Source organism: Callospermophilus lateralis, chromosome 9 (assembly GCF_048772815.1).
Source record: "Callospermophilus lateralis isolate mCalLat2 chromosome 9, mCalLat2.hap1, whole genome shotgun sequence".
NCBI lineage: Eukaryota > Metazoa > Chordata > Mammalia > Rodentia > Sciuridae > Callospermophilus > Callospermophilus lateralis.
In genome coordinates, this window is record NC_135313.1 from 64,296,309 (window position 1) to 64,440,487 (window position 144,179).

Sequence of the window (144,179 nt, forward strand, 5' to 3'; positions counted from 1 at the left end):
TGGCAGAAAATACAGTTAATGTTCATAGACTCCCGCGTTAGTGTTCTGTCACTGTGACAAACACCTGACATAAACGACTTAGAAGGAAGTTAGGTAGGCTCAGTTTCAGAAGTTGCAGTCCATGTCAGTTGGCCTTGCTATTTAGGGGGTGTGGCAGCACATGATACCATGGTGGGAACATGGTAGAAGAGGCCTGCTCACTTATTGGTGGCCAGGAAGCAAAGAAAGAAAGAAGAAGGAGACAGGGTCCCAACATTCTCTTCAAGGGCATTTCCCAATGACCTAACTTCTTTCCACTATGCCCCAGCTTCTAAGGGTTCTACCACATGCTGGTGACCCAAGTCTCCAACACATGATCCTTTGGGGGCATTCTAGAACCAAACTACAGCAACTCCTTAAAGAACTTAAAAATCTCAAAAAGGCAATTACTACCATTACAACTAAAGTAAGATAATTATCACAATGCTAGAAATTTGGAACTCACGTAAATGATTCTACCAAGATTACCTAAATTTCACATCTTATGCACAATTTTTAAAGTCTCTTCAAGCAGACACAGAAAATCTCTTATCTCATTATATTTCAATTTAACTCTTGAAGGAATTTACGAGTAGCTGACAATTTGCATAGGGATTAATTTTATCCTCAGTTTAAAATCAGCAGGATCATCACACACACACACACACACACACACACGTTTACCTCATTTATCCCTATAATTATCAGAGCTAGTAAAAACGTGCCAATTTAATATGCATTCTAATTTTAAGAAACACAGGAGTGCAACAATGCCTGCAAAGATGTAAAGCGGACCAAAGCTCATCACATTTCTGTCAGGAATTTGCGATTGCCCTGCGCCACCTTGTGGCCATCGTGCAACCACTACACGTGAAAGTTGACCGTGTTGTCCTGCGCTGGTCAAGCCTGCACTAACCGCATTGCGGAAATCGGCTTCCGCGTAAATGTTCAGAAAATGGAGTCCTTTGTTGTCAATGATGGGAAACAGACTAGTCCCTCTTTCTGCTTCCTCCACCATTTTCTTATTCCTTAATTCCATATCCTCAGCCCGTTTACCCGCGCTCCTCCCCCCCGGCCATTCCCAGTTCGACTTCCTTTTCCAGCCCCACCACAAAGTCGCGCTCCTTTTCCTAATCCGGGCCCTCCCGGGTCGCCCTCACAGCCCTCCCTCTGGGTCCCCTCCCACGTCGCTCCGCGCCCCCCGCAATCCCTGCCATAAGGACCGCCCCCCTCCCGCTCGTAGCCAATGGAGGAGCGGCCCCGCCCCGACTCGCCCCGCCCCTCCGCCGCGTCCGGAATGCGAGCCCTCTGGGGCCTGGGCGGCCCGGACTGAGACCCTAGCCCTTTGGCGGGGCTGAGGGGAGCGCACCCTTTGCGTTCGAACTCTCGGCATAGGGGGAGCCATGGACTCGCAGGGGCTGAAGGTGAGCGGAAGGACTGGGGTTGCATTGCGGGATGGCGATGGAGTGGGGGCGTGGACAGCGCTTGGTGGGCTCGGCAAGGCGGTTATTACCCGCAGCTGTGCCGCTGCTTCCTGGTTGGTAGGTGCCACCAACCCGACCTCGTAGGCCTGTAGCCTATGCTGCCTGGTGGTTCTGGGGGACCCCGCTTGGGATGCTGAGGACGGGCCAGCACCCCCCTTCCTCCCCCCCCCCACCCCGTCCGCGCGCGCGCTGCTTCTGGCAAGCCTTTGGTGTTCTAGTCCCCACCCTGTTCTTAGTGCTTACTTTTTTACTTGTATATTACGTTTGCTAGGAAAGTGTGGGTAGCATTTGACCTGAGCCTCCAGGTGCGGTTAAGAACTTAGTGCAAACTAGTGTCCGATCACCCATTGAACAGTAAAAGCAGCACGGAAAGATGAAACCAATGAAAGACATGAAGCTTAAAAAATGGAAGGAGTCTTTATTTTAGGTTGGTGGTTTTTCTCTTAATCACCTATTCGTCCACTTGGCATATATTTAATGACGGCCAGCTTCAGAAATGATATAAACCAGAGATGAGATTTGAAAATTTGAAATTTCCTTTTTGGATGATGAGCTTCTCTATGAATTTGCTCACTCAGTCACTTGTTCAGATAGTATTTATGAACTTGTCTTTGTATGTTCCTTAGAAGTTGGAGCTGGCCACGAGCAACACAGATTCATAACTTGTACATTCACAGATTTTATAGTCTAATACACAAGGAAAGCCTTAGGTCATTTAACATTATTTATTGAATGCATCCTACTGGTCTGGCAGTATTCTCAGCATGAAGATATTGCAGTAAAACTAAGAAAACTTTGAATCTTGGACCTTTCATTTGAGTAGGAGGAATAAAACTATAAGCAGGGTCTCTGTCATGTGTACATTGTAGCTAGAAAGCAGCCATAGATAATACTTAAATAATAAGCATGGCTTTATTCCAATAAAATTTTATGGACCCTGAAATTTTACTTTATGAAATATATTTCCTTCAATCATTTTAAAACTGAAAACCATTCTTAGCTCACTGGTCATATAAAAACAGGCAGCAAGCCATACATGGTCCAATTGTAGTATGCAACTTGTGCTATAATATGGAGTGGCTTTTAGCCCTCTCCATCACCATTCCCATCCCACGTACTGTTGATGACTTCTCATCTGTGTTATTGCTGTTCCTCTGCCTTGCTAACTCCAGTACTTTCCCAGGAATCATGAAAGGTAAATAGGAAGGATGTTCTGTACGTGGAGGGGGAGAGATGGATTTGTGCTTAAAGAGTCAGCTCTAAATCCTCCCCAGGAATCTTTCTCTAAATTTTACTCTTACATCCTCCCCTCACTACACCCGCAGTTATAAAAGCTGTTTAAAAGTTATCCTGCCTTCCCGAAGCTCCTTTCTTGTACTAATACACTGTATTTTAGTTAGTCTTTACATTACAGTCTCATCTGAGAGCTAAGCTTTTGGAGGGAGCCAGGGAATATATCTTATTCTTTTTATATTCTCCATACCTAGCCCAGTGCCTGGCAATAGTAGGCAGTTAATAAGTATTTAATGAACTAAACCACCTGATCTGAACCACAGCAGTGGCAATAAGAATGGAAAATGGTGGATGGACTAGAGAAAGAATTTAATGATTGATAGAATTAGGGAGACTGGGTAAATGGGAAGGTATGATCATGACTCACAGTTGCTGATTTAAGTGGCAGGTAACATGAAAATTATATGAGAGGTCTTGGGTGAACACATCATTTTTTATTTCATCAATATATAGAGTTTGGAGGAACTTATTCTTTATTTCAAAATAGGACTTTTACATTATGAAAAAATTAATGAATTCTCGTAGTCACCTGTAAATGTGCTATACTAACAGCATTTTGCAAATGAGCAAACAGAGATGCTATAAAATAGACCAAAGATTTGAAACCAGGTCTTTCCACCTTTAAATCCATGTCCTTTTCATGACACTATGTTGCTGCCTTTCAGGAATGTTATAGGTGCTGAACAATACTAAATCCTGGACAAAAGTGAAGTACTATGATTTTGAAAGTGTCCTCAACTATGGTGAGCTAAGAAGACATGTAGGGCAATGAGACACTGGTAAATGTGTTGTGAGAGTCTGGGGGTTGGAGCATGGGTTATACGTTACAGATCCATGGCTAAGAAGGAGAGTAGAGATCAGAAGCCATAGAAGGAGAAAGCAGAGTAAAAGTCAACATAGAACACTTGCTGAACCATGCTCTGGAGAAGGATGTGGATGTGGCTGTCCAGAAACAAGGCAATGGAACAGAGCTATTTAGATATCCTTCAGTTTTAATCTATAAAACATAAAACTAGTGCTTCATCCATATTTCTCACTCCTGCTGAACCTGCTGTAGAGTCAGGGGGGTTAGTTATGGGATGGCCCCAGTTGGTTTATGAAGGCAAAGCATACATCAGAGTGATGGTCAAAGTGTGGCTTCCTTCCTCAATTACATCAACAGCCAAGCCTTGACATATGATCCTAAGAAAAACAGTGTAAAATAGAGCCACACTTAATCAGAACTTAGTTCCTGAAAGTAGTTTTTTATTTTGTAGATCAAAATACATGATTTTGAGAAAAGCTTAGTCATTTCCACTGAAGAACAGTTTGGTTCATTTATTCCTACTTATGATTATTTATTGTAGAACTCAGATAAAAACAAGGTAATATCCAACAATAAACTATTCTTTGGAATTCTATACTAACAACAGATTTTTTTAAAAGTATTTATTTTTTAGTTGTAGTTGGATGCAATACCTTTATTTTATTTATTTATTTATTTATTTATTTATTTATTTATTTATAGTGCCGAGGATTGAACCCAGGACCCCATAAGTGCTAGGCAAGCACTCTCAGCTGAGCCACAACCCCAGCCCCACAATAGATTATTTTTATTTTTATTTTTTTAAGGAACTTTGAAGGAAAAAATGAAAGATCCTCTAGATAGGGAAAAGAGGTGGGAGGGAAAGTGAGGGAAAAGGGGAATAGCATGGATGGTGGAAGGAGACCCTCATCATTATACAAAATACATATATGAAGATGTGGGGAAAAAAAGAAAGATCCCATTAACAATGTTTTAGATTATTCAAGATGGTTGGTTGATATCTACTTCTGCTGCTTTTTTTTTTCCTTCTTCTTTTACTGTAGCAGGGGTTGAACACAGGCCTCATGTATACTAGGCAAGCACTGTACCACTAAGCTACATCCTAGTCTTTTATTTTATTTTGAGATTGGTCTCATTAAGTTGCCCAGGCTGACCTTGAATTTTGCAATCCTCTTGCCTCACCCTCCCAAGTAGCTGGGATTACAGAAATATGCTACTGCACCTGGCTTAGATTGATATCTAATTCTTAAAGTATTTCAGAACACCAAAATTTCTTTTAACACTTAGTCATTGTTTCATTTTAGACACTGATTAATTACTATTGTCAAGAGAGATACTTCCATCATGTGTTACTTGTTGCCAGTGAAGGAATGAAGAAGTATGGCAGTGATCCAGTCTTCAGGTTTTATCATGCCTATGGTACATTAATGGAAGGTATGAACTAATTATTAAACCTAATCCCTATGTTCTAAATTTTTGATTTTCAGTAAGAATAATTTTTCATATCATAATCTTGATTTTCAGGTAATACACAGGAAGCTCTTCGGGAATTTGAGGCTATCAAGAGTAAACAAGATGTATCACTTTGTTCTCTAATTGCACTGATATATGCCCATAAAATGAGTCCTAATCCAGGTATAGTATTTAAGAGACTGTTCCTTATTCCATTTTGATTTTTCTCATTACCATATTTAATTTTATCAACAGTTCTACAGAACTGTTGTCTTACGTTTATCTTCCTTATGAGATTATAAGTTCATCAAGCTCAAGAAAAAGGTCTGATACTGCTTTTGTATTCTTTATATCCTCTGGCAGAGATTTCACTACTACATAAGTATTATTTCAGTTAATTTAAAAAAAATTATAAATTATAATTTAAAGATAAATTATATTAGTAATTGTTAGTATATTAGCAATTTTTATACCAAAATAAAACAGCTAAGAACATTGTACACATAGGTTGTTCTGCAAGAACCAACTTTACAACATGTTATGTGCAAGTGTATAGTAATGTGCAGTTAATCTCTTCTATGTATTAAATGTCTTGGAAGTCTTTATCCCCCACTCTATGGGGGTAAGCTTTTGGAAAACATTTGGTAAATTTTTATCCAGTAGTAGGTTTGGACATATGAGTAGGTTATAAAAGAAAACTTACTCAGAAACCAGAAATTAAATATGTATTTCATTATCTAAGAATATAGTGTAACATAAGGCTGAGGCAGAACAATGTCCAAATTATATGTAATAAGGAAGAAATAGGGTTGTATTCTTCCATATATATCTACTAACAGCTAGCAGGATTGTAATTATAGATCCTGTTTCAAATAACTAGACAGTAATTACATGTTCTAGAGTGCTTTCTTAAATCTTAGAATTCTTAAATTTTAGAATTTTTTTCATAAGCAAAGGTTTATACTTCGTTACCTTCATGTATACACATACAAATTAATAAAAAGTTATTTAAAACTATGTTAAAAAGTAAACTACTATTATGTGCTTACTTAATATACAGGATTGAGCCAAACATACATAGAAGAAAGAAAAGAATTGGGGCTGGGATTGTGGCTAACCGGTAGAGCACTCACCTAGTACGTGGTAGGCCCTGGGTTCGATCCTCAGCACCACATAAAAATAAATAAATAAAATAAAGATATTTTAAAAAAGAAAAGGATTGTAGTAATTGATTATAACATCAGGTTTATAATCTACTGAGAGAATAAAATGTAAAAACCACAAACATTAAATTCCAATGTTATTTTTAAATAAAATGATAAAAATGGAACACGAGTCCATAATTAAAATTGATGTGTATTAATCTATTGCAGTAGACAGGGAAAGCTTTGTGAAAGATCAGCAGTTAATCTGATCTTTGGAGGACATGTAGAATTTGAATACAAAGAATAATCCAGACAGGAGAAACAGATGGGCAAAAATATAAAATTACTTCAGTTCTTGGCTCTATTGTGGACCCCATTTCTCTAAGCCCTGGTGGGAGTGTTTAGCTAGAGTAAAGATATGTATATGAAGGCTATAATAATAATAAAAAAAAACTAGTACAAAATATTTTATTCTTAGAATCGAGTTTTAATTTAATTTTTTTATTTAAAATGTGGTTTCCAGGAATCTGAAAAGAGAGACATAGATATTAGACTCTAACTCTCCTTTCCACCATAGATAATTGCTAATGTTCTGCTATGTAAATAACAGTACTTATACTACCCTTTCACTGATCCATGACCATAAGCTGGCCATGTTTATAAGTTTCAGAATTAAATTTGAAAGTCAGATAATTTATGTATTAATCCCTAAACCTGCCCCTAATAATTGTATTATTTTGGAATCATTACAAAGTTTTATGTATCTTATTATTAATAAATGTTAGCATATATTGTTTGGTTATTTTGGGAAGGACATAAACTATACAGTGGTAATCACATGTGAATTTTGAGCACCTGAAATGTGGATAGTTTAAGGAATTGAATTTTTTATTTTATATAATTCGACCTAATGTGCTTTTGAAATTTAATTCAATTATGAGAAAACTTAGGTTATTTCATTTCGTTATAAAAGAAAAATCTTATGTATGGGCTGGGAAAGTAGCTCAGTGGTAGAATACTTAGCATAGCAAGCTCAAGGCTATGAGTTCAATCCTCAATCCCCACACCCCACCCCCTACCCCCTGCAAAAAAAAAAAAAAAAAATAAGGTGTGGAACAACTTGAGTGTATGGATCAGCTTTTCAACTATGAGTCTTATGAAATCTTATCTACAAATATTTCTGAAGAAAGCGTAACATCTTAATTGAAATGTATTATAAATGTAAAATACACACTAGATTTCGAAGATTTAATTAAAAAGCTCATTAACTAAGATTAACTTTATCAATTATATAATGATATTTTGGATATATTGGTTAACCTTTACATTATTAAAACTAGTTTTGCTTATTTCTTTTTGCTTCTTTGATAGGACTAGTAGAAAATTTAAATTACATATATGTCTTGTATCTTAGTGCTACTTTAGAGAGAACTAAATTCTCTACCCTGTTAATCATTTGACCTATTATAAACACTTGATCTAGAATTTAAGTTTCACTGAATATTATCTTCCCTTCACAGATAGAGAGGCTATCCTGGAATCAGATGCTAGAATGAAGGAGCAACGTAAAGGAGCTGGACAGAAAGCTTTGTACCATGCAGGCTTGTTTTTATGGCACCTTGGTCGCCACGATAAGGCGAGAGAATACATTGACAGAATGATCAAAATTTCAGATGGTAGTAGTGAGGTAGCCATTTTCTTATTTTGAAATAGTAACGTTAAAGGAAGAGTGTGTTATTTATATATTTAGTACTATTTGTTGATTGTTATTGTCCACTCTATCCTCACTTTACAAATAACCATTTAATTTTAATATTTTCTATAGTATAAAATAGGGATCCTATAATATTGCTTGTTTTTATGTTATTAAGTCTTAAAAAGATCCCTCCCTGGGTCTCTCCTCTTTTTCTTTTCCATTTCCTTCCCACTCTATTGCTTCTTTCCTTATCTCTTTCCCTTCCCTCCCTCTTTTTTTCTTAGTAAATAGCCCTGGACACAAGATACCATTATTTGTACTGTTAATAATACCAAGACAAAGAAAACTAACTTTCATGAATGAATCATTCAGTAGTGGCATAGAGTGCATATCCAGCTTATGAGAAAAGTTACAAATGATCTGAAAGAATTGTGACTAAAGTGCACAAGAAAATAATAGCTAATGTTTATTGTTTGCTTACAATATGCCAGATAATATTTTAAGTTAAGGAGAGATCACATATGTGTTAGGAGAATAAGAAAGAGTATTGACAGAAATAGCATTTGAGCTAAAAACTAAAAAAATGTATATATTTTCAGCAGGAAAAGATTATAGAAAAGGGAAGTAGTTACTTCCCAGGCAGGAAATAATAGATAAGATGTATTGATTCTGCGTACATTGAGACTCTCACATTTCATGGAAACATAGGATACATAGATGAAGATGGTACAAAAAAACTTGGAGAGGTGGATTGGGACAGATTGAAGGATCTTGACTCATAGGTACAAGTATATATAATTTGTTAGACATTGAGAGATTGTTGAAGATTTTTAATCATGGGAGTGGTATTAGAGTATAAATTCACAAGTTTAATAATGGTTTGTAGGATGAACTAACTGGCTTGGGAAAAAACTAGGATGTGGGAGTGGGAAAAAGAAAGCACATTCTAGCAGAAGGTTTCATGGGACTATACAAAAAATATTATACAGTGAGTGCATATTTCGGAAGTTTTAAATACCCATGGGACTTGTCAGCTGATAATAGATAGTGAAGAAAAGATAATAGATAGTGAATAAGGTATCACATATATCACACATATCACATAGGTAGGTCTCTGAGGCTTTAAATCTGGATAATTCAGAGACCAGTTAATATGAGTAGAAAATTTATTGAGATGAGACATTAGTTTTCAGACATACTATATTTCAGGTGCTGAAAAAACAAAGATGATGAGCCTTCCAAGAAAGAAAAGTTGAGAAGAGGTTTGGTGCTAGAAATATGGTTGGGAATCACCCACACAAAGATGATAGTTGAAACCATTCAAATAGTAATACTTAACTAGTGAGTAGAGTAGAAGCAGTATTGGTGGATTCTTATCTATATTTTCAGGTAAAATACAGGGAATTAAATATAAGCTTAGTGAAAACCTGTAAATGTATGAATTAAGTTTTTAATAGAAGAACACATTTCACCAGTTTTTTTAATTTCACTTTAAGAAGAAATAGTTTCAGTATCTTTTTTCCTACTAATGCATCAACTCACCAACACTAACATGTCTAAAGATAAACACCTTAACTCCTTAACTTTTTAAGTCCTCAGATGATTTATTATTTCATTTGAAGCTCACTGGACTATCACAGAGGTTAAGAAAATAACTGCAGAATGATCTGAATCTGTAACTACGTGAAACAAGACCTATGCTCATTCTACTCCTTTTCTCATTCAAGTTCATTTGGGCTGTTTGTCCAAAAAGAGACAACACATTCTTATTTATTACATGTTAACCAATATGAGCAATAATTTACTAGCAAAGCCTCAGAAAAGAATTTTGGTTTTAGCACTAGGGGAATATTTGACAGACTTATGTTGAGCCCATATCAAAAATTAAAATTTATAGTCTAGTTTCTAAGGCTTTAAACTGACAAGGGTTCAAAAGCAGTTTTGCTATGGAGAATGTAATTATTCATAACATTATTTGACAGACTTCTTTATGCTATTAATTACCAAAAATAATAATATTAGATTTACCTCTTGAACAATTATTCCTCTCATTTTCAAAAGAAAATAAAAGTGTGATTAGAATTCTTCCTTTCACAGGGGCATGTTTTAAAAGCATGGCTTGATATTACAAGAGGAAAAGAACCTTATGCTAAAAAAGCACTAAGGTATTTTGAAGAGGGATTACAAGATGGAAATGATATTTTTGCTCTCCTGGGTAAGGTGAGTTGGAGTTAAGGTGAATAAATCATATTTTAAAATTCATTTATAACATATTTGACATCTGACAAAACTAAGTTATTTTAAAAAATGATACTTTTCATGATATTGTTGTCATTTCTGGCTTGTAGAGGGATCTGCATTTGTGTAGGACACAACTAGAGAAATGGATTCTCTACCAAAGTTCCTGAATCCTGGGTCAGTTTTGTGTTCATTGTGGTTGGATCATGCATTTTTTTCCTTAACATACACTTCTAGAGTATCTAATATGAGGCAAGCATCATTCTAGTTACTAGGGAAGCCCTGAGCAAAATTAAACCAATTTTTGTAGAGCTTATATTCTACTGGAAGAGATGGCAGTAAACATACTAATAAATTATATAGTATTCGATGGCAACAGGTGTGATGGAAAAATAAATAAAATGGGAAGGGGGAGAAGAAGAGTTGGCACATGAACTTGTAATTTCAAGTGAGGTAATCAAACAAAGATATTTTTAAGAAAGACTTAGAGGAGATGAGGGTTAAAGCCCCATGTGCATTTGAGAGAACCTATTGCAAGTAGAGGAGATATCAATTTCTGACGCCTTTAGGGACAGTCAGGGCTTAGCATAGAGACCAGGAGGTCAAAGTGGAATGAGTGAAGGGAGAAGTGAAGGCTGGAGGAAGGTTATGTGAGTGTGGAATCAGAAGATATAGGGGTAATGAGATTCTGCAAGGCTTTGGGCTTTTGCTCTGAATTAGGTGGCCAGTGGAAGGTTTTGATCAGAGTACTAACATGATCTGCCTTACATTTTGAGGAATGAACAGTTGAAAGTCAAAAATCACTGGGTGGAAATATTTATGTTGGATCTTTTTTTGAGTCCCCACTGATGACTTCTAAATACCTTACTTTTTAAAAAATTTTTGATTCAGCAAAAATGAAATTAAATTTAGGTGTTAGGGAAACTGTTAGGTAAGCAAGAATTTGGAGTAAGAAAGATAAAGAGAAGATTATTTTCTTGTAATGTCCTTAATAACTGCCAATTTCTGTGGCTAATGAATTTGTTCAGATTTTTTCTACAAGTATAAATAGTACTCAGTATGATTGAATTCAAGTTTTATCTAATTGAACTGCTGTAGAGATTGGACATTTCATTCTTCTTCCTCTCTAAACAGAAAAACTAGTTGATAAACTCCTTTCAGTGGGATATGTCAGTTGTTAATACAGAAAACTAAGGAGGGATTTACCTTTTTCTTACAGTACTCAAGTTATGTTTAAATTCTTTTTTGGAATGACCCTGGTTTAGTTTATTTTGTGCTCTGATGACAGAACATTCTGAAACTGGGTAATTTCTAAAGAATAGACATTTATATATGATAATCCTGATGGCTGAAAAGTCCAAGATCCAAGCTCCAGACAGTTTGTTGTCTGTTAAGGGCCTTATTTCTGCTCCCAAGATGGTGCCGTGAATGTTATATCTTCTAGAGGTGAGAAATGCTGTACCTCATATGGCAGAAGAGCAGAAGAGATTGAACCCATTGCCACAGGCCCTTCTTATATGCCTGAAGTTTTCATGATCTAAACACATCCAGTTAAGCCCCACCTCCCAACACTGTTACATTGGGGATTGAGTTTCAATGTGAATTTTGGAGGGGACAAAAACATTCCAACCATAAGTAGATCCATTTCAATTATATGTTTCAGTTAATTCAGTAGAGTACTGAACCATCAATCCCAGCTAGGAATAATGTCATTCATATGCACAGCAAATTTAGTTTAAGATGCTACTTTTGCATTTGTATGAGAAGTGATGGTGTAAAGAAGAAGATTATATGTGAGCACACAAAGTCTTTATGGCATAATTTTGTTACTTTGCTGTTCCAGTTTTTTAAGAGAGATTTCAAGAGCAAATGTAAATTTTAAAAATTATCAACACTAATCTCTTTTCCTGTCAATTATATAGAAACTAATTTATTTTGATATACTGATTTCTTTGGATGGTTTTTAGACTTTGTTTTAATTATATGAGAATATAATCTCAATCTTATTTCAGGTATATATTGCAGTTCCTCTTTGAGACTGACAGCTCATTTTTAACTGATACACAAGAACTAAATGTGCACCATTATATTTTTTAATATATTAACTATATTTATAGCTTTTTCTGAAGATACTAATTCATGCATGTTGTAAAAAATTTTCATAAATATAGTAATATCTGAATAATCACATTAAATGACTACCTAAAATCTTACTAAATAGATATGCTAAAATTTAACTAACTCCTCTATGGATATTTTGTGTTGTTTTTATTTTTCTAATTATAAGTGCATAGTTCTGCCATAAATAGCATCTAAGGGCTTCTTGTGATCTTCTCCAATTATTTCCTATGATAATTCCTTGAAGTAAAAATAAGGTAAAGGCAGTTATTTGGATCTAATTTTGTTTATTCTTTAAAATCATATCTTCTTTAACCTGAGAGTAATATTTTAAGAAGATACAGCAGAGTATGGTGGTATATGCCTGTAATCCCAGCAGCTTGGGAGGCTGAGTCAGGAGGATCAAGAGTTCCAAGGCAGCCTCAGCGGAAGCAGGGGCTAAACAACTCAGTGAGACTCTGTCTCTAAATAAAATATAAAATAGGGTTGGGGATGTGGCTCAGTAGCCAAGTGCCCCACCTCTCCAAAAATACAAAAGCCCAAGTTTAGATACTTTTAAAAAATATCATGGATATATTTTATTCTAAAAAGGAAATTTTCCTATTGTAAATAGAAATATTCCTTATTTTATGGTGTTCCTAAGAATATTTTTAGAAGTTTTTTATCTTCTAATTGTATTGTACTGGTATTTGCTAATATAAAATACTTTATTTTTCGGTGATGTTTTAAAGTGTGATTTTGGTAAAAGATTATTTTTCCTCAATATAAAAGTGATGTGTGCTCCCTACAAGAAAGTCAGGAAATATGGAACACTAGTGTTCTACCCATTCTGGGTTGAGAACCATAATACATGAGATCATCATTTTGATGCCACTTTTTCTCCCATTAGGCACAGTGCCTTGAGATGCGTCAGAATTATTCAGGTGCTTTGGAGACTGTGAACCAGATAATTGTGAACTTTCCAAGCTTTATTCCTGCTTTTGTGAAGAAAATGAAATTACAACTAGCCCTGCAGGATTGGGACCAGACAGTTGAGACAGCACAAAGGTTAAGTAAAAAATAGATGTCACAAGTCTCTTTGGATCTGGTTATAATTATGGATAAAAAGGAAATCAGCATGTATTTTTGTGTGTGTGATAAAATTTTTCAAACAACAGTATAGAACCAAATTTTTCCAAACCAAATGGAATTGACTTTGAGTTCTATTGGCATAGAACTCAATGACCACTTAAAATTGTGTTGCTTTTAAAATTGAATTATTAACTTACATAAATGTATGAACAGCTATTGTAAGACAGTCTTTTAGGCCAACATGAAAATACCCCTGTCCTCATGAAGCTTACATTGTAGTCAGAAGACTCATGCCAAGCAGAACAAACAAGTAAATCGTTAGTATGTTAGGCAGTTATAATTGACATGGAGAAAAGAAACAGTCAAATAAAATGGGCAGGGCTGGGGGATTTGATGTCATATGGGGTCAGGGAAAGCGTCATTGAGAAGAAGCATTTCAGTGGAGGCCCGAAGAAAGTCAAAGAGCCATGCAGACATCTGGGGGAAGACTTTGCAGAAAGAAGGAAAAGCAAGTACAAAGATCTTAAGGCAGAAAGATTGTCCTGTGTTTGAAGATTGGAAAGAAGGAAGAGCTTAATAGATGGCAAAGTCAGAGATGGGAGAGTGGGAGGGAGGTGGTGTCAGGTCATGGAAGAGTCTTGTTGGCTCTCATAAGAATTTTGGTTTTTTTTTTCTTCTGAAATATGAAATCATTAGAGGGTTTTGAGTATTTTTTAAGGAATCACTTTGCTGTGTTGAGAACAGCCTGGGAAAGGGAGCAATGGCAAAAGCTGGGAGACCATTTTTCAACCTATTGCCATAATCTAAGAGAAAAGTGCTGGTGCAGGGACCAGGATGGTTGTGGTGCAAGTGCTGTGGGCAGTGACTGGGCTCTGCATGTGTTTTAATAGGAAGGTGAGAGGATGAGGACAGATGAGAGTCACTCCACACTTTTTAGCCTGAATAGCTAAAATAACCAGCAACAACACTGATGATCTGATATAAAGTTCTCAGTGTGTCTGACACAGCCAGTAAATAGCCTGGCTGTTTATTCTAAGATATGGATGCTATTGGTATGGCAGTTTACAACTAAACTAAGATGCAGAACTATTCAGTATGTTATCCAGCATTAAGTCTATAGATTCTTCATGTCCACCCAGGGATGCAAAAATAAATAAATAAATAAATCTATAGATTATTTGGAGGAAAGTCTTTTAACTAAAAGTGAGTATTATCATATTAGGCAACCATTGGCATAAAACAAACAACCATAAATCTCAGGGAATATAATAATAAGCATTCATTTCTTGCATTTGTGTGGCTTATCTGCAGTCTGCTTATCCTAATCAGGCTTTGAAGGATCTTTGCTTCAAGTTTCAGATCCAGCTGTGTGGGAGTGGCACCTTATTGCAGTTGGGCTCTGCTGATCTCTCAGGACTCAAGCCAAAAACTAGCAGCTATGTAGAGGAAGTGCTTCTCCTAGTGTAGCAGGGATACAAGCAACAAGCAGAAACATGCAGTGTGTCTGGAGTCTGGGCTTCACATACTGTCACTCCTTGCCAACATTTCTTAGGCCAATGTTAGAAAAATGTTCATGTCCCTAGTCAAGGAACCATGAAGTACACTCCTTGGGAGAGGCTCATATCCAGGGAGGGATGAAAAACTGGAATCAATAGTTCAGTGTCCTATATTATGATGGGAAGTCTAGTGTGTTACCCTTTCTGTTCAGCTTCCTTTAAAAATAACCTTCAGTGAAGTTTCATGAGAATTTTTATAGGGCTGAGATTGTGGCTCAGCAATAGAGCATTCATCTAACACATGTGGTGCACTAGGTTCAATCCTCAGCACCACATTAAAAAAATAAAAATGTAAATCAGTAAAAGGTATTGTGTCTAACTACAACTAAAAATTATAAAAAAAAAAAGTTTTTCCACATTTGTTGTTTATACCTTTTTCTTATTGTTTTGTTTAAATTTTTAATAGGATATTTTTCATAATATTTTTGGGGTTTGTTTTTATTACACAGGAAACTATTGTAATGTTACGAACAACGTTAGTAGGTATTGAAATATTTGACTCATGTTGGCATTCCTTGAATTCCTGTTATATATCAGCCTAGCCAAGGTGAATTAAAATTTTATATAGTTATGTATGGCTAGCTAATACTTCATCTTAGGCTTGCCACAGAATTTGACGAGATTGGTACAATCTGTTCATGTTTTAGAAATGTTAAAAATTAGATTCCTAGACTTTTAAAGTTTAAATAATACAGATGTAACTTTACTAATTAAAACTACTTATTTGGTAAGTGGAATGTTAGGCCAGTAAACCAACTTTTCAAGCCCTTGGATAAAAGAAAATATGTAAAATCTCTATAAGTAATAACAAAGGTTTTCCTACAGGTTGCTGCTTCAAGATAATCAAAATGTGGAAGCACTAAGAATGCTGGCTCTTTACCACTTGTGTAGAGAGGGGGATATAGAGAAAGTAAGTTATAATATTTAAATTTCCTGTATTTTTTTTATTATGCACATGCATGCAGGCATCTACATTATAGCCCTGATGTTCTGTTTTAGAACCTAGTTTTTTTAGTTGGTTATTAGATATATACCTTAACAAAAGATTATCTTTTTATATCAACTAATAAAAAAAATATTAAATGGTGAATTACTCTTGAAAATTTCTTAGAGACCAATGGAGTATAGGAAGGAAACCAGGGGAAAGGAGGAGACAAGGGGAAGGGAGGAGACAAAGGAAAGGGGATGTGCTATGGAAGAAAATTGACCAAATTAGGGTATTGTGTGTACAAATATATAATAATAAGTCCATTATTTTGTATAGTTATAATGCATGAATTTAAAAAAACCCAAAAAATGTAAAAATAAACAAAGGTATCAAAAGCATTGGAGAAAAAAACTAGGATAATATATATACATTATTATATGTATATATGTATATATATGTGTATACATGTATTATATTTAAATATATATTTACCTATAATAATATACATATATATATATAAAATATGCATATATATTTCTTAAATGACCACACACAAAAAAAATACTGAATAAAATAAGATTAACTTGAATTCTAACCACCCAGAGGACTTTTGTTAACATAAAATTGCATGTGTCCTTCCATATACATGAACATATACACAGGCATGTGAGGGTCAGTGTATGTCCATGAGAACACACACTTAAAGGATTTTTTTTTAATGACATTATACAAACTATTTTATAGACTGCTTCTTTCCCTTATTAACAGGTCATGGAAGCTCTTCTGTACCAACAAATCTCATCAAATGAGTTAAATTTAATTTCTGAATACAGGATATACACAAATTAATTTCTAATATACAGATATGCATACATTAACCAATATATAAATAGACTGATCACCTTTTCATTGGTGGATATCTAGTTCTATTCTTCCATTGCAATAACACCCTTAAAAATATCTTATCATTTTTTTATCATTTGATTTTTTATTTGTTGTAATTAGTTCTACATGACAGTAGAATACATTCTGTCTTTAAACAGAATTACTAGATCAAATGCTTTACAAATTCTCAAGAATTTTGATACAGATTGAGAAACTAATCTCCATATACATTTTTTTTATGTGAAAATTATTTTTTTAATTAATTAATTTTAATTAGGTACATTTGACAACAGAATGCATTTTGATTCATTTTACACAATTGAGCAAAACTTTACATTTCCATGGTTGTACATGATATAGCATCACACCATATGTGCAGTCATACATGTACTTAGGGTAATGATGTCAATCTCATTCCACCATCTTTCCTGCCCCCATGTACTTTCCCTACCCTCCCTCCCATTTACCCAGTCTAAGTTTCTTCATCCTTCCCATGCCTCCCCCTTCCCTACTATGCATCATCATCGACTTATAAGAAAACATTCGGCCTTTGGTTTTGGAGATTGGCTTACTTTGCTTAGCATGATATTCTCCAGCTCCATCCATTTACCTTAAATGCCATGATTTTATTCTATTTTAGTGCTGAGTAATATTCCATTGTGTATATATACCACATAAAATTTATACTCACACTAAACCTGTATGAGAGGTCCTGTTTTCTTATTCTTTTGACAATACCCAACATTTCTCTCTTTACTTAATAACAAGTGAAAATGCTGTGTTCTATTAGGTACATTTTTTTTAACCAATGAAAATATTAAGTATGTTCATTGGTCATATAAAAAAGAAAATTCCTTAAATTATTAATTACAGTATATTGGTTTTATATGTAATCATTGATCCTGGATATGAATGATTGCATATGCAAACTGTAATTTATAATATTTTTACAATATAATTGAGTTTCTATGAGTTAAATGAGCTTCAAAAATACCTTATAATAAGGTACATCTGTTTCTGTAGTAGTGAACACATTGGCTACACACAGGATCATGGAGTGCCAAAATTCAGTTTGTAGCAAATAGTATTATAGTAAGTAGTAGATTTGCATTTTTTTATGTGCTTAACTTGGTTGATGTGACAGTTTCTAGAAAGTATTTCAGTAAGTACTAAAAGAATGTTCAGTAAGGCAAATGTTTTTCAGATATTAAAACTACTAGGGACTAGGATGTAGCTCAATGGTAGAATGTTTACCTAGCACATGCAAGGTCCTGGGTTCAATTCCAAGTGTTGCAAAAAAAAAAAAAAAAAAGAAGAAAAAGAAAACACACACAAAAAAACTTATACTAAGTACCTCAATAATTTTTTTAATTCTAGAAAATATTTTAAATATAAACTAATCTATAGGCAATTCTACAGCTGATCTCATATAATATTTTTTAAGAGAGAGAGAATTTTTTAATATTTATTTTTTAGTTTTCGGTGGACACAACATCTTTATTTTATTTTTATATGGTGCTGAGGATTGAACCCAGCGCCCCACGCATGCCAGGCGAGCGTGCTACCACTTGAGCCACATCTCCAGCCCATAATATTGTTTATAAATGTTTTCACTCATATTTCCTTTGGGTCATGAATTGGAGAGTAGTAATTGGAAAGACAGTTTGGCATGCACAGTTAATTGAATACTCTGGGTATCTTTACCCATCCAGAGGTTTTTCTATTCAATAAGAAATTTTAATATTCTAGAATTCAAGAATTCTTTATGTTTAATTATTAGGGTTTTAAAATAATTTTTAATATGTTTTAAGATCAATAAGGTTCCATTGAGACAGGAGGAAATTATATAAGCAAAGGTCTCTTAAAATATAAGTAATAGTATATTTTATTAGTGTACATGTGCAGGTATTATGTTTTTTTAAAGTATATTTTAAAATTAATTTGAATGAATTTTGTTTTAGGCTTCCTCGAAGCTGGATAACTTAGGAAAAGCACTGGATGCCATGGAACCCCAGAATGCTCAACTTTTTTATAAGATGACAATAGCCTTCAGCAGAACTGTAAGTGGACCCATCTGTACTAGAGCTGCGTTCTCTGTAATGCAGTATATAAAATAAATCACCTGGGTGGAGGCACTAAAGAACAAAAGCATGGGGTAGAAATGTCTCTGTCTGAATATGTGATATAGCTTAAGAAAGCGGGTTCAGAGGAGATGTATTTACTAACTAGAAGCCATCAGGGAGACTCATGGAGGAAAGAGTGGAACATTTGCTGACCCTTTAAAGATAGAGAACCTTCCAGACAAATGAAATAGAAAATGGTCCATTAATCAGAGTGTAGGTTTTATAGACTAGCATTATTTTTTGGTTTTGTTTTGTAAAACTATTTGGAAAAAGTTTTAAAGTGAAAAATAGATTTTTTTTAGTAGGGGAAATGGTTGGTATCTTATTTTTTTTGTAATAAGTGTTTTTATTGTAAGCTCTAAATAGAAGATTATCAGGAATAAAACAGAAAAATATAGCAGAATCTCAAAACCAATACAAGGAATAAAAGAATTTAAAAGTTAATTAAGTTAGCAAAGAATAAGGGAAAAAATACATATAAGGAAATAAAATAATTAGTGAACATAATACTGAAAAAAATTAAGGTATTAATTGCTAAATTATACAAGGAAATTGAGTTCTTTTTATTAAAAAATGAACAATGTCAGATTATGTGAAATTCAGAGGAAGAAAAAATTCCTGCTGTTACAAAAGATTGAATTAAGAGCGATATTTACCTTTTGTATTTGTCTTAGTGCCAGACACATTATTTTGATTAGTTTTTTTATAAGTTTAAAATTATTGAAATGTACTCAAGCATTTAAATAAGTGTTTTACTTTTTAATGTTGCTATCTTCCAAAATTATATATTTACTATAACAACATTGCAATTTCTTAAAATATTTTTGAAGTTGTTTCTAGAACATTCTAAGGCAATACGTTTTAAAAATAATTCTCACTAAGGGGCATAGAGCCTAATTCTAAATTTCCCATACTTTTATATAAACATGGTATATATGTATATAACTTTTGGGTGTGTATGTGGTTTGAGTGGAGTAGGCCTGATGGCAGCTTTCCTTTTTTATTAGTGTTATAGTTTGTACACAATAGTGGAGTTCATTTAGACACATTCATATATATATATGGAGTAAATAATTATATATATATGTATAGATAGATAGATTTATTCTCTATATATGTATATATGTGTGTGTGTGTATTATTTACTCTATTTCAATCCCCTTCCTGTACTCTCTGGTCTTCCATTTTTTTTTAATTGATGCATAATATCTTTATATACATTAAATTGCATTAAATGAATTCCACAATGGAATTCATTGTGGCATATTCATACGTGCACATAGCTGAATTTGACCAATTTCATTGAAGTATGGAATGAGATAAGCACTTTTAAAGTTGAAATTTCTGGGCTTATATTGCTGTTTCCTCACCTATAAACTACATAATTTGATATAATGATTTTTTAAATCTAATTTGTAAAGCAATCATAGTTTCAAAAATAGTTGTAAAAAATGTGTATACATCATTGGAAGTATACTTTTCAAGACAACTATTTTGTGAAAGCACTGTTCATTAGAATATTTAAGTTATTTTGTTAAAATTTTAGTGTGGTTCTGGGAATTTAACTCAGGGCCTTGTGTATGCTAAGCAAGCACTTTACCACTGAGCTCTATCATGTTCCCTAGGATATATAAGTTTTTATAGGTTATAAACTCCTTCTTGATGCATTGTCTGGATGGTTAACATAAGTTTTCTCTTCATTTGATTATTAAATAATAGTCTTTCTTCTTCTTCACAGAAGTACAAAATATTCATGTTTTCCTTCAATCTAAGTAATAGTGTTTGACTTCTGGTCTAACAATTATTTTTTCTTTTCAGTGTGGACGCAGTCAACTCATACTTCAAAAAATTCAAACACTATTAGAAAAATCTTTCAGTTTATCCCCTCAGCAATCAGAATTTGCTACAGAACTTGGATACCAAATGATTTTACAAGGAAAAATTAAAGAGGCATCGAAGTGGTATAAGACTGCCATGACACTTAATGAGACTAGTGTCTCTGCACTAGTAGGTATGATGACTGTTTGTATAAATGATTATTTGTATAAACTTGTATGATACAGATGCAAGAAAAAATTGCATTAAATAATAGTTAATAAAGAAGACATGTATTTCATTCTTTTCTAAAATTATATTGTTCTGCAGTATATACAATAGGTAATGTTGTATATCTTTAAAAATGAATTTTTACTTTATAAATAACTTGAGAGAAAGATTTATGAGGTAGTCCCTATAAGTTATGATTGTTTACAGGTAAATGATTGTTTACAGGTCCAAGACTACCTGTTTTACTTTCTTAAAGTTTACTCTTTTGTTTACTTTTCTCATTTTGCACTTTTTTTCCCCCCTCTATAAAACTTGGAAAAATTATAATGGGTGAAAAACCTGTTTTGTTATTGTTGTTGATGTTAGCTTGTTAGCTTGAACTGTACATGTCTGAATTGGTGTCTGCTTTGACTATTTATATTCTGTTTGGTTTTAGGATTTATTCGGTGTCAGTTAATAGAAGGGCAATTACAGGACGCAGATCAGCAACTAGAATTCTTTAGTGAAATTCAGCAATCCATCGGGAAATCTGCGGTATAGTATTTTACCAGATTTTAGATCCCAGTTACTATTTATAAAATATGAAAAATTTAAATCAGTTTTTTTCCTATAGTAATGGCTCTAAAGGATGATTATACTAATTTTAACAAGTAATTGCATTCATTAATTTACCCCCTTTCAAAGTAAATTTCAAATATTCTTCTGAATGATTCTAAAAGTCCATCCAAGCTCAAGTTTGAACAAACAATTGAACATAAATACTACTTCATATACATTTAAGATCTAAATAGAAATAAATGGCTATATAAATGGAATAATTTGTGAAAATCACATTTTCTAGGAATTAACTTATTTACATGCAATTCTTGCTATGAAGAAAAATAAACGACAAGAAGAAGTTATAAATTTGTTAAATGAGGTCCTGGACACTCATTTTTCAAACTTAGAAGATTTACCTCTTGGCATACAGTATTTTGAGAAGCTAAATCCTGATTTCTTGCTAGAAATTATTACAGATTATCTGAATTTCTGTCCAATGCAGGTAAGTAATTATAAGACTTATTTTCAAGGATATATTTATATGCAAATACATTATCTTTTATATGTTAGACTATATTGGTATTGTAAAGGGTAGTATTAGTAACTATTTGAGATGAAATACAGTTTTTAGTTTGTTTTGTTTGTAGTGCTGGGGATAAACCCAGGCCTCAAGCATGCTAGGAAAGTCCTACCACTGAGCTGCATAATAAAAGTATTTGATATACAAATATACATTTGTAATGTATAAATTCTTAAAAACTTATCTTAAAAGAATTACTAAGCTGGTGCCATGGCACATGACTGTAATCCCAGTGGCTCCAGAGGCTGAGGCAGGAGGATTGCAAGTTGAAAGTCAGCTTCAGCAATTTAGGGAGGCTCTAAGCACCTTAGTGAGACCCTGTCTTAAAATAAAAAAAGCATTGGGGATGTGGCTTAGTGGTTAAGCACCTCTGGGTTCAATCCTTGGTACTAAAAAAAAAACAAAACAAAAGAATTACTAAAAATCATTTAATTGAGATATCCACTGTATATTTGAATCTGCTTTGTAGCATCACCATCAAGTGCCCATCTAACCTCCGGACATACTTAAAAATGGATTTCTTCTGGTATAGTGTGACTGCTTTCCTTTGTTAAGTCAAACTCTGCTTTTGTGTAGAAAAAGGGCCATTTACTGGTTCTGCTGCTCAGAGAGAGATCGAACAATTCCAGTTACTAAGTTTAAGCAATGATCATTCATAAATAGATCTTGAGATTTTAAAAACTCATTTATACATCAATGTTTTAAACAATTTATTTTTATATGACATAGTTTTGAGAACCCTGATTGTAAACCTGATGATATCCTTTATTTTGTGCATGACTTTTTTTTTTTTAGTTATAGATTGACACATGCCTTTATTTGTTTATTTATTTATTTATTTACATGGTGCTAAAAAAACTTCTTTTTCCTCTTATTCTGAATTTCCATCCAGGGTTATATTTGTGTGTTTCTGGGCGAGTCTTGTTACATTATTGACCCCTATTTAACTAACATTTGACTAAAGTCCTTAAATCTATTATTCCTTGAACCTTTGAAGTTAAGTGCAGGGCTCTATGCTTATTCTTATTAAATTTTATCTTCTTGTGTCCATCTCATAATCCTAGATTAATATTCCTTTTGGATCTTGTCAGCTTCTTCAAACAATGTTTTAAAAGATTTTTTCTGGTAGCTGTACTGAGAATAAACTAAATAGAACAAAAAATAATGTGGCTGGATGCAGTAATAAGTCCTAACTTCTCTATAGAGAATGAGGCATGAGGATCATTTGAGCCCATGAGTTTGAGACTAGACTGGACAATATTGCAAGACCCCATTTCAAAAAAAATAAATAAAAAAGAAAGAAGTATTAAGTATAACTGTGTCTATTCCAAATATGTATCTGATTTTTCCTATAATATTTGTCAGTATGAAAAAACCTAATCAGCATTTACTTTTAATGGGGGAAATATAGGTAAGAAGAATTCTCTCCAGCTTTGTTCCTACTTGCTTGGCCCTTTTATATAGGTATAATTTTGTTCTAAATTTTTGTTGAACAAATGCCATCTTAACATTCTTGAAACCTTCTATTTTTTCCTGTGATTTGCACATGCAAACCACTGTCAGTAAGAATGATAGTTATTGTCAATAACTAATTCTTAACAGGTGGCAAAGAACACTGCCAGAACCTTACCATCACTTATAGTTTCACTATTTTAAGTTCTGTTTACAAATTTACAATTCACATTGTATCTATTACTATGCAAGGAAGTATAAATTTTTATCTTCAAGGTACATAAATACCCTTGGTTACATAAAAGAAGCAAACCTAAATGGAAACTACTATAAAATAGGTAAAAATGTTTTATAACTTTAAAGAAGTTGAAGTATTTTAGGCAGCAGTAGGCATATTTTGAGTATCTTTTTTGAGCACACATTTTTTTATATCTCAGCATAGGTGAGGAAAAGTGGCACTTTCTTGTTTTATTTCTATTTTTTTAAATTTATTTGTCCTTTCTAGATAAACATGATGGGTAGGGTGTATTTGGATATATTATACTTACAAAGAATAAGTATAACTTGTTCCAATTAGGATCCCCTTATTGTGGTTATATATGATGTGGGGTTACATTGGTCATGTATTTATATATAAGGATAGGAAAGATATGTTCAATTCATTCTACTGTCTTTTCTATTCCCATCCTCCCTCTCTGCCCTTCATTCCCCTTTGTCTAGTCCACTGAATTTATAATCTTCTTCTCCTTTATTGGTTAGCATCCACATATCAGAGAGAAGTTTCTGCTTTTGGTGTATTGGAACTGGATTGTTTCACTTAGCATGATTTTCTCTAGTTCCATCCGTTTACCAGCAAATGCCATAATTTCATTCTGCTTTATGGCTGGGTAATATTCCATTATGTATATGTACCACATTTCCTTTATCTATTTATCCGTTGTAGGGCACTTAGATTGCTTCCTTAGCTTGGCTGTTGTGAATTGAGCTACTATGTACATTGAAATGGCTGCATCACTGTAGTATGCTGATTTTAAGTCCTTTAGGTATAAAGTGAGGAATGGGATAACTGGGTCAAATGGTGGTTTCATTTCAGGTTTTCTAAGGAATCTCCACAGTGTTTTCCAGAGTGGTGGCACCAATTTACAGTCCCACCAGCAATGTATAAGTGAAACCCTTTTCCCCACATCCTAGAAGTGGCACTTTTTTGTCAGTAACAATGGTTCATTATAGGAGAACTTTTCTGTAAAAGGTTACAGTCCTTTTCAATAATATTTGTGTTAGCTGAAGGGTGGGAGCATGGGGAACATCAACCTTCATATAAAGAAATCAGCATTCGTAAGGCAAAGCAGGGAATATGTACATTTGGTGTTTACATTCTAGTGTCATATTTCTCAGACATGGTTGGATGAAGTTGGATAAATTTTGGTTGGTAAATGCTATTACAAGAAAAAGAAAAATTGAGTAAAGCAATGTTCTTACTGCTTTATTTATCATATGAACTATTTCTTCTTCTCCTCCTCCTCCTTCTTTTTTCAGTGTTAGGGATGGAACCCAGGGCCTTACACATGCTAAATATGCTCTCCATCACTGAGCCACACCCCATCCTACTTACATTCAGTATTTGTAAAGAGAACCTTAAGGAACTTTGAGGGCCTATAGCACGTGAGGCACAAAAGTGGGGAATGTGAAGGTTTGAGACGTTTGGCATAGAATACATGAGTATTCTACCTTCTGATTTCAACTAGGGAAAAACATCTACATTATTTCAAAACTGTTCTTACAGTACTCTGGGATAGTGAAAGTTATTGAATTGCATAAATCATAGAACAGATCTATAATTTGAACAGTTATTGCCTTGACTATTGATTCTAGCAAGAAACTCTACCTCTTAGTTATCTTACCTTTGAACATATGTATCTTTGATGAAATTTTTGAATAGAAATGTTCCTTTCAAATTAGTAATTATATAATAATTTCATAATTATTTTTCTAAAGAAAAGGTATTATTTGCATGGTCTATTCATAGATCTCAAAGAGATAATTTATCATTAGTCCAGTCATAGCAAAGGGAATATGGAGTAAATAGAATAAGAGAAATTTGTAGAAATATATAGTTTTGCTAGTCACACTAAAATTAACCAATGTTTCTTTTTTGACCCTCTCTCTCTAATAGTTTTTTACTATTATAAACTTATAAAATGATCTTCCAAATCATTTTAGCCTGCAAGTCCTGGGCAACCTCTTTCTCCACTTCTTAGACGTTGTACCTCAGTCCTGGAGATTATAGTAAGAACTGTACCAGGTCTTCTGCAAGCTGTTTTCCTAGTTGCAAAAGTGAAGTATTTATCAGGTAAAGTATACCTTAAAACTTTTATATTCAGTATTGATAAAAACAGATATAAATGAATCAAACACTCTGTATAGGTAAAGAATTTCACATAAAAACGCACATTTTGCATGTGAATAGGGTCTTTAATCCAAAACAAAATTGTAAAACTTACTATTTAATTCTTCAAAATTGCTATAAACTTTTGTGGCCCAATGAATTGCTTGGAAAATGCAGTAGTACCACTTTAAGAAAAGACAAGTCTTATCAGAAGGTACTGGGGACTGATATAAGAATTCTCATCCTTAGTTGTTAACTTGTTAACATAACCAAATGCACCCTTTGTCAGATTTTTAGGCCCTTATGGAATGTACTGATTAATTCTTATTTTTGTGGATGATTATATATAGCTAACCCTATTGTAGACAGCTTTTTAGCACACAGACAAATGTCTGAGTTTACATATAAAAATAGGCCATCATATGCTTGTGTATATGTACCTTTTCCAGCAAAATGCTATCCAAAGGAGTTTTGTGAAATTATATTTACTAGTTTTCTATTTAGTTTTACTTCTTTTGTAGGATGAAGGGTCTTATCTTGAAAAATCAGAATTTTATTCTTCTTTGCATAGTAATAGATACAAAGAAATTTCTTTAAAAATACATTTTTTCAGCAAAACTAAAAAATACCAGTTTAAATATATTTTATAAATACTTATTTCTTGTATATAATGAAGATAGTTAAGAGGTTTCCTTTACTGTGGTTTTTAACTTTAGTTTTACTTGTTTCGAAAAAACCTTTGATCTCAAAAGCTTGTTTCCTTTAAAATCCTCTAGTTGCAAGAACTGACTCTTTGAAATGAGACAATTCTATCATGAGGGAAATTGCAAGATTTAGATACTCTCTTCCAGAAACCCAAGAAAATCACCAGCCAAATACTATATTACATAGGACTCAGACACAGATGTGCAGGACAGAAATATCTCTCATTTTTCCCCCAGTGAAGATTGGACAGTTAAGGATGCAATATTGATATTGATCTTTGTTTACATAATCTATTTTCTCCAACATTGATGACCCAGTTCTCATTTTTAAACATTGAATGGCCTTGTAATGCTAACTCTCACTTCCTTTCCCTCACCCCTAAAAGAATTAAGAGTCTGACCCCTATTTTTCACACACTCCTAATTTTCTTCATGTCATGGTTGCAGACCATATTCTTTTTCTGTGTACTTTCCCCCCTTAATGGTAGCCTCTTACATCAAGTTATCTTTTTAATCCTTCTCCTTCCTAAAAAACAAACAAACAAACAAAAAAAAACTTGTCAATCTAAATACAATAAAGATTCTTCAAATGTAAACATTGATTTGAGAATAAGCAAAAGACTTACAATGTAGGATGTACGGGCAGTGGTAGACTGCAAGCACATAGGAAGATTGAGCCAAGGGGAAACTTTTAAAGGCCAAAGAGAAAAAAGCAAACAATTTGTTTTGAGACAAATAGAACATTGGTTATAGGGGCTTAGTACAGGAGTTGGCATCAGTTCATTAGTGAAGGCAGTGTGTCAGGCAAATGTTCTTGTACATCTGTCTGACTGTCCTTGTAACTCATGTAGCAAGCTGCAGTTTGTTGGGATTTTTGGTAATATTTCCTGTTAGGGAACAAAGCATGTCTTCATGATTTGTAATGGTCTTTATCATAGGCACAAGTACACAAGGGTCCTTCTAGTTTGTTTTCCTTGCTACATATTATTTGTTTGATTAGGGTCTGATAGACGTGATTCCCCTTTGATTCAGACAACTTTCATGCATTCAGATTTACTATTCTTAACCTTCTCATTTCCTTTCCCCTGTACAATTTTAAAATTAGATGTATCACAACTAAAAAAGACTCCAGCATTAGTAATCATGCTTGATGGTCAATTGTTATACTTTGAAATACTATATTTAGTTAAGTTATTGTACTGTCTCAGCCAGTTACTTTCATTAATCCTCTGTCTCTGAGTAAAAATATTTCTGTTTCAGTGGATTTCTGTTATCAGGAGGTTGGCCATTTGGGAGCAAGAAGCTGACTTTAAGCCTCTTATAACCTCATTTTAGTTTGAGGAATGTAATAGAACAGATGATTTAGACCTCTTCTTTTCCCTTCTTCTAGGCTGAATGGAAATTAATATATCTATTAAGGCCATTTACTAGAGGGTTAAATGCATATCCCTATGGGTTACATGATGAGAAATTTCTAGAACCTAGAGTCTGTGCCAGTTGTTCTTTGAAGAGCCTCTGCTTATCCATCTACCCATCCAAGAACAAATCCACCATTCTTGTTACACCAGTTTTAATCATTGCTTTCTATTTTTAGACTCCTAGATACATAGCTTATGTTTTTCAAAACATGAATATTTCAGTTGACATTTAACGGCATTTTAAATCTGAATCTCTGTAATGTATTGTTTTGCCTTTTTACTTATTTTATTTGTAGTAATAAAATTTCTGGATAAGAATGATAATAAGACCCTATACTTTTTAGTTATGGAAGTGATATTACAAAACTCTTATCTATGTAAATGTCTAAGTCTTATAAAACTTATTTTAATGAAATTGTAAGTAACACTTTATTTTTTTACAACAAAAATGAATGAAGGTACATTTATAGACCTGATGATCTATTGTCACTTTGATGTTTTCCTGGTTTGCTAATTATACTCAAGGGCTGTCCTAACTACAGCTCTATTCTTCATGTGCACCCAACAGATGCTCAACAGTGCAGGTAGAACAGAGGACTTTCTACACAGAACTGTATCTATTCTTCCTCCCTTTCTCTCTCAGGTGTTCATCACTTAGGTTTGGTAACCCTATGTTGTTTTCCTCACTAGGTGACATTGAAGCAGCCTATAACAACCTGCAGCATTGCCTGGAACATAGTCCCTCTTATGCAGATGCCCATCTCCTGATGGCTCAGGTTTACCTGTCTCAAGAAAAATTCAAATTGTGTTCTCAGGCTCTTGAACTTTGTCTTAGCTATAATTTTAACGTAAGTATTCTAGATTCAAGTGAATAGAACACACCCCTCTCCTTGAATCTTAGTGAATATTTACATATTTAACTATTTTTTATTTTATTCTGTAATAGTTTGCTTAAAAGTAAATTTTATTGGAAATAATTTGGGGCTCATAAGCAGAAGGAAGAAAAAATGGAGGTATCTTTAGTGTAATTCAAAAACTGTATAAACTTGGCAACAAAATGGCTGGTCTTTCTACTTATCACCCAGAGCCCTCAGTTTTCTTTTCTATAAAACTCATATAATAACACTCTACTGTTGTGATAAAAGTTAAATGCAATAATGAATATCTATAAAATAATTTTTATCCATAGAACATTACGCCAAATAATTTTAGGTATAAGGATAATAAATATTATTGCCCGTTTCTTTCTTGGATCTTGGCTTTTAATAACTTCTTTCAGATTCATCATCAAAGAACACCTAGTCATTTTGAAATTTATTATGTGGTTTAAGGATATAAACATGCTATATTTTTATCCAAGGTATTTTTTTATGTCTTTCCTCACCCTTAGAAAGAATCCTAGTTTCAGGTGTTTCCCAAACTATTACTCATGGAAGAGGGCTTCAGACTTTGTTTTGCATCACAGGATTCAGGGCTCTATTATGGGACAACCCTTGAGTGAATTAGAGATCAAGTTCTAAGCAAGATTTTCAGAAGGTACCACCTGCTTCTTAAGACTATAGATCTCAAAATGGGTAGTGTAGCATAATCCAGGGCAGGTACCATAACCCCAGTGAGTCAGATGCTGGGACCAGAGCACAGCATGAGTGTTTACTCAGCACCATAGGGAACTCTGGTGCCATGTTCAGGCTGAGAAAGCAGCCTGCTTAGATGGCTGCCACATCATTTCATTCTGGGCCATCTCCTTCCCTTTGGCTTTTTTTTCCTCACTCATTTTTATCATTCTTTTTATGTTGTGTATCTACATTGTTGGGAATCAGAATAAAGACAGAAGCTTCTTTACTGTATGTTTCGGACTAGTATCAAAATGTGAAACCAGTGTTTGATAAAATTATCCTGAAATGTTTAACCTTAAAATTAAAAAAATAAAAGAGAGGAAACTGTTTCTGTAAATTCAAAAATTGTGTCAGTATTAGAAGTCTTACATAGTAAAAGTACTTTTTTTCCTGAAAATTCACAGTTTCTGAGAATGCATTTGCTAGCTTTCTGGACATTGCATTTTCTCTTGGGTCATAGTAGAAGCACCTGATCAACCTCTTGTTCATCCAGGAGAATGCTAGGTAGTGGCACTTTCTCTCAATCAGATTTAATATAAGGAATGATTAGTAATTTAATAGAATAGAAACAGACCCCATGTGTACAATCATGATGGGCTATCCTCAGTGATCCTGTTATTTTAATGCTTGATGGATTATAAATTATGCATTGTTATTTTGGGTATTCTGAAGAAGAATTACTGAATATTATTTTTTCAGGTGAGAGACTATCCTTTATATCATTTAATTAAAGCTCAGTCACAAAAGAAAATGGGAGAAATAGCAGAAGCAATTAAAACTCTGCATATGGCAATGAGTTTACCAGGAATGAAGAGAACAGGAGCTTCCTCAAAACCAAAATGTAAAAACACTGAAGTTGATACAAGCCATCGTTTGTCAATCTTTCTTGAATTGGTGGAAATTCACCACTTAAATGGAGAACATGTAAGTCAAGTTCTAATTCGGTGGCTCAGATCTGAAATTGTTCTTCAAGTGTATATTAGTAGAAAATGAAAAAGCTAAGATTATACCCTTGACCAAGTGGTAAAGTTCAAAAGTCTTTTTTGTTTTTTTTTTTAATTTGCAGTAAGTCATATACTTTCTGCAAGTTTTCATTAATCATAATCTGCTCTTAAATGACTTTAAGTCTCAGTGTGCTTATGTTGGCTACCATAAGATGTAATACTGTAATGTAGTTATAATCCTGTGTTCCTAAAAGGAACACACATGCGCATGCACACACACACACACACACACACACACACACACAAATTCTATTGGAATAAAATGAAAGTACAAACCTGAAATTCTACTAATTGAGAAAATGAAAGAAATATTTGATGAAGGAATATCATGTCAGATAGTTTGAAAAATAATAATACAGATTTAGATATGTGGATAGATATCTATGATGAATTTTTATTAAAAAAGATTTTTGTTTTATTTTTATTTAAAAATCTTTTTATTAAAAAAGATTTTTCTGTAACTTCTGAAGTTGAGCAGAATCTTAAAATGAATGTCATTTTAGTTTCATAAAGATACACATTTGGAAATGAAGTAAAAATAGTATCCTGAGATAACAAAAAAGGTTGTTCTACTGGAAGGAATGAAGTAATCTACTACCCATCAAGAGCTTGTGTTTGGTGTAGGTCCTGAGTTGGATCTCATCAAAGGGATAGCAGTGAACATGGACAGGAGGGAAGGATACCTGCATTTGATGTCTGAGTCCATCATGCATAACTTGTTCACTTTAGATTTCAATTTCCTAACAACATGATAGGGATAACAATAACAACAACTACCTTAGAGGGTATGTGTGAGAATTAAGTGGGCTAATACAGTGCTGGTTACAAGGTAAATGCTTATTGAATTACAGTAGCCATGCCTGTAGTAACTGCTGTCATCTTAGTTATGGAAACATTTCTTCAGCTTACAAATATTTTTAGCCCCATATGCTTTGGGTTCTTGGGATTAGTTTTAAATTTTGTACTTTTCAGAAAATTTATCAATTTTGTAAACACTGTAACTGTAGAACCATTTATTATTCATTATTATTAGAAAATCCCACTTTCTAGTATCAGTGGTTGAATATTTTGAAAGAATGATATTTTAATTTCATCTTTATAGCATGAGGCAGCAAAGGTTTTACAAGATGCCATCCATGAATTTTCTGGAACATCTGAAGAATTGCGTGTTACTATTGCTAATGCAGACCTGGCTCTGACCCAGGGAGATGTTGAACGGGCTTTAAACATGCTTCGAAATGTCACAGCTGAGCAGCCTTATTTTATAGAAGCCAAAGAAAAAATGGCTGATATTTATCTGAAGCATCGAAAGGACAAAATGTTATATATCACTTGTTACAGGTATATATTTTTTTCAACCAGTTACAGTTGACTCATTTACCTTCCAAAATTAATTCTCAAGTTTAGTTTTTGTCTTCCTTTCACCTGCTTTACAAAACACACTTTATAGATCCTCTCCTTAATGTGGTCTTGTTTCCTTCCACTACAGTCATGCTCACTGTTTCCCAGTGTTTCCTCTCCCTTAAACAAAATTATGATGATTTCAAAGTGTGGCTTTCTCTTGTTTCTCAGTTTTCCTTATCTACAGTTCTTTCTAGAACCTGAGACTGTTTAAGAAGGGAAAGAGCAATGGTTACATATATTCTGATAATTTAAGAGCAATCTAGGAGATAGGCATATTTAATACTCACTATAGTAGTCATAGTAAAAGAAAGTTATAGGTTAATATACACCAAACAAAGGTATAGATAAACTAGAGTTCTTAGATCACGTTTTCTAATATATTTGCAAACTATCAGCATTATTAACTCTAATGATCCACAAGTATTTAACAAAGAGATTGATTTGTTTTGGATGTACTATAATATAATAGTTAAAAGCATAAATTTTTATTTCAGGCATATCTGATATAGATATAGACTTAAATTCAAAAGCATCAGAAAATTGGGATAATAATTATCTTTCTTATAGTTTTTGGACTAATTAGATGAAATTTATATGTTAAGAACTTAGCACCACATTATTATTTATAATAACTGTTATTCTAAAGTTAGCATTTAAATTTTGCAGGTAAAAATATGGAACAGATACTGAAGTAGAAAATTATATATTTTATAAGGTAGCTGACTTCAGTCTACAAGTTATGCCATGAGTAGGAAACCTCAAGACACGTAGGAGGACCCCAAAGTTTTGTTTCCCTGACCAATTTTCATATCTTCACTCCTATATCATTTTGAAATTAAAGTAGCAAAACATGTATTTCTGGATAATGAGAATGTTACTATTTATCTTTACTCTGTTATATACATTTCAGAAAGTGGAAAGATTCAATGAAAAAAATAATTGATCTAGCATATAAACAATCTGTGTGGGATTATGGGGTATTTTGTTTTGTTTTGTTTTTTAATAATGTTGAATATATTGAAGGTACTTGTAAGGCTATTAAAAGTACTAGCCTTGGGGAAAAAAACCTGAGGTTACCTTTTATTTCATTGGCTTAAAAGAAGATATTTATAATCAATATACTAAATCATGTTGGTCTGATTTTTAGAGAAATTGCTGAAAGAATACCCAGCCCCCGGTCTTTTCTTCTCCTTGGTGATGCATATATGAATATTCAAGAGGTAAAATTTCATATGCTACTGAATTTACATTTAAAAAACATTTTGTGATTAGTGTAACTTCTATGAGGAGGAATGTGGTTTATTAATGATTATTTAATATTTGATGATTCAGTCTTCACAATAAGAGCCATAACAATAAAATTTTGTCTTTAAATTGAGGTATAATAATTCAGCAGTATCATAATTTGGAATAGAAATGATCCTGGAAGCATCTTAGGAATCTTCTTTAAACAGAAGGAAGAACAGGGCTACTGGCCAAGATGGTGTTTTCTTCAAAGGGAAGCAGTCCTTTGACTCTTACTAGTAGTTATAATGACAAAAATGAAGTCATGAGGCTGTCCCTTAGTTCTCATATTTCATTTGTATGAATGGAAGCACAATCAGCAGGGGTAGGGTTATGCTAATAAATTGTATCTACCTTACTCATTATCATCTTTCTGAATTCATTAAGCTTCCTGGAGTTCCATATGTACTTAGAATTATGAAGTGTTCCAAATATAGTATGCAATTATAGAAGTATTGCCATTTAAGGGGACTCACTTAAAGCTATTTTTTTTTTTTTTGCTTATTTTTTTGTTTCCAACAATCTTAGCCTGAAGAAGCTATAGTAGCCTATGAACAAGCGCTAAATCAGAACCCCAAAGATGGAACATTGGCAAGCAAAATTGGGAAAGCACTTATTAAAACTCATAACTATTCAAAGGTAAATAAGTACTTTATAGTTCTAAATACATTTATTGGATCAAATTGATCAAACCTGCTCTAGAGAAGTGTTAAGCAAGCAACATTTGTATCTTTTATGGTAGTAAACTGTAAATTTGTATTCATGAACTAGAATTTGTGCAAAAGTCTTTCTCAGTGCCTTACATTATGGTTGCTTCATTTTGTGAAGATTGTTTGGACCCCAGAGTTTATGTCAACCTTCCATCTTAGATATCTAATTCCTTACAACCAAATCAATTACCATAAAGTTGCAATTCTTATGTCTTATGCAATTCTTTCTTATATAACAAAGCACAATCAATGTCTTTTTTGCTGAACCAATTTTGGCAAGCTACATGCTTTAAGTTTTTTTTTTGTTTTTTTTTTTCTTTCTAGCAGAGATAACAAATTTTTTTTTAACTGCTATACATTTGCCCTATTTTGGGTAGTTGTTAAATATATGTACACCAGCTAGTGAAGTATATGCATTCAATATGGTTCACTAGCCTCTAGAATGAAACCTATTTTTTTTTTTAATTTGGGCAAGCACTGTTCATTAGTCAATTACCTTAAGAAATATTCTTCCCTTCTGTGATATTTGATTTGCTAAGAACAATGGCATACTTAGTGATTAGTGCAGGTACATGCCTAAAATTCTTCCTAGGTACTTCCAGTTACAGGATATAACTTTTTTTATAATTTTTAAAAAATTTTTTAAAATTTTTCTAATTAGAGACTTCTCTTGTTATACATGATGTATACTCAATATACCTTCAATCTGTGATATATTAAATGTTTGTGCTTGAATACCAGTCTCAGTACCTTTTTTTCCCTAACTAAAGTGGTTTCTGTTTAGGCTATCACTTATTATGAAGCTGCTCTGAAAAGTGGACAACAGAATTACCTTTGCTATGACCTGGCTGAGCTCTTATTAAAATTGAAATGGTATGATAAAGCAGAAAAAGTTCTTCAACATGCTCTAGCACATGAACCTGGTATGAAAGTATTTCTAGTTTCAGAACAGTATACCTGATTAATTTAACCTATTTCATATTGATATTACATAAATGTGTATTTCTGTTCTTAATATTTATGTGCTTATAAGTTATATAAATGCATGTATTTTTTTTCTTTTATCAGAATGCTGCTTTACTAAAAGGAGGTATTCAAAGTCTAATAAAATATTTATGAAAGTTAATTGTTATAGGAAGATAGTTTACTTTCCAAAATGATGTAAAGAATGTAATTGATAAATTGCAAACTATTTCTATATTTAAACACATTAACACTTTTATAATCTCTACCTTTTAAAGATACTAAAATAAGAAGGTTTGTATAAATATGTCCAATTATATTATCATACATAACTAAAAAGTACAAATTAAAAAATACAACAGCAAAATAGGACACTGTAAAAAAAATAAAATAAAAATTTAAGATACTAATATTCAGATTTTTTAAAAAATTCAAGTACCCTATAAGAATGTAATGCATAAAACATCTATTTCTCCCATGAATTCTATTTGCCCTATTCTCAAATTACTTTCCTATAGGTAGTTTTTGATTAAGTATGTATTTCCTCTCTATAATATTTGCATCTGTGTATATGTGCATATAAAAATAGTACGTATAATTTTCTTTTTCAAAAATACATGGTACTTCCTATTTGAAGTTTTTTTCTGCATACAACATATCCCCAAATACAGTTTGATGTCAGTATATTCAAGTCATTTAAAATGTTACATAACTACATAAGTTTTTAATTTCCTGAATTATTGGGTATTTATTTTGTTCTCTGTCATTTTGATATTGTAAATCATGTTACAATGAGTATCTTATATCTCATTCGTTGGTACACTTGCTTGTATTTCTTAGTAGTAGGATGCTGGATATAAAGAGTTTTCACTTAAAAATTGTTTATTGATACTTTCAAATTGCCTTCTTAGAAATTCATACAAACTTACTGTTTAATATCTTAATTTTTGAACAAAATTGAGTCCTCATGACTTTTCAGAATTTAAATATTACAAAAGTAAAGCTGTGCTTTAATATTTAATCACATTTAACAAGTTGTATATTATGCCAAGTCCCCTCAGTACCCATCTCTTTATCATCCATGCACAATGACAGTTGGCCCTGTATTCCACATTGAAGGATTCAACTATGGATCAAAAATATTTGAGAATAAATTTGCATCTGTACTAAGCATGTACATACACATTTTTTTCATCCAAAATATTTGAGAAAATTTGTATCTGTGCTGAGCATATATGTACACATGTTTTCCTGTCATTGTTTCTTAAACAATACAGTATAACAACTGTCTTTATGCCGTTTATATTGTATTAGATAGACAAAGTAATCGAGATTATTTAAAATACAACAGAAGCATGTGTGTAGGTTATGCAGATACACCACTACTTTACTTAAATGACTTGAACACCTGTGGATTTTGGTACCTGTGGGAGGTCCTGGAACCAATCTCCATGGAAACTGGAGGTTGACTGTACACACTTTTTTCTACCTAAAAGAATTATAGTGTATCTATAATTATGCAGTATGAATTTGTCATTTAATAACTTCTTATCCTGTCGGCAAACATAGCTGTTCTTTACTTTTAAACTATGTATTGTATTGTATGTTAACATCATATATTTGATTTGATGAGTCAAATTAGAGAATAGTTAGAACAACACTGAGATAAAAATCTTTGTTTATATATCTGTGTGTACTTCCTTGAATTGAATCTTGCTTCCTTGTTCTTTCTTGAAGATAAAAGTTTCCCAATACTATGTTGCATTAATTATGAGAAAAAATAAAACGCTTATTTTATTTTGAGTTTCTTTTGTAGCTGATCAGCTTAGGCATTATTTTATATAGGTCATAAGTTTTTTGTGTTTTACATATCCTTTTTCTTTAATGCTTCACCTGTCATTTATGTTGTAAATGTATTTTCTTAGTTTGTCCTTTATCGGATATATTTGCTGTATCTTTGGTAAAATGAATACTCATTGTATAGTATGTCTGTTCACCTTTCCTTTTTTGACTTTGGAATTTTTTGTCATTGTCTTAATTTTCTTTTTCAAAAGTACATGGTACTTTCCATGTGGCAGTTTTTTTCTACATACAACATATCCCAAATACAGTTTGATGTCACTATATTCAAGTCATTTACAATGTTACATAACTACATAAGTTTTTAAAATTTCAATTATTCTAATATTATAAAAACTTTTCATATTTTTCCTGGCATTTTTGTTATTTTAATTTTTATGTTGGGAACATTAATCCATGTACTGTAATTACCTCTTTCCAAAATGGATAGCCAAATTTATTTTAGTGCCATCTTTTGAAATGCCACCTTTATCATATGACGCTGTGGGAAATGTTTATTCCATGGACTCATTTTTCTTTTCTTTTGCCAATACCACATTTACTGTAGCTTTAAAGTATGTTTGGATACATAACAAGAAAAGCCTACCCTAAGTTTTCTAATATTTTCAAACTCATGTATTAATTTAGCTTTGATGAAGTTGATGCTTAAATCCTCCTAAATTATGAATGTGTTTTTTGTTTAAAGTGCTATTAGTTCCATAAAAAGCATACATGGGTCTGTCAGACCTTTCTTTGAAACACTTCAAAAGTCTTCATGTGTATATGCATTCTGAGAAGGTTGTATGGAGAGATTCAAATATGTTTTACTTACATTAAGTCTGTTGTCCTTATGTAGCATAAATGCTTTTGATTAACAAATATTTGTTGACAACACTCTATGGTATACTTAGATGCTTCCATATACATTTCATGTATTATCTTATTAATATTTACATTAATCTTTGAGACAAGTATAATCAGTTATTATCCCAGTTTTTTAATTAGTTGTCTGAGAATAAATTTTCTTCATGTATCCAACACCTGGGTTCTAACAAACATCTTAAAACTTAACATGTCTGAACAAATTTCTGATCTGCCTCCCCAAGGGGTTCCATGAACAGCTTTCTTCATCTCGTTAATAAAAAATTCATCTTTCTTGTAGTTGCTAAAGAGACAAAATCCTTGTCTTCAGGCTTGCTCTTGCCTTTAGGAAATGTGTTTGACTTCACCTTCAGATGTATTCAGAATCCTCTTTTGTCTCTATGTCGTCAAACCCTTTACCCAATTGCTGTGGTATCCAGCTGATCTCCCTGCTCACATCCTCAACCCCTGCTCTGACATCAACCCGGCAGCAACTTTAAGTCTTTTAAGCAGTGGAAGTCCCACCATGTCTGCTCATGATCACTGTTGTTCCCTTTTCCCTCAGGTCAGGCCAGAGTCTCCACTGTGGCTTAGGCAGCCTATTATATCCCCACTGACCTCTCCTGCTACTCTCTCTTCATCCACACAGACTTCTTGTTTTCACCTGTGCCAACTTCAGAGCTTTTCTTACCTATAAAATAATGATAACAAAACCTGCCTCTCAGGTTGACATTTAAAGAAATAATGTGTATAAACCTTTGGAACACAGTATGACAAGGACTATGTACTTGATATATGGTGGAAGAAACTTATTTTGTAATTCTATAGGGTTCTTACATTACCCTTCAATCTCAAAAGAATTGGTATAGCACCATGTCCCAGACTTTAATTTAATTGTTTTACATAGTTTAATTTATTTAATAGTACGTTAACTTTATCTTTTATAATATCTCTGTAAGGTAGGTACTATTATATTCCCTGTTTGGCAGATGAAAAGGAAGTACAAAAGATTAAACTGCTGTTAAATAAGGAAGCCAAAGGCTAAAATTCCATTACCTAGCAGTGGAGTCTAGATTTGAAACCAGACTTGGTGGCATGAAATTTAGTGCTCTTAATAGTGATACTTACTGCTAATCAACTATCTGTTCCTTTTTAAAAAGTAGTTACCTTCTTAATGGCATGCAGCAACTACTCATCTTCTTTTAATGACTTAATGAACTAATTTTTACTCACCTACAAATGAAAACTGAAATTCATATTTGTGTTGTTAGATTATCTCTTAACATAACAAAAACTTCTAGTTATTCTTCAGTACTTTAAATTGTCTTCCACACAATTTTAATCCTAAATCTTTGTAAATGTTGTTGTTAATTAATGTATTTTGGTCCTCAAATTTTCTAGAATTATAGTTGATACCTGCTAACAATTGTCTAAATATATGTCTAAGGCATACATTTCTTTAATGTAGACACTGTTTTGTTTTCTTGGTTTATATATTATTTTTATTCAGATTTGTTGAATAAAAAAAGAAGAAGAAGAAGAGCAACCTTCCAATTGCTTCTGCAGGTTCAGTCCTTCTCTATAGTAGGGGCTGTTACAACTGGTCCTAAAGTTGTTCTTTTTCTTTTTCTTTCTTTTTTTTTTTTTTTTTAATTTGGCTGTACTTTACTTAAATTATGAATGAAAAAATTTTAACTTAATTTATTATTTCTCAAAATGTTTTTTAAAGACCAGTTTTAAAATCATAGAAAAATATCAAGATTTATTTAAGATATTTTTTCTTTATATTCCATTCTTTTATAGTAAATGAACTGTCAGCTCTCATGGAGGATGGACATTGTCAAGTTCTTCTAGCAAAAATTTATAGTCAAATGGAAAGACCTGATGATGCCATTACTGCATTACAACAGGTAACCATGCTTGTAGGTATGGTTGAGGAGCAGAAGGTGGTACGGAAGGGAACCTGCCACACATGTGCAGAAAACAACCTCTTTTGGCCACTGTCACAGAAAATATATCCAAATAGAACTGATGACTGCACAGTTTAAATATTGCTAATTATTAAAACAGCTAAGGAAGGTTGGTATTTTTAATTATTTTTTACAGCTTAGGAAACAATTTAGTATTTGTGTGAAGTTACATGACTTTGTCAAGTCAGATTTGAGCTCAATGCTTTTTCCATTTAATGTATTTTATTTTTTGTTTTGTTTTGTTTTGTATGGATTGATACTATAAAACTCAACATACACATTTTATTTACATTTACTCAAATTTCCCTTTAAAATCTTGATTAACATAAAAGATCAGAGTATGATTATTTTCTATACTTAGGAAATTGTCACTTGTGCAATTCCAATTTGTGTTTTTTTAATTGATTTTATTATTTTTTTAAATATATGACAACAGTGGGATGTATTACAATCCTTATTACACTTATGGAACACAATTTTTCATAAGTCATTTTGGATGTATTCCATAAGGATTTTGATTATTTTTTCTATTTCTGGTTTGCTAACTATTTTTTTTTTTACAAGTGATTTAAGTTTATCAAATACTGTCTCTTGAATCTAATAAGATGATCATATGACTTTTCTCCTATTTATTTTTCTCTACTAATGTGGTATATTAAATTGATTGATTGTTGAATATAAACCAACCCTTATATTCCAGAAATAAATGTCACTTTGCTGCAGTTTTTAAAATGATTTCCAGAATTTATGGATATTTCCTAATATTTTTCTCAAGTTTTCTACTTCTGTATTCAGGGAAAGCTTGAAGTGTAAAGTTGATATAGTGGGGCTGGGACTATAGCTCAGTGGTAGAGCACTTGCCTAGCACAGATGAGGCACTGGATTTGATCCTCAGCACCATATAAAAAATAAATAAATAAAATAAAGATTTTAAATATATATTTACTTTGTGTACAACCAGAGATATGAAAAATTGTTCTCTATATGTGTAATATGAATTATAATGCATTCTGTTGTCATATGGAACAAATCAAAATTTTTAAAAAACAAATAAAATTTATTATATGCCTAAGACATGGAAATATATATATATATACACACACACACACACACACACACATATATGATATAAGCCATATCATTTTTAAAATATATATATACATATACATTTATATATATAATATATATATCATTTATATATATTATATAAATGATATGGTTTCTTTAATGTTTGGAAAAATTTGATATTAAAACTATGAGGGCCTCAACATTTTATTTGATAGAAAGTATTTTTTAGTGGGTTTGGCATTTTGAGTATATTTTAGGCTGATTATTTTAAAACTTTCATATATATATATATATATATTTTTTTTTTTTTTTTTTTTTTTTTTTTTTTTTTTGTGGTGGCACTGGGGATTGAACATAAGACCTTGTTCATGCAAGGTGAGCACTCTACCAGCTGAGCCCTAGAGTGTTTATATTTTTTAAGTCATGTTTTCATTCCATTAAATTGTCAAATATATCAACATAAATTTGTTCATTATCTCCCCTTACCATTTGAAAACCTACAAGTACTATAAAAATGTCCTTTTTTACAGTTTTGATACTAGTTTTATTTTCTTTTTATTTTAGTAATTAATTATGCTAAGGGTTTATTCTTCTTAATATAATAACGAATCAACTTTTGCCTTTTTGGCTTCATTAAATTTTCGTCTTTACTCATTAGTTTCTTCTACTTCTTTGGGTTTGCTTTGCTTATCTTTTTCTTGCTTCTTGAAATAGCTGACTAGGTAATAGATTTTAGTCTTTGCTTTTTTCTTATTCATTTAAAGTAGTGAATTTCTCTAGGCATTGCTTTAGCTAATATCTCAATAGTTTATTATTTTCTAGTTCACAATATTTCCTCATTTCTATTTTGATCACTTCTTGGTTTCAGGGATTATTTAAAACTGTAGTGTTCAATGTCTCAGCAATTCTGGTTTTCTTATAATCTTTTTAATATTGATTTATAATTTTATAAAAAGACACGCTTTGAAACACTTAATCCTTGGAAGTTATTTGAAGCTTACTTTATGTCCTACATTGTAATCAATTTTGGTAAAGGTCCATTTGGATTTGAAATAATGTGTTTCTGGCATTACTAAGTGCTTAGAAGGTCAGTAAGTTTGTTCATCAATTATTTGTTCAAATGTTCTCTGTTCTGAGGGCTGATTTACTGTTTACTTGCTTCTGGCCTGCCTGTATAATTTGCTGTTATGAGATGTTGAATCCTTCCGTGTGATTGTAGATTTTTCTTTCTCAGTCATATTTATTTTTGCGTCCTTTCTTTTTTTTTTAATTATTAGTTGTTCAAAACATTACAAAGCTCTTGACATATCATATTTCATACATTTGATTCAAGCAGATTATGAACTCCCATTTTTACCCCGTATACATATTGCAGATTCACATCGGTTCCACATCCACTTTTTTACATATTGCCATACTAGTGTCTGTTGTATTCTGCTGCCTTTCCTATCCTCTACTATCCCCCCTCCCATCCCCTCTCCTCCCATCTTCTCTCTCTACCCCATCTACTGTAATTCATTTCTCTCTCTTGTTTTTTTTTCCTCTTTCCCCTCACTTCCTCTTATATGTAATTTTGTATAATAATGAGGGTCTCCTTCCTTTACCATGTTTAATTTCCCTTCTCTTTCTCTTTCCCTCCCCCCTCTCAACCCTGTTTAATGGTGATCTTCTTCTCATGCTCTTCCTCCCTATTCTGATCTTAGTTGCTCTCCTTATATCAAAGATGACATTTGGCATTTGTTTTTTAGGGATTGGCTAGCTTCACTTAGCATAATCTGCTCTAGTGCCATCCATTTCCCTGCAAATTCTATGATTTTGTCATTTTTTAATGCAGAGTAATACTCGATTGTGTATAAATGCCACATTTTTTTAAACCATTCATCTATTGAAGGGCATCTAGGTTGGTTCCACAGTCTAGCTATTGTGCATTGTGCTGCTATGAACACCTATGTAGCTATACAACGCTCTTTTAAGGTCTTCAGGAAATAGTCCGAGAAGGGCAATAGCAGGGTCAAATGGTGGTTCCATTCCTAGCTTTCCCAGGAATCTCCATACTGCTTTCCAAATTGGCCGCACCAATTTGCAGTCCCACCAGCAATGTACAAGTGTACCCTTTTCCCCACATCCTTGCCAGACTTGTTATTGTTTGACTTCATAATGGCTGCCAATCTTACTGGAGTGAGATGGTATCTTAGGGTGGTTTTGATTTGCATTTCTCTGACTGCTAGAGATGGTGAGCATTTTTTCATGTACTTGTTGATTGATTGTATGTCCTCCTCTGAGAAGTGTCTGTTCAGGTCCTTGGCCCATTTGTTGATTGGGTTATTTGTTATCTTATTAATTTTTTGAGTTCTTTGTATACTCTGGATATTAGGGCTCTATCTGAAGTGTGAGGAGTAAAAATTTGTTCCCAGGATGTAGGCTCCCTATTTACCTCTCTTATTGTTTCTCTTGCTGAGAAAAAACTTTTTAGTTTAAGTAAGTCCCATTTGTTGATTCTTGTTATTAACTCTTGTGCCATGGGTGTCCTATTAAGGAATTTGGAGCCCGACCCCACAATATGTAGATCGGAGCCACCTTTTTCTTCTATCAGACGCAGAGTCCTTTCTTTAGAAGACATGTATATCTGATGATCAAGGATAATAATTGTGATAACCCACTGGTGAATCAATCTCTTTGTAATTATAAAATGGCCTTCTGTAGTACTTGTAATGTTTCTTACACTCCTTTGATATTAATAGAACTATTCTGGCTTTATTTTGGTTGCAGTTTCCATGGTATACCTTTTTATTTATTTATTTTTTTACTTTCAAGTGTCTATGTCTAATGTTGAAGATCTACCAGCACTTAATTTTTTTAAATCTATTCTGACAGTTTTAATCTTTTAATTTTTTCAATACAATATTTTTTTGCTTACTTCAGAAGACTTGATTATTGACTACGTAATCAATATAAATAGGGGTTACATTTGCATTTGTTTATGTCATCTTAAGATTTGTTTTCTTTTTGATATTTTAAATTTTTACATTCCCTCTTATTTCCTTTTGTATTTTACCTGTCTTCCCTAAATATTAGATATTTAGAACATATTCCTGTATGTTATCTTTAGAACTATTACAATGAGATATAAAATTTTACAAAACCAGTCATTGCTGGTGCACATTTCACTGCCTTGTATAGGAACCCAGAATAACCCAACAACGAGAACAAAGCAGTTTCACCTCAGGAATGCAAGCTTTCTGTTTAGTAAGGTCCTCATAGTGGTATGTTGTAGTTACCTTACTGTATGTTCAGAGTTTATTCATACCCATGGAGTCTTGAAACACTGAGCTGGTCATTGATGTGTAATGGCAAAGCTCTTAGGAAGCAGTACCAACTTATGACTTGACATTTATTGAGCAGATGACATTCTCAGTGACCTCAACCTCGTTGGGTTTCTGAAAGTACACCAGAAAGAAAGATCAAATGATGAATGGGTTACCTGATAAATAAGAAACCAAGAGTAGAAGCCATGAACATGGATGCCTTCCATTATATCACACCAGAGAGATGTAATTTGCATATCTCACCCTTAGAGTCTTCCTTGAATGCTTATAGCCTTTAATAGCTCTTCATTCTGCCAGGCATTACAGGCACAGCCCTGTAATCTCAGCAATTTGGGAATGAAAGAAAAGTGGTACAGCACTGATCCAACACACACCTGGGATAAGAAGCGGGTTAATTGTCAGGAGCCTGACAAGGCTGCTCTGCACAGAAAGAGGGAGAGTAGCAGCAAACTAGGGAGAGCAGCAGCAACTCTGCCTTGAATGTTACCTCTTATAGGCTAGACTCCTGGCCACTGGTTAGGGGCAGGTTTAGTCTTGACTGAAGTACTAAGCATCCCCTGATTTTGTGGAAGGCAATTTTGTTTCATGGGGACAAGGACAGGCAGTTTTCCTTTTTCTTAGAAGGAGGAACAGAGAAACCAGCCTGTCCCTTTATCTTCTCAAGGAGAGAACAGGGAAACCAGTATGTCCCCATTTCAGGGGCTGATAAGTTATCTCCTATCTCTCAGTGAGAGAAGAGGGAGTGACTGGCATGTCTTCAGACCAGCAGGTTTTATCTCTGGCTAGTTTCTATTTCTTGGGAATAAGAACAACATTCATGAAGTGGGGGTGGGGGAAAGGAAGATGGTTGCAATTATGCCAACAGGTAAACTGAGACAGAAGGATTGCAAATTCAAGGTAAGACTCAGCCATTTAATGATAGCTTGTCTCAAAATTTAAAAATTGAAAGGACTAGAGATGCAGCTCAATAGTAAAATGCCCCAGGATTCAATCCTCAGTACAAAAATATAGATAGATATCTGTCTGTCTATGTATGTCAGTTCCTATATTTTCATAAACCATTTACCACCTCTTCCCCTTATAATGGATACTTTCCTTATTTTCCAAATGAGGAAGAAGCCCACAGAGAATATTTGCCCAAGATTATGTAGTTGCTTGGTAGAAGAGCTTAAAAAAGAACTTAGAGCAATCATTACAAATCCTGTAAGATTTACAGGATACCACACTACTTATCACCTTTAGACTTGATTCTCTTATATCTAGAAGAGTTCTTCCTTCTTAACATAGTCTGTCAAATGTTTAGCTAACAGTGATATGTGTTTATGAGTGTGAGAAAGAATCTGTTTCACTGGCAGTGTCTAAAGACTTATTGTTCTGGTGGGAACAAATCAAGAGCTTGGACTATGAGATTTCTGTGATACCCATCTAAGCTAGAATCTCATTAAAACATATAATCCTCAACAATGTTAACATCCTTACTTGTCAGTATCTTTTAATTCTCGTTTTCTGAATCATATTATAGATACATTTTCTAACTTTAGATCAACTACCAGTAGCTACAAAGTATGATTTAAATTTTATAATATTTTTGAAGTGACAAAGCCAAGTTATTTGAAATAGCCACATGCTTATTTCAACCCTTTCTGAATATAATTAGTCCTAACCACCCTGGTTGAGTAAGTCCCTATGTTGTATGAATGGATACATCAAGCAATTAAAAGAAAAAATATATATATAAAAGAAGACAAAAGGACGAACATCATACCATGGCCATACAATACCAACAAGCCAAACTTTTAGGTAGTTTTTGAAATTTCTATGCAATGATGCAGGGATTACTCATCTTTAATAAAATTTAAAAAGCCATAAGATGCTTCCCAATTACAACATGGTGGGCATTATGATAAAAAAAAAAAAAAGACAAATCTTAAGGTAAAATTCAAACAGAAGCCTGTAAGTACAATCAAAATTTTTAATATTTTGTATTAATTTATTTAGTACCCATTTTTTCAGCTTCGTTCTCCACCTTGTGTACCTTGGCAGTTCCATTGAGTATTTTTGCATTGTTGTTAAATATTTTTGGCAGTGGAAGAACTAGTGAATTTATGAAAATCTGAAGTCTTAGAAATTCTGCTTTCTGTAGACTTCGGATATCTGAAGTGACCATATTGCTTTGGCTCTCACTGTTACCTTTTAGCCCCATCAGCCACTGTCTTTTGCCCAGACTAATGCAGTAGCCTCTTAATTGACCACCTACCTCTTCCCATCTTGGTTCACTCTACTTAGTTCTTCATAATGATACCCAGTGATAGTTCTCAAAGGCAAACCTTATCTAGTCACTCCTTTGCCTATAAAGATGTAATAGTTGATCTCATTGCCTTTAAAATAAAATATAAATTATTTGATAGGCTTACCTGTTGTAAATTTTCTGGGTCTTTCCAGCCATTTCCTTTTTTTTTCCTAATTCTTTAATCAAGCTGTAGTATACCATTCTTTCCTTCACATGGAATTCCTACTGCAAGGACCACATCCCATTTCCTCATTCCCTTTCTTTCTCTCAAACTCAACCAAATTGTAACTACTAGTTAGTCTTCAAGTCTCATATGACCTCAAGACAGATTGGGTCTCCTATCATATATTCCCCATCCATAAAGCTTTTCATAATTTGCTGTAATTATGTGTTAGTCTTCTTGTTAAAATTAGAATTTCTGGGAGTGGAGGTATGATTCTGTGTTTTATGACCCTAGAATGCTTGCCTCATAGTAAACCATGTAAGTATTCTGTACTATATAACAAATTACCTCAAATATAGTGAATGAAAACAACGTTCTCATTTATTATCCTCACATCTTCTGGCTGTCAGAGATCTAGACATAGTAGACCTAGATTCTAAACAGCATCAGTTATGTTATTGGCCAGGTGTGGTTCTAGAGACTAATCAGGGTAAGAATCTGTTTCCATACTGACATAGGCTGTGAGCAGAATTCATTTCTCCAAGGCAGTTAAGATCGAAGGCTCCCGCTGCTGTTTACTGTCAGCTCATATCTACCCTTAGATTCTAGAAATCTTTATCTCCTTGCCTGATGGGCCAGCAAATCTGGTTACTTAAAGGCCATCAAGGGAGAAAATCTCTAGGACCAGTCGACTAGCAAGACAAAGTCTTATATAATATACCAAAATCATGGAAGTGACATCCTGTTACATTTGTCACATTTTCTTGGTTACAAACAAGTTCTGTGCCCCACCTGCACACAGGGTAAGACATTATAAAGGATGTGAGTATCAAGAGGCAAGATCATGGGAACCATCTAAAACCTGTGGTGAGACCTGAAAGAAAATCACAGATTATTTTAACTCTTTAATTCTAGGAACAATTATAGGGGGAGAATGCATTTACTAAATTTTCTATGAAAATAAAAATCTAAATAAATCAGAAATAAAGGAACTCTATGACATAAAACATTACAAATTGTATTACTTTATAATTTTATATGTACTTAACTACATAGTTGTAATTACTATGTGCAGATTACATTTGCTTTATTTTTCACTTAATATTCTTCCAATATTTTCATAATTTTGTATTCATCATTTGAAAAGTAATATGATATTCTTTAATTGATATGTTTTATTTTGAGGTGGTCTTTATTAAGATATATAAAATAAAGCTATTAAAACAGAGAAAATTGAGAAGTAATTTTTCAGATTTCACTTGACGTCCCTCAGAGGTCTCTTAATACGTAGGCTGTTAGCAACCATATTATGATGATAAGGATTATAAAACATCTTATCTCTATACTTCCTTCTAAGTGCTTGAAGGAATTATAAAAATGTATATATTATAAAACAGAGGAAAGGAAAAGCAAATGTTGACAATAAGTGCTAACATGGTTATTGTACCAGATAATTGTAAAAGTTAGCAATAATCTTTCTTGAACACAAGAAAAAACATTTTATGAGACAGTATTAATTTTTACCACATGCAGTTTACAGTCACATTTTCTAATCCTTTTTTATGTCCAAAATAGTGCTGTTATGACCCACTGAACTTACAGCTTAGAAAAAAGTCCTGCTTTAAACTTTATTCATCAAATACCAATTGTCAGGCAGTGTATTGACAGGAGTTCCTTGAAAGGTACTTTGTATAGACTAATGTAGGGCACATGAGAGGCATTTGCTATTTTTTCAGTGAATACATTATGAAAGATTTTCTGTAGCTCAAGGTTAAATTTTATTTGTAAAGGCCTCAGCCATAGTTCTCATTCATTTAATTTAGGAAACTCTGAGTGTACCAAAAACCAGATGTATGGGTGGAAAAGCAGATATTCCTCCAGTTAAGCAATCTATTGATATTCTTACCCAAAGAAAAGCCACCACCTCTTAACATTTCTATGCATGGTATAGGACTGTATTTACATATACCATCAATTAATTGGGCATTTAACCTGTTCCCAGGGTTTGGGGCTTCTTTTTTTGTTATTAGTGTTATATATACTTTGTTTTACTTTTACAACAAATAACACAGATCATTTTTCTTTACAATGGTTACCTTGTCAGAGAGTGGAGCAGCTAAATTCAGCAGCCTGGTTAGTTTTATGGTGTTGGTATATTTCACTGGGGGGAAGCCCAAAAAGATTGTACTAATTCAACTTCTGTCAAAAATGTACGTAAATGTACTCGTTACCTAGAATCTGCCAATATTTGATTTAATTTCAGATACTTACTATTTTATTAATTCTATTAGCATTTAAAATTTTTAATTATTTAATAATAACATCTAGGTATCTTTTCCAAGTATTCATTTCATGATTGCATTTCCATTTTAATGAGCTTCCTTTACGAATCCTTAAAACATGGAAAAGATTCAGTAATTTTATAGCACTTTCGTCAAAAGGTTATGTGCATGCTGGATCATATACAAACAAGGGCATGTTTGAGATCTTAATAAGACATTTTCTTTGGATTAGGCTTTGTTAGATCAAAGGCCAATAATGCCTGAATAAATCTTCTATAAAATTATACTGTGTGTGAGCTGTTGAAAATTTTTTCATTTCCTTTCTTGGTTCTTTTTTTTTAAAGTTGCTTTTTATCCTTATTTTTCCTTCCTAGGCTCGAGAACTACAAGCTCGGGTACTAAAACGTGTTCAGATGGAACAGCCAGATGCAGTTCCTGCACAGAAACATTTAGCAGCTGAAATTTGTGCAGAGATTGCAAAACATTCTGTAGCTCAGCGAGACCCTGAAAAAGCAATTAAGTTTTATAGAGAGGCTCTGGTTCATTGTGAAACAGATAGCAAGGTCAGTACCTTTATAAAATTTTAAGTTCCTTTTATTACAGATGTCATCTAATTTTCTCAAATGTAAAATCCTTACAAGCTTATTTTAAAAGATTTCAAAGAAATATAATGAAAACAAGTTAAAAAATAAAATTATTTCTAGAAAACTTTCAAAATACACGATACTTTTAAAATATTAGAGTCTAAAAATTATAATGGAACAAGTCATATAAAGCAAACCTGCAAGGTCATTATTTTTAATATTCATTTATGTTTTAATAATCACTGTAAAATAGTTTCTTAGTCACAAATAAATATCTGCACCTAGGTGATTCAATTCAGTTTACTAAATAGCTATTGTACCCATCTGTATTAGGGTTGCATATTGGTGCTGAGGATACAAAAGTGATCAGAATAAATCTATGACCTCAAGTGGCACATTGTGAAAACTGGTATAATTCACCTTTTGTAAGGCTTAAACCAAACAGCAGATATATTTTTTGAGTGGTTAGTAAAAAGAAGTGGGAGCATAGTTGTAACTCAGAAGCATACCTTAGAGATTATCTGATTGAAACCTTTTTATTTTGCAAATGAGAAAGCAGGTTGAAATAAACAAAAGGGACTGAACTTAATTTTGTCAGAGACTCTGGAACTAGAAACCCGTCTCCTAATTTTAAGGGCAGTGTTCTTTCCACAATACCTTTTCTCTCTCTACTTTTTAAGTGAGTTGTTATCTAATTTTTTTGTTTTGTTTTCAGAAGACAAAATAGATATGGAATTGCCATAGTTTTCCTAGTCTACCATGCTTAGCATTTTTATTGCAATAACCTTTGATCAATTAGAGTTCAATCTCATCCAAAATTTTCCTCATTTACTTTTTATCCCAAAACCAATTTCTGACTACTCTTCCCTTTTGCTTTCTAGATAATGTTGGAGCTGGCACGATTATACCTAGCCCAAGGTGACCCTGATGCCTGCATGAGGCAGTGTGCACTACTGCTGCAGAATGACCAGGACAACGAAGCTGCTACAACGGTCAGTTCAAGAGATTTCCATGTGAAGAGAGTTGAGTTTTATATTCCAATTGGAAGTCTCAAGTTTTACCCCATAAAATAATACTAGATGGGAAGGCCCGGTCATGTTGGCTTTGGAAGAAATAGCATTTCCAACATAAGTACATTTAACTAATAAAGACCAAGAACCATTAGCATCGTATTTATAAGCATGACAGCAAACCTGGTTCATAACTTGAGATAATATTTCTTTATGCCTAAGGGAATGCTTAGCCAGGCAGTTCATATAGTAAAGCTACATGTTTTGTTTTGTTTTTATTTCTTTATAAAGCTACAATTTGCTAAAACTTTCAAGTACTTACTTAGACATACTGGATTAATTTAAGAGTTTCAGTGAAACGTTTGAAATTACAGAAATAAAAACTTTATGTAATCATTTTAGGATGGTTTGGTTTAAATAAAATTTGGCTTTTCTTTCTTATTTTCACCTGGGTTGAAATATTGTGAGCAAACAGCTGCATGGATAATGTTTTGTGAGGTTTATTCAAAGTTATTGTTGTAACTAAAAAAAATACAAGTCATTTCCCTTTTGAAACACAATTAGAAAATTTCCATACATCTTCCTTGCTTTACCTTCCTTTGAGATATTTATGACTTAAGTTTTGCTTTCTTTTGTCTTGTTTTTAATCTTGTAATTGTCATTTTAGCCAACTCCTATGAGGCATATTTCCTACAATAGTACATAGCATACTTCATTCCCTTCCATTTCTGTTTTTGAAACCACCACTTGGAAACATATTTTATGCTAAAAATACAGTTTTGTGAACAGAGCAATCTGTTTTGCGTCCTTGATTAACTTATGTTGTACTGATTTTTCAAGCCAGTCTGCCCAAGGCATACTTGAACTTCAAAAATGAAGTTTTTGTAAAACTTTACTCCTCCTTATAGTTTTCATAGGTATTTTCTTAGTTTTCAGTCTTAGAAGAATATGCTTTGTGAAAAACATGGCAATGTTTTTAGAACGAACTTTATCTTTATAGATGATGGCTGATCTTATGTTCAGAAAACAGGACTACGAACAAGCAGTGTTTCATTTACAGCAGCTTTTAGAACGCAAACCAGGTAATTAATCATCGTCCATATATTTTTCTAATGCAGTCAAACTTCTTTCTCTTTTCTCCTCTTAGCTGGTAAACTCTTGGAAAAACAGCCACCCTGAATGAATCTGACTCTGATTATTCCATATATGGTCTTGAGTAGTTGAAATGGCCGTGAAGAAAATGCAACACTGAAATGGTCTCAATAGTGACCACAAATCTTAAGTGGTCAGTCGGGTACTCCTACTGTGTCTCTCTAATGAATTTACCTGCTTTCGGCTACTTTTCATGAATTCTTCTGTCTCATTTAACCTCCCAACACCTGTATTCCTTACCTTCATCTAAAAACCCTGACACATATTTGATTAAGAATATATAACCAACTAGAAAAGAGCTCCATTCCCCGTCACCAAATCCATCCATTATCTAGTCTGTGTCATTGCCACATTGTGACCCCACTTACCACTAGCTTTTCCCTGTATGCACTGGACACTGCCCCTCACCTGCCAAAGGGGTTTGCTCCTGCAGCTCCCTCTCTCACTCCTTCCATCATCATTTTTTTTCCTAACCAACATATAGCCATGCCTGGACATCGCCCCACTTTAAATTAATCAGTATTCTCCCACCCACCTTACCCAAACCTCCCTTTTCCTACAGGCCTGTCTTCTTTTCTTTCCTGCTATTTCTACCTTAAATCTTGACACTGTTTTGTTTTCCTTCTCTGAGCTGACATTGAATGGAAATACACATAGTATTTTGATCTCTTGCAAGCTGTTCCCATTCCACAGTATTTCCTTTGAGTGAATGATCTCACCTTGTTTCTTTAGAGCATCTCTATTTCCTTGTGAATTTTCTTAAGCTGTTCTTATCAATATTTTCCTCATATGTTATGGTTTTATAAGATTTAAAGACATTATCATGTGTCCTGGGGGTTTCTTTCACCTAAGTTTCTGTTATTTGGCATCAGCATAAATTGGCATAGTGGACTGGCTGTTTTGGACTGTTTATAATCAAATATAAAATCAATTATTTGTAAATTCAATGTAAAGATTTTGTACTCCTACAATACCAAATGATGTGCAATTATACTTCCAAGTATGGATTTGTCCTTTTGCCAATATCGTATTTTGCCCCCCTTATTCTTTTCTGTTGTTATCGTTTATTTTATTTTTGTATTGGTTCATAATAGTTATACAATACATTAGGGTTCATTTTGACATAGTTATACATGCATAGAATATAATTTGTTCCAGTTAAGTCCCCAATACTTACCCTTATCCTAGCAGTCCTCCCTCTTTACACCCCATTTCCTTTTCTCTACTTTACTGATCTTTCTATTTATTCTGTCTTTCTCAACACATAATCTAAAATGTATTCCTCTTGGAGAAAACACCTGGCATTCCAGGGCCACCACTTGCATTAGCAGATGCATAATGGTTGCTGAGTAGGATGACCACGTATTGTGGTTTCCTAGATTCAGGACTTTCCATGATAAAGGAAAGTTCCAGGCAAACTGTGGTAAGTTGGTCACCCTAATCCTGAATGCCATTATCATTCCTCTTTTTCATGTACAGTTATCTTGCACAGTTATCTTGCTAAAAATATGTACATAGATACTGTCTTCTCCATTTATTTTCAGACTTTGCAAGAATCACACATTCATCTTATATTCCCTGTGTCAGACACAATGCCAGTCACATATATGGTATAAAGTTAATGCTTACTGGTTGAATGGATCAGTGAAATACTGTAAAATACCAAGTTATTAAAAATACAAAATTTTATGTAAATTTTTACAGTCTATGTGATTTTTTTGTGTTTCAACTCTTGCAAATAATGCTGCTGTGGTATCTGTATGCCCTACATTTTGGATCGGAAGTGACTTGCTGAATTAGCTTGTACCTTGTCTTGTTTTGGAAAGTAGAATCAAGGATAAATTGCTTTCAAGCGGGATTTTATATGTGTTTCTGTTTTAATCCTAGGGACTTAACTACAAGTGACCAAATACCTTAGACAAGTGTTTTTACAAATCGTCTAAAATGAGGCCTGTGTTAACTGAAACTTGAACACTCTCAAACACCTAAAAATCTCAACTATAAAGAAATAAATAAAATGTGTATTATTAATAAAATAGACTGTTTTGCAGTCATTGAAGTCATGTCTTTCAAAACTATTTAATGACAGTTGAGAAATTTTACTATATAATTTTGAATCAAAATCAAATTCCCAAGTGTCGGTCAAATTTTTTAGATATGTAAGCAAAGAATAATTTTGTATAAATGTAAATTTAATATTTATAGGTTTATTTTTACAAATATATGAAATTTAGTGCACGAGAATGTGATAATTTCCATCTTGTGGGAATATAAGTGATTTGTTTTCTCTGTATTATCTTCTGCATTCTCTGTATTTTCTAAATTGTTCTTATTTTTTCAAGTGTCCATCTAATAAGTGTAAATAAATAAAACTAATAAAAAATTTATTAGATTATTTTCAAAGCTTATTATGCTACTAATAAAAGAGAACTACATGAGATTGGGAGGAAATGCCTTTATAGGAATCTGCCAGAAAATTATACCTGAAACAAAAAAATAAATTATTTTTTCGTAAAAGGAGATAGAATTAAAATATGTCTTTAGACGTTAGGTTGTATGGTAAACTAGTTTCTGATATGTTTGATACATATACATATTAAAGTCTTGAGTAAAATTTCTAATTGTCTACCACAAATGTTTTCAGAATTGGCATAGTAGACTGTTTCTTACATAATTAGACTTCTTTCTTACCTGTTTCCAGCTGTAGTGAGTAGGCAAGAGAGTTTTAGAAATGGATAGTTGAGTTGCCTTATGGGGTCAAATTAGTCCTCCTGAATTTCAGAATTAAGTGTCTAGATTACTACAAAAATTATTTCTCTAAGGCTTTTGGTCTCTAGAACAATTGAAAAGTAAATAACAACAAATAAACTTTTTTTTAGATGTCCCTATTTAGATCATTCTCTTATTATGATCAGCCCAGCCCAATTTATGTCATTTGATAGATCAACCAGTTGGAAGTATAGTTTCTTTAGGGATTATATCACCTTTACTTTATTACTTTACTTTTATTTAAATTATATTTCATATTAATCAAACATTAATAAAGTAGGATAATAACCATCAGAATAAAAGTTAGGAAATATTATCCTTATTTGAAGTATTTTTTTGTTTCTAGATAATTATATGACTTTTTCTCGTTTGATTGATCTCCTAAGAAGATGTGGAAAACTTGAAGATGTTCCAAGGTTTTTTGTAATGGCTGAGAAACGTAACTCTAGAGCAAAACTGGAGCCAGGATTTCAGTACTGTAAAGGACTATATCTTTGGTAAGTCTACTGGCAAAATAAATTCTACATGGTAGTTTTTTCTCATTGTAGGTAAAGTAGAATGAGCTTTTTGGTATTAAAGATACATTTTAAAATATGCTAATAGTTTTATTTACCAGACAAATACTCTGAATTTTATAGTCAGTGATTAAAATAAGATTTTGTTTTTAACATCTAATAAGGTTTACTGGAGAACCAAATGATGCCCTTCGACATTTTAATAAAGCTCGGAAAGATAGTGAGTGGGGCCAAAATGCACTGTACAATATGATAGAAATCTGTTTGAATCCAGACAATGAAACTGTTGGAGGTGAAGTATTCGAAAATCTGGATGGAGACCTGGGGTGAGTAGTGTTTGACACATTATCTTTTGACAACTTTTAAACAGTTATTGTAGATAATAAGCAGAAATACTTTATAAAATAGAGCTAAAACCTAGGATAGCACTAAGGAAAGGTCAGATGAATAAATCATAGTTAAAAATGACAATTTTAATGGAACAAAAGGAAGTGAAAGGCTTCCTAAATCATAATAGACATGTTATAACAGAAAGGAAGTGCCAGGCTTCCTAAATCAGAATAGACATGTTATAAAGGCACTTCCCTAGTCACTCTATAGAAAATGAGAAAGATTGAATTTTACAATGATGGAAAATTGTCCACACAAGAAGAGTAAGTACCCGATAAATGGTAGTTTATTACCAAACCCTGTGCTTTACACTTTGTATGCATTATCTCATTTATTCCGTAGAACACTATTATGAAACAATCTAGAATTGGCTTCTCTAGTGATATTTGGCATAAATGGAGCAAGATTCAGACTGTGGACTACCTGGCCCAAAGCTCCTGTTATTAGTCACTGGGGTATACTTATGAGAAATAGTGATATTTCTATCACACTATGTTTGTTGCTGCTTCTCTCAGAATTGGGCAAGGCCTTGGTGAGGAATGTATAAGGAGGTAAAGACCATGTAAGGAGATAATTCTATTTTTAGTAGCATATAATTTACTTTGGATATAACACAATACCTGAAATCATTCCATCTTCATCACAACTGACATGGGTAAAAATGGATATTAAGTATTGTAGGAGTTCATTGAAGTTGTAATAATACCTAAGTAGTCAAGTGAGGGTGTGTAGGGGAATAGGGAAAAAAATAGAACTGGACTTCTGAGATGTTCCAATGACAAATGTTAACATCTGGATTAAAGAGAACATTGAAATTTTAGAGCAGGGAAATGGCATGTTTGTTTTTTGTTTGTCTTAGGAAGGTTGAAGTAGCATTCTTTTATGAAATGATAGGCTTCCCAAGTGGAGCTCTTCAGCAAGTAGATGAAAAATACAAAACTAGAACTCAGAGAGGTCAATGCTGGAGATAGAGATTTGGAAGGATGTATTGCACAGGGTGGCTAGTTGGAACTCCATGAATGTCTTCTTTGCAAGTAGGATATAGTAACAGATTCGAGAACTAAATTATGGACATGTTAACATTTAAGAAGTTTCAGGGAGGAAGGAGGTCAGGAAAGGGCAAACAGTGCAGTGGGAAAAGAACCAAACCTGCACAGTATTATAGAAGCTTAAATTAATTCATAAGTTAATTCTTAAGGAGAATAACTTTGAAAAAGGTATGCAGCAGTGTGAAATGTTGTAAGCAAGATAAAAGTAAAGTCTTGAGGGAAAGATCAGTGATTGGACTTTGAGAATTTGATTTCCTCTTTTGATTTATATATCAATATTTCCTTTCTTAAATGATATATGACATATACACATAAATATATCTCCTTTAATTGCTGTATATATGCACACATACATATATGTGCCAGAAACTTGCCTTCAAATATTCAAATTGTTATTGAATATAAAATTACAACTTTTCAACACGTATAATTTCTGAGAGTCTGATAGTTAACATGGTAAGGATATAGAATAGACTTTAGATGTCTGAAAAACTTAAATCTAAAATTTGCCTCCTTGTGTGACTTTTGACAAATCATTTCACTTTTTTGAAGTCTCAGTTTACCTGTAGGTAAATGCTTTCAACATAGATTGAATGAAATATAGTACCTGGCCCCTTTCCCTCTTCCTTTCTTTAATTTCACTCTCTGAGTAGGGAACACCATTTGATAATTATATGATTCTGCTTTTATCCTAGCTTAACATTAGGTGAAGTGAACATTTTCAATATGAATATTGTCTAATTGTCTAATTTTTTGTTTTCTAGAGCATTTAATTTTTTTTTATCGAGGGGATATTAATTTTATTTTTAAAAATATACTGATAGATGTGTATTACTTTGTATTAGAAATGGTTGAATGACATGCTTCACAAATGATTACTTTTAAATTATAAAAAGAGAAGCTAGTGTATCCTAAATCTCTTTCTAATTTCATTGAATTTTATAAGTGATGGACATAATCGATTTATTTTTAATTGTATTCAGTAATTCAACTGAGAAGCAAGAATCTGTGCAATTAGCAGTGAGAACAGCAGAAAAACTCCTTAAAGAACTAAAACCTCATACGGTACACGGGCACATACAACTTCGCATAATGGAAAACTATTGCCTGTTGGCTACCAAACAGAAATCTAATGTTGAGCAAGCATTAAATACCTTCACCAAAATAGCAGCATCTGAGGTTGGTAGTTTTCTTTTACAACTTTATATGTTATTATTTCTTAATAGTATAGAAATATGTGTGTGATGAGTTGTTTATTTTCTGAAGATTTTTCTTAATCAAACATAGTGTGCCTTTGATCCAGAAGAGACACTTAATTGCTTTGATATGTTATTGATATATTTATCACTACTGGATTATTGTAGTCTACAGAAGGAAAAGTCCTCCAAACGGCAAAAGTCAATTCTTAAGGAAATGGCTTATCTTCTGAATTTTCTGTGTTGCAGATGTCATCTGTGTTAACTTACAAAGTGAAAATAAACACCTAGCTGCCTTGCCACTTTGCCTTTTCACTTCATAACGGAACTTTTCCAATTCTACTTCTAAATGAGAACAATACTGATTGTTTATAATTAATTCATGCAAATCATAACATTGGTCTTTAGTAAGACTGAAGTAACCTCTTGCAGTCTTTTTATTATTATGTTAGTATTATTAGATCAGATCAGAGTTTTCTTCTTTTTCATCCCACTCAACCCCATTTTTTTTTTTTTAACTCTGATCTTGTATTCCCCACTCAGTACTACTAAGGAAGGAATTCTAGATACTTACCTGACCAGCAGTTGGTCATACCTACTTCTAAGTATGTTCATAGGATTTTGTGTTTGATCTTCCACTTAGCAATGTGTAGACCACCAAAAGCTCATAATTTTGTGTCTCTCAGAGCATATATCAAATTTTGATGTGTTTTCTTATGGTTCAAAAGACACAGTGGTAGCAATAGACTGTATGAACCCCAAGAATGGTCCTTTCTCCCACCTTCAGCACCCTGGAGAAGATGGAGATGTCAAGGCTATGAGAGACCTACAATACCTGTTGTGATTGAGTATATCTAGGAAGCAGCTTTAGGAACAGAAACGGCAAGGTAGCATCAATAGCAATAATACCATACAGCAGAGCTCTTCTGCAGGCATTAAAGTAGTATTCTCAAGGATTGGGCTCTGTTGAATTGGCTTTTATAGCAAACGGATGAATTACTGAATGAAGGGAAATAGCATAATCATGTAAATCTATGAAAATCTGTAAGGATATGATAAAACACATTTTCTAGTAAGGTATCGTAGCTACTGACTCTTGTGGAATGGTATTCTGTCATACAATAATGAGTTATTTTAAGGAAGTCCATTATTTCTACTGTGAAGTTTAAGAGAGAGAAGCAAAAAACAGTGAATGACATTACATCTGTTTTCTACACAGCCTATGCCAGTTTTCTGTGTTGATGAGACTGCATAATTTTTTATCATCTTTACCTGTGAGATTAGAAATTTACCAAATCTGTTTACTGACCATAATATCCAAATAATAATGATGGGTGATGAGCTGAAATTTCATAAACATTAGGCCTCATCTCGCATTTTTTCTTTTAATTCATAGGTTACATATTCAAGATAATGAATATTCATCAAGCAGCCAATGGATGCTAAGCATAGTGGGAATCACACATATAAATAATGTATGGTTCCTTTTTTCAAGTTTCTCTTAAATTACAGAAAATGAGACAAGCATACCAACTATAATTACTGAAATACAAAGCCAATGTATTCTATCCTAGAGTTGCAAATAAGAGCACTGTCTGTAGGTGACAGTAGGAGAATTCAGTTACCCTTTTGTGGAGAAGGTATGATTTAAGAAACAGTTATAATTTGAAGAACCAGAAAAATATAACATTTTCATAGGCACAAATGGACTGAGTGTCTTCTAAATGAAGAGGGAAATATGAGCAAAAGTGGGGAGGCAGAAAAGCATGAATGAAGTATATTCAGAACACTGTGTGTCACTCAGAGGTACGTCATAGGAAGTCATGGAGTAAATGGGGGAAGATAAGTTAACCCAAGCTGAGCCATATCCACTTGCTTATATTGCATTATCTTGAACCACAGAGCATGTTGGTCATAAGCAATTTGTGTTGCCCTCACTCGAATCTTATCCTCTGAGTGGATTAAGACTGGAAGAAGGAAGCTGGCTAAAGTTTTAGGTTGTCTATATCAGAAAAAGACTCCATGGAGCTGGGTGCAATTCAGTGGTAGAGTACTTGCCCAGCACATGCAAGGCCCTGGGTTCAATCCTCAGTGCCAAAGGAAAACAAAACAAAAAATGCCATATCGCCTGGTCTAATGCGGGGAACAACTATGGTTTGCATTTAATCAAACTGTGAAGAACTGGCTCATTCTAATGTAGCTCAAGGCAAGTGGTTTTGAAATCAGAGACTTACTTTAATTAAGTATTATGGGATATTTTTATGCATGTGAATTGGGGTAGGGTCTTTTTGCAGGGCCCTTCTCAGACCATCTTAGGAAATGGCTGACAAATACATAACAGGTCTCCTTTTCTCCCTCTCCCAACCCACCTGGGTGAGTGGATTGAAGGTTAATGAAATTGACAATGTTCCATATGTCTTCAATTCTACTACCAATTGGTTGGATTTAGCATTCAAATTAAACTGTTTTGCCATTCATTATCTGTGTCAGAATTCCTTATTGGAAGTTCATTAATAAACATGGAATTACTGCCAAGAAAGTTTTATATTCCTATTGCTTTCATCAAGCCCTAATAAATTGCCCTTCTGTTTGCAATTAATTAAAAAATTAAATTTTGACTGCCATCCACCACCAATGTTGGATATTGCAAGTTTTATCAAAGTAATGTAATTTTGCAGTACTCCTTATTAGTTACCCAAATTTGCAGTCTTACAGGGAATATTTAGTATTGTCATGATATTCTGATTTCTAATTAATTTGTAAATTTAAAGTTAAGACCTTACCCTTTCTAAAAAGTATCATAATCCCTCTGCTGAAATTTAAGAAGCACCCTCCTCCTGGAAGCAGAGGCACATGGCTATAATCCTAGTGGCTGGTAAAGCTGAAACTGGAGGATCACAAGTTCAAAGTCAGCCTCAGCAATTTAGCGAGACCCTGTGTCAAAATTAAAATACAAAAGGGCTGGGAATGTGGTTCCTGGTTAGGAGCCCCTGGCTTCTATCCCTAGATCCCTACAACCAAAAGAAAGAGAGAGAGAGGGAGGGAGGAAGAAGGAAATAGAAAGCAAGGAAGGAGAGAGGGATGGAGGGAGAGAGGAAGGAAGGAAATTAATTGAAGCACCCCTCCCTTAATCAGGAATGTAAACATTATTGTTTATCTAAATTAGCTTTTTATATAGCTATCTTCTGGCCTCCATTTTAAGCAATTCTTACTAACCTTTTGGATTCACGGAGTGACATTTTCTGACTTTGAAATCAATCAAACAAGAAAGAAGGGAAAAAGTAATGGAAGTCAGGATAGGTAAACTATCGTTTACATGTAAGTCTTTTTCTTATCCCTGTTTGATAAGTTAAAGAACTAAGGAGGTAAATGTTAAATCTGAAATAAAAACTGCTCAGTGAATATTATATTTCAAAGGTTTTATCTTTTTCTGTTTCCATACAAAACCAAAATAGCTAGTCGATTCCATTAAAAGTCAATTCAAACTGATTGCTGGAATTATGAGGTTTTGGCATCTGCATAGACACTGAATTATTTCCACCATACAGTGCCTGATCAAGGTTTTTCCTAGTAGCTTGAGATTACTTGATGTATTAAATAGTAATGATAATCACAGTTATCTGGGATAGATCCAGGTAGAGTCTACAGACCAGGTCTGTATAGAATTTTCTGCTTTCTAAGTGTTTTTCCTTTAAACAAAGGATATTTATGTTGTGTGTCTAGCAGTCTAATGTTTTCTTTTCTTACAGAAGGATAATCTTCCAGCACTTTTGGGAATGGCAACAGCTCATATGATCTTGAAACAGATTCCGAAAGCTAGAAACCAGCTGAAGCGGATTGCAAAAATGACTTGGAATCCTATTGATGCTGATGATTTTGAGAAAAGTTGGCTGTTGCTTGCTGATATTTATATTCAGTCAGCAAAATATGACATGGCAGAAGAACTATTAAAACGGTGCCTGCATCACAATAAAGTAGGTGTTAAAACAGTGAAAAATAATTATTCACCTTTGTTGTGTATTATAGTGTTGGTCTATTTCTTGTGATTCTTGAGTATTTTTTGAATACTATATGTTGATTGTTACCACAGTCAGGAAATAAACATTAATAATAAGAAAGAATCCATTTGCCCTTGAAAACTAAAAGAGAAAAAAGAGATTTATGCAGCTTCACGTTTCAGCTGTGGTGATGCCCTACTTACACAAAATGTTTTTGGAATGTCAAGCATTTTCCTGTGATTACCAATCTCATCCAAGAACTAATGAAAATTGCAGAACATTAATTGTGGGCGTATGTCCCTCCTATTAAGAAATACTCTTGATGAATTTACTGCAGCTGCATGTCATTTCCACAGTATTAGAATCCACTATGCATAATATGTAGTGGGGGAAAGTCTTGTCACCTTTTGATTCAATTAAATAAAAAGTCCTTATCTTTAGGTACAAAATTGAAAATCTTCAAGTCTGTAGAATATGAACTTCTCCACTAATATTTTGGAATTTAATCATGCAGAAAAGATGAGATGTCTTATTATGACGGTTTTATAAAGTTTAGATTTATGTTATTTGCTGAAAAACAATTGAACTTGGCCTAGAAATTTAAGAATATTTATCTTCACAGATTTATACCAATTTCTTCAAAATTTTAATCACCATTAATTTTTTCTCTTCAAACAAATGAGGTTATGAAATGGATCATTTGTTTTTCATAGAGGAATTGTGATTACCTAGCACTGGTAAGATATTTTCTTAGGAACTTAAAAACCTAAAAAAAAACTACCCATTTATCAACCTATAAACAATTCTAAATAATCGTTTACATCAATTTTAAGTTAAATTGGCCTTGAAAACAGAGAATACTCATTAATAAGCTTTAAAAATCTAAAGTACAGAAGAGTTGAAGCTCACATGCTTAGTTTAGGTTTAAGCAAGATTGTGTGGGAATTAAGGTTTTCTCTTCAGATAAATTTATTTGCTGGAACACTACCAATAATAACTTACAAAACTGAATATGATAATTGCTTTAGAAACTTTGTTTAGCCATGCTGATTAGGCATGAGTGTATTTGAATCATGAATTCAGGAGCTAAAGCTTAAGAACCTTGGATCACATAATTAAAAAATGGAAGTCATCCAGGTATGGGGCAGGAAATGTACAAAATAAAACTAGATCGTATTGTTATACCAGATGGTAAGGAATCTATCAAGGTTGATGTCAGGTTCTTAGAAACCAAGTCAAAGACATGCCCAGTAACCAAAGGTGGGTGCTGCAAGTACCAAAAGGAATGCTTACTGCAGTGGATTGAAATATCAAATATGCCATGTCTTCATAAAAATAAGAAAAAAAAATATGGTTAGGTATCACTGAAGTATACTAATAAACTATTGTCCCTAAACCTGGCAGGGAAAGATATAAGTAAGTATTAATCTTATGTTTTTTGCACTAAATAAATAAAATTTAAATATATATATATATATATATATATATATATATATATATATATATATATACACACACACACACACACATATATATCTGTATAAATCATTAGGTTACCAAATAGTAGATAAGGAGACATTTCTCATTATAGACATTTTCCAGTTAATAAATGAAGAAGACTGATAGAATATCACCATTTTCAACTATGATGCATTTATGAATGGTTAATATCACAAAAAAGAGGAAGAATCAGACATTCTGTGTCTCAAGATGAACGAACACAACATTTATGATAGGACTGGGATGTGATAAGAAAAATAGTAATAAAGATAACTAATAATTCTATGCAATTTTAAAAAGCAAATAAATAATCAAAGTATTAAAATGTTAAATGGACAGAATTTGACAGGACTATGCCAAGCTATAGTGGATTCTGAATCAAAAGAGAAAGATTATATCCTTATTATCATATTTTTATATATATTCTTAATGGACTAGGGTTTTAATAAAAATATTGATGAAATTTCTATTATTAAAGTCAGGAAATTAAAATTATAATAATTTCATTTGATATATAAATATTTGAATATAAAATATTCAAACCAAATCTTTGGATCTCATTACAGTTTCCAGGGAATGTCAATGACATAGACTCATATAAACACCTCAAGAATGCACTCAACTTAATCTGAGTTAAGAGAAACTTCAGGGTAAAGTATTCTTGTTAGTGTGTACTAATATTTAATCAAAAGAAAAGAGCAGAAAGAGACAGCAAAAGACATCTACAGATTAAAAAAAAGAATTAGGCGACATTTCATCTAGTCTCAGTATGTGAGCCTTCTATGGATCATTTTAACAAACTACAAATTGTTTTAAAAATTATATTGAGACAGTTTGCAATTTGAATACTGACTAGTTCTGTGGCAATTAAGGAGTTGCTACCTTAATCATCATGTGCCATGCTGTATGGTTATGTTAAAGAAAGCCCTTATTTTATAGAAAGGCATACTAACATGTATTGATGAAATGATATAATATCTGAGGGGATTTTTTCCTGATAATATAGAAGCACAAGTGTGTGGGATACAGGTGAGACAATATTAATTACGTCAGTTTTTCAAAGTAAGTTATAGGTTCATGGAGTTCACTATACTCTTATTTCTGCATTTATATGTATTGAAATTATTTATAATGAATAATGTACATGTATAACCCAGCTATGCTACTCCTCGGTATTTGTCCTGAAGAATTAAAGTCATCTTATATAGTGATGCATGCATGCCCATGTTTATAGCAGCACAATTCACAACAGCAAACTATGGAACCAGCCTAGGGGTCCATCAATGGATGAATAGATAAAAGAAAATGAGGTACATATTCAAAATGGAGTTTTGTTCAGCCATAAAGAAAAATGAAATTATGGCATTTTCAGGAAAATGGATGGAACTAGAGGCCATCATGTTAAGCAAAATAAGTCAAACTCAGAGGTCCAGGGTCATATGTTTTCTCTCATGGGCAAAAACTAGAAAGGAAAAAGGAAAAGGAAGGTAAGGTGGATCTCCTAAAAACCAGACAGAGACCAGTAGAGGAAAGGGATAAAGGGATCGGAAAAGGGGAAGGAGGAGGAACGTGCTGGGGAGTGATATTGGGCAAGTCATATTGTGTGCATGTACAAATATGTAACAAAAAGATCCTATCAATATGTACAACTATCATTCACAAGTAAAAAATGTGGAAAAAGAAGAAAAAAAAATAATGTACATGTATATTCATAAAATATACATACCCTGATATATTTTTCTGATTTTGTTTTTAAAATTCTCATTCTGAAAGATGTGGGATGGGGATTTGGCATCAGAATATCTTAAGTTCCATTATGTAATTGCATAGTTGAGGCTGAAAGCCTTGTTTTATGTACCATTTAAATGGGTTATTATGATTGATCTCTACACTCATAAACATCTCATGAAATCTTAGTGGTTTCAGGTTTAATCTATTAATGTATCTTTCATTTTTCTTTAGTCTTGCTGCAAAGCTTATGAATACATGGGATATATTATGGAAAAAGAGCAAGGATATACAGATGCTGCCTTAAACTATGAGATTGCATGGAAACGTGGCAATCAGACAAATCCAGCAGTAGGTGAGTTTACAAAATAGGCACTAGATTTTCACTGGAAAACTCCTTTATTTATAAATCTTCATTTAAGTACAATGGAGGTTTTTTTGTTTGTTTTGTTTTGTTTTTCAGAACAAAATATACCAAGAGCCGACTTTCATTGTCAATCTTTCTGAGAATATATTTTGTATTTATAATAAATTATTATCTTCAGATAACTAGTTAAGTAGAATTTCTTGAGGTCCAAACTTGTACTTAGTCATCATAGAGGACATTTAGTCTAATTTTACCCTTTTCTCTTCTTTAAATCTCTGCTATTTTGAAAACAGTAATGCTGTGCCCCCTCCCCCAAAAAAAGTGTCCCATTATCAATCGGTTAGGCAAACATTGCATTTAATCAAGCCATCCATGTTTCTTGACTATAGTTATTCTCAAAGCCTTTAAACATGCATGTGCATTGTAACAGATATCACAGAAATGCCATATTTCCCACAGTTATTTGCCCATAAGATGTTGCTTTTCTTCTGAGAAACATCATTTAGCTCCAGCATTTGTATAGTGTTTATTTGAGGAATGATAGTCTACTATGAGAAATATCTGAAATATACTTAGTGACTAACCTAATCCTGCATTGTGAGGGAGCTTAGCCCACGCTGTCCTTTTTGTTCTTAGTGACCTAGAATATGTTTCATTCAAATTGCCCAGATCTATTCTCTGGAACAATCCGTAATCCTTTCCCTCTAACCTGTAACAACCCTTTAGTTGGAAACTTCGTCATGTCTCTCCTAAGGCTCCTCTCCAAACCATGATCAATTACTTGTCCACTGACTTGATTTTAAGTCTTACCTTCCTCGTTTCTGTCCTTTCAAAGCTCTAAAATAATATTACCAAATTATTCTTTGAAACACTTGTGAAGAAGAAAAAGGAGAAGGAGAAGGAGGGGAGGGTTGAAGAGGAAGAGGAGGAGGAAGTGGAGGAGGAGGAGGAAAACTGAGATTTAGAGGATGGGTTGTGGAAAATGCTGTTTGATTTGCACATACCCCTCTGACTTATTGTGTCATAAATGAACTTGTTCTCAAATCTAATTTTTCTAGTTGTGGTATGGTGAAGGTATGTTTTTCTTCTGATTAGGCATTTTCTAGCTGCTAATTCAACCCAACATGGCATCAGTGTTTTGGGCAACCATGTTGCAGTGTCTAATTTGTGGTCTTGTCATCCTCACACAAACTGCCATTCGTTCAGGTCTTCCTTCACTTTGTATTTTTTCTGGGGTCTGGTCTTTTTATTAGATTTGCATAAAGCAGATAATGATTTTTACAGTATTTTTCATTCCCAGATAATATGTATCTTACAAAATAGTTTGCAAAATAAGAACTTTTTAAATATCCTTAAAACATGTGATTTTGACATATTATTCCAACAGAGGGATTGCATCTAGCAGTTTAATTATTTATCTAATTCTGTTCCTTGAAAAGCTTCAGTAAATACAGAGAATCCAACTCACTGTCTTTTTCACTGCATTGTGTTTTGTTGACGATTGTTATTTGTTCTTCCAGCTTTGCTTTAGTGTGTTTTCTCATAAACTCTCAATTTATTCTTTAGGTTCTTCCTTATGATTGGTATTGCTTTCAGTACTCCAAACACCTGTTCATATGAACAATGTATTTCATTTTTTCAGTTATCAAGAAACCTTTAAAATCTTGTTTATCCTCTTTCCATAGATTTCAGAATTGATTATTATTACTGTGAAAGGCAACAACAGGATGAATAGGATTTGTGTGGTTGTAGTAATCATATTTACACACACGTTTATATAGAGATAGACAGAGACTGAGAAAGAGAGAGAAAGGGGAAATATTTAGTTGGTAGAGTGCTTGCCTAGCATGCACAAAGCCCTGGGTTCAATCCCTAGTACCACCACCCACCCACGCCAAAAAAAGGGGGAAATATTATATATTGTATATTATATACACATATTTGTATAAAATGTTATGCATCTTATATTGACATATACAATAAGAACATTTTTTAAAAGGAAAAAGAAAGGACACGAGGAACTGAGAGATGCTCAACTATGTTGTTTTCTGTGCTGTTCTTTTCTCCAGATGTCACATAGTTGAGTTCTTATGTATTTGACAGGTGTAATGCAGCTGCATTGTACACCTTCCTTGTTCCTTGTTCTTTCTAATCCTTTATTTCCTGAAACGTTTTCGCACTAGATGATCTATCAAGTTTTCTTCCAAAGTTAAGACTCTGTAATTATAATTCAGTGCTTTTACAGGAAAAAAATGTTAATATTTATGTGGTACTTTAAAAATATTAAGTGTTTTATAATAAGTGTACCAGTTGAATTTTAAAATTATTCTAAGAGAAGGAGGAGTTGTTTTCCCCATTTTATGGATGAGGAAACTTGAAACTGGCAGCTCAAGCAATTTGTCTAAAGCTAGTCAGAGGCCACAAACTAAAACTTAAATTACCATGTAAATGATGGTTGGTATGACATCTTAAATTGATTTCCTTTTAAATGTCACTGTGTATTAGTTCATTTTAGGATTATTTGATAATAACTTTGAGTTTACTTCTTTGAAACTTCTTGTTTTCATATGTGGCAGTATTGTGTGTATGAGGGGCGGTGTATGTGTGAATTTAAGATATGTGCATGACATATTGAATTTTAGTTCATTCCTATTTCTTTTTACAACTGTATGATTATATTAACCAGGAATTCTTTTCAAATGTTTGTTTGAAATTTTATAAATTATATTGATATTTTTGTTAAGAGACATGAGCAGCATTTATATTTCCTGCTTCATATTTCAAAGATGTAAAGTGATATATTTATGATTACTTATTATTTTACAGTGTTTTATATCTTACTTACCAAGTACATAGCTACTGTTAGTTATCCTCTCATTAGTTTTCTTATTTTTATAGCATTGTTACAGAACAGCAACAACCATTTAAGAATGCCTTAAAGCTTTCTACTAATTTGTCCACAATAAAAGACAAACATTTTTTTCTTTTTTCTCCAGAATTTTTTGTCAGTGCCTTGTAGTTATAGTTGTAGTTGGTGGAATGTGTTGTTTCATATTTGTACATGCACACAACATAATTGGGTCAGTTTCATTCCTCAGTATCGGTGATTATAATAATTCTCACTAATCATGGATGTGGAACATATGATGACTAATCCCCCACTCCTCTGTATTGCTCACCAGCATGGTTTTCTCACCATGTTCTCTGAGATTATTTGGCTTCTATGTGTCTTACCACTGTTTTAACTGAAAGTGTTCTCGATTCCCAGCCTGCCTTAATTTATACTTCATCCTTCAGATTTGAAACATCCCCTGGCACCTCTTCCTCCTTGGTTCAACTGCCTTATTATAACTCTTGACTTGGATCTTGACTTCATAACACTTATCTCAGTTTAGAAATTATTGATTTACTTATTTAAACAATGTAGTTTCTCTTCTAATAGAATTTAAAATTCCTTACTCTAGGAGTGTTCAGTGAGTCTACACTATATAAATGAATAACTATGATAAGTTTCTGCTCTAACCTGAAATAAATAAGACTTTTCTAGTAAGGAATGGAAATACAACTTGTGGGATGTTGGTCTTCTCACCCCACAGTATATTCACTGTTGTCCATTTTTCTAGCTGTGCCTTCTTTTCTTCTTGCTCTTCTTTCATTTCATTCCCCCTTCTATCATTATATCACTTCTCTGTAAGGTATTCCGTCACCCCTTCATCAGGACTTCTCTAATAAGTAAGCAAACAGAGAAGGAGGCACACACACACACACACACACACACACACACACACACAAGTAATGCTAGCAATATTCATATCACTATGCTTTTTTTCTGTGTTTGTGTGTGTGTGTGTGTGTTTCTTAACAGGATACAAACTGGCATTTAATTATTTAAAAGCGAAAAGATATGTGGATGCAATTGACATATGTCACCAGGTAAACAAATTTAGATTTCTTGATTTTTTTTTTTTTTTAAGATTCAAAGCTTCCTACTTTTATTGTGATCTCAAGCTATACTAGAATAGAAGTAGAGGCAGGCTGGTGGAGCATACCTGTAATCTCAGCACCTTGGGAAGCTGAGGCTGTAACTTTGTGGTTAATTGCCCCTGGGTTCAATCCCTAGTACGAAAAAATAAAAAGAAAAAAAGAAAGAATATAAATAGAGAATGTAGTCTTTTAGTTAAATGACTTATTAAATATATTTTGGAGAGATTCTCATTTAAAATTTAGAAAATAATAAAGATTACATGTGTTTTTAATTGGGTCTCAAATAGTAAAATGTTTGTGTCAATTTAAAGACAGGCTAGTGGAAGAAACGTTAAATGAAGCTGAAGTTGGAAGATATTTGAAGGTAGTATAGATTCTCTGGGTCATTGTTCTAAGTTGAAGTTCCTGTGAATGTGTGTAAATCTGTGTATTAGAGAATTCACATTTATAAACTAGGAATGATAGGTATGCTCTAAGTTACAAGTTATATAATTACAGTTCTGTAATTCATTCCCTACTAAAATGACAAATATGCAAATTTCACTTTTAGAAGTCCCAGAGTTCTTTGTACATACATTGCCCCTTTGATTTTCTATGTAAGCCATTTTATTAAACATTGCAAACAGCTCCAAGAAAAGTTCCTTAGAAAAAGTTTTTTGTTTTTTAATTTTTGATGTCCCTTATCTGAAAGCTGTGTATCAGCATCATTTTAGTAAATACTTGGCCTTGAGGCTTGTGTTTAATTACTGAGCCTATACTTCAGTGTTCCTCATTAGGGTTAAGGTTGTACATTAAAGTTATACATTGGAATTATTCATGGAGTTATCTTTTTTAAAACATTAATATCTCACCTGAGTATGGTAGCACAGATTTAATCCTTGCTACTCAGAAAGCTGAGGCAAGAAGATCTCAAGTTAAAGACCAGCTGGGCAAATTACAAAAGTACTTTAAATTATGGGTACATAATTGTTTTCTGCAACTCATCTATTAAAGAAGCAGTTATCTTTGTCTCAAAAAAAAGATATTAAAAAGACTGGGATATGGGGCTGGGATTGTGGCTCAGAGGTAGAATGCACGACAAGCACACACGAGGCCCTGGGTTCAATCCTCAGCACCACATAAAAATAAAATAAAATAAAGATAAGTAAAAAATAAATATTAAAAAAAAAGAGTAGGATATAGCTTAGTGGTGGAGCACCACTAAGTCAGTCCCTAGTATCATTGGGGCAAAATGAGTATCTCCTCATTTTTTGGACTCAGCCTGGAAATCTGTATATTTCAAAATCACTCCAGGTAAATTTGACATATGCTCCTGGTTAAAAATCACTCTCCAACAGTTTATCAAATACCATGAGTAGCTAAATTACCAAAGTACTTTAAATCATTGGTACATAATTGTTTTCTACAACTCATCTATTAAGGAAGCAGTTATCTTTGTTAAATTTCCGCATGTGGTTTTCATATGTTTTCTCTTGTTCTCATCTATTAATGAGAACATCTATAAATGAGTCATCATATTACATCTAAGATGTCACCCTCCAAAAGTGTTGTAGTCACAGTATTAATACAATGAAATTTCAACTGTAAATGCTCCTTTATAGGAAGTTTTATAGCTCCTTAGTTCTCAATAGTCAATTACAAGTTCTTTTGCTTTTTTTCTTTTTACAGGTTCTTGAAGCATATCCATCTTATCCAAAAATCAGAAAGGATATTCTTGATAAGGCCCGCTCATCTTTAAGACCTTGAAAATAATAATTTTAGCTTACTTTGTTAAACAGGAAATGAAGTAGCTCAAATTTTTAGTTCTTCCAGTTCAAAATAGGTTGAGCTAATGCTTTGGAACAGAAGCATACTTTTCTTTCTCCAGCAGAGGCTGCTGCTGTATGTAAATAGAAGCCCGTATCAACTTGCTATTTTCTAATGGAGAAGTTGAATGAGAACTGGTCTGTTTCATTCTCTTTTAATTAGGTGTGGATTTGGTAATTCTGTAGTATAGACTATAACTTGTTTCTATAAAAAATATTTTTTGTTAAACTCTAGTTAGTGTCCTGTATCTTTTCTAAGGAGTGTTAGTAATGGGAAGTGTATTTAAAATGCCTTGTAATCTGTTAAAAAAATTTTGTTATATTTCATATCTCAAAGGCTTGTAGATAATTTATGAAAAAAACAATGTATATTTTAAATATATATTTTTAATAAAGATTTTATAAATATATGGCTTACATTGTTCTTGGAACTCAAGATACACATTAAGTTTTGCAAAATCAGGATAAGCTCCCTATGAAGTTTGCACTGTTAAGGTTAAGATAGGAGAAAATGAGACTTTCTTAGAAAACCTTTTCTGGAAAAGTATAAAGAGTGAATTTTCCTCCCCTTTGTATGCTTCCTGCTCTCAGTACCATTGTGTTCTTAGGAAATAATCCATACCCTTCTAGCACTCTGTGGTTTTAGCCTAGAATACTAGGTCTTATTTCAGACCCTATGTCACACAGTAGAGGAAGGTAAAAACATGCTTTTGGTTAGCAGGAACTCAGGAAGCACACTGAAAGCAATTGTTTATCAAGCTGTGCCTGAGAGCATTCCAGTACAGCAGTGAAATTTAACCTGACCATTATGAATTCAGTTCTTGGTATTATTTTTAATTCCTTGTCTATACCTTCTTCAATTCTTTAAAAATGCAGTAATCACAATCTTCAGTTTTATTTGCACTGGCAATAAACACAGGCATTTAAAATCATTTGCTGCTTTTAAATGTCCCAAGTATATTTATTTCTAACTACATTCTTTTTTATTTCATTCTTGTCTCAATTTTCAGTGCCCATTTAATTTCAATTATATGTCACAAAATTAAACCATTCCTGTTTATTTTTTTAATTTTTATTTATTCATTTTTAAAAGATGGGATCTCACTATATCACTCTTCTGACCTTGAACTCTTAGGCTCAAATGTCCTCCTACATCAGCCCTCCAAGTAGCTGGAACTACAGGTGCAGACTATTATGCCCACTTCATTCCTCTTTTTCGCCTACCTTTTGTTTTTGGCATTTTATGAAACTGTTTAATAATAAGAACATTTATGAAACATTTCATATCTGCTAAAATAGTTTTACATGTCTTATTATGTTTTATTTTTATGATGCTAGGGTAAAGGCATTATTACCCTTGTTCTAAAGATTTAGAACTATAGAACATTATCTCTTTCTCCCGAATTCAAGAGACAAATCATCTTTCAGCCTAAATGGATATTTTATGTTTTTGCTGTGCCGGAGGTCAACCCTGGAGGGCTTCATCCATGCTAGGCAAGTGATCTATCACTGAGCTAAACTGCAGATGGACATTATTAAGCATATCACTATGGACTGAATTTTGTGCCTGTCCAAATTCATGTGTTAAAGTGATGGTGTGAGAAGTTGCAACCATTGGGAGGTAATTAGTTCCTGAATGTGGAGCCATCATGATTGGGATTAGTGCCTTTATAAAAGAGACCCTAGAGAGATTTTAGCTCTTTTTTCACCATCTGAAGATATAAGAAATCAGCCATATGCAATGCAGAAAAGGGCCCTCACCAGACCCTGACTCTGCTGAGACCCTGATCTCAAACTCCCAATCCTCAGAACTGTGAGCAGTCAAATTCTGTTAATAGGTCACCCAGCATATGGGATGTTGTTCCAACAGCCATTGATGACTAGGGCAGAAATAATATGTAACAGAATACCTCTAGTAGTTCTAGTGAACTTGCCTCATTGAAGCTGGACTCACGGAAATTGGTTAGAGAAAGTGGAACATCAATTCTTCCAGCAAGAAATTCCCAAATCAGTTTGGTTATCTGTAAAGTGTAAAATGAGAGTTTTATTTTATTTCTTAAGCGGCCTTTTCACTTCCTTTTTCTTTATTTTAATTTTACCCCTACCATTTGTTAGATCCTATTCTAGGGACTTTTTTTTTTTTCCTTTGTGTCTGAATTCTCACTCAACTCTCCAGAGAAATAGTATTCTTACTGTTCAGGTGAGGGGTCAGGACACATGACTAAACCAGTCAGAGTCACTCCAGGTGAAATGGGCTGGCACAAAATAATGACACGCAGAGAAATACCTTTTTCTTTGGGTTCTGTGACCTCTCCTCTGACCCAGCTCCCACAGAAGATACAGGGCAGGCAAGAAAGAGAAAGACTATGCCTCAAACCCAGTTTTATTGGGGAGAAGTCATTCAAATGAGACAAGGGGTCAGGTTTCAGGGGGTGTAGTCTAGCTTCCTGATATCTTGCAGGTGAGCAGGTTGACTGACGTCTTGGAAGGCTACACCCATCTCATTTGCTGTGTAATCATCAAAGGCAGAGCAGGCAGAAGGGAGAGAGTTGCTTCATCAGCCCAGTCCACTTTGTGTGCTCAAAATGTTCACAGCTCACACACACAGCCCAGGGCTGGCTTGCCACATCTCCACATTCCCATAGCTCAAAACTAGGGGGCGCTCAGCTCCTGTGTGGAGTCTTGGATTAAATGAAATGCCTAAGGTCACAGAAAAAAAGTGTAAGAATCTGGATTCCATCATGTTGCAACCAGATTCGAAGCCCATGCCTATTTAGTATATTTTGATGCCTTCCATAGTTAAGAGAGAATGTATCTGTAAGAAAAAAATTACCTTGTTTCTATCAGGTTAGCAGATGAAACTAAGTGTTTTATCAGGGAAATTGCTAAATAATGAGGAACAAGATAAGCTAAATAGAATGAATAGTCTTACACATTTAGAATTGAGCAAAGAGAAGTCCAATTGCTAAGCGGTGTAGTGTAGCATTTGAGAACATGGATGTGAGGCCAGACCAGTCTGAATCTGAATTGTCACTCAACCACTTAGATGTTTCCTCTTTCTTTAGTTACATAAGCTCTGTGAACCTCCAGTTTTTCATCCATAAAAAAGCATATAAGTATTAATAGCTTGCCTCAGGTTATAAGGATTAAATGAGAAATATATAAAATTTTATATCTGAATATATAAAATCTAAAGAAGCTTCTCATAAATATATTCATAATTTTTTCCTCAACTTTTTAGTTAAAAAAATGTAACATCAAGTTTTTCCACTAGTTTTGGTGAACATTCAACAAAAAGGAAGTGGCCAGATGTATTAAAATTTAATAGATCACTACCTAGTTATTAAAAAGTTTTCAAAGATTTATCAAACTTTTACAAAGGTTGTTGACTGCTAAAATTCTTGAAAAATACAGGAAAATGCAGAAAATATAATCATCCAAATAAACAATCAATTTGCCAAAAAATAGATAGATGTATACATAAAACAAACACATACACACACTAAATGAAACTAATCCAGTTGCTAACCTATAGTTACATTTGAGTGATGAAATATCAGAGAATTTTTATTTCTCTGCCTTTATTAAAAGTAACTGCAATGAATATATATATTTTATACTACAAATATATATATTTATTTTTTTAGAGGGCAGTCTTACCAAACTTGTGTTTTGCTATTTAAACCTATTTTGCTCAGCAAAGACAGGTAGAAAAAAATATAGCTAAACAAAAGCTGATATTCTTTCAACTCAATATATTTTTGACTTGTTCATATAAGCTGTAATTCTAATTTACTTTAATTGCCAGAGATCAGGAGGTAGAAGATAGACAAAGAATGTCTAAAACTGACAATAGAAGTGGTAACAGTAGGAATAAAAGAGCACAGAAATTCCTAGGGGGTATACAAAGAATGCAAAAAGAAACCGAGTTTTAATAATAATCCTAACAAATTTAATAAACTAGAAGCCCGTGGAAATAATTGAAATCAAACAGGGCTGCAGTGTGTATACTACACAGAGTGACCCTCCACAGGGGACAATGCGTGGAGGCTGAAATCCGTCAAGTCTTGCACCCTGTCTCTGCATTCCTTTGGAAGAATAGAACCCCTTTTTAAATTTGAACAAAGCTTTCTCGTAGGTTAGCTCAGTGGATGGAAGATGAGGAAAAAGAAATGGGATAGAAAATTTTCAGATAGAAGACTCGGGGTACCAAGTACAGAGGAGTATGAGAAGTTTTTGTGTTTGAGATGAGAGCTACTTGAGCATCTCGATTTATTAAAGGGAAAAGGGTTTAAGAAGGAGAAGAGAAGGGACTCTGAGGAAGAAAGTAATAGAATCTAGGGGACATTTGAAAGAATTAGAGTTCAGAGGGATGTATAATTTTTGTAAGGGGAGTCAAGGAACAAAATAACCTCAAAAAGAGGTGCTGTACGCAATGGGGGCACGCTTATAATCCCAGAGGCTCAGGAGGCTGAGACAGGAAGATCACAGGTTCAAAGCCAGCCTCAGCAACTTAATGAAGCTGTAAGCAACCTAGTAGGACTCTGTCTCAAAATAAAAATTAAAATGGGCTGTGGATGTGGCTCCATGGTTAAGCGCCCTCGGGGTCAGTCACTTGTACCAGGAAGAAATAAATAAATAAATAAAGCACTGCATATGATTGTGGCCCCAGGAGCCCTTATGCTAATTGGCTCCAATAACTTTGCAATAAGTAAAATAGACTTTGACCTAAGGGCAGTTCCACTCTCCCGCATATGCATGAAGTCTTAGGCCTCTGTTTTCTTTGGACTCAAAATATTTTTCACTTATTTCCAGGTTTCTGGTTGTGGTTGCTGGAAGCCGGCCTGCCAGATTAGAGGGGGGTTACTATAACATAATAAATGTCATGGTTATGAGCAAAAATCTACTATCCACCTTTTAATACTTCTTTTAAGAACCAGATGTTTTCAACAAAAACGCTTCCTTCTATAATCTGCCTTATAGTGCACATCAATGAATCTGGCACAATGCCCGAAAAAGCAATTTGATCCCATAAATGAGGAGAGCTGAGTAATGAGCAGGTTCTAAATGTCTTCCTTCCGAGTGGTACAACCTTAGAATAGATGGCAATCTTTAAACCAGGCTGTTTTCAAAGAATATGTATGTTATTTTTATCTTTCTTCAAACAAATTCTTTTGGCAATGTAGAAAAAACTCTGTTTTTAAGAAAACATAAGGATATTTTAAGAAGGTAATTACTACTTCCGTTTCCGCCAAAAGCAGCCTAGTTTTATTTTTCATGGGTAAATGATGTAAGAACCTTAAAAAACACTTGAAGTATGAACAGTGCTCTGAAGTGTTCAGTAGCATGTTTACCTCTAATGAGGTGTGGGGCAAAAGATCCTGTCTCATACTTGAGATACAGCTTTCTTCCAAAGACACCCCAGCTTTCTTCCAAAGACACAGACACAGCTATGCAATTTCATAAATATTCTCTTTATACAGTTTAAATACTTGAAAATGCTCTGGGTAATAAATGAGAACTCTTCCCTGACATAGTTTCTTGAAAATGTCTCAATCCAGTGTTTACCACTGACTTAAGTCTCAGATTGTAGAGGAGGGGAATTTTAGGGGTTGGGAAGAGTCTAAAATATTGAAAAAAAAAAACAACAAATTTAAAATGATTGAATATATACCACACAAAGAGGCAAGGGGAAGATATGGAACAAACAAGATGTATTTGGATCCTGATGTCACTTCTCTGCCTTAAACACACAAATCTACATCCTCATATAAAGTGTAGTGTCTGTACATGTTGGGTTGCTATTGTTATCATACATTTCTAAAATACCAAATATTCTTTAGAATTCTAGTTCAAATAAAAATTATTTTTTCATAAAAAGACAAATTTTGTTTTTTGAGAAGCTTCTTATTTGGAAATCATTTTAAGCTTAAATTTTCATGAATATGAAGAGTACAAAGAGTGTTCTTACATATACATATTTACCTAGCTACCTCTTAAAGTATTGCTAATTTTACCTTTTTGTGTGAGTACAAACTTTCATATATACATTTACACACACACACACACACACACACACACATACATACACACACTCATATACATGAAAAGAAACATCTTTTCTATATTCTGAGAGTAAGTTGCATACACCATACACATCCCTGTACCCATAAATACTTCAGTGTTGTGTGTTTTCTGAGAACATAGATACCTTCCTATAGGATCGTGGTGCAGTTACCAGCTCCAGTAAACTTAACGTGGATTTAGTACTTTACCATTTGCCACCAATTGATCCAATGGTGTCTTTTTTCTTTTAGTTAGGATTCACTCTGTATTTGCTTGTCACGTGTCTTCAGTCTTGTTTAATCTACAGCATTTCCACAGCCTTTTTTTGGTCTTTTATAACATACACATTTTGGAAGAACATGGTCCTCCACATGTCCTCAACATTTTTAGCAGAAAGGTCCTTACCTGGGGTTTGTTTGATAGCTCATCCTGATGGAATTGGGATATGCATTCCTGGCCACAGTGTATAAGAGATGTATCCTCAGGTCATCACATCTGGAAACGTGTGTCTGTCCCGTTTGTGAATTAGTTTTGATTACTCAAATTTTTCCACTGCATAGTTATTATTTCCCCCTTGCAACTAATAATCAGTCTCTAAGAAGGTAATCTCAGATCAAACAAATATCCTGTTCCTTTTCCAAAATTTCTCCTACATTTATTGTGGTTCTTCCTGATGCTACAGTGGTTATAAAGTATGGAATTCTAACCTCAGCCCTTTCTCTATCTGAACCCAACAGTCAGCATTCAGCTTTCTTACCATAAGCACATGTCCCTCCCTTGCTTCTTTACCATGTTTACTTTTTAAATATATTTATTATTTAATAGAATTTAGGATCATGAATTCCTACTTTTTTCAATGGTTATAATTCAATTACTTTCGTGCTCAAATTGATTCTAATTTGACAGGCAGGAAGGAAGGCCTTCAAGCTGGCTCCTATATCTTTGTGACATGCCCCCATCATTCATTTTTTTGAGTACTTCCTTAGTTGGTAGCATAAGATATCCCAGGCTTAACTTCTAATTACCCTGCCCCCAAATTGAAACAAGCTATTCCTCCAAACAACCCTGGTTCCCTTTACTGAAGAATGGTATTAGAGAGAAAGATCTGAATGCTAAGTTTGCTCACTGATACCAAGGTATAATTTCTTCTAGGCTTTTTGAGCAGGTAAAAAAAACATGCATACACCCATTCATATGCACGTACATACATTCTTACACACAACATATAAGTTTGAACACATGTATGTTTCATAAGTCACAAAATTACATCAGTTCCTCCAGATTCCAATTCATTCCTACAGATGTTGTTCTTGCTTTACCCCAGTTTTTATTTGACCTTTCTTCACAGTGAAACTCCGGATCCTAACAACCTTGAGATATTTGTTCATTTCTTTCCTCCTGTAAGCCACCTAAAATAGTTTCAAAATTGCTCCATCCAAGCACCCATAACAAAAAGCAAACCTATAAATTGAAGTTGAGGATTTATTTGTAGTCCCCCCTCTCACACTACCAATAATTTTGCTTAATTTTTAATGCGGATAAATCTAACAGCCTATCTTAAAACGTTGTCACAACCATTTCCCAGGGGCATGAAGTATTTTAAAAATCCACACTAAATAATTTATTTCTGATAAGAGTGTATGTTGTGCTCTATACACCAGCTTTACAGTTTCCTTCTAAATATTCATCTACTTGCAAAATAAATGTCATCCTTTCCCACGCCAACCAGTATCATATTAATAATGTGGTGGCAGGAAGGAGAGTAGGAGATTCTGGAGCTTAAACAAACCACCATGTGGTGAGGAATGAGAGTTGAGCATTTCCGTTAAAAATGTGTAATACAGCTACATTATTACAAACCATTTTATTTTTTGTTTGACCATATTTTCAGACCCTTTGCTGTGATAATTTACATGGCAGTTATAGGTATCTCTAAAAGAATACTGAGGAAAATTTTCTTCCTATATTATTCAAAATGCAAGTTTCTGGTTTATAGTGACAAATATATTTTTTTCTTTAAACCTATTCTTTCCAAATGCTATCTTTTTTCAATGGGCGAATCCTGCATGAAGAAAAGATTTACTTCTCTATTTTTTATTTTTGTATTTACATCTTATATCTATTTTCTTGAGTCCTACAGCTTCATAAAAGGGTTTTGAATAGCAGAGCTGCAGAGATGATGGGGAGGTCAGCTATGTTAATTTCAAAGCTCCCCCAGACTTCGGTGTGTGGTTGCCTAGCAACCCATCTCTCAGGCCTCCTTTGTGGATGAGAGAAGAGAAAGCAATTCTTCTGTACACTCTCAAGCTGAGACGGTTTTATAAAGTGAAAAACCTTTTGCAAAGGGCCTAACACAACCCCTGTTTCTCCTCTTCTGCCCAGTTTGTGCACTTCACACATGATGAGAGAAATATTCCAGCCTTTGATGCCTTCGCTGTGATACAGATATGAAATGGAACTAGGCACGATGTGGTTGAACAGTGGATGTGACCTGTATCCTTATGTTAAATTGAGGCACATTAATTAAACTGCTTGTCTTCCCTTTTCTCTTATATGGAAGCATACTTTCCCCCTCAAGTTCTAAAAGCCAGTTATGTTAAATGAAACTGCAACTGCCTGCTGAGCATCAGTTGCCATAGTGACGTGAGCCACGAGTGGTGTTTTTCTCCTTAGGCACAGGACGGCTGAAATGTGTTCAACCAGGGGACCCAAGCAGCATGCTGACTAGAAATCAGGCATCCAGGAAGAACCTGCTCAATGCCTTTCTCTCCACACTAACTTGAAAAAAATAACCCCTCTGCTATTCCCTGAAAGCTATTACCTTTGGAGAACTGAACTTCAGTGGGTGGCAGAAGTGCCCTACCTGAGACGCAGAGGAAAAAGGAGAGCAATGATACATACCACCTGAGAGATCTAGAGCATAGTACTAGAAAGATACTCTGCCCTTTCAGACATCATTGAAAACACGAAGTGAAAGGAACAGCTAGAAATTCATGTTGCGAAATACATACAAATTTTGAATCATTTATAATCTTCTATCATTATTTTGTAGGCAGACAATGCTATTCAGGAGAACATTATGTTCTGATAAATATTATTTTAGAAGGACCTTTCAAAGTTAGAACAGGTGTAAGACTAAATGTTCTGTGCTCTTCTTCCTTGCCTCTAATTTGGGTTGAGAAAAGAAAGGCCATAGAGCATCGTGGTCTTTGAGTCTTAGATTTCATCCTGTCATTTAGCAGTGTGCTTTGGGGCAAATTCTTTGTATTTTTTAAGGCTCAGTTTCCTACTGTTGAAAAATGGGACTAAAAAGGATGTTAACTACACGGTTTAAAAAATATATATGTGAAGTGACTCAACCCAGATAGCTGCTACTGTGAATTTGTCTTAATAGATCACCCAGTGCTTACTGAGCACCCGGTAAATGCCTCTCATTGTGCTTAATTTGGGAGCAATATTGAATTCCCATCCAGAAAAAGGACAACCAAATGTGGGGGCCATTACTGCAGGTTTTCCACCTTTCTCACATTTCCATTTGGGATGTCATACTCACCAGTGTTCAGTGCCTATTTTCATGGTACTCCTTAGCGTCTACCTCTAGGGCCAGCTCACAGAGAAAAGTCTCACTGCACTTTTCCAGTTAAGTTTTACTTTTCTACCCAAAGTAGTGATACCAATAATCTCATCAGAATATTTATCAGACTGGACATATTGCCTCTATGCAGTTAGTTAAAATAATGTACAACCACTTCTGAATGCAATTCCCAAAGGAGCTTCACAAAATATCAGCAATGGTACGGAAATGGAATATATACGATTTTCCAAAATGCTTTTCCTAGGTACGCCTATCTGGCAACAGTATACCTTCTGGTGATTTTTAATTTACCATTGACATAAATCCAAGAAAGCCTATACCTCTTAAAATTTTACATGGTTGACATTTTGGAGGTGAGGGTACTGGTGATTGAACCCAGGGGTGCTCTACCACTGATCTACATCCCCAGACTTTTCTGTTTCATTTTGTGACAGAGTCTTGCTAAGTAGCTGAGACTGGCTTTGAACTTGTGATCCTCCTGATTCAGCCTTTTGAGTTGCTGGGATTACAGGTGTGTGCCACTGCACCCAGCAGACCAGGGACTTTAATCCCTTCATTTTAGAGATAAGAAATAAAGAACTGAGCGGAACACAGTGGCACACGCCTGTAATCCCAGCAGCTCTGGAAGCTGCGGCAGGAGGACCATGAGTTCAAAGCCAGCCTTTGCAAAAGATAGCACTAAGCAACTCAGTGAGATCCTGTCTCTAAATAAAATACAAAGTAGGGCTGGGGATGTGACTCAATGGTCTAGTCCTGGTATTCAATTCCTGGTACCAGAAAAATAAAAAGAAAGAAAAGAAAAGCTGAGAGACAAAGATTAAGTCGCTCAATTTATTTGTATATATGTATTTATATATACATATGTATGTGTATGTAAACCATATTATATACATATACAATGGTATGCTTTAGATGTAGTTTAAGAATTTTCTGAAGAGTTCATGTGCTGGGAGCCTGCTTCCCAGTGTGGTGGTGTTAAAAAGTGGTTGAACCTTTAGGAGGTGAAGCCTAGTGGAGGTGGTTAGGTCATTGGGGTCATTGCCCTGAGAGTGTAGTAATTTAGTTCTTCTGAGACTCTAGTGAGTCTTCCAAACAGTGGGTTGTTATAAAAAGAACAAGACTCGCCCCTCCGAAGCCTCTGGCTTCCTATCTCACCACGTGATCTTTCCCTCATGCACTCTTACACTGCCATCCACCATGAGGCCCTCCTTAGAGACTAAATCCGTGGGCTGATCAATCTCAGACTGCCCATCTCCAAAACAGTAAGCTAGGTAGCTTTTTTGTTTATCTCTAAGTTACTCATCTTCCAGTATTTTATTATAACAACAGAAAATTGACTAATATATACATATACCTATGCACACATGCACCTACACACAAGTGTACAGAGAGAGGGAGAGAGAGGGAGGGAGGGAGAATCTATTATATAAATACACGATTCATGATTTTTTTTTTCATGGTTGTCTCAAAATAGACTCCAAGCAGTGATTGCTGTATACTTGGCAAATAACAAAAAACAGCTTATAAGTAAGAATTCAAGGATCTCAGGGAGACTCAGGTCAGCACTGGGGCACAAAGGTGGAAAGGACCTGGAACCAAGTACTGGAATGTGGGTAGAACTCTGCATCTTTTTTCTGGTGTTTTCTCATGTCAGTATCCATTCATTTACTTATCCATTTATGAATTCAGGTCACTCAACAAATATTCACTGAAAACCTCTTTGATGCCAGGCACTATGCCAAGCCGACTTGCTCTTCTCCAGTTCTCTCAGATATTTTCAGTGTTCCTAAATTGCAAGTTTATTGACATGTAATCTCTTGGTTTCTAATCCCCATTACTCTGGCCAAGAGCAAGGTCTCCAGGTGAAAAAAAAATTTATAAATGTTCAACTCTATGGATTAGAACGTTGCTAGGAAGACAGTTCCCAAAGTGTCCACTACAAGCATGCTGAATCTTTTGTACCTCTCCCCTCTACTGTGAGTAATCTGGTTTTTGCTGTCGGGGAGGGGTTTGGTTTATTTGTTTGCTTTTTTGTTTTGTTTTGTTTTTGTTTTGAAGAGGGTTTGAACCCAGAGACACTTAACCACTGAGCCACATCCTCAGCCTTTTTTATTTTTATTTTATTTTGAAACATGGTGTCACAAAGTTGCTTAGGGCTTCACTAAATTGCTAAGGCTGGGGGCTGGGGATGTGGCTCAAGCGGTAGTGCGCTCGCCTGGCATGCGTGCGGCCCGAGTTCGATCCTCAGCACCACATACAAACAAAGATGTTGTATCCGCCAATAACTAAAAAAATAAATATTAAAAATTCTCTCTCTCTCTTTAAAAAAAAAATTGCTAAGGCTGGGTTTTAATTTGCAGTCCTCCTGCCTCAGCCTCCCGCATTACTCAGATTTCAGGTGTACATCACCATGCCTGGCTGGTATATTTTTAAAGGGTACTGGGGCACCACTACAGCTGACCACCTATACAAATGAGTACAGATTTTAATGAAATAATGAGGAAAATTACTCAGTTTTTATTGATGAAGCATTTTGCAACAAGGTAAATTTCTTATTCAAAATCATAATTATTCTATTTATTTTATTTCTACTACATATCTGTCATATCTGCTGAGAGTATTAATGATTTAGAGCTGTCCTGACTTACACTTTTCCAAATCTAAGAAGCTACAAAGATCCATACTCCTCCAATGATATGGTTTGGATATGAGATCTCTTCAAAGCTCCTATTAATGCAGGAATATTCAGAGGTAAAGTGATCAGATTATAATTTAGTCAGTGCATCCTAGTTTGAAAGGATTAACTAGGTATTAACTGTAGTTAAGTGGGGTGTGGCTGGAGGAGGTGGATCCCTTGGGGTGTGCCTCAGAAGGGTTGTTCTACCTGCAGCCCCTACCCCAATTCCTCTTTCTCTGCTTCCTGACTCCTCCTTGAACTAAGCTTTTTTCTCCTATGGGATTCTTTCACCATACTGCACTGCCTCACCTTGAGCCCAGGGTAAGGCAGTGCAGTATGGTGTATCTATGAACTGAGCTTCTGAAACTGTGAGCCCTAAATAAACTTTTCTTCCTCTAACTTTTTTGTGTTGGATATTTTGGTTACAGCAACAGAAAAGCTAACTAAATCAGAAATTGATATTCTAAGTTGTCCTTATTAGGTGTTTTGGTGACAGTTTCAGAGGTCTCAGTCCATTAATGGTTGGCTCCATTTCTCGGGGCTCAAGGTGAGGCAGGACATCATGGCAGAAGAGTGTGGCAAAGAAGAATACCTCACATGATGTTCATGCAGCAGGAACAGAGAGAGACTCCACTCTCCAGATACAAAATATATACCCCATAGGCATGCATACCTCTAATGAACCACTTCCCCCAGCCACACCCATCTGCCTGCAGTTCCCTCTCAATTAATCCCATCAGGGATTAATTCACTGATTAGGTTAAGGCTATAACCCAGTCATTTCTCCTCCTCTCAAGAAATTTTGTTGATGTTCCAAATTCTCTTGCCCTGGCTTCTAGCCAAAGTATTTGGTCCTTTTTCGTTAAAAAAAAAAAAAAAAAAAAAAAAAAATTAATGTAAAAAATAATTCTTCAACATTTAATTTTTGTATAAGAAAATTTTGATAGCCCATTAAACCCACATATCTAATCAACAGCAAGAAAAAAGAAAATATGTCTCTTTTTGCTCAAATGCAAGAGAATCTTAAACTCCAAATTCTTCCAAAGCAGAAAGGAAAGAGAAAAAAAAAAAAAAAACAGAACCATTGGTTTCATATTAAAATAACAGAAATATTCATCTCCTGCACAATTCAAAAAATATTACTGAAGAATCAGAAAAGTAAAATTTGTATAATGAATTCCTGGATTATGCTGGCCTTCCTCTATCAATCATTTATCTCCTATTTTCATGTAGATGCCCCGCCTATCATAGACTTCCATCTGTCATCAGGAGAACATGACCATCTGGTATCAATACAGATCAGCAATCCTTCCACATATCCAAGTTTTTTTTTTAATTTAATACAATACTATTGAACAGTCTTCATTAAAATCCTCTGGTGGTTCTGCTTGATTTTTATTAGGGATCAAATCATAATGATGTGAGATACCATGATGCTATTATAAAAACACTGCTGTTAGGAACCTGTATTAATTTCCTATTGCTGCTATAACAAATTATCATAAAGTGACTGGTTTTGAACACCACAAATTTATTTTCCTATACTTTAGGAGGTCAGAAGTCTTCAATGAGTTGTATAGGTCTAATGGCAAAGTGGCAACAGAGCTGTGTTCCTTCTGGAGACTCTAGGGAAGAATTTGTCCTTTGACTTTTGTAGCTTCTAGAGCCTGCATTCACTGGCTTATAGTTACATCACTCTGATCCCTGATTCTGTCATCATATCTCCTTTTCTAACTTTCTTGCCTCACTCTTACCCTATAATATGGACCTTTGTGATTATATTGGACCACCTGGATAATGCAGAATACTCCTAGTTCCTTGATTTAATCACTTCTGCAAAATCTCTTTTGCCACATAAATTGACATATTCATGAGGAACTACGATGTGGACATTTTTTGAAGGGAGGATTATTCTGCTTGCAATAGATTTGGCTTAATCAGAGATCTACTTCCTGGAAATCAGAGAACCTGATTTCTAGTCCACGAATAGGAATTTGGATCAGGATAGTGCATGGGAATTTCAGGTTTCTGGGTTTTTACCTTTTCACCCATCAAAGTATAGGTTAAAAGGGCCCCTAATTCTGGCCCTAGTTAAAGGATGTTATGATGGCTTTAAGTGATTCTAACCTGGGTTCTCATCACTTAAAGAATCTAAGAATCTGGGCCAGTTCCTTATTCTCCATGAGCCGTGGTTTCCTTTTCTGTTCTATGGGGATGTCTTAGGGGAAACAGATGTAAATTCAGAAATTTGCCTTCAGAAGTGCTCCTGGGAATGACAAAGTGAGCAAAACAAGATTGGACTGGAAAGCAAGCTTAAAAAGGACTTCAGCTGACCTCCCTGAGATTAGCAGCTGGGATGGCCCTTCATAATGGTGCTCTCCAAGGCAAAGGAGTCAGGTATTGGCACCTGCTGAGTCAACTCGCTGGGGCTGGAACTAAGGTGAATAGGGCAAAATTGGGGGACAAAATTTACAGACCCTCCAAACTCTCAGTAACCAAAATAAACAATATTTTAATGCATAATTTTAAAAAAAATTATGCAAAATTCACAATGAACAAGATCTTAAAATTTTAAGATAATAAAGATGAGTTCATTAAGAGTGTTATATGGAGACATCTTAGAATCACTGGCTGTTTCAGTCAGCTTTTTCACTATTTTGACTAAAAGACCTGACCAGAACAATTTTAGAGAAAAAAAAAAAAGTTTATTTGGGGGTTCATAGTTTCAGAGGTCTCAGTTTTTCAGAGGCTGGCTCCATTCCTCGGGACTCGAGATGAGGCTGAACATCATGGCAGAAGAGTGTTGTGGAAAGAATCAGCTCACGTGATGATCAGGCATCAGAGAGAGACTCCACTCATCAGATACAATATATACCTCCAAGCCTCAACCCCCATGCCCACCTCCTCCAGCCATACCCTACCCACATTCAGTTACCACTTAGTTAATCCCTATTAGGGGATTATTAATTGATTAGGGTAAGACTCTCATAACCCAATCATTTCTCCTCTGAACCTTCTTGTATTCTCTCACACATGAGCTTTTGGGGGACACCTCATATCCAAACCTTAACATTGGCAAAACTAAAAATTGGTCATACTGATGATATCTTTGTTTTACAGGTATTTTAATCATCAGTGTTTGGTTTAGATCTTGAAACATGTCCTCACTCCAAAACCTCACGTTAGACAATGCAACAATGTTCCTAGGAGCCAAGACTGGGTTAGGAGAGTTGCACTTCATTTGATGGATTAATAATTTGAATGGACTACTGGGTGGCAACAATAGAAAGGAGGGATATGGCTGAAGGAAGTAAGTCACTGGGAGTTTGCCCTTGGGGACTATATCTTATCCCTGGCTTCTCACTTTCTTTCTCTTTCTCTCTCTGATTCCTGGCTACTATGAGCTGGAAAGCTTCCTCCACCATGTCTTTCCACCTCACTCAGAGCAACAAAGTCAGCTGACCATTTCCTTCGACCTCTGAAACCATGAACCCCCAAATATATTTTTCTCCTCTAAGTTGTTCTCAGATATTGTGATCACAGTAATGAAAAGCTAACTAACACAATCAGGGACTCTTCACATTTTCTATTTTTAAAAATATTGCATTAAAATATTACTTATCTTGATTATTGAGGTGTTTTTGACACCCATTAAGTTGAGCTCTCAAGGCCAGTTCCTCACTTGCTTTGGCCCTGCATGTGTATGGGCCACTTGTCCACAGAAGAGAATATAATCTTCAGCCGTGTACAATTTCTGGAAAGGGGTTTCGCTGTGAACCATCAACAGCCAACACTCCTGGCATCTGGCAAATGAGTACCATGATCCTCTGTAGTGGACTGGAGCCTGCCACCGCATTTATTGTGGGATGAGGCTGCCTGCCTGTCATCTTTTGGGATAGATAATCATGATGCACTTTAACACTTGTGTGGCTACTAGAGCTACCTGTTTCAGATTCTAGTGAATGAGGTTCCAACTCAGCCTTGGCTTGACCTCTTCCTTTCATTTTCCTTACAATCAAATATCTAAGTGAAAGGTCCAGGTGATTTACTTAGCCCTAAGGTGACCATTAATATTACTGTCAGCATATCGCTTCCATCAGTGATTCATTAGCTTTTTTTAGAATCATGGAGCAAATAAGGCAAAGTGAAACTTCATTTGATCTTATGGTCTGTCTAGACCCTTAACCCCAGACAAATTTCATATGCCAGTGATTGTATCCAAGCTGGTGGGGAGGTGTAAATATTTGATTACTGTAAGAAAAGTAAAATGAAATTTTGAGTTCTATCAAATGTAGGATAGTGAATGCTCCAAGTACATCTAACATAAGCACATGGTTTTCCAGCAACGTGTTAACCAAGCATGAAGAAAAAATATAAATTCTTTGTCTTCAGTCAAATATCAGTGATCTCAAAAGGAGAAAGAGTTTGTAATACCTGGGAATATTAGTGATTCCTAAGGCAAAGAGGGGCTTACACCCCTATTCTAGAGATCACATTGGAATCTTGAGTGAAACCTAACTATGGGGTTCCTTTTAACTTCCCTCTAGAGAGATGCAAACACTTAACATTATATCCTATGAAAGTTTTTGTGATTGCTGCTGGGAATCATTTTTACTGATGGGAGAGCAAAGTTTACATCAGATGCATTCAGACATAAAAGGGAGAGAATCACTGTTAGAAGCAGAAATTGTTGACATTAGTGCCATGAAACAAAACAGCAGCAAGGCATTGCACAATTAACTGGCTTGCATAGTGGCTTCTTTGCTACATGAAAGGTATAACTGCAGTTGTTTTTTTTTGTGTGAACCACATTTCAATAGCACCCATTAAATTGTATTTAGAGTGAATTATTTGTAGAAAAAAAAAAAGCTTTTTTTTCCCCTCCAGAAGCATTAGAGATTGTTAACTTGTAAAAGATGGTACTTCGTTATTTTTTAATAAGCCCTCTCCTCATTGAGAAATGAAGGTCATTGACAGTATTCTTTGTTTCTCAGATTAACAGTAGTTTCTTAGCTTTCTTCTTTTATTTTTTTAAAGCCACACAGTCCTCACAAATGCAAACCTCACATTGATTCCAGTGGAACAGGCGACAGAATTTCTGGACGTCATGTACTCTTCAGATAATACATTTCAACAATGAATCTAATTCTCTTTCTAATTTTGTAGATAATTTAGCAAAGTGTGCATCCTGAAATGGATTTGTATAAATGCTTTTTCATCTGTGAATTGCTTTTATTGAAACATTTTCCTTGTGATTTTAATATCTTATGGGGGTTGGGTGCTGATGTGTATGTGTGTATATGTATGTACACGTGTATAAATATATATTTAAAATTTTTCCCTGACTGTATTTCAAATCCAATAGTCGCTTTTCTTTCCTTGTAGTAATCATCTCTTTTATGGTCTGAAAGCACTCCCCTGCTTCTGCTATCCTGGTTGATTCTACAGTAACTTCATTGTTACTTAGTGCATAAGTCTTTGAGGTTTCAGCAGCAGTGTCCAAATCAAGATAAGCTGCATTTGCAGCCGCTGGCAGACCTCAGGCTTTTCGGCTGGTGTTTTGAACAACCTTATTTACTGCCTTCATTGTAAAGTTGTCAGAGAGCTTCGAATCTACATGACCTGATGGAGGCTACAATTCAGTCACTCCCTGGGAATGCCAAAGATTTATTGTCCACTCATTCTTTAAAGAGGAAAAAGGCAAGATAAAGAAAAGAACTAATTGAAGCATCTGGACTACAGTAATCTTTTTGTGAGTATTTCTCTTTGTTTCCCTTCTGATTCAGGCTAAGATAACATAGAACAAAATGCGCATTCACAGTTCATAGGTATTTTTAAGAAGTACTTCTTTATATCAGGAAGGAACATTAATAGTTTTAGAAGCGCAGGAAGAACTTTTTTTAGTCCTAGATTATTTAAGGGAAGTTGCAGATAAGTTAACCATGAAAGTCTAATATTAAATTGAAACACATTACAAAAGGAATTATTATAATGTGGGCTAACTACTCAACTCTAAGACTTGAAGTATAAAGATGATATTCTCTTTGAATTTCACAAATTTTAGATGTTTAAATTATTATTGTATTATGCTCCCAGAGTAACTTTCCACTACACATTCTTAAATCAAATTTAAACAATTACATTAAGATTTTAATTACCAGTGCCTATTTTTTATTTGTATGTGTATCAGAAGAAATATTTTATGTGCACATGTATTTCTGTTTGCATTTACCATTATTGAAAAAAAAAATTTTGTTTTATCACAGAATGCATCAAGTGGGCACGGTTTCATTTCTGCTACTAATTATAAATTGGTTCCATTTTCATGAGTTTTCTTCATTGTAAATTGTCACCCATTTCTTGCTTTTTTCTGTGCATTACTGCCCAGAATAGGCCCCAATATCACTTTTTAAGAAATAGGGTTTTTTGGGGGGAAGTACTATCCATTACATGTAAATTTATAATATATTCATGTTAGTGGCCTGAAGGCATAATGAAGATATTAGATTTTCATTGAAACATTTTCTCACTATGATATGAGGATTGCTTTTCTATGACTATTGAATAGTATCAAAGAAATTCAGTTAGAAATTAAAAGACAATCTTCTATCATTAATCATTCCTTTCAGGAAGTTAAATTGAGAACCCTTGGAAAAATACTTTCTGTTGTTAATTATTTAAGATATTATTGAATTAGAGTGTTCCCAGTACTCTATATTGGGTTGTACCAATCTATGTATTGCAAGTTAAAGAACAGTTTTTTAGACCTTGTAAGGGTTGCCATCTTTGTGAACCCTCTGACTATGCTTACAGATTAAGAATTGCTCATGTAGGCACTCAGTTGTCCTCATGCTGGTCTGTTAGTCATTTGGTTGAATTGACAGTGCATCAGAAACCAGACCATCCAACCTTATTTCAGTTGCATTTCTTCAGGGAAACTGTGTTCGATGCTTAAGGGAGATGGGGTTGGTAGATTGCCACATAGTTCAAAAAGGGCTTTGCCACTGAGCATCTATAGACAGCTTAGGTAGTCAGATAGAGCTTCTTTCAGAATGGCCAAGGGGGCCAAGTGATTTTTTTTTTTTTTATTCTTTAAACTGTAGTTTTAGGTAGTAACAATGTTAGGTAGTAACAATATTTACTACCCAAGGCTAGTTCACCTTATTAAGGGAAGGGAAATGTTTGGGGTACTAGAGTTGGAGTATGAAGGGCTGTTAATCCTGCTAATAGCCCAACCTCCAAGGGATCCTAGTGAGAAGGCGGTTACTGTAATTTTGTTACAACTGCACCACTAGGTGTGTAGACATAGCTCCACTCACCAGGCTTACTCTGTGTATCTGGAGAGTGACATTCTAATGAGAAAAAAGGCAGGGAAGTTGTAGTCATACCTCTTCAGATGATGTAATGTTTGTGCTTCCCAATGCTAAATTTTGCTGTTGCTATAACTAGGGACAAATAAGATTCAGACTTTTTTTTAGATTCTGAAAATTTTGCAGCCAGCAGAAGAGAACTGAAAAAAGTATTTTGAACTCTCTAGCAAAATTCAGGAGCTATAAAACAAAGTGGGAACAACTAAAATTCTGCCTGATGTTTATTGATAGATCACCAGATAGAATGAAATGAACAGTGAACTTCAAATGGCTATCCCTTAGTAGACAGGACCCTTTTAATGAAAACCTTGATGATTTAATTGGAAATTATTTTGAACTTTAGAAGGGATTCCCTACTCTGAATACCACAAAGTTTTTAGAATTTCTTGTGGATATATCCTCAAGGAAGGAGAAAGAAATTCCATGAATTTTCTTTTTTCCACAGAGAAAAATGTGACTATGTTAGACATGAAGACGGCCAAGGAAGGGTGTAACAGCTTAAAAAAAAAAAAAAAAATCACAGTGGAAAGACAGGGAAGTTAACAATAAAAGGCAGATTTGTTTTGCAAACATGTGGAAATTTATCGTTCTTTGTATACACTAATGGCCCTTACATTCCAATGGCCCTTATACACATTACTATGTTGACACACAGTAAAATAATTCAGAGATATCCAGGGACTCTATGCCTAAAACTGTATAGTTAATTTTATTCAAAATAGAAAATTAAACTAAGAGTATTTGGATTTTTAAGAAGAGTGGGTAAACCAAAAAGAAGAAGTTAAGTGATGAATCACACATATGAAACACATCATCATTCTTAAAAAATAAAGATAAATGAAGCAATGTCTTTTTGACCATTTTTTTTCTTCCATCTGATAAACTTATTAAGATAGACAAAAGTCATTTTCAATTAAATCATAACATCTGTTTGGGGACCCAATCCTCAACCTAACTTGACTTGGAATTCATCCCTTGTAGTCCTTGTAGTCAAGATTGGTAGTTGTATTTAGCACAAGGTCATGTATCCTAGATTTTCTGGCTTATTTGTTTAGTGTGCCTCATTTGTTTGTTTATTATTCATTAATTACTAATTTATAATAGCTAACTTTCTTTTTTTCCTAATTTAACATAATATTGATTTAATGAAATAAGAGCATGGTCAAATTCTAATAATACTTAACAAAAATGTATTTGTAGTCGAAGTTAGATTGCTAAACTTATTATGAATTTTGATTCCTCTAATATCTAAAAATTCTAGTTTTTTATAAAGTTGTGCTCATTTAGTACTATTTAATAATCGTGATTTATATTTAAATTCAATCTAGACTTTATTCTACATATAAACATTTTCAGTAGTATATACAAAGAATAACCCATAACTTTCAGTTTTTGCTTTCTGAGTAGATTCTAAATCACTAGTCTGCAAATATATTCTGGACCCATGTCTAAATATATCAAAGACGTGACTTTTTTTTTGGAAAAGGAAGATATTAGTTATTCCAAATAATTTACTTCTTGTGAAATCAAATTGACTAGAAAACACACAATTCAGTTGGTATGCTTTGCCCTTTTAAGCGAAGTGTCCATGTAGACCTGAGTGTGCAAGACCTGCAGCCCTTGGCTGCAGAGGATTGAGGTGACTCATGGTGGAACCAGGATAAAAGATGCCCTGGCTATTTATACACAGAGGAATGACCTACCACAAGACTGTTCTATTCAGATGGAATGATTTGGCAAAATAGACTCTCTTCCATTGAAACAAGACTAAGGAACAAGTTCTAACCACTTTCCAAAACATTCATCATGTTTTCTCCAACTACAAATCTGAGAAATAAATCTTTTTATTTTTATGGGGGGAAAAATCTCCTCTGTTCCTCTCAGCATTTGAGAGTATGTTTTTTTGATTTGGCTTCTTTTCTCAATAGAAAGATATGAAAAGGCAATTCATAGAAGAGAACTATATCTGTTTCACTGGGTATCCCAGGTCAGCAAACCTATTTTGCCAATAACAATAGAGATTTATTTCATAGCTTTTTTCTTTCCTTCCTTCTTCCTTTTTTTTCTTCTTCTTCTTCTTTTTTTTTTTTTTTTTTTTTTTTTTTTTTTTTTTTTGTCTTTTGGGGGACTTCAAGTGCATCACACTGCAGTTCCTAATGCACAATCATTGTCAGTCTGGTCAAGATCCTTCTGTTCTTTTCCTTCATGTTTTTGTTTATGTTTTCCAATATTATTCCTGACCTCACTTTCATTTTTCCTTCCCCACAAGCAGCCATCCTAAAAAGTTTGATGTATGTCATTGAACATACAGAATATCTTTGGAAAATACATAAGCTCTTTATCTGCATGCATATTTAATTTACATAAATTGTATTGTGCAATAGATCTCATTCTCTGTCACACTTTTTATTCATTCAAGGCTACATTTTTCAGATGGTGCGATATATCCTTTATTGCTTCTAATCACTTCATGTTACCCACAGTATGCACCCAACACATTTACTTATCCATTCTCTTAATAATAGATATTGTCTGAAGCCAGCTTCTAGCTACTACAAAGTAGATAGTTGACCCAAGTGCTGGGTCTAGCGTGTACGTGGTAAATTTCTCCAAATACTGCAAACTGATTGTATCAGTTCTAGATGCCCACTAACCTTGTACAAAGGTTCCCAAGTCTCACTGTCTCACCAACACTTGCTATTCTTCAATGCTGTTACTTTTACCAACCTGATAAATATAAGGATGTCTCATTTTAATTTGTATTTCTTTGATTACTATTGAGGGTTAACACTTTACTACATATTTATCAGCTATTTGGAGTTCTCTTCTATGAATTGCCTTATCATATCTTTTTACAATATTTAAATTTGTTTGACTCTAGCATATTCACTGTTTTAAATATAAAATGATTGGAATGAGTTGAGATGGTTGTCTGTCTAGCATTCTTGGGCTTAAAATATAGCCTAAAAGTATGACGTTAGATTTAGGGGGAAATTACCAGAGAGTGAATGAAGACTGTTAAATATGAGTTTGAATCACAGTTGCACAAATTAATTACTGAGAGATATAGAGCAACTTGCTTTCTCTGTGCATGTGTGGTTGTGTGTGTGTGTGTGTGTACATGTGTAAAATCAGGAGGATAATAATTGTGATTTATTGTGAGGGGCTTGTTATTTACTCTAAAATCTCTCATGTAAAGTTTGCTATGTGATGCATGGACTATCAGCTACTAATCAGTTTCTTTATCTTCTGTCTGATTTTTATGGGGATCTCAACAATGAAATTTTATAGTGTTCATGATATCTTCCTCATTGGCATTATTCAGGAGGATTAAGGAAAAGCCTTTCTTGAAAATGAGTGTAAATGACTTGTGAAATCTTTTCTAGGCCTGTCTTCACAGAATTCACCCATACAAATTTGCCTAGACCTTAGCAGTAATGGGTTGTCAGAGTTCTTGGATTCCCTCCTAGACTTGATAGATGTCTGATATTTGTCATGTTTTTTTTTTGTTTTGTTTTGTTTTGTTTTGTTTAATTTTAAGGGAAAATTTATTTGGACATTGTCTGTGAATTTTGAAATCACCAAATCAAACTTTTTAAAAATAAAAAACTCTGGAAACTTTGATTCTTCCTTCCTTCCTTCCTTCCTTCCTCCTTCCTTCCTTCCCTCCCTCCTTCCTTCCTTCCTTCCTTCCTTCCTTCCTTCCTTCCTTCCTTCCTTCCTTCCTTCCTTCCTTTCTTCCTTCTTTTAGTAATGCAGTAGTAAAAAATGGGTCTATAAAATCTCATTAAAGATTATACTGTAATATCACTTAATTTAATATTATTACCTATCTAAAGTCTATGCTTTAGTTCTTTCATCTCTAAAATAGGTTGGAAGCAGTAATTTCTAAAGTATTTAACTGATTCTAAATTCCATGATCCTATGAGTCCACAGAATTGAGAGTAGCCTGTTAATGTTAACAGGAATTGTACTGTCAGAAGACATTCCATGTTGGGAACCAAACCTAGATCTCTGAGCCAGCTGAGATTACAAGGAAGGTCTTTGTGGGAATTATCTAAAGGCGTCCACCTCCTGGTGGACAAGTGACAGAAAGATGTTCCTTCCTCAAGGCACAGGGCTTTTCAGGAGCTATGAGGGATGCATTTCAGGCCTCCTGATTACTTCTGGGCAGAATAGGAAGAATGTACATGATGATCCTTAGGCCAATGTTATTTTAGATCCAGTTGTGACCATTCAAGCCTCCAGCTTCATAACAAGTCAGTAATGTTGTAGCAGAGGACTAACTGGTGATGTGTGTACACTGTAACCAATGAGAGTATATTCATGTAAATTTCTGAACACTCCAGTTTAAGAAACAAACTACTTTTGGGTTTGTTTATTTATTTTAATATTATTTACCCAGGCACTTACTGCTGGTAGAAATTACATTTTTTTAATTAAATATATATTTCAGTTTCTTTCTTACCTACTTTTTTTTTTTATATATTTCAGTTTCTTTCTTACCTACTTTTTTTTCAATTTCTGGTATAATTACATTTAAGACATTTTGGAAATGGCTAAATAATCAGATTTACAAGGGGAAGTTCACTGTTCATCAAGGTAGATTTGTCATTTTCCCCTTCTGGGTTATGGATCCTTCATAGACCCTTCTCTGCCCCCAGAGCCATAAACAACATGTCTTTCCTTTCATGGGACCACAGACATTCTCCTTTCCTGGTATACCCATGCAGCACCCTCTGATTCATTTCCCCAGGGTAGGCTGCACCGCTGGCTGCCTATAGCTGTTCAGGATTCATTACATTCATTTAAATTCCCCCTGGTGTCAAAGACTTGGAGGAGGTGAGTCCCACCCAGCAGATGTCTCTCCTCAACTAGGGTTCATTTAGGTTCTTAAATGCCCTGGGAGCTAAATACCTTCTTTCCTGCCTCACCAGCTGACAGATGGATAGTCACTGGACACTGAGCTGAATAGTCATGGGCTTGGCAGATCATGGAGAGAACCAGAGTCTGACAGATCTCCCAGAGCATGGAACCCACTTTCTCCATACAAAAGAGCCTTAGTGGGAGCATAAAAATGAAAGTATAAGATGGAGGATATCACATATGGCAGTTGTATATGATATAAAATAAACTTCTCTGACGTGAGACATTTTTTTTTTTTGAGACTGAGCACAAAGGGATGGTCAAATTAATCATTATTATCCACATTAATAGTGGTTAATGCTTATTTATTAATCACTCACTATGTGCCAAAAATTTTGCTAAATCCCCATAATGTTAAGCTATTTTACCTACTATTATTTTATTTTAAGGGATGTAGCTCAGTGATAGCCTAACTTGCACAAAACTCTGGGTTCAGTCCCCTGTGCCACACACATACACACACAAAATGAGATTCATAGACACGTATTTATATTAAAAGATGTTCAGGAGATATTTTAAATTGGAAAACAAAATTTTAAAAAGTTATTGAAAAAGAGTTTATTTTCTTCAACTTTGAACTTCCTTCAAAAATGATTTCTTTTGTTTTTCATTTTTATTGAAAAAGAAAATGTATATCTACCCCATTATACAAAAAGAAATATTTACATATAAGGAATTACCAATTAAATTGTTAATATGGTTAGTTCTAAAGAATAAAATGAAGGATGAAGAGGGTGAATTATTCTCTTTCACTTTATTCAAGACTTCATAATTAATTTATAAAGTCTTAATTTGTAATGATTCAAGCTTTTATTTTGACTGTTGATTTTTGCAATAAAGATCTTTTTAAGATAACAGTAAATGAATAAAAGATGTCACAGCCTCATCAAGTTCTAACAACTTTCTTTATAATACCCAAATGGGTATTTCATCTAAGCTTTAAAACCTCAAATAGAATACAATCTTATAAACATTCATAATGGACTGAAGCTAAGTAAACCTAATAAAAGCAAAGAATTCTATATCTAATTTTAAGTTGCCCTAAATATATTGAACCAAATAGAAAGTGTTGGTAGTTTGTTAAGTCCTTATAATTTGATGATGATGATAATTATGACTAACATGATTATCATTTATATAGCAGTTTTAAAATTTACCAATACAAAAAACTCACTCATTTATAATTTTAATTTGACCCTTCCAGTGATCCTTTTAAGGAGATATTTCATCCTGGTAATAATAGCTGTCATATATTAAGCACCTACATCTCATGTGCCAGGAACAATGCAAAATATTATACTAATGCTATTTTATTTAATCTCCAAACACTGCTATGGATTGAGTATGTATTAGCTCCAGCAGCAAGTTACAAAAATGAATAGTAGCAATGGCTCAGTATAAAAACAGCATAAAAATGCATCTTTCTTCTCTAAATGCCTGTGTAAAGGGTTCAGGGGTTTTGTGGTGATTTCATGATCATGAGAGTCCCAGGTCCTGCTCTTGCTCTGCTGGTGTTAACACACACTCCTCATCTCATGGTTCATAATGACTGCCCCAGCTCTGCAGATCCTATCTAAATCCTGGACATCAGGAAGGGAAGAAGAAAACATATCATTCTCCTCTTTCTTCCTTCCTTCCTTCCTTCCTTCCTTCCTTCCTTCCTTCTTTCCTTCCTTCCTTCTTTCCTTCCTTCCTTCCTTCCTTCCTTCCTTTCTTTCTTTATTATATATGCAGCAGAATGCATTACAATTCTTATTAACATATAGAGCATAATTTCTTATCTCCGGTTGTATACAAAGTATATTCACACCAATTCATGTCTTTGTACCTGTATTTTGGATAATAATGATCATCACATTTCACCATCATTAATAACTCCATTCCCCCTCCCTTCCTCTCTAACCCTTCTGCTCTATCTAGAGTTCATCTATTCCTCCCAAGCTCCCTCTCTCTATCCCACTATGAATCAGCCTCCTTATATCAAAGAAAACATTCAGCATTTGGTTTCTTGGGATTGGCTAACTTCACTTAGCATTATCTTCTCTAACTCCATCCATTGAAACCTGCAGATGCCATGATTTTATTCTCTTTTATTGCTGAGTAATATTCCATCATGTATATATGCCACATTTTTTTATCCATTTATCTATTAAAGGGCATCTAGGTTGGTTCCATAGTTTAGCTATCATGAATTGTGCTGCTATAAACATCGATGTGGCTGTGTCCCTATAGTATGCCATTTTTAAGTCCTTTGGGTATAAACCGAAGAGAGGGATAGCTGGGTCAAATGGTGGCTCCATTCCAAGTTTTGCAAGAAATCTCCATACTATTTTCGGTATTGGCTGCACCAATTTGCAGTCCCACCAGCAGTGTATGAGTGTATCTTTTTCCCCACATCCTCGCCAACACTTACTGTTGTTTGTGTGCATAATAGCTGCCATTCTGACTGGAGTGAGATGAAATCTTAGAGTGGTTTTGATTTGCATTTCTCTAATTGCTAGTGATGTTGAACATTTTTTCATGTATTTGTTGATTGATTGTATATCATCTTCTGAGAAGTGTCTCTTCAGGTCAAGGCGAGGCACAGACAATCTGCATGGGTACTACAAGAATATAGGGAAGAAACTGTAATATTTCACTGCAAGAAAGGAAGACACATAGACAACATGAAAATGCAAGGGAGAAAAGTGCCCCAAACAAACCACAACACTATTATAACAACCTATAGACAGAGAAGTTGAGAAATGTCAGGGAAGGAGTTCATAAAGTTCATAATTAAAATGATCTGTGAATTAAAGAATGGCCTTAATGAGCAAATACAGGCAAAATTTGATCCCTCCAACAATGAGATAATAGAGCAAATACAGGTAGCAAAAGATTACTTCAAGAGAAAGATAGAGACTCTGAACAAAAAAGCAAACAGAAATCCTTGAAATGAAGGATACAATAAATCAAATAAAACACTCAATAGAAAGCATAACCAACAGACTAGATCACTCGGAAGAAAGAATGTCAGATAATGAAGACAGAGTATACTATCTGGAAAATAAAGTTGACCACACAGTGAAGATGGTAAGAAACCATGAACAGAACATCCAAGAATTATGGGACACCATCAAAAGACCAAATCTAAGAGATATTGGGCTAGAGGAAGGCACAGAGTTTCAAACCAAAGGAATGCACAATCTCTTCAATGAGATAATATCAGAAAATTTCCCAAGCATAAAGAACAAATTGGAAAACCAAATACAAGAGGCTTACAGGATACGAAATGTACAAAATTACAACAGAACTATACCAAGGCACATTATAATGAAAATGCCTAGCATACAGAATAAGGATAGAATCTTAAAAGCCGCAAGAAAGAGAAATCAGATCACATATAGGGGGAGACCAATTTATATCTCAGTAGATTTTTCAACCCTGACCCTCAAAGCCAGGAGATCGTGGAACAACATATACCAAGCCCTGAAAGAAAATGGATGCCAACCAAGAATTTTATATTCAGCAAAACCAAGCTTTAGATTTGATGATGAAATAAAAACGTTGCATGATAAACAGAAGTTTACAACTAGAAAGCCTGCACTACAGAACATCCTCAGCAAAATATTCCAAGAAGAGGAAATGCAAAACAATGATGAAAATCCTCCCTTCTCTTTTAAGAACACCTCTTAGAAGTTGCAAACACTGCTTCTATATTTATCTCTGTGACCAGAAATTAACCACAAAAATACATCCAACTACAAGGGAAGTCCAAGATGTGGGCTTCATTCTGGGCATATGTGTCTTTCAAAACTTTATGGATTCTTTACTGATGAAGAAGGGGAGAGAGGACATAGGGGCAAAATTAATGGTCTTTTTCATAAAGTTATTATTTTAGTTCTACTAACGAGAAGTTAACAAATTTGTTAATACAACCAATGTTTCTAGTAAGTAGTTAAAATTTGAAACTTGTATTTTCTCCACCCCAGTACACCATCCCTTGTACTCTTAGTTAATCAACTTATTAACATGGTTATAATTCAATTAATCATATACAAAACAATTTTTAACTCATAGGATAACTAGCAAGGCTTAGCTAGTTATCTGGTGCATTAGCTATTCTACTTGTAGGAATAAATATTCACCCAATGCATGAATGCTTTTGGTCAATACATAGTTTAAAACTAGGAGCTTATAAGATGAGTTATATTACTTAAATTGAATTACTATAAAAGTGAAATTCATTAAAGAACAAAAAAATCCTTGGATAAACACAATTGACATCCCTTATACCATCAAAAGTGGCTTGCACCTCTGAATTAAAAACTATTATTTGTAAGCTTGCTTTAAATCACACATAGGCTTTGAATGATATTAGTTTAATGACGATTTAAATAGTAAGGTAATACAATTACATAATCAATTAAATGCTAAGCACTATCTGTCTTATGCATTTTATGCTGCAACTGAAAAAAAAAAAGGATTCTGTGTGTGGCTACCACTGTATTGTATATTAAGCCCTGAATATGTGTCTAGTCAAAACACACTTTCAGATTTCAAAGGCTTAGTACAAAAATAGGAATGCAAAATATCTCAGTAATAACATCTATGTTTACCACAGGTTGAAGTGATATTTTAAATATATTGGGTTAAATAAAATATATCATCAACTTATTTTCATTTTTTCCACTTTTTAAATTTATCTACTAGAAAACTTTACACTTCACATATAGCTTGAATTTGAGGCTTATGTTATTATTTCTTTTAGACAGTCATGATCTATTCTACACAGAGAAGCAACAGAAGACAAAGGCAGATGGTATCCACCACTGTCCGAAAGAGAAAGAAGGAAAGATAGATACATTTTACTGCAGAGTGTCCTGCATCTCCCATTCACTAGACAGGGGTAGTGTGGCTTCATTTTAGGTTCCAATACTTGAAGAGGATTTTTGAAAATTTAATTAAACTCTTTTGGGGAAAAAAATCCCATGCCTTTTTAAAAGACTCCACTGTCAGGTGGAGTCAGGGAGGAACTTGTGATCATTAATTTGGTTTTCTAGTTACTAGTAGAGGAAGAAGTATCTAGGGATAGAGACAAGTGCACTGTGCTAATTGGTAAGACTCTTAACACACTGGAGGCAAAGCCACCAATCTTGAATCGATTGCAGTGTTTTAGCGGCAAGTATTAGAAAAACCACCACATATTTTCTCAACACTAAGCCCAACAACAAAGCAAGATTCTGCCCCCTTTCCCTGCAGGTTTATCAGGCTCTGCTTTCTTAGATGTGTTGGTTTCATTTTCAAATTATATTTCATAGCATAATGAATCAGTGAATTCATTTCTTATTATTCTGTTTAATTCTTACCACAGTTTTCATCAATAAGACTTCCCAAAATATAATTCCACAAATCACTTCACAGGTTTTTTCTGGCATTCATCTATTTATGCACTTAGTGAGTATATTTGTTGAGAACCTAGAATGTGTGAGCTACAACTCAGTTCTCTTATGGACCTTGCTATATTTCTCTCGTAAGTTTTAGCTTGCTATATTTCTCTTATGAGCTAAAACTCTCATTTCATAGTATGAAATGAGATAAATGCATATGAATCATGTCCTCAAGTTTGTCAACATGGTAGGGCTCTTCAGTAGGCTTAAAAACTCCCTATTCCTTAATTGCACCTTTAAGAAACTTGCATATTTGATATTCAATCTCCAAATTAGATGGGAGAGTCAGGCTGGTCAGTACAAGACATTCCTGGCAAGAAACTTCAGCAACAGGTGTTTCTGTTCTTCAGTAATTGGCATCCCTCAACGACTAAAGCTCAGGGGACTATATGGTGTCTCTTCTCCAATGTATTTATCAATGGAGAAGAATAAGGCTTTAATTCTCTGTGAAATTCTGTTTTCTTTCTGCCCAGCAAAAACACTAAAGGGGTTCCCTAGGGCATGACCCCTGGAAGAAGGCTATTTGGCTTTTATGGCTACAGCACCATTTCTCAAACCCCATCACAAACCCACCTCTCTGGGGCCAGGGATCAAGGGAGAAATAAATTAATTCTTTCTTTGTCCTGCTGTCTAAACCTCTCAGTGCTTGAAGATTGAACCAGAAGGTCCTTGGTTTAAGTTCATGGCTCAGCAGTTTTGATATGTTTTCTCACCAGCAATGATCAGGAAGTTATATCTTTATATAGTTACATATTTGTTTAATTCTTCCTGAAGTAAGCTTTTTTTTTTTAATAGTCTTGGGGATGGAACCCAGGACATCAAGTATGCTAGGTAAGCACTCAGTAAGCTACATCCACATTCCTTCTATTTTATTTTATTTTTATTTTGCAATAAGGTCTTGCTAAATTGCTCATGCTGGCCTTGAACTTGTGATCCTCCTGCCTCAGCCTCCTGAGTAGTTAGGATTACAGGTGTGGGCCATCATTCCTGTCTACTTGACTCAATTATTTAAAAGCCCATGTGAAATTTAAGGAAAGTAAAGCTCAGAAAGTGACAGGCTCCTTGATCTCTCAGCTGTTTAATACAATCATGGGGGAACCACAGTGAACCCTAGCCCTGATAATTTCCTCCTGATGATAGGGGATAGACAGATGCAAGTGGTAGAAACATGAGGTTAAAGGAATAATTCTATAAAATGAGCTCACTGTACTCGTTCCCACACTCTCTCTTTTCTGAGAAGCAATTTACTTGCAGCCCTGCCTGGCCTAAGTGAAGAGAATATGTCACATTCCTCAGCAAACTGTTATCTGTAGGAGAAATGTAGGCCCCAAATAATGTCAAAAGGAACCCAAGTTACCCTGAAGGTAACCTGAAAATTTTGTGGACCCTTTTCTTAGACCAGATTCTGAAACTCAGGGAAATAAGGTGACCTAGAGTTGTCATGGTAGTGTGAACTTGAATGTGTAATGTCATTCAGCTCTCAGTCAAGAATCAAGAGTAGGACCTGGGTGGGAGTCTCCGGAACTTCTCTGGGATCCCGAACAAAACTAGAGTACAGGAGAGGCAGGCTGTCCCTCTCCTCTCTGAAAGGACCCACCTTCTCTTTTGAAAGTGTCTCTTTTCCCTTTAACAAATTTATGCCTGCTACTCTGAGCTACAAGTCTGACGTGATCTCAAGAACTGGGGTTTACCGGGGATTATCTTTACCCTGCATCAGTTTCCCCAAAAGCCCCATTCATTAACACTGAAATCCAAGTAACCCAGAGATTACCTGGCACCTGCACAATTAACCTTCCCTAACTTCATGCAAAACTTAGTTGGAAAGAAGGAACACAGGTTTCTGAAAATATTAGCAGGATGCAGAAATGAAACCTCACCTCTAGTTTAATTTTTTTTTTTTTTTATTTCTCAGGCAAGGGATTGTCAGAGGTACATTCCCACTCAGTAATCTCTACCACACATTCCTTCCCCCTCTCCTGTTGTAAAACAAAGAAAAGAAAAATCTCTTTTAGGCTGTTTGTCAAGGATTAAAAGGCAACCACCAGAAGCATATATTCCTTTGATATCATGTGTTTACTCTATGTGTGTTTGTGTGTATGTGTGTGTGTGTGTGTGTGTGTGTGTGTGTGTGTGTTTTACCAGGGATGAAACCCAGGGCCTTCTGCATGCCAAGTAAGCACTTTACCACTGAACTGCATCCGAAGTCCAAACTTAAGTCTTAATGATATGTAAATTATTCTGGAAAGAAGTTAAAAATTTAACCTTATTATCTTAACCATTTTGTATTGATGAGAAAGAATGCAAAGTTTGTGAAGATGCTAAATAATCCTCACAGTGGTACTGGAGATAGGTAGGACTGCAACAGGCAATTTGAAGTATCAAGGAAAATGTTTGTCTACAGATTATTATGAGCAGGGTTGACAGTAGGATGTTACTTTTTACTTCTTGCTGTGGCTACTGAGGAGTGTAAAAGTGTCACATAAACCTGGAATTATCAAACTTTGTGGAAATTTTTGTGTACTTGAGTAGAATTGTTAAAACATCCCTTATCAAGATGTATTTCACAGTAAGATTTTGGAGTTGGATACACTAAGCTTCTCCACAAGCCTTCCCACTTTGGATGATATAAACTTCAACTGTTTTATTTGAGAATTTGGTCTAGGTGTCTCCTAGGAGCCCTGCCCTTTCACATCCGTTTGGGAGCTCCTCTTTGAGTGTTTCTCACTCTGTATTGCACCTTCCTGCATTGTGACTGTCAGATGCCACATATGCTGCATATTCTTGTTTAGAATGTCATGAATGGTTAATGTCAGTAGGTCCTTCCATCCCTGTCTGTTCACATCCACACGCATGCTCTACTTTCTTATAGTGAACACATCTCACAGGTTTCTAATTTACTCATCTATGCTTAATACTTCTTAGTTTCACCCATCCCATTCATTTTCTTGTCTTTTGTAGCTGAATTAACAATTCTTAAGCAACACAGCAAATACACATTACAGATTATGTATTTTTACCATTCAATACCACCATTTTGAAATATATTACTTTCTCATTGAAAGAGAACTAGAATCTTACATTCTTGACTATATACCCTTTGATCCCAACCCAGATATTTGCGATTTCTGATTCAGTGGATAAATGATCAAGATTCTCCACAAGGTCTTCTTCACAAACAAGTGGCCCATTAAAACAGTGGCTGCAGTTTTTGAGTCATATAAGATTTTGAAAGGTATAAACCTTCTTATTTAATGGAAATCAATTAAAAGATAGCTGTGCCTCCTCTGCACATTCTTACACACAGCACTTGACTAACATAAAGGTTAAGGTTCAGCCTGTGAATGAGGCCGACAGTAGTTTCAATAAATAGTAACCATTTCTACACAACTTACATGGTGCTTCCCCATTGTTGACTAACTTGATAAAATCAGAATAGGTACATTCTCTCCTGCTAACCTGATATTCATCTTTAACTTAGAGTTTTGAAATATTCAAATAAGTGCAGAGTAAAAATTTTAATGAGTATGGCTGAAATTGACGGTTTCATTTTGAATAGCTGATTATGTGGTTTACTGCTGTTTCAATTTAAGTGTTTCAATCTGGGGTTGCCTTCTCCTCTGTGAGATTCTGCCTTTTCCCTCCATTAGCAATGACTTCTTTGAGTGAAGTTTAATCTCATTTTCAATTGTGGAAATAAAGTGAGCAATGACATGTAAACAGTGTCTATTGACTTGAAATAAACACATTTCAGACACCAGGTCCCTGCGAACATGTTCAAAGCTCCAAACCCTCTTCACAGTGTATTAGCTGAGTAGTAGTTGTGCCACCATCTAAACAAATGCACTTTAAGCAATTACCTTGCACATCATTTAATACTGAATTATCTGCTTCTAAAATCTAAGCCTTAATATTTGTGGGCATCTCTTTTCAAAGGACTGTTTTATCTTCTAAGACGCCTTCTCTGGAAATTTCATCTCATTTTCATTTCCCTTAATTTGAAGCACTCTTTTGAATGCACAGGAATGAATTTCCACCAGTGAGTGAACTAATGAGATGCTAAGAGAAGAAGAGTGTTATTAATCCAGGTAATGACTACACTGTTTGTTGAAGGTAGTTTGTTACCTTAATACTTAGCAAACAAGTGCTTTCTGTGCCTCAAAGCTGGTTCCTACATCTCACTGACCCAAGCTGTAATTTTATGACCATTGTGAACCACAGAGAAAGATGAACTTTTAAAAATGTCGAGAGAGAATATAACAGGGGTGTTTTCTAGTAGACTTTGAGGAAATAGAGATCAGAAGGTTGTTTTTGAATGATGAGTTGAAACTTACAAGTCACAAGATTTAATACTAGCTGAGACCTTTGCTCATTCTAGGCCCAATCTCTTCCAACTATTGTCACATAACTTAATCACTTAGTGGCATAAATCAATGGCCATCATTTAGTATTAGTATGACAACTCATCATTTGGGGTTTGACTGGACTTGGTGAGGTGGTTGTCACTTGGGGTGTCTTTATGCTGAATGCAACAGTGGGTTCTTCGAGCACCTTGCTCTGTGATCATGTGCCTGTCTCCAGAGCTGCGGCTCCACTTGTTAGATTCCCTACATGGCAGCTCACAAGTCCAAGTTCCTTGGTTCCAGTCAGATTCTGTGTTCCTTATTCCTAAATAGAAACTCAGAACCAAGGATCACCAGGCATTTGAGGAAAGTGTCTAATGCAAAAAGTTAAAGACTGAAACAAACACAAAACAAAACAAAAAAAAGAAAAAGAAAATGGATACAATATCATACAGGCTTACTCTTTTTCAGGTCCTATGTTTGAAACATATTAATTTCAATTGAACTCTCAACAACCCATACAATAGATACTCTTATTATTTCCACTTTACTGAGAAAATCTGATGAACAGAAATCAGACAACCTATCTGCCCAACACTAATGGCTACATTCAATGGCCATACTGGCATCTGAACTGGCTGCAGTGCCGAGCTCCATACTCTTAGCACCGCACACCAGAAACCCCTCATCTAGTAGCAGGAAAAGTATCTGGAAGTAATATCTTCAGAGTCAAAAGTAGATTATCCATGAAAAACAGAGCAGAATACTATCTAAAAGAGCTCTTTAAAATAAAAGAAAACCCAGTACTATCAAGAAAACTAAATGAATAAAATCATAAAATTTCATATAATCTTTCAGACACTAAAACTGGGAAAGTAACCACCCTTTGACCCAGCTATTCCACTCCTCAGTTTTTACCCAAAGGGCTAAAAACAGCATACTACAGTGATGCAGCTATATCAATGTTTACAGCAGCACAATTCACAATAGCTAAATTGTGGAACCAACCTAGATGCCCTTCAGTAGATGAATGGATAAGTAAAATGTGATACACACACACACACACACACACACACACACACACACACACATATACACACACTACACACACAATGAAATATTACTAAGCATTAAAAGAGATAAAATCATGGCATTTGCAGGTAAATGGATGGAGCTGGAGAATATAATGATAAGTGAAGTAATAATCCCCCCAAAAATCAATGCTGAATATTTTCTCTGATATAAGGAGGCTGATTCATAATGGGGATGGTGGAGGCATGGGAGGAATAGACAAACTTTAAATAGGGCAAAGGGGAGGGAAGAGACAGGAGGGGATATGAGGGTAGGAAAGACAGTGGAATGAGATGGACATCATTACCCTAAGTACATGTATGAAGACAGAAATGGTGTGACTCTACTTTGTGTACGACCAGAGACATGAAAAATTGTGCTCTATATGTGTAATATGAATTGAATTGCATTCTGCTGTCACATATAACAAATTAGAATAAATTAAAAAATAGATGAAAAGCAGGATATAAAAGATGAAAACAAGAGACATCATATCCAATTAATAATAGTTTCACAAGCAGTGAAGAGAATATAGAGGGGACAATATTATCAAAGAAATAAAAATATTTTAGAGCCAAAGGGCTGAGTAAGTCCTTATCACAATGAATGAAAAAAGAGATCATATAAAGGTTCATTATCAAAAGGTCAGAGATTTTGAAAAAGACCATGTTCAAAAGTGCCCAATCTATGATCACATATTTATGGATTTTTAAAATCCCCTTCCACTTTTGATTTCTAATTTTATTCTATGATGTTTATCAAATATTTTTAATATTTTCATGTCTACTAATCTTTATTTCATTTCCTACAAGTTGGTCTACCCAGTATAATATTCCCTTTGCTATTAAAAAATTGAGTATATAAGTCTAATTGGTTTAAATATTTTTCAAAGTCTTCTGTTTTGAGATTACTGTTTTGAATGACTTTATTTCTTACAGGAATTGGGGATTGGTGTATCTTAGTATTCAGTGCTGTTTTCTACCTCTTTATTCATTTTTCTCCATCCTACCTTTTTATATTTTGGAATTATAATGTTTGTTGCAAGAGTTATCTTCTCTTGCTTATGTGTCCTAGGGGAAAGTTCCCTTTTATCTTTAGGTAATATTCTGCTTTTCCTCTTTTCAAAGTTTTTTTTTAACTTAAAATATATGTTATTGCATATAACTTTTTGTTTTAAAATATTTTTCATACCATAATTTTGCCACCATAGCCTTCTTTTTCTGAATTTTGTATGTAACATTCTTATATCCTTTTGCTTTCAATCTGCTTGTGTCCTTTAATTTAGAGTTGCCTATAGATTACACAGTTGTACATTTCCATTTTGATTGGTATTTTGTAATAATAATTTATAATCAAATAAATTTCTAAAAGTTAAAAGACATATACAAGTTTATTTTGGGATAAGTTAAAATAGTTTTGTATCTTAATGTGTGATAAGTTCAAAATTGCAAAAAAAATTGTATATGTATTCACTATTCTTATGAAATATTTTGCTTATAGAAAGATATTAAATCACATATTTGATTGCACTTATCCTTAAAAAAATAGAGATAAAGGGAAGACTTTAAAGTTTTCCAAGATAGAAAAATCAAATCTCTTTACAAGGATTCAGAAGAAGGATCAGATTTCACCAAATTTCTCAAGAGCAGGATTGACCACATTGCAGTTGGAGTGCTCTTCCTTCAACATTCTGAAGGAAAGTAATTTCCAACCCAGAACTCTGTGTCCTGAAATGCCATAATCAAGCTACAGGACAGAATAAAGGCACTTGTTCTGCAGGCAAAACTCAAAATATTTACCTCCCAATCCCCTCTTCTCAAGAGGCTGCTCAGCTATTTGCTTCTTCAGAATGAAGAAGTAAGTAAAAAGGAAGGCATCAAACCCAAACCATAAAGTGTTGATTACAAATGAGAAAGGACAGGAATACACAGAATATGGGCCAAAGAAATATCCTGGCCCATAGCAATGCAGCAGGCCTGAAGAGCAGCACAGCCTCAAAAAGACTATCTTGGTGAAAATAGTATATCCCCAAATGTGCCTGATTTTACTGAGAGTTTAACAGCAGAGTCAGAAAATTTGAGGATGCTTGAATGATAAGTACATAAGAAACTAAGGAAACAGTGCAGAGCTAAAGTCCAGGAAAAACAATTATTGCAAGAGAAGAAATGTAAATTATGAAACACAGGGTGGCTCAGCTGCAAGTGATATGCAGTCATAGCAATTGTAAACATTAATATTGATTTTACTCCCAAGTGTGCTATAAATAGGATGTTTTTATGGTGTGTGGTGAGAAGGGGTGTTAGACCCCCTAATTCACATTTTTTCATAAAGGGAAATCATTCAACAATGATATCTAAAATTGGAAAATCAGTAAGGTGAATAGGTAGCTTAGAGATTTGGGGATACATACCAACAACCCAATGCTAAAAGTCCTGCTTTTAGCATAGAGCACTGGAGAAGGAAAGCTATTAAAAGGCTTCAAGTCCTATTTTAATTTTTCAAAGTATGAAAATGTGTATTGCTCAGATAAAATTAAAGATGAAGTCAAATTGCAGCTCCACTGAAATAATATTTATTTATCAGTGTCTTATCAGTATCTACAATTGTGAATGGAAAACAAGAGCTACCGCCCTACTTGTTGTGATTGGGGGTTTAGTTGAAAACATCCTATTATAAGAAACCTGGATCCCTTTCAGTGAGCAGACTTTTTCTATTGGCTGCAGAGAATGAGGTATATCTCCAGTCCCTGGTTCCTACCTGGAAGTTTTGTCTGAAGGGGTAGATCTTGACTGGAGGAGTTGGCCCATGGGGCTTACAGGTGTCAGGGAGGTTGGAGACCTGAGAAACCATGGGATGTCCAACAATAGTATGTATACACTCCTCTCCACCCCTCCGTGGGTTTATCAAGGGTTCATTTTATAAAACCTCATGACCTCTGTGTTTTTAGCCATGAACAAACTTCTGCATTTAAACATCTGTAGAAGTATAAGAATTACCTATATACACTTTAGAAATATTTCAAAACAGTTAAGTCCTATTTCTAAGTGTATTTTGTTCCAGAGGATATTCACTAACCAGATCTAACCCAGCAGCTCCTAGACTCCAAAAGATGTTTGAGGTAGGAAGAAAGAAGATAATGTTTTTTGTTGTTGTTTTTATTGTTTGTTTTGTTTGACTGTAGTAGGAAAAGGAGAACCAAGTTTTTTTAGCCCATTGAGAAATTATTGACATTGAAAAAAGTTGTAAACAGTATCTCTTGCTTCTTGTTCAATCTTCTAAGCAAAACAGTTGCACTGAAGCTCACCCATAAAACCCTACAGGTTTTTCTCCTTCAGGTGCCTCAGGCTCACATGTTTGTGGACAAGGACTTGGAACTGGTGCTTGACTTCATGTCAGGAATACCTTTGTCATTATTGCTGTTTTTTTTTTTTTAATAACCCATGAGCTTTACTTATATTTCTACATTCTTAAGATCTTTTTTCTTAAGAAATATATCTAGTATCATCTGCTGTTTATCCTCCATCTTCACTGCTTCCTTCACTCAAAAGATTTTTACACGTAACTTTTTTTTTTTTTTTGGTACTGAGGATTGTACGTAAGGGTTCTTTACTATGAGTCACATCCCCAGTCCTTATTAATTTTTATTTTGAGACAGGTTCTCATTGAATTGCTTAGAGCCTCACTAAATTGCTAAGACTGGCCTGAAACTTGCAATCCTCCTACCTTAGCCTCCCAAGTTGCTAGGATTACAGGCATGTACCACTGTGCCTGGCTTTCAAGGAATTTTTGTGGCATCTATAACCATCCTTTAATAGCATTTAACACTGTGCAATGATCTTAGCATTTGTGGACAGCAGGTTGAGAATATATTTCTAACATTTTAAATGTGTATAGTAAGTAACTTTTAAGGGAAAAAACTAAAGAAATAATCAGACAAATGCACATGGATGTTTGCTATAGTGTTATTAGAAAACTTGAAATTAATCTTTTGTTATTTGAAAATTGAATTAAGATTACTTAACTGTTTATCCTTAGTAAATTTCTGAAATACAGCCAATAGAATTATGGTACCATGTAGCATTATCATTGATGAGGGGGAGAGCAATTGATCAAAAGTCTACTGATCTATCTATATATCTATCTTTAATTCTTTTAGGAATCTCAAAGATTTATCCTTAACTGGAAAAGAGTATGGTATTGTAGGGTAGGAAAAATATTCTAGGGGCAGTAAATGGTAGGGGAGCAACAAAATATATATTGGGGAAAGTTATTGAACCATAAGGTTATTTTAGTAAATGCACATAGAATGATTTCAGTGTTGATTTCCAACCTCTGGTGATCAGGATTTCTTTCTCTTTCTGGTAGAGGAAGTGCAATCTCATCGGAAATTTTACAGCTTGTTTTTTTTTTAAAAAAACCAAGTGGTTAAAAAGCCCTTCCTGTACCTGCTCTTTCTCAAGTGCTTGCCTCTCAAAATAACCAACATATAAAAGGACATATTTTGGGTTGTCTTGTCCTGAACTCCTCAGTCTTAAAATGTGTGTGTATATTTTCCTAATGTCTACCCATGTGAATATCTGAAAGAAAGCATGTGAAATTTTTCATAATGTTTTTCATTTAGGAACATGGGTGGGTTTATTTTATTTAATTTGAATGAATTGTCTGATTTTGTTTTTCCACAAGTCAAATTATTTATTGATCAGAAAGAAGGAATAAACTACTTTCATTTAAAAACATATTTTATGGGAAATTACTCCTTGAATTGAATCCTTTATAAATTCTTCCAATAAAATGTAATGCATTCCACTGTCATATATAAATTTTAAAAAAAGAATACAAATAAATTTTGGTGAGGATGTGTAGAAAAATGAACACTTATACATTGTTGGTGGGACTGCAAATCAGTACAACCACCTTGGAAAGCAAATATAGAGATTCCTCAAAAGACTAGGAATGAGACCACCCACATGACCCAGCTATTCCATTCCTTGATATTTATCCAAAAGGACCAAAATAAATAAATAAATAAATAAATAAATAAATAAATAAATAAATAAATAAATTCTTCCAATGAAAGAGTTTTTCCCATTATCACTGTATTAGAAATAACTATTTGGGGAAAACATCGAAACCACTTTTGAATCATAAGCAATAGTCCCAGAGGCAACTCCAAGCAATTATCCATATCTTTGAGCCTGATAATAATTAAGTTAAATACTTTTATATATTTTCCATGGGAATAAATTTAGGGGTGGTATTGGGAGTATGATAAAATGGCCAATAATGAATCTTAAATGGGAACAGCCATTTGGACATAGGAGCTTCTGCGGTCGGTTGAGGAAGGAAAGATCACTGATGAGAACACTATACCACCCAATGGAAGTAAAAAATCTCCTTGCTCATGAACAAGGTGTGAAGAAAAAAAAAAAAAAAAAAAAAGCATACAACCTCTCAGGAACCCTGGGAGTACAAATGTGACTTTTTAACGTTATCTTAAGTTAACACAGAGGTCTGTGCAAAAGTTGTGAGTGTACCACGCAGAGGCTTTCTGCTCATCAGCAGAAGGCAGCATAGCTTGATTAGGATTGTTGACTGGGGTAAAACGAGAGCACCTAGAACGTGAAGAAAGATTCCACCGACCTGCAAGGCTCAAACTCCTTGACACGGAAATGTAGAAGATCTTCGCATGACTTGCAAAGCCCCCCATGTCAGCAACTGGTTTTAACCACATTTCCTTTCCTGGCGGCAACTACATCTAACCTTTGTAGAAAACGTTTACTTCTATACTTTGGGTTCATTGTTACTGCTGTTATTATTAACAAGGACAAGGAACTTGGTTTAGGTCCAATTCAAGGACTGTGGAAATTACTTTGGTTTCATTCCAGAATAAGCCAATGAAAATAACTGGTTCCATTCATTTATTAGTTCAGATGAACAAAGCCAGTTTTATTCCAGGCATAATGCTTATCTGTGTGACTGACCTGCACTGAAGCAGAGGGGAAGACAGAAGCCCAGAAAAGGCAGAAACTGAGAAGTTGGCTTCACTCCCCAAGGGCTGACTATGTTCCAGAGCAAAGAGAAATATTACCCCAAGGAGCTGAAATCAAGAGTCAGAGGTTCTCTGGTGTTTTTGACCTTTGCATATAGGGAAATTAAAGTAAATTTTACAGTGTATTCTACAAGTACAGCTTTACTATTTACTGTTTAGCTTAAGGATACATAGACATGCAAATGTGATTGTTTATCAGAGCACAGCACCCTTTCTGAAAATAACTTTATTTTCCCCAAGGTGTATAAAACATGATTCCTTTTAAACTAAATTACCTTTGAATTATATTTTGAAATTTTTAGATATTCTTAAGAGATTTTTAAAAAATGCCCTTGTAATAAAGCCAGGTTGGGAAACAGACTTACTAACATAGGCATCAAAGACAAAATTCTTATCACTGAGTCTCCCAATGGCCACCATGGAGTTAATGACTTTGCTCCATTGGCAAGCTTCTTTCCTGAATTAAATAATTTTTAATAAAAATACAGGCTCATGACAAACTTTGCAGAAAATAAAGGATATGCAATGAAATGTGTGCCTGCAACCTTGCCCATATGCCATCCAGAAGTCATCATTATTTGTACTTTCTTGCTTATCTTTATAGAAATTTTCTGTTCATACACAATAGCCATGGATAATAAATGGATGTATAAAATGCATAAAAAATTTATGTCTTACAATGACAATTTTCTCCCTGATACTGATCCTCTTTCTTTTGTGCATAATTTTAAATAAAAACCTGTCCCAAAGTTCATTTCAAACAAGTCTATGGAGTTCTACATCATCTTTCTAATGACTGTAATATTTGGTTATGTGGATATATACCATATCTTATTTAATTAGTTTTCTATTGAAGGGTAGTTGGATTGTTACCATCTTCTTTTTTCTATAGTAACTAATAGTAATCATAGAGAAATATGCCTGCATGAATGTGTAAATTTGTGTAAGTAGGATAAAGTTCTAGAAATGAGATTACTAGGTTGAAGCCTGTATTATATTTGCAATGTACCCTCACTAGCAGATTTGGCAAAATTTTTGTTTTTTCACTTGAACAACTTCACAATAAAAATATGAAAAATTAATGAGTACACTATAAAACTAACAATGATGGGCACTGATTTAGGGCTAAAATAACACATTTCAGAACTTGAAAAAAATCCTCATGGTTTAATGTTCAGTGCATTAAAAACAACAACAACAACAAAAAAGCACAGAGATCCCAAATCCCATTAAACCAGAGAAATGATCTCCGCAAACTCATGCTCCTTTAATGAAACATTCCACTTTCGGTTTTGGAAGAAATTTGCCATCAAGTTGTTAAATTTTGTCACCAAGTTGTGACACCTTCTAGAACATTTAAAGTCTTACAGCAATTCAGGCCAATGCTGCAAGTATCTGTTGCCTGATTACCCTTTACCAAACCCACTTGATCTAAAAGGAAGAATTCTACACTGTCTAGGGACGTGGAAGGGATGGCAACCACACCAACAGTGTTTAATGAAAGACCACAGTTGAAGCCTCATTGCATCTTGAAATAAAATATTCATCATATTGCTTCTCACAGGACAAAGTTCTATCATGTGAGATGTGATATGAAGGAATTTCTATTTTATCACTTCCCTCGTGACAAAGTTCTGCCTTGTAAGAAATGACACAAGAGGAAGCACATTTCCCCGGATCATTGTAGCTAACAATAAATATATTTTACAGAAAGAAAGGAGAGAGGCAGTCAGGAAGGGAAGCACATACAAAATAAAAAACAGTGTCCAACAAGCCTCATCCCAAAGGCTTCTTTCATGTTTTATTCATCTTTGTATCACCATCTGTCATGTGATGGCCCCAAGTACACATCTTATGATCATCTATCTTGAATGATTCTCTTTTCTCTGTAACACACACACACACACACACACACACACACACACACACACACGGCCTTCTCATGCTTCACAGACTTCCTACCCATTATTGGTTTTGTCAGGAATGCCTTCCCTGTCTTAATCCATAGCTCTGGCCTACTTAGCCCTGCATTGCTGACTCAAGGATCTTGCCTCTCCTTCCATCCAAGACACACCCACTCCTCCAGTAGAATTCCATACTCCTAGGGCGTATCTCCATTATAATTATTTTTTCATTTTTCCCCCTACTCTCTTATTTTTCTTATATGTTACTAGGATCTTATTACTTCTTTCTTGTGTATTTATTACATACCATCTTATTATGATTACTTGTGAATGTTATTTACAATTAGGGTACATTTTTTTTTTCATTGTCTTCCCTAAAATTACACGTATGTATTGCTCCAGTGCACAGTTCACTACAGTTAATAAAAAGTTTATTAGAAATCTATTATCCAGGCAATTTACTAATTTAATGGCACATATTGCATTATTAAGTACTTAAGTTATAATTTCAAATGGTAGAGAGCTTACTATGAGTAGGCACTCTTTTAGGTATTGTAGAAAAGTATTTAATGCTTACATCTGAAGGAGGTTAGCTTGTTATTATTATAATTTTCATTTTCAGATGTGGAAAATAAGGCACTGACAAGTCCAGTAACTTGCCAAACACTTAATAGCTAAGTGTTGGCACCAGACTTCAAACTCAAGCAGTCTAACTTCAAAGTCCATGCTCTGGGCCACTGTGTGACATACAGCAACACTTTGAGATAAGCATACCTATTCCCTTTGTACAGATGAGGCTCAAAGAAGCAAAATACCATGTTCAAGGTCTCACAATTCATTGGAAAAGTTTGGTTCAAAATTTTACTTAACTCCAAAATCCATACATTTTCTAATGCTTACGCTTCAATTCAAATAAAAGCCTATTTCTTCTTAGGGCATGATTATAGTCTCAGTTCATATTTGTCGGTGTCAATTTTTGCCCTGCAAAATATACTTCTCCCTAGCACACTGTTCTTCCTTCAGACATCTATCCCCTTTAATCTCGGTCTATGGGTGCAACAGAAGAAATGTACTGATTTTATATTTCCATGTCTTCTCCTCTAAACATTTGAAGCTCCTGAGAAGTTGAATTCTCACCTCCCTCTTGTTTTCCTTTTCCTGCTAGTTAAACCTCTCATGCATGATGAATAGTGGAGTTGAAAATATTCATTGAGTGAACCCTTAACATGTTACTTTTTCAGTCAATATTTGTCCAATGAACTGTTTGTGTAATTGCATAGCAAATAAAATAGGACTTGCCAAAGTGTTAGTATGTCGGTAGATGGAGAAAGGTCAAGTATATGCCCCAAGTACACAATTCCTGGTATACTGAAAGACAAAAGTATTTGAGCCACTGGAGGTATCTAAGGTACTTTATGCTAGGAACCATGTAAAATACCTGAAATAATCTGACCTACTGTTCATAAAAGAGTAATGATATGGAAAAATTCCACTTCCTAATATGGGGGAAATCAACATTTTTCCAGAGAGAGGATAAAAGGTTTATGATCTCTCTCTCTCAATGACCAAAGTCAAGTAATCCTATGGAGTATTGAACTACATTTGATAGAAACATATAGAGCTTTTAAAAAGTAAGAGATTACTATGTTTACCCATCCTGTACTCTTCCAAAAATATAGTTCAAACAGACAAACAAACGAACTTTAAGCCAAAAATACATGTCCTGTAAAATTGCAATTTTTCTACTTATGAAAACTTTTAAAAAATCAAATATAAAGTTCCACCAAAAAAAAAATGTTTGTAGGATTTTACTGCTGTCCTACGACTGTCTTTAGTGCTTCTTTTGTGTATTTGTGTGATGCCCTTAAGAGAAAAAGGAAACAATGATGCAAAAGCTGACATAGCCATGAAAAGAGAACTTTGGTTTGTCTTTCCTCTGGTGCTGCATATTGACCCCACCATTCAGTACTTTGACATTCTTGTGTGTGTGTGTGTGTGTGTGTGTGTGTGTGTGTATGCAAAAATCACCACTCAGTTCCCATTACTCATAGGAACATCGTCCTGAAGGTTTTCTGAAGAAGATATTCCAAGTAGACGCAATACAAAATTGTGTTTTTAAGTTGCCCATATACAGGTGACTATATCTCATCCAATGGGACTATTATAGCACATGGCCTATTATCATATAAAGACCATAATAAGAATAGATGATGACTATAGTGACAATATTATAGCTCCAAACAGCTGGCATTGAGATGCCATAGTTACCATAGTACAAGGAAAAAATGAAGGATAGTATAAATGGGGAGGTTAGACAAGATGCAAATAATACCCATTTTTCTTAGTAGCGTACTCCAGTTCCTGCTCTTAACTAAAAATGCTAATATTTCAATGAGTAATCTCCAGACTGCTAATATTTCAATGAGTAATCTCCAGAGTGCAGAGTCTTTTTTGGATGAATATATTCCTCACTGTGCATACAAATAAAATTGCCAGGAGTGAGGACAAAAAGTTGAGGGATGTGGGCAGTATAAAAGGAAGTATTGGCCAACAGAAAATACAGCACAGACCTGCATTACCTTATGACATAGCCATTAAAATTTCTTCCTTTGCTGGTTTTGATTTAAATTTCCCACCTTTTGTACCTACTGACTGGAAAATAACATGAGGGGAATTGGGTCTTAAAAAGAACTAGTCCAAAGGGTAATTAATTTTATAATGGCTAATATTTTCAGAGTGCTCACAGAGTTGGAATTAGGGTGCTAAGATGTGGATAATCTCATTAAATTGAGTGCACCATAAATGTAGATAGCACAGTTAAAGTAATTTTACAAATGAGAAATAGAGGGATAGATTGGTTTTAAAAAAAAAAACTTGATGGGGGAAATAAGAATTGAAATCAAATTCTTTGCATGTATTACTTTGTCAAAATGAACCCAAACACTGTGTACAGTTATAATTGAAATAAGATATAAGAAAAAGAAAAGAAAAAAATAAATTAAAAAAAAATGTGATCAAAGAAATGCAAACAACAACAACAACAAAAACCCCACTTGCCCAAGGTCACACACCTGTGGCATAATTAGTATTCTAAAATGACAAATTACCAATGTGAGTGTAATAACCTGAAAGGAGGAAATGGCTGAGTGAAAAGGGTCTTCATCTAGGAATAAAATGCTCTAGACTGAAATCTCAGCTTCCATTAAACCTCATGAACCTCAGTTCTCCATGTGCCTATCTGTGAGGTTATGTGAATATTAACTAAAATAGTGTTTACTTTGAGGATTCTGTAAATGCAAACAAACAATATGAGCTCAATATATTACTCTATTACTGATAAAGAAGAAGGGGCTGAGATCAGGATGTTACCATTGGAGAATGGCAGTTGGGGACTCCAGATACAACATTAGGGGAAGAGAGAAGGCTGTGTGATGAGGCATTCTGGTATTTGTGAACTTAGAGCAGAGAGAGGAGGATGAGTCCAAGATGCTTCTAGAAAAGCAAAAGAAGAAATACCAAATGAAAGAAGAGTAGGTAATAGTGGGCATGGTGTGGGGATGTTGAGACCAAAGAGAAGTGGGTGGGGAGAAAGGGGGAAGAAAAGGAAGAGAAAGAGACAGTTAAAGCTCAACCCAAAGCTGGTGTACTATGTGGGATATAAGAAAGATGATTTTTCTTTGCTGGATTGTCAACTTCTGTTGTTGTGACTGCTGGAAACAAAGACTTACCTATTCTGAAGAGAAGAGAACTGTACCCTTGCTTTCTGGAATATTTGTGTTGCAGACTCGGGGGATATCTAGTTTACTTCCATGTGCTTTTCTTGCTTGCTTTTTATCTTGCTTTCTTTCTTTCCCTTTTTGTTGTCTCCCTTGAGGGAAAGATCATGTAGTTAAATTTGAGGCTTTGTCAAATATTTAGGCCAGTGGTTTTTAAATGTAGTAAGCATCAGAATCCTGGGATTGTTCATCAGATTTAGCAATTAAATATACAGGACATTCAGTTCAATTTAAATTTCAGATAAGCAATGGATAACTTTTTAGTGTAAGTATGTTCCAAATATTGCATGGGACATGCTAAAAAATATTTTTTGTTTATCTGAAATTCAGATTTATCTGGATACCCTTGATTTTACCTGGCAATACCACCTATGGAGCTTGTTAAAATCCAGAGTTACCAGTTCCATATTTGTATTCTGTGTGTTGGTCTGAAATGGAACGTGTGACCCTCCAAATGATTCTAGCAGATTGTTCTTAGACAACATATGAAGAGAGACTAGTCAAACTTGGTAATTTTTATTCAGGAATAAAAGATTTCAGGAGGACAGGAGAGCACTTGCAGGAGAGGTTGGAGGTATACATAGCTGTAGTAAACCTAAGAAATTCTAGAGGACCTGATCCTTGATTGACAAGAGATAACTGAGTGCTGGGACCACTTTGTGTGAACAAGAAAAGACATTCATTGAATCCTCTTGTTATGACATTTGGTTCTCTCAACAACCACATGTGGAAGATAACCTATCATCTCTGTCTTGTTAGGTAGGAAAATAAAAGCTCAGAATTAATCAACTTGGTTAAGTTCATACAGGTAATAATTTGAAATTAATGTTTGATCCAAGACCAATTTTTTTCAAAGCCCACATTCTGAAGCAATCCTGTGCAAAAATAATGGGTTTGTAAAACTTTGGCAATAGAGTTTTTCATCCATTCCCAGTCTTCTTCAAATTGCTAACTAAAATATAGTCAGAGATCTGACATAGGCTCTCTGAAATATTTAAAGAGTTCCACATACTGATGTATATAATAATGGGCAAAGGGCTTGAGAGTTTTTGAAAGGATAATGATCTGATTGGGTAAAAAATTGGGATACCTAATAGATAAGGTATTGTTTTAGAAAAACTTTTTTTTTGTGTGTGTAGAAAATTTGGCCCTAGCCCAAACCATTGTCCTCAAGTGGAATATGTCAAGGGAATCCTCTTTTGCAGAACAGACCAACAATTTTCTCACCAGCTGACCCAAGACAGCTGAATACACTCTGAAGAAGGTGTCAGCTGAGACCTCTAAATACAGAGAACTGATCAATGCAGGAAATGGGGTTTTTTAGACTTGGAAGACAGCTCAAGGAAAATACAGACGCTGAGATTTTATTATATTTGGAGAGTTGGTAGAAAGAAAAAATAATGAGTAAGAACAATAGTTTGAGTATCAGTCAGGCAAAAATCTTGACTCAGTGAATATGTGGTAGAGTGTGTTGCCATTCAAAATAATCCTGTGCCTTTCTCTGGGTTGTCCTGCTTCCTGCCTTGTCCTTCCCTATAGGAGAATTCTGTGTGACTTGTGTTGGTTGGTCAATCAAAAGCGGAAACTCAAATAGCCAGCATGTGATTCCTTAGGATTTCTTTCCCTCTTCCCTGAGACTAGGAATGTCCCAGAGAGAACCTTTTTACTCAGACAGGGTATAGAAATGAATATACAGCAGAGCCATGTGGTCAGTGATAAACACAGATGTAAGCAATTGAGTAAACCTCTATTATTCTAATAAGTCACTCACATCTTAGGGCATTTTGTTACTAGAAAATGCCTTGACTATCCTGGCTGGTAAATAAGAAAACACTCTATAAATATCAGAGTTGTCCAAGGATGGAGAGAAATACCTGCAAAAGTGGTGAGTCCTTGTGCTATAAGAATTATAACAGCTGTGAGACTACTCTGGACTATGTTTTTTAAAAATGTGCAAGAGAGGTGGGTTGAATGGTTGGACTTTAATCTTTTTCGTACATCTTAGATTCTGTGCTATATTAATAGGAGGTAAAGGGAGGTATAAAATGAACAAGACCAATTTTGTACTTTCAAATCTCTAGAAGAGAAAGAACACAGTGACATTAGTATAGATTAATATCGATTTGTGGTTACTGAAACTTAGACTATTAACTTATTCTTGTTTGAAAACAGTTTTCTGGAATATAACTCAAAGGAGAGTTAAGTATTTATGTGGTGTGAGACTAACCACCAAAACCTTTCGAGGAAGATTAGAACACAAGAATAGCTGGGGGAAATCACCTTCATGAGCCTCTCCCCAGAACACCTTTAACCATTGGATAGACAGTGCTAAGCTCTTTGCTTGGCCGCAGGTCAGAGATGCAGAGATCAGGGTCATAGAGTGGGAAGCTAGCATGCCATCAGACCACCATGCCCAGAGAAAAACCCAGGCAGGGTTCACTCCCTTTTTTCTCTCCCCTTTCTGGTTTATGTCTTCATAATCCTGAGCTTCCTCAACCCCTTCTTTTTTCTACCCTTTCCTTTATCTCCCACTCTTAACTTTCCTCTTCATAATCTGATCTGAGCTGGAGCTTAGTGGTCTAGTGTGTACTTAGTGTATGTGAGTGTATGTGAGGCCCTGGGTCCAATCCTGAGTATAGAAGAAGAAAGGGAAGAAAGGAAGGATGAAAGGAAGGAAGGAAGAGAGAGAGGGAGAAAGAAAGGAAAAGAGAGAGAAGTAGAAGAATCAAACAAAACCGTTCTCTCATCATTTTATAATCTCTTAGTAATCAGATCCTGTTTCCATCTGTTTATCAAATTCACCAGTGAAAAAGCTAAAAATGAAAAAGGATAAAAGTAAAGCAAAATTTTAAAATGAAGGGAGATTTTTCCTCTCACAAAATAAATTAATCAACAGGTAGCAGTATGTATACCATGTGCAAGCATGGCTTTAGGAAAAAAGAGAGCTAGTCCAACCTTTGGCCCCATTGTTAAAGGTCAAAGTGACCTTTAAAATTACTTAATACCAGCTTTCTCAGTTTCTTAATTCATTTTTTCCACATTTTTTTATTGGTGCATTATAGTAGTACATAATGGAGGGATTTGTTGTTGCATATTCGTATTGCATGCAATACAATATAATGTTGCATGCAATATAATAGCAAAATTGGTACAATATTACTCCCTATCACTTCCCCTCATCCCTTGGTCCCCTACTTCTACTGACTTCCCTTTGATTTCCATGAGTTCTGCCCCGACCTTTCTTTTCCTTTTTTCTCTCTAGCTTCTGAATATGGTAGAACGTATTTAGCCCTTGATCTTCTGAGTTGGACTTTTTTCATTTAACAGGATGGTCTCAAGTTTCATCTATTTTCCTATAAATGACATAATTTCATTTTCTTTATGGCTAAATAAAATTCCCTTCTGTATTTGTACCACATTTTTTGTTCATTCATTTGTTGAATTTCTAGACTGGTACCATTGTTTGGCTACTTTGAATTGTGTTGCTATAAACCTGGCTATGCATGTATCACTGTAATATGAGGACTTTAATTCTTCAGGATTAATACTGAGGGGGTGGTATAGCTGGGTCATATGGTGATTCCATACCTAGTCTTTTGAGAAAATTTCTTGCTGATTTTCATAGTGGTTGTACTAATTTATAATCCTACCCAGCAATGTAAAAAAATGTTCCTTTTTCCTACATCCTTCCAGCATTTATTATCATTTGTATTCTTGATGATGACATTCTGAATAGTGCGACATGAAATCTCAGTGTAGTTTTTTATTTCCCTAATTGCTAATGATGTTGAACATTTTTTTCATATATTTGTTGGCCATTTATATTTCTTCTTTTGAGAAATGTCTGTTTAATTTCATTTCCCATTTATTAAGTTATTTGAATTTTTGGTATAAAGTTTTTAAGTTTTTATTTTTTCTAAATATTAACCCTCTGTCAAAGAGTAACTAGCAAAGATCCCCCACCCCCCGCCTTGTAAGTTTTCTCTTTCCTGGTCCTTGACATGAGGCTAATAACAACCTAGCAGGTTTATTGTAAAGATTGAATAAATTAAAATATGTCATATTGCTAATACATACTAGGTACTAGGTAAAGATCATAAATTAAAGAGATTGTATAACATTTTAGTTTGGCTTGGATTTATATTTACATCTTCTTCACCTTGCATAAAATGCATTAAAAGCTAGGACTCTTTTTCTGTTGGGACTTTTCAATATCTAAAGTACAGGAAGGTATGATAGATACAAAATATACTCCAAGGTATATTCTATTTTATTATTAGCAGATACTATACATTTAAAACTAAATGTGTGTGTTCCTGCCAAATTCATATGCTGGCTCTCTAAGCCCAGTAGGTATTTTTTTGTTTTGTTTTGTTTTGTTTTTGATATGGGACCTTTGAGAGAAGATTAGGAGATAAGGACAAGGCCCTTATTATGGGATTAGTGTCTTTATAAGAAGGGAAAAGAGACCAGTCAATGCTCTCTCCATGAGAGAAAACAGCAAGAAGGACATCACAACTAGAGAAGAGGAGTACCACCAGAAATTGAACCAATTGCCACCTTGGATTTTGGAATTCTCAGCCCCCAGAACTGTGAGAAAATAGGTTTTGTTGTTCAAGCCACCCGGTCAATGATATTTTGTTATAGGATCCTGAGATGACTGAGAATATGTATACTTATGGTAATTCTCTAGCTTTGTATAGACCCTCTCGTATCAGTACAACTGAATTAATTTGGGGGATACAGTCTTGGGATATAGGATTTGTAGTGTTAACACTTTTTAAGACCTGAGTCCTATATACAAGAAAGAGAATAGACACGATTTCAGTCTTTGAAAAGTTTGCATGCCAAATAACTAAGGAATTTGGACAGATCTTTTCTGTTTTCTACCAGATATTCCTCTATCTTTGCTAACAGAATTTGAGTTTGTTTCAACTGTCAATACCCAGTCCTAGGCAGTGCTGCACAATAATATAAGCCAGTCATGAGAATCTTGTGTTTTGCTCTCTCAGTCTCCTTTGAAGTTTGTGGGGTCCTTGGGAGTGAGAAGTTGGTAAGGGAGCTCCCGGAAAACTTTTGCATTTTTGACAAAAACAGACAGCTATCTGACAATAACAAGCAGCTCCTCCCTCCATCCTCTCCTTGCTTGAGCATGCAAAGCCTGTTGTCTGCATTTGTTATTCTAAATATGTCAGCCATGAGATAGGAAAACCAAACACTAAAGACAATGAAGCAGAAATATGGAAAGAACAGTAAGTTATTGATCACATTGTTGAGAAACTGAACCAAAGGTAGAAACCACCTACTTGATCAAATACCTACATGAAAAAAAAAAATGTGTATTACTGCCAAAAGAAAAATATACTTCTATTTAAGTCACTCTTAGTCTTTTTAAAATATAAATTTCAGCCACATAAAATTTTTTAAAAATACCAGATAAAAGGATAATATATAGCAGAATTGCTGCTGCTTTGAAAGTTTAGGATAGCTAAATAGGGGGTGAAATATCATTGGCATGGAATCAATGGAAAAGGGGAAGGGGAAGTTTTTCCTGAAAAGACCTTTATTTTGTAAGAACAAAATTTAGTTTAGCAAATAAAATTCTTATATAAGAAATGATAAGCATAAACAGCTGACAGTGGTATTTTATAGGAAACTCTTTTGAATTTTAATATTTGGAATATTCTAAAAGTAGACACATTAGGGAATAGTTTTTAAAGGAGAAGGAAAATATAACAAATATTTAAAAACATAAACCAAATTCTGTGTACATATGGCTATCTGATAGTGAAAGCTATAAGGGAAAAATTTACATGCTTAGCACCTCGCTTTTTTGCTGAGGCTGGCTTTGAACTCATGATCCTCCTGCCTTAGCTTCCAGAGTTGCTGGGATTACAGGCGTGTACCACTGCAATCAGCTTAATGTGTTTTTGAAAGTGGTTTGCTGATAGTTTATTAAGAATTTTTGCATCTATGTTCATAAGGAATATTTTTCTTTGGTGTTCTTTTCTTGATGTGTCTTAGTCTGGTCTTTATTTTATTTATTTTGAGACAAAGTCTTGCCAAGTTGCCCAGGCTAACCTGAAACTTGCAATCTTCCTGCCTCAGCTTCCTGGGTAGCTGGGATTACAGGCATGTAACAGCATGTCTAGCTTATTATTTTTTAAAATAAGCATTTTATTATAGAATAATTTAAAAATAAATTTAGAGTATTTTTATTTAAGAATAATTTTAGATTCTATTACTCTTTTAAAATTACTTTAGTGTTATATAGTGATATTTATTTTTTAAAAACATAATTTATGTTATCTGAAATTAGTAGGGTATTTTCACAGATATGCAAAATATTTTCTTGACAGATTTCTGATAAAGATGCTTGATAAAATGTATCTATATCAATGTTAAAATTCCTTTTTGGGGGCTGGATGTGGAGCTCAATTCTACTGTGTGTGCTTAGCATGCATATAGCCCTAGGTTGAAATCTCAGCTCCAATAAATAGATGTATAAAATGGTTGTTTGTTTATTTAAGACATGTCAGAATTCTGTCTGACAAATTTCATATAGACAAACACTTTTCATATTAATTAGTTGCACAATCCAAACTGTTAACTAAACATATAAAGGATGTTTTTGGTACATCTGAAGGTAGCTCTGAATCCTCTCAGCTCTCAGCAACTCACAAAATATTATTTGAATTGGAAAATTAATTAGAAATTGAGGACTATACAATTATTAAAATATAGGAAGGCCAGTTTAAAAAGCAGTCAATAGGAAATGTACATAAACTGCCCAGCTATGATCAAATGCCTATATAAAAAAAACAAAAACAAAGCAAAACAAAAAAAAATTGTGGGTAAGATTTGCTTTCACTAAAGCTTTTTCAAAGGCTGAAAAGTACAAAACTAGGGCTGAGGATGTGGCTCAAGCGGTACCGCGCTCGCCTGGCATGCCTGCTACCCAGGTTCAATCCTCAGCACCACATACAAATAAAGATGTTGTGTCTGCCGAAAACTAAAAATAAATATTAAAAAAATTCTCTCTCTCTCTCTCTCTCTCTTAAAAAAAAGAAAAAAAAAAAGAAAAATGCAAAACTTAGGGTTTTATAAAATTAAGAAAGTAAAGATTACTGAACTAATCCTGAAAAGTAATGTCAGTAGAAATTAATAGTAAGGGAAGCACTCCAAAACAATAAAATTAGCATAGTTACACAAGTTCACAAAGGGAGAAGGGGGATGATTAATTAGAAATAAGATATCTGAAATCAGAATTCAGCCAAATGTTTTCAAAATTTAAATGGAATATACTAATTCTTACTTTTTTTTAAAGGCTCTTAACATATGATATTGGTAAAAGTGGAGGCAGCTGGTAAATGTCTGTATTAATTGCCAACATCACATAACCAATATTTACTATGTAAATTTTCCCCTTATAGCTTTCACTATCAGATAGCCATATGTACACAGAATTTGGTTTATGTTTTTAAATATTTGTGGAGTGCCCCTGAATTCAATACCTGGTAAACCACTCCTCCCCCCCAAAAGAAAGAAAACAGTACACTCTAATCAAGTAGGTTTTATCTCAGGGATGCAAGGTTGGTTCCACATTTGTAAATCAGTAAATGCAATTTGCTACATAAATAGAAGTAAGGAAATAATTATATGATTCTCTCAATATATAAAGGAAAAATCTTTGACAAAATCCATAACCCAGTCCTGGGATAGAAGAAACTAGAGATAGAAAGAATTTACCTTAACTTTATAAAGGCTATATATGACAAACCCAAAGCCCACATCATACTGAATGGAGAAAACCTGAAAGCAATTTTGTAAAATCAGAATCAAGACAAAGATGTCTCCTCTCACCACTCCTATGCAATATAGTTCTTGAAACTTTAGCTATAGCAATAAGAAAAGAGAAAGAAATCAAAGAGATACATAGGGAAAGAAGTCAAATTTATCTCTGGTGATGACATGGCCCTATATCTAGAAAACTATAAAACTCTATCAGAAGACTTTTAGAGCTGATAAACGAACTCATCAAAGCAAGATATAATATCAAAATGCAAAATCAGTAGCTTTCCTGTATTTTAGTAATGTATTTGCTTGAAAAGAAATCAGGAAAACTATCCTATAAACTCAGAAAAAATAATTGGGGGAACCCATCTAATTAAGGAGGTGAAAGGCCTTTATAATAAAAACTATGGAACACTGAGGAAAGAAATTGAAGAAGAACTTAGAAGATGAAAAGACCTCCCATGTTTTTGGATAGTCAGACTTAATATCGTCAAAATGGCTATACTACCCCCAAATACTATAAAGATACAATGCAATTCCTGTAAAAATACCAATGGCATTTTTTACAGAACTAGAAAATAAATCAATCTTAAAATTCACTTGGAATAATAAAAGACCCAGAATAGTCAAAACAACATTAGGTGAGAAGAGTGATGCTGGAGGCATGGATACCTGATCTCAAATTATTCTACAGAGCTACAGTAACAAAAATATAATGGTATTGGCATTAAAAAATGTGAAGACCTATAGAATAGAAGACATAGGGCCAAACTCACATAGATGGAGGCTTCTGATACTTGAAAAAGGTGCCAAAAACATGTTGGAGAAAATATAGCCTTTTTTAACAAATGGTGCTGGGAAAACTGGATATCCATATGTAGAAGAAGATCCTTTTCTCTCACCCTGCATAAAAGTTAAATCACAGTGGACCAAAGACCTGGGAATTAGACTAGAAACTCTGCAACTGCTAGAAGAAAGCATATGATCATTATTCCAATATATTGTTGCAGGAACATTCATCTTTAATACGACCCCTAAAACTCACAAACAAAACCAAGAATCAATAAATGGGATAACATCAAGTTAAAAGTCCTCTGCACAGCAAAGGAATAATTAAAAGTGTGAAGAGAGAGCCTACAGAATGGGAGAAAATCTTTCACAGCTGGGAAAGGGAATGAATATGTAGGATATACAAAGAATTTTAAAACTTAGCACCAAAAAAAATCAATAAATGGGTGAACAAACTAAGCAGACGTTTCTAAAAAGAATACAAATAACAAATATGTGAAAAAATATTCAACATCCATATCAATCAGGAAAACATAAATCAAAAAAACATTGAGATTTCATCTCACTCCAGTAAGAATGACAATCATCAAGATTACAAATAATAATCAATGCTGGACAGAACGTGGGGGAAAAGGTATACTCATACATTATTGGAGTGACTGCAAAGTAGTAAAACCTCTTTGGAAAGCAGTATGGAAATTCCTCAAAAGACTAGAAATGGAACCATCCTATGACCCAGCTATCTTACTCCCTAGTTTTTATCCAAAAGCACTAACATCTGCATACTATAGTGATACAGCCACATCAATATTTGTAGCAGTGCAATTCACAATGGCCTAGTGTGGAACCAGCACTAGTTGAATGCATGAAGGAATTTTCGTATATAAACACCATGAACTTTTATTCCACCATAAAGAAGAATAAAGGTATGACATTTTCTGGCAAATGGATGGAACCAGAGACTATGATGCCAAGTGAAATAAGCCAGACTCAGAAAATCAAAGGTCAAATGTTTCCTCTCATATGTGGAAGCAAGAGAAAAATAAGGCTAAAAAAGAAGGATCCCTTTATTATATTTTATTATTTATTAATTTATTTATTTGTGGTGGTGCTGAGGATTGAACCCAGGGCCTTGTGCATGCAAGGCAAACACTCCACCAATTGAGTTACCACTGACTACAGTTATATTAGGCAAAGGCACAAAAAAACGCACATTGGAGAAAAGATAGCTCTTCATCAGATAGTGCTGGGAAAACATGTAACAAAATAAAATTAAATATCTCTCTCTCAGCATGCACAAAACTCAACTCAAAGTAGATCAAGGACCTAGGAATTAAACCAGAGACCCTGTACCTAATCGAAGATAAAGTAGGTGTAAATCTCCATCATGTCAGATTAGACCCTAACTTACTTAAAAAGACTCCTGTAGCATAAAGATTAATATCAAGAATCAATAAATGGGATGGACCCAAACTAAAAACTACTTCTCAGCAAAAGAAACAATCACTGAGGTGAATAGAGAGCCTATAGAATGGGAGCAAATCTTTACCACAAGCATATCAGATAGAGCACTAATCTCTAGGATATATAAAGCACTCAAAAACCTAACACCAAAATAATAATAATAATAATAAACCAATGAATAAATGGGCTAATGAACTGAACAGACAGTTCTCAGAAGAACATATACAGTCAATCAACAAATATATGAAAAAAATATTCAACATCTCTAGCAATTAGAGAGACGCAAATCAAAACTACTCTAAGATTTCATCTCTCTCCAGTCAGAATGGCAACTATTAAGAGTACAAACAACAATAAGTGTTGGTGAGGATGTGGGGAAAAAGGCATAATCATATATTGCTGGTGGGACTCAAATTGGTTCAGCCAATCTGGAAAGCAGTATGAAGATTCCTTGGAAAACTTGGAATGGAACCACCATTTGACCCAACTATCCCCTTCCATGGTCTATACCCGAAGGACTTCAAAACTTAAATACTACAGGGACACAGCCACATCAACGTTTATAGCAGAAAAATTCACAAGAGCTAAATTGTGAAACCAACCCAGATGCCCTTCAGTAGATGAGTGGATAAGGAAACTTTGGTATATATACACAATGGAACATTACTCAGCATTAAAAGAGAATAAAATCACGGCATTTGCAGGTAAATGGATCGAGTTGGAGAAAATAATGCTAAGTGAAGCAAGCCAATCCCCAAAACACAGAGGCCAAATGTTTTCTTTGATATAAGGATGCTGACTCATAATGGAAATGGAAGGGGAGCATGGGAGGAATGGAGGAACTTTAGATAGGGCAAAGGGGAGGGAGGGGAAAGGAGGGGGCAAAGGGGTAGGAATGATGGCAGAATGAGTTAGACATCATTACCCTAAGTACATGTATGAAGACACGATGGTGTGAAAATACTTTGTAAATAGTGACTTGAAAAATTGTGCTCTATTGTGTAATATGAAATGGATTGCATTCTGTCATCATGTATAACAAATTAGAATAAATAAACAATAAAAATGTTGTATGAAATACTATATATAATGGAAAATAAAATACTGGCTTTTGAATGCTGTGACCAAAAAAAAGGAAGGATCCCATGAAAACAGGAGGAATATCAGCAGAGTAGAGAAAGGGGGTAGAAGAGTATGGAGCAGGGATGGGAAAATGGAGAATCCGCAGAACAGAATGGACCAAATAATGCTATGTACATATATGAATATACCACAGTGAATTTCACGTTTATGTATACCTATAAGTACCATTTTTTAAAAGCAATGAATAAATGGAAGATCAGTAGAGTGGAGTAAGGGAAACATGGGAAGAAAGGAGGGAAAGAGGAAGTGCTTAGGACTAAAGTGGAGTAAATTCCATGCATGTATAATTATATCAAAATGAACCCCATTGTAAAGTATAATTATAATGTGCTTGCTGAGAGCCATAGCCCAGTCAGGATGGCTCGCCTCTCAACCATTACTTCTGGCAAAATGCCAGGGGCCATTCCAACTCGGCTGTGGCTGAGAGGTGAGCCATTCCGACTTGGCTGTGGCTCTCAGCATGTGTTAATAAAAAAAAAAAAAAATTAAAATAAAAAAAATAAAAAATAAAATGAAAAGGGTTAGGGATGTAGCCCAGTGGTAGAGTGCTTGCCTAGCATGTGTGAAGCCCTTGTGCACAACCCCTGTAATACACACATGAAAAAAGTGATAGAAGAAACATAAACGAAAGTACCAAAGTCCCTTTCTACTCAGGTTTTGTTCTTGCTTCATAAACAACCATGACTTTCTCATTCATATTGAAAACTTCTTTTTCTCCATCAGTTGGTAAGAGAAATGAGAAAAGGAAATAGACTGTTGTTCACTTAAATATTTCTAGCATCTATCACAGTTCCTGGCACACACTGATACCCCATAAATATTTGTTAAATAAATGATACCACTCCCTACTTCCAAGCCTACAGTGGTTCCCCACTGTCTAAACGGCAAGATTCTTGCCTCCAGAATCTAAGTTTTCATTATCCAAACCCTGTCCCAAACCAACTAGAACAAAACAGATCATGCCTGCAATATTTTATGCCTTTTGGCTGCAGATCATGGCCTCTGCAACATTCTGACTTTCCACTTCACTTTTCCCCCAAAGATTTATATCACCTTCTTTACAAAGATTCTTCTTGTTTCTCTAGACAACAGGACTTCTTTCCTTTGTACAGTGATACTATATGTCTCTGATGGCACTTGCCACATTTTGCTTTCAACTCTTTATATTTTTGTTCATGTATTATTCCCCACTCTACATTGTAAACTCCATGGGACAAAGGATAGAGACCAAATCCTGATATTACTTCCCATGGCACAGTACACAGAATAATGAGTATATATATCTAATGCTTAGTGTTTGGACTGTGAAACTTCATTGATGTGAGAAGGAAGGTACTAATAGAAGACACTCTGGATTAGAGTTGCAAGGTGTAGTGAAGGACACAATCTTTTACATCAGTCTGCAGGGAATAACTTCTGCTCAATAGTTTTGCAATCTTGAGTAACTCACATAATCCTCTAAGCCTCAATCTTCTCATTTGTAACGTGTTAGTAAGATTACCTACCTCAAAGACCGTTTGTGAAAATTAATTAAGACTAGGCTTACAAAATGCTTAGGACCCATTAAAATTATTCATAAATATTCACTTAATATCATTATCATTTGAGCTTAAAATATTTGATTTTTTTTAATGGCTGATATGTTTGCTTTGCAATACTAGGTTGTAGGTTAAAAGCCATCTCTGTTCTGAGTAGGTCTCCAACACAAAGTGAAAACAATAACCAAATAATTTAGAATAACTAGATAATTTACACTTGGCTTGGAAAACTCAGAAAATTTCTGTGATTTTCCATGTAATTTGCAGTAGAGTCTGCAATACGTTCTTTATCATATTATTTAATATCTAATAAATTCCTCCTTAGGATAATAGTAATAAGTACCTCTGGTTGCTTAGTATTTAAAAAGAATATTAGTAAAAGCACTGCCCCATTGAATTGAACATATGAAGAAATACTTAAGCCACTGCATCTTATTTGCAACATAGAATTTTGCAGCTTTCTGATTCTAATGTAGTATACCACCAGGGTACACACATCGGTCAGCAGAGCCACAAGAGCTGGGGGCAACACTCAAGGAACGTTCAAGATAATATTAACATTTACCAGATTCTAATTTGGAGTTCTCATAACATTGGGAAGCTTTGAAAAGTAGTATGTTTACAGGAAGAGAGTATAATATGTATTTTTTTGCATTATGCAAAATGTTTCTTTAAAGAATGACACATTCTATGTGCCTGCACTGATTAATAAAACTTTATTATATAAAAATGAGAAGTATTTTGGTGGTATTGTACTCAGAGGATTTTAGTCAAGTGAAGTCTTAATCTATAGAGTATTTAAAATATGCCTAGTTGTGCAGTTATGAGGTCTCCTGCAATTTAAAATTTGTAATTATTACAAGAAAAAAATGCACCAAAAAAAGTTATGGAGGAGATAAAAATATATTAAACTTTCCCAGTGTACACATTCTGATGACTTTTAGGACTTATAGCTGAAGACATACACTCCATTCCTGAAATTGGATTCTTGCACAGTGCATTATTTTAAATGTCACCCATCAACCCTGGGACATCTTTAGAACAACCAATATTGAAACTGGAGTGAATGACGATTTAGTCCCTAAAATAAAGACACCAACCATGTAATAGAAGGCAAGTGAAAGGTAAATACACTTGTTTTTCCATCTATTAAGACACATCTAAAACATTCTTCCCATTTTTTCCTTAATATTTTGTTTCCTGGCAACAAATAACAAAAATTCCCAATTAACCACAACTCCCACAATCCTTGGATTTTTGAAAAAGCAGCACTTATAATATCATTTAGATTTCTGGTATATAAAATTCCTTTCAGGAAAGGAAATGATACACAATAGAACACCAAACATAAACACACACACATTCCCTCAATAATATGTATATGTAATAGATTAGTAAAGAGCTATGCCATTAAGACCATGAGACTGTGTTACATAACTACATTGGAAAACAATTGGGCAATATGGTAAATTTGCTATCCCTTTTCAACTTCACACCTAGGAATTCATCCAAGAAAAACTTTTTCATATATTCTTTCACCAGAGGACAAGTTTAAGAAAATGTTCTCATTTATTTATTTTTGTGGTACTGGGATTAAGCCCAGGGGTGCTTTAGCACTGAGCTACATCCCCAGTCCTTTCTGTTTCTTATTTTGAGAAAGGGCCTAACTAAGTTTCTGAGGCTGGCCTTGAACTTGCCATCCTCCTGCCTCAGCCTCCTAAATTGATGGGGTTGTAGGCATGCACAATTATACCGGGCTCAAGTATGAGAAGATTCTGTTGGTAATCTCTCTCTCACACATTGCACTGAGAAATTTTTAAAGGTTCATGAAGAACAAAAGGGGTAAGCCTAATACAGTGTGCAAATTAACTAACTGGAGCTACATGTAACAAGATGTGTAAATCATATGTACAAAATTTTGAGCAAAAAAATCAAAGAGCACTATACTACACATACGATACATTTATTAATATATAAATTTCAAAATTTACAAAGTTAATGATATTTTCTTTATACATATAAATGTATATGGCAAAATCCTAAAGCAAAGCAAGGGAAATGATAAACACAAATTTGGAATTTGGAGTTGGCAGGACTGAGAGTGTCTCACGGTAGATAACAAAATGATATTCTTTTTCTTTAAGTACATTTTAAGTTCTTAGTTTTTCACTGCATCATGATTCTTTGTATATTGCATTTATTTGACAACTGTTCCTTTGACACTGCTTGATATTCAGTCAAAACAATTTTAAAAGAGTGCTAAACAATTATTGTCACTATTATACCTAAGCAAAATATACTGAAAGTACCTCAACCTTTTAATGACCCGCAAGGTCATTTTCTGATTATGAGATTATGGCAATATTTACTTACTGTTAAGGAAAAAAAAAATGAGAAGATGGCAAAACTGGTAAGTCCAGTTTATCCTGGTATGTGAACTGCAAAAGGTCAAATTCCATAAAACAAATGGTCAGGTTGTCCCACGCCTTTTGTTTTTGAAATTTTTAGAAATGAAATATTATCTTGAAATATCTCTCTTGAAAAAAATTGCAAAATATATTTATATACAAGGATTCTTAATTTTGTCAAGAGATAATTTTTATATTATATAATTATAGAATAATTCCCTAAATGCAATCTAGTCTCTGAAATTTTCTCTCTCTCTCTCTCTGTGTCTGTCTCTCTCTCTCTCTCTCTCTCTCTCTCTCTCTCTATATATATATATATATATATATATATATATATATATATATATATAATGTTTTTGTATGTGCTCCAGTATGATTAAATTATAAAGCTCAAAATTCCATTTTTATATAATAAACTTTACAGTATCTTCTCCTTTCACATTTTTGCTTCTGTCAAGAAATTAGTTAAGAATAATTGCTTCCAAAGTCATTCACTTTTAATAATAGTTTATGTATTATTTAAAAGACAAACCCTTATTTTTACATCAAAATGTCAATTTGAGTGTATTTTATTTATATTTTTCTAATTATAACTAAATGTCCAAATTATACCATTAAATATTGTAAAGCATTACTAAGGAGCATTTTGATGTATTTGAAAATACTTTTACAAAAAATTATACCAAAATTGTAGCAACCCATTTTAAAATTCTCATTATACTTAAGTTATATTCATTTTATTTTTATTTTATTTCATTTTTCAAGGCTGGGAATCAAACCCAAGACCTTGCACATGCTAGGCAAGTGTTCTACCACTGAGCCACATCTTCAGCCCTTAAGTTATATTTAAAGTAACCAAATGAAAAAAACATGATTTTATTGTTAAATGGAGCATGGAATCAATAGTTTTGTTGTACTCCCATTTATCTCCTTGAGATAATACAGTTTTCTGTTCACCTCTATATTCTTCCATGTTTTTATTGAAAAATTGGTGCTAAATTTACTGTTTTGATGTGACATTGTTTTATAGCATCAAATACTTTAAGGAAACTTTGATACAAAATTAGTTATTTTGGTTTAATGCATTTAAAAATGCATTGTAAAATTTCTACGTGAAAACAAAATCTTATGTTACTTAACTTTTCTTCATATTATCATTATATAAATGCAACTGTTCGTGAATGCCTAAGGACAAACTAAGGATGATAAGTCATCCACCTTGAGACTAGAGGTAAAATCACTTTACAATTCTTAGCATACAGTTTATAGAGTGTGAACTTAACTAATTTCTTTAACTAATTTTCTTTTGGATCTGACAGACCTGCTTTGAGGTTCCTGCTATATTAGCTGTTCATATATATGAACTTCTCACTGAGGCTCCACACCATGGGAATATTTCAGGGATTAAATGAGAAAATGTAGGGATAATTTCTGACAGACAGTTAATACTCAGTAAGTGTTCTTCCTGCTTCCACACCCCAGTATGAAGTAGGAAGTAAAATTTTCTCAGAATATGAAGTCATGACAAAGAATTAGGGGCCATTTCCTTCTCATCCTAAACACAAGTCTTGTGACCAGTCCCCTTCTGCCTCCTCCCACTCACTTCTAGAAGTGCTTCTACCCACCAATCTCTTTTATACTTGGAGTTTGGGACAAGGGAGGGAAATAGTTGTCCTAGGAGGGAAGAGTTGGAGGCAACAACAAGGAGCACTGCTGTAACCACTGGTAACATGAATTGCCAATAATGTGCTTCCCACAAGAAATGGGAATGCCATCCTGCAGTCTTGTAAGAGACCAGGGAAAAACTTTGAGGTCGAGCATTCAGCAAGTATTTGTTTTGCATTGATTTTGCATTTATCACGATGGAAGCCTTAAGGTACCTGCTAGTTACTGAGTAAGAAAATTAAGTAACATTATTTTTCTCTATCTATACCTAGAGTTAATTTTCCCCTCAAATCCCTGTTATACCATGTGATAATAACCTATCTTAGTAAAATCAGGGACTTTGCTGTTTCACTAAGGATATATTTATATATTTATTTCACTAAGGATATATATATATTTATGGATAAATTCCATAAATTTTCCCTAGTGCAAGAGAGGGGCTGACAGGGTGGAATGGGTTTATGTAAGACTCTCTCCAGGCTGTCATACACTGGTACTCCATCCTTGTCCCAGTGTGTCTTTTGATCATGGTCAACATTTTTTATTTTTGTTTTGTGTTATCATGCATATTTAAGTTTTCTAGTTTTCTGTGCTTCATCCAAACAAAGTTGTTGTTGTTGTTGTGTGTTTCTACAAAGGGCCATATAGTAAATATCTTAGCTTTTGCAGACTCTGTGTCTCTCACAACCACTCAACACTGCCATTGTAGTGTCAAAGCAGCCATAGTCAATAGGTCAATGAATGAACATGTCTTGCTTCCACTAAAACTTAATTGATAAAAACATGTAAAACTAAAGTCTTTCATCTGCATGACATTTTGGGGACTTTCTAAGTCTTTCTGAAGCACATGAAGATAGCTGGGCTACCCAAGACCTGTCAGCCTCAAGATCCCATTTAGAAATGTTTTCTGTTCTTAAACACATTGGATAAGGATCATGCTGAGATCTTATTTCTCTGTAGTATAGGACCTATGAGACTAAATTTGAATTTCAGAGTTCCCTCAACAGGGCCATTTCAAGGATCAAAGTCACTTCATTGTACATCTTGTTCTATATGAATGGTGGCACATTCAAAACAGTAAGAGGTTTCAGGGGATTTTCTTAGGCATACTGCCAGTGCCTACCTTCTCATCTATCCCCAGTTATCTTGTCTTTCTCCATTCTGCACACATTTTATCTAGAATTGACCTGGGAATACTACACTGACTCAGACTAAAAAGTATTCTTCCAGATAAATGGTATACAGCATATGTTTGGTGCAGAGTCTTTCAAAGCTTAGACTTCTAAAATTCCAGTAGATTCAAGTGTTTGCATCTCCAGAGTTTTCTCTGTGAATAGGTAGAGTATACAGGATACAGAAATATAACAAGTGCTTGTTTGTGTTGTGATACCAAACTTAAGTGAAATAGTTAAAAAGATTGCCCAAACTTAGTTGTTTAAAACAATGACACCGTAATATTTCTCATGATTTTGTGGGTTGAACAGGTCGCTCTTTTGCAAGTATTTTCCAAGTCTTTTTCATAAGATTGCATTCGGCTGGGAGCTGACTGGGATCTGAGCTCAAATAGAACACCAGGAAAGTGGATCTCTCTACATGTTCTTTTCACCCCGGGCTTCTTCGTGACATGACCACCTCAGGGCAGCATCCCAAGACAGGGAGAGAAAAAGGTGAAAAATCCAAGATTTGGAAGCCACATAGTCTCACTTCCACCATATTATGTTGTTGAAAGCAAAAGTATAGCCACTGTAAAGTTGAAAAGGGAAACAAACTTCACCTCTTACTGGAAAGAGCAGTGAAGTCTCACTGCCAAAGAACATGCTCACTGGAGTGAGAGGAATTTGCAGCTATTGTTTTATAATCTGCCTCTTACTCAAGAGCAAAGTTTTAGGTGGGGGCAATGTTTTCATTTTTTATCATGCGGTCATCTGAAGATAGCTGGCTATCAGAGGATGGGGTTATCCTATTTGGATATTGGGTTATATGGTTTTTACCCTAAAGAAGACCATCTTACAAAAGAGAAAGAATGGCTGAAATGCAGCCCAGGTTCCATTCAGCTAGCCAGATGCCCTAGAGTAAGGAAGGGGTCTTCTATTTGCTAAGCCCTGTGCCTATAGGCTGTTTTTGCCCAGTGATGACATTTTCTAATTTACAAAAAGCTCTGTTTAGGATATAGAGGTCCTGTTGGACACCATCTTTCTAGGAATCAACTACATGCTGGATTGTGATAAAGACCATGATCTTTACTACAATGCTTAGGTAATGACGTCTTTATAAAGTTTCCAGAAGTTGGGTGTTGCTCCTTGGTTTAGCTTCTCTGCTCCATGTATGATCCCTGGAATGAAGCCATATTGCTCAACCCTTTACTCCATGGCAAGGGATGTGGTCAAAAAGTTCTCAATAGGCCTTCATAGGACGTCCCATATGGATGACTCCTTTGTGGTCAACTCTTCTCCTTCTTTATTATTTTCTAAGTCCTTTATCTCCTTTCCTTGTGTATTATCTCCATTCTTGTTCCCCCCTTTTCATAATCTACCAACTCTGTCAACAGAAATCCAGAAAATCATTATAAATGTTTCAAGAGATAAATCTGTGATTGTCACAGAACTATGCGCAATAGCAAAGTTTGGAAAAGATCTTCATTGTCCAACAGTAAGAACTGATTCAGTGTATCCATACAAAGGGATACCATGTAGCCTTTAAAAACACAATAAATGTTCATTGACAACAAAGTGTGTCAATTAGAAAACTGTGGCTACAGAACAAGCCTTCCAGGTCATCTTTCTTTTATTTTACAAACATGTCTCCATTTCTCTGTATTCACTATTCCACTTCCCCAACTTCTTCAATTAAAAAAAAAAAAAAAAAACTATCTGGAAAGATACACAATAGAAAATATCCCAATGGCTGTGGACATGGCTCAGTGGTAGATTGCTTGCCTGGATTTAATTTGCACTGTTAAAAAAAAAAAAATAGTACTGAGACTTGGTGTTGTAGCTCTATGATAGAGCACAGCATTCAATCCCGTGGATTGAATCCCCAGCACTCTCCCTATCCCCAAACATACATACTCTCACACATTAAAATACTTGTCTAGAAAGGATCTGGTAGTGTTACTCAACTTGATATGAACAATTTCGATTACTTTAAAACTAGTTTATTTTATCTTTTTAAAAAATCTGTAATGAGCATACATTTCTCTGAAATTTTAAAAAAAATCATTTTACAGAAAAAGAAAGATCCATCTAGGAAAAGTGTGAGCCAGGAATACCCAGAGTACACCTCAGAGGTCAATATCATGCAAGACTATTACATATTTTCCCACAAAATATCCTTTGGTGCCACTGTCAAAATTTAGAGCTAGCTAGATCGACTCTTAGTCTGACTCAGCATGGCATTTCTTTTTGCTTTTATGCTAATGCTTAAAAGCTTGAAACACTGCACTCTATTCAATATATTTCATCAAATATTTATTGAACACCTACTATGTGCCAAGCATTAAGTATACAAGATTAACAAGACACAGTTCTGCTACATTTTTAGGTCCATAAGTATCGTCACAGAAATATCTCCCTCTTTGAAACTCTGAGATGGTTGTGCTGATAATATTTTTTCAAAAATATTCACACAAAACAGTGTCTAAAAAATGTCCAAACTCGAATAGTCTATTTATGTTTTCACTGCTTTAACTAACACAATGTAGGATTATACTGAGTTATTATTTTTAAAAACCCACATATTTGTGGCTCTTCACTAAGGCACCACTAGTGTTCTCTCCTTTTGAATCAATGGTCTTTCAATTCTTTCACTTCTTTTGGTAAAAATTATTTCAATCTGCTGGTCTTTGAGCCAAATCTCTCAGTCTGACTTTGAGATCCTCATGAGAAAAACTGTTTTTAAAGTCTAAGGCAGGTCATATGTTTCAAACTAAAGTTGCTAAGCCCTGGGTAACCAATAATTAAACAATTAACAAACTGAAACATTTAAATTTGAAGTTAGTGAATTTGCATTCATTGTATGTCACAATTATTTTTATTAATTAGTATTTCATTTCAGTTAAGTAAGTTCACTTTCTTCACCTTTGTTGTCTACTAATTATTATTGGTATATCTAGGAGGGGTTTGTCATTGTCACTATTTTGCACAACAATTCTCTTAGTAAAATACAGTTAAAGTGTAAAACAGCTTGGAAATTACTCTGTACATACTGGCATTTTATTTTGTGGAAGAGAAAATTTAAGCCTAGAAGTAAATAGTAGGGGTATAAACTACTTTGCATAGTGCCTTATGAAATATCGGTATGTAAGAACTGGTAGATACATAAGGCCTGTCCTTCAGATTTCCAATTCATTACTTTTTAAATTATTTTTATTTTTTTGTAGTTGTATATCGACAAAATGGCTTTATTTTATTTTATGTGGTGCTAAGGATCAAACTCAGTGTGCCTCACATGTGCCAGACAATTGCTCTGCCCCTAAGCTACAGCCTCAGCCTCCAATCCATTACTTTTATTTGTAATTTTTTTAATTTAGCTAGACTGCTGTGTTAAGCCATTCTTTAGACCCATAGTTTTCTCAAGACACTATGCATGTTGAATTTTTCATAGTATTTGATGGATCAATTTATTTATTTACATATATTTGTTGTACACCTACTATGTACTGGCTACAAGGCCATGAACTGGCTTTAAAAGTTAGAACTACAAGGCCATGAACTGGCTTTAAAAGTTAGCTGGAATGATTAAATAGTGAGGATTAGGCCATGTGCAGTGGCACAAGCCTGTAATCCCAGTGGCTCCACAGGCTGAGACAGGAGGATTGCTAGTTCAAATCTAGCCTCAGCAATGACAAGGCATCAAGTACTCAGTGAAACCCTGTCTCTAATAAAATACAAAATAGGATTGGAAATGTGGCTCAGTGGTTGAGTGCCCCTGAGTTCAATCCCTGGTAACCCCCCACACCTCCAAAAAAATAGTGAGGATTGTTTCAAATCCACATAAACAAGCATTTGGAGTCAGTTATGTGTGTGTGTATACACACGTATCTATGTATGGGAATATGTTTGTCCTTCTTTTTCTTACTTAATTGTCATGATATGCCAAACATGTGCTATTAAAATAAGCTCGTTTCTGGGATGCATATATACCCTAACTCTCCTGGATTTTATTTTATGATAAAATGCTTATTTTATAAAATAATGCTTCATTTCATAATTTTGAAAAGAATAGCACTTTCAAATTTCTTTCATCTGATTAGATTTAGGGCATTAATATCAATATAATGATATTTTTGAGCATCTTCAGCATTTTAACTTATTGTGAAGTAGAAAAACTTTCATTAATTTTAAGACTTTGCTTCCAGAAGGATATGACACAATAGTACAAGTAATGTCTGAAATAGTACAAGTAATGCCAAATTCAGAAATACTGCTTTCCTTGGTTAAATAACCTATTCTCCATTGTAAAACTGAAAGTCCTTTTTTTTTTTTTTTTTAGTAATTTCTGATCATTTTTATATGTTTTTCTGCTCACTCCTCATGCAGCAGTTTGGTCCTATTTGCTTGCTCTTTCTTTTTGTAGATCTGCCCTAGCCTCTCTTTTCAATTGTTATTTGATGTTATTAGTCTTGCTGTCACTGCATCTCAGTCTTTTCATTCCAGATTGCTATTCTATATCCATCTGCTCTGTCCTGATTGTCAGTGAAAATTGTTGCTCTTTGCCTGGTGGGACATCAAAACTCTGACAATCTTTGGCTTCTGCTTTATGCAGACATGGGTGATATATGACAAGAGATTCAAACTTGCTAGTTATTCATTTAGGATTTTTTACAAATTCCCAAAAGATTAACATGAATCTCCATTTAACAGCAAACAGCAAAGAAATTTACAGAACTGACAGAGAGAGAGAGAGAGAGAGAGAGAGAGAGAGAGAGGGAGAAAGAGAGAGAGAATTTATGGAGCTAATGTTTTCAGCTCTCTAGACCTAAGGACAAACACTACCATACCAAGCTAGTTTTGCAAATATCTCCTGAATTTTTTTTTTGGAAGGGGATTAAAAACTCCTATTATGTACTGCTATTAAAAGGTTCCTTGATGCTTGCAAAATAAACATAACATACAAAACAAATAATTATCTAAAGTGTTAAGTCCAACTCAGGGCTGTTATGGCATAAAATTGTACATTGGATTCTACAAACAGTGTCATAGGCCAGTCAAATTACCATACCCCTGCTGATTCTGTACTAATCAGTGGTTTAAACCTTATTTCTAGGTCATATATAATATAACATGAATAAATCAGTCAATAAGCAGCATAAGAGGAAGTGTCCAAATGTAGGAGGAAGGCCACAGATAATCTTTATAGAAAAATCTGTCACCGTGTAATTATGTTACTCAAAAGGTTTTGGACATTTTTCCATTTACATCTCTATATATTTTGAAATAAAGCCAAATAAATGAGTTGGTAGAAATGTAATTTTAATACCTGGTTTTGGGTGTGTAATTGTCACAGCAACATAAGGCTGAAACAGAAAGTTGTAAATGTCATCAAAGGGAAAACTGAGTTAAAAAATAAACTTTTGTCTTTAAAACAACAGCAAAACCTAGATTCTTTCTGGAGTCTGTATTCTCACCTTCCAGAATAGTTCTTGAACTTTTAAACAAACCTACAGTAAAAGCAAGCCCTCTCCAGGAAACCACAATCTCTTTCCAAACAAGGACAGCAGGATTCTCTACTGTCGCTGCTTTCCCTCTCATCTGGCAATTGGTTTGTCTTTCGATAGCAACCCAGGAAGGGGAGGTGCGCCCCAAATTGGCGAGGCTCTGCCAAATAGCAGAGGCTCTTCTTTGGAAGAGGCAGGAGGCTCCTCCTTTGGACGTGAGGCGCCCCTACCAGAGCGCCGGGTTACAAAAACGGAAACCACTAGCTGCACTGAAGTGAGTCAAGTGATGAAATCTAGACTACATGGAAGGAAGCTCACCAACCTAAATGGTAACAGAAGCTGCTGAACCCTGCCCGAGGAAACCACATGAGCCAACAGTTGCAGCCCTCATGAAGTGGTCCTGGGGGTACCGCACCCCTGTATCTGGGCAAACCGAAGAAGAGTGGAGTGTTGGGAGAACCTAGTTTTGGTTCTCCAAGGGCCCAGACTGTGTGTTCTGAAGGTGACCACTGCCACCAGGTCAGTACAGAATTTCTCAAATGTACACCGCCTGGTTGGCAAGACTTTCAGAAAACCAGCCTCGTGGACTGCGGAGAGAGAAGCTGCTCTGCTGCCGCTTTTGACCGGGACGACGCTCGCGACCCGCGCGCGCTGGGTCTTCGGTCCTCACCTGGAGCGCTCAGGTAGGGTTTGGGCGGGGCAGAAGCCTGGCGCGCAGGCGCGGGACAGGGGCCTCGCCTCTGCAGACGTCGCAGACTAGAGCTCACCTGGGAGACTCCTAGAGGAAGCAGAGCCTCGGTTCGGCCTCTCCTGGCAACGCGGGAGGCCCAGCGGGAAGGCAGGAGACGGCGGCGGAGGAGGAGCTCACTGAGCGGCAACTGTAGCGACAGTAACCCGAGTCTCCGCCTGCCACCACCTGCACCTGGCTCCCGGCCCACGTCCAGCACTCGGCTGGCCGCCGCTTCCCGCCGCCCTGCCCTGCCTACCCGCCAGGTAAGTCGACCGGCCAGCGTAGAGGCCGGAGCGGGGGACCGGTGGCCCCTGGGCAGCTACGGGGGAAGGTGGGACGTCCGCGGAGCTTCAGCTAGTGGGTAGAGGGCTACGAGTCCCGCGGCCGGTTGGAGAAGGTCTCGAGAGCAGGGTTTCAGTTGCCCCGCGGGAGAGGCCGAAAGGGGCGCCTGAGGCCGTGGGGAGGTGGCATTCCGGTGGAAGACAGGTCACTCTCTTGCTCTAGGTGCCCCCTGTCAATCCCCGTAGGGAGGCTCCAGTCGGATCCCGGTCAGGGCCAAAGTCCTGTGGCCCCGGACTCGTCCGTGGAAGGGTCTCGGAGTCGGGGACAGGAGCGGGTGTGCCAGGCGCGAAGCAGGCGTTTACACTCGGATTTGCAGGTTGCCTGTCTCCTCCTTCCCGTGTGCCCGAGAGGGACAAACCCGCGACAGGGAAGGGCACAGCTTTGCTAGGCAACTTTCCCAGCCGGACACCAGACAGTCCTAGGCTGAAAACCGCGGCCGCCCCAAGCCATTTAAATGGTTTCCGACTGGTTTGGAAAGCGCTGTGTGGTCGGGACGCGGACATCCCTCTCGCTGTGGGTCGACTCTACACTTTTCCGGGTGCACTCTCCAAGCCAGAGCTGCGCCCACTTTCCGGTTTGATCGGGAAGACTTCATTTCTTTTCTTCGTGGCAGGAGGAAATCCAGCTGCCACGCACCAACTGCGCACCATCTCGTTGGAGGACCTGTTGACTTAAGGACCTGTATATTGAGCTTATGATTTGCCTGTGGCATATGACTCAAAGGTTCAAAAAAAAAAAAAAAAAAAAAACTTTGTTTCAGAATTCTGCCACGTCTGAACCTGGGTGTGCCAGGCCCAAATTCCTGTCCTGTCTAATTAGGCTTTTCTGAAGCCTAAGAATTAAGGGTGAAACACACTTACCTTAGACTTATTTCCTTCTCTCACAAACTCATCAAATATCTATTTCTGCTTTTGGAACCATATCAAGTTACCCATTTTCCTGATTTTTGCAACATGGCATTAAGTTAATATAACTTGCTATGGGAGTTACTCTACATAGTGAAGACAAATCCAAGTTTTATAGCTAAAAATCAGAAGGTTACTACATTTTAATTTGAAAATTGCTGGTTTGAGAAAATCTGTTGCTGTTTTATTGAATTAATTTTTCTTTGAGTTTTTGACTAAAATACATGAAGTTAAAGTCACACCCTGCAATTAGATTTCATTAAATTTATATTTTACTATTAATATCTGAAATCTGCCTGCATGTTAATTTTAAAAGTCTGAGCCACTTATTTGTACCAAGCATCTTCCTTTTGATATTATTTTAACCACCATTTTTACATAGAAATTTCCAACAACAAATATCAATTCCACTCCATTAGTGTTTAGTTCCATCCTTGCTAGTTATTAAAATTTATTTAAATTGCACATTTAACTTAAAGTGCCTTAGGCAATACTTGTGGTTTTAAAAAGAAGGTCAATTAAAAGCTAAAACACCACACCAATCACAGCATAACAAGACAATTACTAGTTCAACCAGGACATTCTTAGTTTTCTCAAAAGAACCTTACCTGCCTTCTTAATCTTGTTTTCTTACAAGAAATAAATCTGTTAAATACTCAATAAAATTAGGGTAGGTATTAAAATTTGAATATTGACCTAATATTCATTGTTTATAGGCCAGGTGTTGTCAGACTGTTTTTGTTCTAATTTCCAAGGCGTAATATAATATGTTCTCTAT

The 144,179-nt window shown here is 34.6% G+C and overlaps 1 protein-coding gene across 3 annotated transcripts; it reads left to right on the forward strand.

Annotated features, from left to right (window-relative positions):
• The first annotated feature begins 1,340 nt into the window (after window positions 1–1,340).
• Ttc21b (tetratricopeptide repeat domain 21B) lies at window positions 1,341–71,095 on the forward strand. 3 transcript variants are annotated; one of them, XM_076865822.2, is made up of 29 exons: window positions 1,341–1,442; window positions 4,905–5,034; window positions 5,125–5,235; window positions 7,718–7,884; window positions 9,991–10,113; window positions 13,139–13,296; window positions 15,702–15,786; window positions 18,651–18,749; window positions 20,631–20,823; window positions 21,295–21,392; window positions 21,700–21,900; window positions 25,651–25,780; window positions 28,629–28,786; window positions 30,254–30,478; window positions 31,661–31,899; window positions 33,110–33,182; window positions 33,775–33,885; window positions 34,741–34,879; window positions 39,423–39,529; window positions 49,093–49,281; window positions 50,184–50,294; window positions 51,313–51,394; window positions 54,580–54,730; window positions 54,913–55,074; window positions 57,171–57,366; window positions 61,133–61,357; window positions 64,844–64,964; window positions 68,842–68,909; window positions 70,629–71,095. In XM_076865822.2, the coding sequence occupies exons 1-29, from the start codon at window positions 1,422–1,424 to the stop codon at window positions 70,704–70,706; spliced, it is 3,951 nt and encodes a 1,316-aa protein (XP_076721937.2). In that variant the 5' UTR covers window positions 1,341–1,421; the 3' UTR covers window positions 70,707–71,095. The 3 variants fall into 3 exon arrangements, with proteins under 3 accessions (XP_076721937.2, XP_076721939.2, XP_076966361.1); XM_076865824.2 differs by lacking the exon at window positions 68,842–68,909 and having other exon boundaries at window positions 70,629–70,702; XM_077110246.1 differs by lacking the exon at window positions 70,629–71,095 and having other exon boundaries at window positions 68,842–69,014.
• Window positions 71,096–144,179: the final 73,084 nt, after the last annotated feature.

Excerpts from the sequence above, each read along its gene's own strand:
- Ttc21b (XM_077110246.1), top strand. The coding sequence starts at position 1,422 with ATGGACTCGCAGGGGCTGAAG. Across the intron at positions 31,900-33,109 it reads TTATATATCACTTGTTACAG|AGAAATTGCTGAAAGAATAC; the intron begins GTATATATTTTT and ends TCTGATTTTTAG. Across the intron at positions 54,731-54,912 it reads TGTAAAGGACTATATCTTTG|GTTTACTGGAGAACCAAATG; the intron begins GTAAGTCTACTG and ends ACATCTAATAAG.